Source organism: Pelobates fuscus, chromosome 2 (genome assembly GCF_036172605.1).
Source record: "Pelobates fuscus isolate aPelFus1 chromosome 2, aPelFus1.pri, whole genome shotgun sequence".
Taxonomy (NCBI): Eukaryota; Metazoa; Chordata; class Amphibia; order Anura; family Pelobatidae; genus Pelobates; species Pelobates fuscus.
The window spans coordinates 400,840,836-400,985,014 of record NC_086318.1 but is presented as its reverse complement, the minus strand read 5'-3'; the positions used below and the strand labels follow the sequence as shown (position 1 = coordinate 400,985,014).

The window sequence follows — 144,179 nt, the reverse complement described above, 5'->3', positions numbered from 1 at the left end:
GGCAGACCTCTTGTCTTAAATGCAATGTGAAATGGAGAAGAGGGGCAGTCTATTAATTTGAGGGAGGGGGCACTTTATTAATTTGAGGGAGGGAGAGGTACCGTATTAATCTGGGGGAGGGAGGGGCACTGTATTAATTTGGGGCAAGAACGGGGCCAGTGCATTAATTTAAGGGAGGGCTAAGGGATAAATCAAATAGAATATAAAATAGATGTGGATCTATATAGACTAATTTGGGAAGTTAAAAATAATCGATTATGTGCTCTAAATTATCTGCTCTAAAATTTGGTGATGGTTTTTTGTTTTTTATTTTCGTTATTTATGCCGGTTCCTATGGGATCATTGTGACAATATCTTTCTGTACAATGTCAAATAATGTGTAATAATTTATTCTAATATATATTTATTTGTTTGTAACACTGTACATGAATCGATTCTCTTAGGCCCAACATAATTGTCTCTTACTGTGAAAAAGGAAAATATTTCAATAAAAACTTATTTAAAAAAAAAAAAAATTTAAGGGAGGGCAGTGTATTAATTTGAAGAAGGGGGCACTGTATTAATTTGAGGGTGGGAGGAGGCACTATTAATTTGGGGGAGGGAGGGGGCCAGTGCATTAATTTGAGGGAGGGCAGTGTATTAATTTGAAGAAGAAGGCACTGCATTAATTTGATGGTGGGAGGAGGCACTATTAATTTGGGGGTTGGAGGGGGCCAGTGTATTAATTTGAGGGAGGGGGGCAGTGTGTTAAATTGGGGGGGAGGGCAGTGCAAAGTGGTGGTGGTGGGTGGGGGGGCAATGTATTAATTTAAGAGAGGGAAGGGGCAGTCATAGGCGTGCGCACGGGGTGTGCCGGGTGTGCCTGGGCACACCCTAATCCCCGCGGCACGCCTATGGATTGAGTCCTGCAGGAACGGAGTTCCTGCACTTTTTTGTGCAGGAACGCCGTTCCTGCAGGCACTCAGCGCCTCCCATGCCCCCCCTGTCATGGATGGGCAAGAGGCCCCCCACCCCCGGTCGGCTCTCTCAATAGTAAACTAAAAGAGTCTCACACTAGGATCTGTGACACAGCCTGTCACTCTCACACAGCCTATCTGTCTTCCTGAAGGTGTCAACAACCCTACCTGAAAGTGACATATTTTTACAACTACTTTTTTTCCCTCTATTGGTGTCCCATAACTATCACCTTTTTTTCACAGATCTGTATTGGGCAGAAAATACAGCCCACGTCTTTGGGCAGAACTATTGTCCATCATTTAAAACCTAGCTGCTTATTTACCCTCCCCCCAAAAACAATCAGCTTCTTCTGCATTCCGTCCCTCTTTTTTTGTCGCCACAGATGGACTCTGAATCACAAAACAAGCTCATAACTCCCTCGCCGCGCGCTGCTTGCTGATGCTGGGAGCCGGAATATGACGTCATATTCCGGCTCCCAGCTACAGCAGACAGCCCGCGCGGCGAGAGGGAGCAGAAAGCTCACAGCTCCCTCGCCGCGGCTGATATTGAGAGAGCCGACCGACCCACTGGACCCCAGGGACAAGTCCACGCCAGCACTCCAGGTAGGGAGGCTGGGTGGACATTTTTTTTATTAAAAAAATAATAATTTGTGTGTGTGTGAATGTGTGTGTGTGTGTGTCTGTGACTGTGTTTGTGTGTGTGTGTGTCTGTGTGTGTGTGTGTCTGTTTGTGTGTGTGTCTGTTTGTGTGTGTGTGTGTCTTTGACTGTGTGTGTGTGTGTCTGTGTGTGTGTGTGTCTGTGTGTGTGTGTGTGAATGTGTGTGTCTGTGTGTGTCTGTGTGTGTCTGTGAATGTGTGTGTGTGTGTGTGAATGTGTGTGTGTGTGTGTGAATGTGTGTGTGTGTGTGTATGTGAATATGTGTGTGTCTGTGAATGTGTGTGTGCGTGTCTGTGAATGTGTGTGTGTGTGTCTGTGAATGTGTGTGTGTGTGTGTGTGTCTGTGAATGTGTGTGTGAATGTGTGTGTGTATGTGTGTGTGAATGTGTGTGTGTATGTGTATCTGTGAATGTGTGTCTGTGTATGTGTGTGTGTCTGTGAATGTGTGTGTGTGTGTGTCTGTGAATGTGTGTGTGTACGTGTATCTGTGAATGTGTGTCTGTGAATGTGTATGTGTGTGAATGTGTGTGTCTATGAATGTATGAGTGTGTGTGTGTCTGTGAGTGTATGTGTGTGTGTTTGAGTATGCGTGTCAGTGTGTGTGTGTGTATATATATATATATATATATATATATATATATATATACACACACACACACACATATACATACACACACTGGAGTGTATATTATTTTTTTGGGGGGGGTGGGAATCTTGGTTCCCACACTTTATTCCCCAGGACTTTATTCTCCCCTGTCAGCTCACGCAGAACCGGCGCTGAGTGTCGGCTCTGCTCTAAGCCTCCATGGGCTGGCGGGGAGATCAAAGATCCACCTCACCGGCCCACAGCAGCATGAAGGGAGGCAGGAGAGGACCCGGGGAGCTCTAGACAGCAGCTCCGCCAGGTTCCTCTGGCGAGATCTGAGCGTTGCAGCGGCAACGCTCAGATCTCACGAGAGTTAACTCTAGCCCCGCAGGCTAGAGTTCACTCTTCACTGGACCACTCTTCACTCTCCACTCTCTAGGGATGGCACATGGCAGCAAGGATCCCCCCTCCCTACATACGGTAAGAAGGGAGGGGGGATATTTACTAATCTGCCCCCACCTCCACAATCTGTCCAAACATACAGCACACACACATACAGCACCCACACACAAAAAGCACCTACAGACATACAGCACTCTCACACAAACAGCACACACACAGCACCCTCACACACACAGCACCCAAACAGCATCCACACACATACAGTACACATACAGCACCCTCACACACACAGTACACTAACCGCACCCTCACAAACACACACAGCACTTTTACAAACACACAACACCCTCACACACAGCACACTAACAACACCCTCGCAAACACACACACACAAACAGCACCCTCAGAAATACATGACACCCACACACATCACACAAACAGCACCCTCACACACACAGCACCATCACACACACAGCACCATCACACACACATCACACAAACAGCACCCTCACACACACAGCACCCTCACACAGCACACTAACAGGACCCTAACACACACACACAAACACCCTCACACACAAACAGCACACACACACACAAACACCCTCACCCACATAGCACACTACCAGCACCCTCACACATACACACACACAGCAGCACCCTTACACACACCACCCTCACACAGCACACTAACAGCACACACACACACACACACACACACAGCAGTGTATGTATATATGTGTGTGTGTATATATATATATATATATATATATATATATATATATATACATATACATGCGGCGTGTGTTTGTGCTTTAGGGTGCACACCCTAATGCAATAGGCTGCGCACGCCTATGGGGGCAGTATATTAACTTGGGGGAGGGGGCCAGTGTATTAAATTGGGGAGTGTTAGCAATGTATTAATGGGAGGGAGGGTGCAGTGTATTAATGTGGAGAAGTCAGGGGGCCATTGTATTAAATTGGGGAAGGGGGGGCAGTGTATTTATTTGAGGGAGGGAGGGGGCCAGTGTATTAGAGTGGTGGGGGGCAGTGTGTTAAATTGGGGGGAGGGCCGTGTATTAAAGTAGAGTGGAGGGAGGAGGGGCAGTGTATTAGATTAAGGGGCAATGTATTAGATTGTGTGAAGGGGGCAGTGCATGGTGGAGTGGATGAGTGGAGGGAGGAGGGTCAGTGTGTTTGATTGGGGGTCAATGTATTAGAGTGGGAGGAGGGGCAGTGTGTTAGATTGGGTCTGCATGGAGGAGCTGATTGTTCCCTATGGAGATGCAGTTTGGCCGCACAGCTTTTTGCCACACATGCACAATGGCCTCCCAATGATTTCCTATGGGAAAGTATTGGATTGGCTGAGATCATCAAGTTTGATGATCTCAGCCAAAGTGAAGAACACACTCATAGAGCTTCAAAATAAACAACATAACGTATTTTTTTTTTACGCTGTGCAACAGCATATATTCACCATTTCAGTCCCATTACCAAACTGTTCTCAATATGTCAAGGTAGTTGGACTAAAACATTGGTTATATGCAAATGCATTTCTTAAAATAAATCCGCTCTTTTGTTTATTTTGAAGCCCTACGAGCGCGAGGACGTCCAGTGTCAGCTAGGCAACTTTTTTAATACTGTAATTTTCTAAATAAAGCTACGTTTCTGTGGAAACGGAAGTTGTTGTTTTTTTTGCGGCCCATATAAATGTAAACCTTGTTTATTTGGCCTGTCTTAGCCTTTGAGTTTGACATGCTTGCTTTACACAGTCAATGAATCATAATGGCTCAGTGCTATTTTTTATTTTTTTTTAAAAAGAACATAAATTCACAGTTATTATTCAATCATCCTTTAATAAGGGCATATCGAAAGTTCTACTACCTTATTTACCATCATTTTATTTTTGGAGCAGGGAGGTTCTTTCTACTGTGGGAGAGATATTTAAGATGGCATTCCAATGTTATGCCAAAGCTATAATCTTTATTAAGGTTAATTGTTTTGTACACTACTAAATGCATTTGGAGATGAGATAGCTGAGCAGCATCTGTTGAACTCAAACTAATTGAATAATTTTCACGGTTCACATAACTGCAAGCAGAGCATAGAATCAGTGTATGATAAGAATGAAGAAAAATATAATGCAAGTTTTATCCGAAAGAGTTAAATTAAAAGAAAAATATTAATAAGAATATTTATACATGCATACTGTGAGTTTAGCCAGATTCCAATATAATATATAGAATAGAAAGTCAGCACACAACTAAACAAAAAAATACATTATAAGGAGGTGCTGTTATTATTATTATTATTATTTTATTATTTATATAGCGCCATCAGATTCCGTGGCGCTGTACAATGGCTTATCAATGGATACAATATATATTGTTCTCCATAGCAAGATGTCACTGTGCTCACAAACCCCAATCTTCACATATACCCCAGAAGGAGTGCACTCAGTGAACTTGATAATGTGTATGACATTCTACAGTTTATTATTAACACATAAAATACATGTTTTATGCTTCAGTCCTACTTTGGACTTTCCTCAAAACGTCTGCATGGATGGTCTGTTACAGTTGCAATTCTCTGAAATCTATTTTTGTCCAGGAATTTTGTCCACAGCCCTGTTAACAATTGCAAGTGCAACAGGGTTATATCATTGTTTATTTAATAAAAAACGGAAATCCGTATCTGAAAAACATAGTAAGCAAGAAACTAACATGCACATTTGTTTTTCCAAATCAGCTAATCTGGCCAACATGGCACAAGTTAGTAATCAAAACTGAACAACTCAGTGTTGATTGAAAAAGACGCCAAAGGCAATATTTATTATCAATGCAAACCAAAAACTGGATCAAAACACATGTAGCAGTAAATGTTACCAATGTGTTTCTGAGACTGCTTTAGAAACGTCATTTTTTTTGAAGGGAAACAGAATTAATTTAATCAAACCAAATATAATGAAATGTTGTCAAAATGTATTTTGGAATCATATGATGATATTCATGAATAGTTTGTAAACATTAGACACGAATAAAGAAGTATGGAAGTATGGATCTAAATTAACAGTGAACATAATTACAAAATATTCAAAACTTTATAGTATTATTATTATTATTATTATTATTATTAGTTACATAATTGAAATAACATGAAAGTGGCAAGATGCTTCCATATTGTTTTGTACAGAGATTACCTTAGGGCCAGAAGCTATTTCACCATTTCTCTTTGAAAATCCAGAGGTCCAACTCAATTTACTCCAGTTAGATTATACATAATAGACTTTAACAGCCTCCAAATTTTAATGTGTGTTCTCAGGGCACTGCTTTCTTTGATGCTACCTTTGTACTTTCCAGTCTTCAGTTTTGAGAGTAGTCTTAATGGCCAGAGACAATTTCTATCTCAGAATTACGATGATTTTGTTTCTATAGATGCAACAATCAACCATTATAGAGTACCACTTACCGATGTTTCGTTTTGCAGAAGAACTGAAAACAATACAAATAAATAGGCAATATAATAATAACAAAGTATTTAACCAGGAAAGGTACATTCAGATTACTCTGGTTTCCAAATACGTCCTGGGGATGTTACCTTAGCCCAACATCCAGGGGTTGTTACTATCACCCAATTTAACGGTACTCATTTTATAGACCTCGGAAGGATGAAGGGCTGAGTCAACCCTGCCGGGCTATTTCACCGGCCTTGAGCTATTTCACCGGCCTATAATATAAAATGAATGCTTAATTAGAACATAGTAAAACAATAACTCTTCCAACAAACATCCTTGAAAATGGAAAAGAAAACAGAACAAACACTATATTTGCAGCAACGAAGATTTGTGAAATGTTGAACTTGATCAGTCTTTTTTCAACCTAAATTGCTTATTGATTATATAACTACTTAGCACAAAGGTGTTTGTTTTTTTTTTTTTTTTTTTAGAAAAGGAACATCCTGAATAAATGTGTTGAGGTTTAATTTACATTTTTAATTTGAATAGCAAGGGGCACAGGAAGAAAAATTCTGAGATACAACTTAATTAAATCACATGCAGAGCAAGAGATGCCCCACTTGTAGTTTTCTTATAACTTTTTAGTCATCGCCTTGGTCTTTCTTGTTTTGCTTATTTCCTTTGCGGTCCTTATATCTAATTTTATAGCATCTTTTTATTTTTGGGGGCTACATGTGGAGCAACATGTGTAGTGCAATATATGTTTTAAGTCCATTTTTGTAATTGCTATTTGTTGAATGTGTGTTTTTAAATAGCAATCCCTGAAGAAGCCCTATATGGGGTAAACACATAGGACCATTTGATTGATTGTTTATATTTTGTTCATTTTAATAAATATACTTTTGGCCATACATCACTGGATTCTAAATCCATTACTGGTGAACAAAAATCTGGACAGGAGTTGGACCCTAGTCCCCCAAACTTTAGGGGAGGCACCTTTAATACTCTGTGATCACTTCTTCAGGAAAGTGTATCAATTAAACTAACAGCTTTTCATCCCCGCACCCTGACTCCTCTCCTGCAGCTGACAAAAATAGAAACATAGAATGTGACGGCAGATAAGAACCATTTGGCCCGTCCAGTCTGCCCAAATTTCTAAATACTTTCATTAGTCCCTGGCCTTATCTTATAACTATGATAGCCTTATGCCTATCCCATGCATGCTTAAACTCCCTCACTGTGTTAACCTCTACCAATTCAGCTGGAAGGCTATTCCATGCATCCACTACCCTCTCAGTACAGTAATACTTTCTAAAATTATTATTAAACCTTTGTCCCTCTAATTTAAGACTATGTCCTCTTGTTGTGGTAGTTTTTCTTTTTTTAAATATAGTCTCCTCCATTACTGTGTTTATTCTCTTTATGTATTTAAATGTTTCTATCATATCCCCCCTGTCTCGTCTTTCCTCCAAGCTATACATGTTAAGATTCTTTAACCTTTCCTGGTAAGTTTTATCCTGCAATCCATTAACCAGTTTAGTAGCCTTTCTCTGAACTCTCTCTAAGGTATCAAAATCCTTCTGAAGATACGGTCTCCAGTACTGCGTACAATACTCCAAGTGAGGTCTCACCAGTGTTCTGTACAATGGCATGAGCACTTCCCTCTTTCTACTGCTAATGCCTCTCCCTATACAACCAAGCATTCTGCTAGCATTTCCTGCTGCTCTATTACATTGTCTGCCTATCTTTAAGTCATCAGAAATAATTACCCCTGAATCCCTTTCCTCAGATGTTGAGGTTAGGACTCTATCAAATATTCTGTACTCTACCCTTGGGTTTTTTTTATGTCAAAGATGCATTATCTTGCACTTATCCAGATTAAATGTCAGTTGCCACAACTCTGACCATTTTTCTAGTTTACCTAAATCATTTGCCATTTTGCTTATCCCTCCTGGAACATCAACCCTGTTACATATCTTAAATAACCTACTAATAGTGATGTACCGAACTGTCCACCGGCGAACAGTTCCCGGCGAAATTAGCGTGTTCGCGTTCGCCGCGGCGGGCGGACACATGCGCAGTTCGATCCGCCCCCTATTCGTCATCATTGGGCAAACTTTGACCCTGTGCCTCTCGGTCAGCAGACACATTCCAGCCAATCAGCAGCACTCCCTCCCTTCCACACCCTCCAACCTCCCTCCCAGCATCCATTTTCGATTCATTCGGAAGATGCATGCTTAGTGAGAGGAGGGAAAGTTTAGCTGCTGCTGATTAGATAGGGAAATTGATAGCTAGGCTAGGGTATTCAGTGTCCACTACAATCCTGAAGGACTCATCTGATCTCTGCTGTAAGGACAGCACCCGAAAAACGCCCTTTTTAGGGCTATAACATCAGACTGCTTTTTTTTTTTCCTGTGTAATGTAATTGCAGGTGCCTGCCTGCCAGCTTCTGTGTGAGGTTCACATTGGATACTGTGCCTACTTGCCCAGTGCCACCACTCATATCTGTTTTAACAATTGGTTAAGCTTTACATTTAAAATAAATATTTTTTTTTCACTGTAATAGAAGAGCAGTTGCCTGCCTGCCAGCTTCTGTGTGAGGTTCACATTGGATACTGTGCCCACTTGCCCAGTGCCACCACTCATATCTGTTTTAACAATTCGTTAAGCTTTAGATTTAAAATAAATAATTTGTTTTCACTGTAATAGAAGAGCAGTTGCCTGCCTGCCAGCTTCTGTGTCAGGTTGGATGCCTTGCCCATTTGCACAGTCAGTGCCACCACTCATATCTGTTTTAACAATAGCTTAAGCTTTAGATTTTAAAGAAATCATTTTTTTTCACTGTAATAGAAGATCAGTTAGTTGTCTGCAAGCGTCTGGGTGTCAGGCCTACTTCAGCGTGTGCTCTGCAGACCTGTGCCAGCGTGCTTTGACAGTTGCCAATCATATCTGGTGTCTCTTTAGCGTGCTTTTACAAAGAAAAAAGGTTTCCAGTGTAAGCTAAAAGCAGACAGTCAGTGTCCTTCAAGCGGCTCTGTCAGGCCTTCCTTCAGCGTGTGCCCTGCACAACCCTGCCAGCGTACTTTGACAGTTGCCACTCATATCTGGTGTCTCTATAGCGTGCTTTTACAACCAAAATTTTGTTTCCACTGTAATAGAAGAGCAGTTGCCTGCCTGCCAGCTTCTGTGTGAGGTTCACATTGGATACTGTGCCTACTTGCCCAGTGCCACCACTCATATCTGTTTTAACAATTGGTTAAGCTTTAGATTTAAAATAAATAATTTGTTTTCACTGTAATAGAAGAGCAGTTGCCTGCCTGCCAGCTTCTGTGTCAGGTTGGATGCCTTGCCCATTTGCACAGTCAGTGCCACCACTCATATCTGTTTTAACAATAGCTTAAGCTTTAGATTTTAAAGAAATCATTTTTTTTCACTGTAATAGAAGATCAGTTAGTTGTCTGCAAGCGTCTGGGTGTCAGGCCTACTTCAGCGTGTGCTCTGTAGACCTGTTCCAGCGTGCTTTGACAGTTGCCAATCATATTTGGTGTCTCTATAGCGTGCTTTTAAAACCAAAATTTGTTTTTCACTGTTATAGATTGAATAGCAGTTACTTGTCTTCAAGCGGCTCTGTCAGTCCTTCCTTCAGCGTGTGCTCTGCAGAACTGTTCCAGTGCACATTGCCAATCATATCTGGTGTCTCTATAGCGTGCTTTTAAAACCAAAATTTGTTTTTCACTGTTATAGATTGAATAGCAGTTACTTATCTTCAAGCGGGTGTCTCAGGCCTACAGTGTGTGCTCTGCAGAACTGTTCCAGTGCACATTGCCAATCATATCTGGTGTCTCTATAGCGTGCTTTTAAAACCAAAATTTGTTTTTCACTGTTATAGATTGAATAGCAGTTACTTGTCTTCAAGCGGCTCTGTCAGTCCTTCCTTCAGCGTGTGCTCTGCAGAACTGTTCCAGTGCACATTGCCAATCATATCTGGTGTCTCTATAGCGTGCTTTTGAAACCAAAAATTATTTTTCACTGTTATAGATTGAATAGCAGTTACTTGTCTTCAAGCGGGTGTCTCAGGCCTACAGTGTGTGCTCTGCAGAACTGTTACAGTTAACATTGCCAATCATATCTGGTCTCACAGTAGCTTGCACGCATAGTACCACTAATCCCCCAAAAAATGACAGGCAGAGGCAGGCCACCCCGCAGGGGCCGTCGTGGTCGTGGTGCTGTGATTCCCTTTTGCCCTAGAATAATGCCCAGTTTTCAGAAGCCACGTACCCTGAACTTGAAAAGTTCTGAGGACATAGTTGACTGGCTAACACAGGACACCCAATCTTGTACAGCCTCCGCTCGGAACCTTGACGCACCATCCTCCTCCAGCTTAGCTTCAGGCACCTCTCAAGATAGCACTCACCCGCCTGCCGCCACCACCAAAACTAGCACCACAGCCGCTTTACTTGGTATGTCAGAGGAGTTATTCACACACCCGTTTGAAGAAATGAGTGATGCGCAACCATTATTGCTAGAGGATGTAGATAACAGGGATATGTCTCAGGCAGGCAGCATTAAACACATGGAGGTACGGTGTGATGATGATGATGTTGTACCTGCTGCTGCTTCCTTTTCTGAGTTGTCAGATACAAGCGAAGCGGTTGATGATGACGATGCGTCCATGGATGTCACGTGGGTTCCCGCTCGGCAAGAAGAAGAACAGGGCGAAAGTTCAGATGGGGAGACAGAGAGGAGGAGGAGACGAGTTGGAAGCAGGGGGGGTCGTCGCAAGGAGCTAGTGGCACAGTCAGACAGCATGCATCGGCACCCGGGGTCAGCCCGACAGCACGCCAATCAACGCATGCTGTGTCCACCACCAGAATGCCGTCATTGCAGAGCTCAGCAGTGTGGCATTTTTTTTGTGTGTCTGCCTCTGACAACAGCGATGCCATTTGCAACCTGTGCCAAAGGAAACTGAGTCGTGGGAGGTCCAACACCCACCTAGGTACAACTGCTTTGCGTAGGCACATGATCTCACATCACAAACGCCTATGGGATCAACACATGAGCACAAGCAGCACGCCTACTCTAAGCCGCCATCCTCCTCCTGGTCCAGCATCTTCAGCCACGTCAACCACTGCTGTCCTTCTTGCCCCCTCTCAACCATCCGCCACTCTGTCTTCCGCCTTGAGCAGTTCCCGCTCATCTGCCCACAGTCCTGTGTTTCTGTCAAGGACATGTTTGAGCGTAAGAAGCCAATGTCACCAAGTCACCCCCTTGCCCAGCGTCTGACAGCTGGCTTGTCCGAACTATTAGCCCGCCAGCTTTTACCATACAATCTGGTTGAGTCTGAGGCGTTCAAAAAATTTGTAGCTATTGGGACACCGCAGTGGAAGGTACCCGGCCGGAATTTCTTTTCACAAAAGGCAATCCCCAACTTGTACTCGATTGTGCAAAAGGAAGTCATGGCATGTCTGACACACAGTGTTGGGGCAAGGGTCCATCTGACCACCCCCTCTGTTCCTGTACGTCCAGTTGTCTGGTTACAATTATGTGTCTGTTAGTTCACCCATTGTACAGCACTATGGAATTTGCTGGTGCTATATAAATAATAAAATAATAATAATAATCCACACATATCTTGTGAGTTCTATTTGAAAGCAGAGTCTTATTGAATCTTAGCTATATTACAATATTGTATATATTTCTTTTTTTTTATAGCGGTATCGCTATATCGTTGGCTATACATATTTTTTCTAGTCTGTAGATGTGTGTGATACAGGGTATAGGGGCACTATAGAAAATTAACTTACACTATGTTTTTTTTTTTAAGAAATTCTACCTTATTAAGTGCTATTTGATGAACATTTAATAATCACCGACTTTTCAAGTGTAACCATAGAGCATTCAAGTTTTTATGTCACTTAACTAGTTAATTCATCTTTTTATCACAACAAAAATGTGCTCTGTACTTCAAAGCGACTTTATTAGTTTTTCTTTTATTCAATATTTTGTGAATTCTGTCATTTGTGCCAAGGAGAGTGTTAGTAAACAGAAAGTCTTTATTTTACCAAAGAATATAATAAACATAATAGGCAAGCAGACATGCAATAACAAACAGCCAAAACAAGAACTATTCTCACCGTATGCAACTTGGATGTAATTAATCCTAGAACTATTAAAAAGACTTAGACTAACTTTAGCGATTGTTATGGGAGTCGTTTATGGGGGTGATCATTAGAGGGAATGTCTAAAATATAAAAAGGTATTGAGAAGCATGATTAAAAAATGGCATCATTAATCTCCTGAAGTCTTATTCTCAATCTATAATTGCTTCTTTTATATTATCCTTCTCCTTACCATCGCACAGCCACGTCTTTGCCAATATTCTGATTTAAGTTTTTTCAGTTCTACATAATGTGTGACCAGGCAATAATGTGACATGGTCCTTACATTTTCCAATACAGATTATTATGAAGGCAAAAAGTATATGTTACACTAAAAAAGCAATATATTAATATAGAAAATCTCTGTAAACGCACTGGAGGTGTAGAGCAATAGGTTAACCTGACATTTAAACCGGATGTTATGTTACAATGTAAGTATTAAAGTAATCCCTGCATTGCACATTTCTCATGTGGTTTCATTTCTGGCAATATTTCAACCTTTTTTTGCATGGTGATACCTTAAGCTAGGCTTCCGCAAACTCCAGCCCTCCAGATGTCGCTGAACTACAACTCCCATGATTTTCAGCCTATCTATTTCATTTATAGAATCGTGGGAGTTGTAGTTCAGCAACCAGGGCCGCCATCAGGGGGTGACAACCATGACCACTTTCCCTCTCTGCACACATAGATAGCGAATATCGCTATCTATGTGTGCAGCCGTGGGCCCCCCGGCTTCCCGGTTACCGCAGAGGGGGCCCAGGCAGCACACAGCCTCTTCTCTTCGCTCTCCTCTAATAACTCTTGCGAGACCCGGTTGCCATGGCAACGCTCCGCGGGTCTCGCGAGAGTTATTAGAGGAGAGCGAAGAGAAGAGGCAGTGTGCTGCCTGGGCCCCCTCTGCGGTATCAGGGAACCCGGGGGGCCCCACCATGCCACCGGACCACCAGGGATTGAATCTCCCCCCTCCCTAGACACAGTGTAATTTTTTTTTATTATGTTAAAATGCCCCCCCTCCCCCTCACCCCAGATTGCACATTTACACACATACACTGACACAAAACACACTACATACACTGACACAACACACACACACTACATACACTGACACAACACACACACTGCATACACTGACACAACACACACACACTATATACACTAACACAACACACACACACTATATACACACACACAACACACACACACTCTATATACACTAACACAACACACACACTACATACACTGACACAACACACACACTGCATACACTAACACAACACACACTCTGCATACACCAACACAACACACACACGGCATACACTAACACAACACACACACGGCATACACCAACACAACACACACTGCATACACTAACACCACACACACACTGCATACACTAACACAACACACTCTGCATACACTGACACAACACACACTCTGCATACACTGACACAACACACACACTCTGCATACACTGACACAACACACACACTCTGCATACACTGACACAACACACACTGCATACACTAACACAACACACACTCTGCATACACTGACACAACACACACTGCATACACTGACACAACACACACTCTGCATACACTGACACAACACACACTGCATACACTAATACAACACACACTGCATACACTAACACACACACTGCATACACTAACACAACACACACGCACACACTGCATACACTAATACAACACACACACACTGCATACACTAACACACACAGTGCATACACTAATACAATACACACACTGCATTCACTAATACAACATGCACTCTGCATACACTACACACTAACCCACTCACTGCATCCACTATACTGACACACACTCTGCATTCGCTACATATGCACACTCTGCATTCACTACACTAGCACACACTCTGCATCCGCTACACACTAACACACTCTCTGCATTCACTACACATTAACACTCTGCATTCACTACACTAACACACACTCTGCATCCGCTACACACTAACACACTCTCTGCATTCACTACACATTAACACACTCTCTGCATTCACTACACTAACACACTCTCTGCATTCACTACACTAACACACTTTCTGCATTCACTACACTAACACACTTTCTGCATTCACTACACTAACACACTCTCTGCATTCACTACACATTAACACACTCTCTGCATTCACTACACATTAACACACTCTCTGCATTCACTACAAATTTACACACACACTACATTCATTACATTGACACACTCTGCATTCACTACACCCTAACACACACTCTGCATTTATTACACACTAACACACACTCTGCATTCACTAAACTATGCACACACTCTGCATTCACTATACTAACATACACTCTGCATCAACTGTACACACAGCATCCACTACACAAACATCTTGTATTCACAGTACACACACTACATCCACCACAAATTAAAACACTCTGCATTCACTATACACAGACACTGCGTGTAATACACACACTACATCCACTACAGACACTGCATCCACTAAACACATTTCATCTAGTACATACAAACACTACATCCACTACACAAACACACACTACATCACTGTACACACACTACATCCACTACTCAAACACTCCCTGCATTCACTACACATTAACACTCTGCATTCACTACACTAACACACACTCTGCATTTGCTACACACTAACACACCCTCTGCATTCACTACACATTAACACACTGCATCCGCTACAAACTAACACACACTCTGCATCCGCTACACACTAACACACTCTCTGAATTCACTACACATTAACACACACTCTGCATTCACTACACATTTACACACACTCTGCATTCACTACACATTTACACACACTCTGCATTCACACACACACTACATTCATTACATTGACACACTCTGCATTCATTACACACTAACACACACTCTGGATTCACTATACTGACACACACTCTGCATTAACTGTACACACAGCATCCACTACACAAACATCCTGTATTCACAGTACACACATTACATCCACCACAAATTGAAACACTCTGCATTCACTATACACAGACACTGCGTCTAATACACACACTGCATCCACTAAACACATTTCATCTAGTACATACAAACACTACATCCACTACACAAACACACACTACATCACTGTACACACACTACATGCACTACTCAAACACACTTTGCGTTCACTATACACACTGCATCCGCTACACAAACACACACTCTGCATTCACTGCACAAACAGTATCTAATACACACAAACACTACATCCATTACACACATTCTAATTCACTTCCACTATACACACCACATTCAGTCCGGCATCATTGTCAGCGGACTAGGTAGGGCGTGGGCGGGCCCGGGAGGGAGGGGGCGGGGGGGGGGCAGACCTTGTGCTTTGTCAGGGGCCCCACAATTTCTGATGGCAGCCCTGTCAGCAACATCTGGAGGGCCGGAGTTTGGGGAAGCCTGCCTTAAGCTATGGAATGGCTTGAAATACACATGCTATTTGCTCTTGAGGGGCTATGTAATGACGTTTGTAAATTGTCCCCTGTCCTCTTGGTGAAGAAGTGCTCAGTCTATCTTTATGCATTTTAAATAGAGAATATTATTAAATGTCATCTATCTATCTATCTTTTCAACTTATTACATCTATCTATCTATTCTATCCATCTAATCAATCTATCTATCTAACTATCTATCTATCTATCTATCTTATCTATTTATTTTATCTATCTATCTGTCTATGTTTATATATATATATATATATATATATATAAATAGCGTGTAGAGAAAAGCCAGCACTCAAGGACTTAGAATCAAAAAAGAAAAAAAACGTTATTCCAGTTTTTCTGAGGGTCGACGTTTCAGCCCACCACTGTGGACTTTCATCAGGAAAGTCGTGATGAAAGTCCACAGTGGTGGACTGAAATGTCGACCCTCAGAAAAACTGGAATAAAGGTTTTTTTCTTTTTTGATTCTAAGTCCTTGAGTGCTGGCTTTTCTCTACACGTTATACATTTGTGCAGCCGAGCACCGGGCAGACACCAGACACTTGAGGAAGGCTGGAGTGCAACTCCCATCAATCTGTATATATATATATATATATATATATATATATATATATATATATATATATATATATGTAGGAAATAGCTGCAAGATATATAGCAAGGGAAGAAAATAATTTTCCTTCATTTTTCATTTAATTCTTTTTTTTTTTTAAATGGTATGTAGATATTTTTGGCAGCATTGCTCCTGTAAGCAGTTTATTCCATGTATCTAATGTTCTTACTGTAAAAAACAACCTTTCATCGCTGTCAAAGAAATTTCCTTTCCTCACATATCAATGGATGAACTCATGTCTTTGTGCAATCCTATTAATGAATAGGTCACTACAGATGTGTTTTTATTGGCTCTAGATATGTTTATTATAACTTTAGTGCATATCCACTCTGTTGTTTTATTTGTTTTATTGTGTTTAGTGTAAGTAAAGGGTTTTTTTTTTATTCCATTTATTACTTTTTGTGGCATAACTCTGAGGTTTCTCCAAATCAATTCTGTTCTTTTTGGAGACTGGTGCTGAAAATTGGTCGATATTCAATTTAAAACAAGCATGTCAAACTTGCGGCCTGTCAGTCTTCCTGCTCCTCACTGCTCCCTCACGTGAGTGTGTATGTCTGTCTGTGTCTGTCAGTGAGTGTGTGTGCCTGTCAGTGAATGTGTGTGTCTGTGTGTGTCAGTGAGTGTTTGTGTGTCTGTCAGTGAGTGTGTGTATGTCTGTCAGTGAGTGTGTCTGTGTGACATCGATGTGCTCCACCTTCACAGGGTGTCAAGAAGTAGCGGGAGGATCTGCTTTGGCACAGGGTGCGGACAGAACCATTTGGGGTATACTTTGCCCCCCCCAAAATTCCCATAATTCTCTGTCCATCCAAGGCATTCAAAGAATTCTGGGTGTTGTAGTCCATCAATATATGTGGCTGCTGAAACATTGGTACAAATATGGCACTGTACTGATTGGGTGTCAAGAGACACTGGCACTAGTAGTTCCTCCAGTATGTTCTTTGAAGACTTGCTGAGCATGACGAGAACTGCAAATTTTCTTTTTGCTTTTTTTTGTTTTTGTTTGTGTTTTATTTATTTTTGAGAGCGAGCACAAGGATCAAGTTCTGAAAACACTTTAATGCAAAAAGAAAAACCTATTTTTGCAGTCTTTGTAGCTTTCTAAAGAGAGTTCTGCACAGACCATTTAATTCTGAAAACTGGTACACATGTACTTTAGAAGGAGTCATGAGCTTGAAGGTTATACGTTTGTATTCTAGAATCAGGTGAATCCGCCATTTTAGTTATAGATAGTGATGTCGCGAACATGAAATTTTCCGTTCGCGAACGGCGAATGCGAACTTCCGCAAATGTTCGCGAACGGGCGAACGCGGCAAACCGCCATAGACTTCAATAGGCAGGCGAATTTTAAAACCCACAGGGACTCTTTCTGGCCACAATAGTGATGGAAAAGTTGTTTCAAGTGGACCAACACCTGGACTGTGGCATGCCGGAGGGGGATCCATGGCAAAACTCCCATGGAAAATTACATAGTTGATGCAGAGTCTGGTTTTAATCCATAAAGGGCATAAATCACCTAACATTCCTAAATTGTTTGGAATAACGTGCTTTAATACATCAGGTATGATGTTGTATCGATCAGGTAGTGTAAGGGTTACGCCCGCTTCACAGTGACAGACCAAACTCCCCGTTTAACGCACCGCAAACAACCGCAAACAGTCCATTTGCACAACCGCAAACTCCCCATTTGCACAAGGTTGGATACCAAGCTAGCCATGTACCATTCCTTGTCCTCACTGATGTCATTGAAGGTCTCTTCCTCCACCCAGCCACGTACAACACCAAGGGTCCCCGAAAGGTGACAACAAGCCCCCTGTATTTGTTTTTTAAATGTACACTACTGTTACACCAGATATGAGTTGCACTGGTGTGACACTGTGCCCTGGCAGGCCCTGAAACGCACACGTGTGAAGGAAACTGACTGCTATTATAATACAGTCAAAAAAGTTTTTTTTTGGTTTTTTTTAAATGCAAGCTATTGTGACACCAGATATGAGTGGTGGCACTGGGACCACCTTAAAAATATTGGATATCGCTAAAAATCATGATCACTATATACTTTCTCTACAAACCTCTAAAACGAACCAAACTACTCATCCATCCACTATACCACTTTATCCCACCTAGAACTAGTGCTCAGTTAAAATACTTGACTCTTACTTACCCACACTCAGTCATGCCACACACATTTCACCACTACTCTCACTGAATCCCTCTGACTACGGCTAAATTCATCTTCTACATCAGAACACTGCGCCTAAGATTGGGTTGTATCCATGTCTCGGGTCTTTCATTTAGAATAGGGGCAGCTTCGGTCTCCTTCAACACTGACACTCCAGTGCATATTATTAAAAGATTGGGCAGATGGAAATCCTCAGTCGACAACCGATATATTCCTCATCCCGAGAAAGAAATTAGGAAAGCTTTTAAAAGTTTGGCTTTGTAAATTTGATGCAATAAGTGTGTTTTTCTTTAATACCTTTTCACCCTCATTGCATGAACCCGATTTACATATATTACTAATATGTTTCTGAACATATATATTATATTATTCGCTCACTCACTCACTCACTCACTCACTCACTCACTCTCTGGGCCAACCTAAGACATCATGCTGCCTAGGTCCAATGATAAAGGACTATGGGGGATAATGTATAATAAACACAGGTTACTGGCTATGGGAGGGATAATGTATAATAAACACAGGTCACTGGCTATGGGAGGATAATGTATAATAAACACAGGTTACTGGCTATGGGAGGATAATGTATAATAAATAGTGATGTCCCGAACTGTTCGCAAGGAAACGTTCGCCGGCGAACATAGCTTGTTCGTGGCGAACGCGGCGGGCAAACATATGCGATGGTCGGTCTGCCCCCTATTCGTCTTCATTGAGTAAACTTTGACCCTGTACCTCACAGTCAGCAGACACATTCCAGCCAATCAGCAGTAGACCCTCCCTCCCAGACCCTCACACCTCCATGACGAATAGGGGGCGGACCGACCATCGCATATGTTCACCCGCCGCGTTCGCCACGAACAAACTATGTTTGCCGGCGAACGGTTCCTGGCGAACAGTTCGGGACATCACTAATAATAAACACAGGTTACTGGCTATGGGGGATAATGTATAATAAACACAGGTTACTGGCTATGGGGGGATAATGTATAATAAACACAAGTTACTGGCTATGGAGGGATAATGTATAATAAACACAGGTTACTGGCTATGGGGGGATAATGTATAATAAACACAGGTTACTGGCTATGGAGGGATAATGTATAATAAACACAGGTTACTGGCTATGGGAGGGATAACGTATAATAAACACAGGTTACTGGCTATGGAGGGATAATGTATAATAAGCACAGGTTACTGGCTATGGGAGGATAATGTATAATAAACACAGGTTACTGGCTATGGAGGGATAATGTATACTAAGCACAGGTTACTGTGTATAATGTATAATAAACACAGGTTACTGGCAATGGAGGGATAATGTATAATAAACACAGGTTACTGGCTATGGGTGGATAATGTATAATAAACACAGGTTATTGGCTATGGGGGGATAATGTAAAATAAACACAGGTTACTGGCTATGGGGGATAATGTATAATAAACACAGGTTACTGGTTGTTGGGGGATAATGTATAATACACACAGGTTACTGGTTGTGGGGGATAATGTATAATAAACACAGGTTACTGGCTATGGGGGAGATAATGTATAATAAGCACAGGTTACTGGCTATGGGGGGATAATGTATAATAAACACAGGTTACTGACTATGGGAGGATAATGTATAATAAACACATGTTACTGGCTATAGGGGGATAATGTATAATAAACACAGGTTATTGGCTATGGAGGGATAATGTATAATAAACACAGGTTACTGGCTATGGGAGGATAATGTATAACAAACACAGGTTACTGGCTATCGGGGATAATGTATAATAAACACAGGTTACTGGCTATGGGGGATAATGTATAATAAACACAGGTTACTGGCTATGGGGGATAATGTATAATAAACACACAAAAAAGAAAATAATAAAAAAAAGAATGCAGCTTCAGAATTAATCTAAATTGTATGCTGTCTAGGAGGTGGGAGGGTTTGGGAGGGAGGGTCTGCTGCTGATTGGCTGGAATGTGTCTGCTGACTGTGAGGTACAGGGTCAAAGTTTACTCAATGAAGACGAATAGGGGGCGGACCGAACATGACATATGTTCGCCACGAAAATGCGATGTTCGCCAGGAACTATTCACCAGCGAACCGTTCGGGACATCACTAGTTATAGATAAAAACAATAAAATAATTAATGACTTTTTAAATTAAACAGTGCAGAGATTTAAAAAAAATATGTTTAATGATGAATAAAACTTAAAATTAAAAAAAAAGCAAATGAAAGCAGTCAACCAAACATTTTTTTAAAAACATAATTGGACACACTTGGCAGTGGAATACCCCAGTTACTATATTTTTATACTCCGCAGAGCTTTCGATGCAATGTCCAAGAAAACAAGATGGCTATGTTTACCACTGTGCTTGTCTTACACAGCAACATACAGCTTACTGTAATTTATATTTTAGTCTCAAAGGGAAGAAGACAAATTAACCGAACTGCGGAGGCATAGGAACTGTTTATTTTCCTGTGGGAGTACAAGAGGCTTATCAACAACAACTTGTTTATCTCTTTGGAAATCCCTTTCTCGAATATTAAACACAGAGTATCCTTTCAATGTGAAAGGAATTCCCAGAATCAATTATTGCACTTATTTTTGCTGTGCTTTATTTAGCTTCTTTCATGAAATTCCTTAAGGACATTTCTATTTATTTATTTTTTTGTAACCAGGGATGAAATTGAAAGCATTTGCATTTATGCATGGTAATTTTTAATTTGTAAGACATTAATTATAGTATATTTTTTTCTCTTTTTTTTTTTAAATTCTTTATTTTTGTAGTGCAGGTGGTTACAGAATATAATCTTACGCCACAACAGCGTTTGTCAATACAGAAATGGAAATATATTAAGCAGTGGCTTTGAGTAAATGTGCACATTTTTTAAAGAGTCAGTGTTTTTCACTTTTAAACATTAAACCATATGAACAGTTGTACAGAAGTGAGAGATACGGGGTTAGTTATGATAAAAACAGGGGTAACAATGGTAAGGTACGACCTTGTGTTATCTTTGGATTAATCTGACATTTAGTTTTGTTATTTTGTGTTATACCATCTATAGTAGGCCGGGATTGTTTCGCGGTCGTGTGTCCGACCTCTTAGTACAGGTTGAGTGTCTGTGTATCTGAATGGTGGGTCTCGGTGGAGACGTATGGTTCCCTGCTGGGTAGCGGGCCGTGCAGCCGGTCTTTCTATTGTTGCGCGTTGTGGTATGGCTCATAAGTCAGTGATGTCAGGGGTTCTGATGGTGGTCGTGTATGGGGGATTTCTGGTGTAGGGGTTGCCTTTGTAGTAGTATTTGATGAGTGTGGTTGCGTCGGCAAGGCCTGGCAGTTGGGCATGGTGCAGAGGTCATGGGGTAGTTGGGTAGGTGGTAGTGGTGGGTGCCTGTCGGGTGGGGGGAGTGGAGCTGCCTCCTCGGGACCCAACCAGACCCCCAGTAGGGTGGGAGGGGTGGGGTCTAGATGGTGGTCGCTGCATCAGGGGTGGCGGTTTAGCTGTATGGGATCATGGTATGTTACCATGGAAGAGAGCTGTGTCCTTCCAGCCATGGGTCCCAGACTTTGTGAAATGATTTTGGGGTGTCATGTATTTGTGCTGTGAGCCTATCCATGTCGATGCTGTCAATTATTTTAGTGTGTATTTGGGGATGGGTGGGAATGTGTTGTGTGGACCAGACTTCAGCGATTGCTCTCCGAGTGGCCAAGGCCACTCTTGCGATGAGTTTGTTTTCGTTACGGGTGAAGGTGTCCAAGGGTTTAGAGAGTAGTAGGGCCCATGGGTCTAGGGGTACAGGTTTGGTGAGTATTCTGGATAGGAGTGTCGTGATTGTTGTCCAGAGGGGGGAGAGTTTGGGGCATGTCCACCAGCAGTGGAGGAAGGTGCCGGTGTCGCCACACAGCTTCCAGCAGAGGTTAGTGGGGATTTGTTTCATTGCCTTTAGACGGCAGGGGGTGAGGTACCATCTGAAGAGCATCTTATATGCCTGCTCTTTGTGAGTGACGCAGGTGGAGATGGATTTAATGGATGACCAGATGTCCGTCCAGTCGGTTGTATCTGCTGGGGGTCCCAAGTCGGACTCCCATGCTGTGATGTATGGGAGGGCTACTTGAGTGTGATGTGTGGTTAGTGTCATGTAGAGGGCCGATATTTGGCTTTTCCTGGTCGGTGAGCGGAGGGTGTCTCTTTCGAACCCGGTCAGGGTCGAGGTGGCTGCTATTCGAACTGTGTCTGTTATGGCGAAGCTTCGGAGTTGAAGGTATCTGAAATAATCGAATGTGGTTAGGGTTTCTGGGTCGGGGATTTCTGCGTATTGCAGGAGTTTGCCATTGGGATAAAGGTGGCCTAGTCTAACTATGTCCCTGTCTTCGAAATGGGTGTAGTGTTGTGGTGTGAGACCAGGTGGGAACATTTTGTTGCGAAGTATTGGGGTGAGGGGGGATATGCCTGTGGATAAATCGAATTTGTCGCTAAGCCGGTCCCAGAGGTCCAGGGAGTGGGTGATTGTTGGGGATGTGGGGGGCGGTAGTGGTCTGTGCTGTCTCGGGAGCCACATGTATTGGGAGGGGTGGTCCTTGCCAAATATAGAGTGTTCTAGGTCTACCCACCGTTTGTGTGCGGGGGGGAGATGCCAATGTTGGATTTGCGTCAGGTGGGCTGCATTTAGATAATGTGTGAGGTTGGGAAGGCCCAGGCCTCCGTATGGTGTAGGTACGTATAAGGTGGCTCTTCGGACTCGGGGTTTCTTCCCGTTCCAAATGAATCTGTCTATAGCTGTTTGTAGGAGTTTAAGGTCGTTTTTCCTACAAGGGATGGGTAATGCCTGGAATGCGTAAAGGAACTTTGGTAGGAGGTTCATTTTGATCGAAGCTATTCTCCCGAGCCAGGAGATAGCCATCGGTTTCCAGCGTTCGAGGTCTGAGAATGCTTTTTGGAAAAGGGGGGGGTAATTGGCTGAGTAGAGGGCGGTGGTATCGCTGGTAATTTGGACACCTAGGTATGTGATTTTTGTTGGGCGGATGCGGAAAGGGAATTTTTGTTTCAGAGTGTGGATGGTGGAGTCAGTGAGGTGGAGCGGCATGAGGTCTGATTTTGTGGCGTTTAATTGATATCCTGAGATTGCTGAATAGTCTTGGAGGATGGATAGGAGGGCAGTCAGGGTTGGGATGGGGTTGGTTAGGGTGAGGAGGATGTCGTCAGCGTATGCGGCAACGGTGAATGTTTCGTCTCTGATGTGGAGTCCTGTGATGTGTGGGTTGGTTCGTATGGTCTCTAGGAGGGGTTCGAGGGATAAGGCGAATAGGAGGGGGGAGAGGGGGCAGCCCTGACGGGTGCCGTTCAACATAGGAAAGGAGGGGGGGTAATGTTGGGGATCAGGAGTTGTGCGGCCGGTGTGTGGTACATTGCTTGTAGAAAGTGTGTGAGTTCTTGTGGGAATCCAAACTTGTGAAGCACTGCAAAGAGGTAAGGCCAGAGAAGGCGGTCGAATGCCTTCTCGGCATCTAGGGAGAGTATAGTTGTCGGGAGGTGTTTGTAGTTGGCGTACCAGATTAGGTCTATTGTTCTTCTCGTGTTGTTTTGTGCTTGTCTTTGTGGGATAAAGCCTACTTGGTCCGGTTTAATGAGTTTCGGTAAAAGGGGGTTAAGTCTCATCGTCATAACTTTGGTCAGGAGTTTTAAGTCAATGTTTAGGAGTGAGATGGGGCGGTAGTGGCCAGGTTCGTCATGGGCTTTGCCTGGCTTGGGTAGGAGGGTGATGTTGGCTTGAGTCATGTCTGGGGGTAGTGGGTTGCCTTTGAGCATTGTGTTAAAGACTTTGCAGAGTCTTGGGATGAGTTGAATGATTTGTAGTAGATGGCCGTTAGACCGTCGGGTCCCGGGCTTTTATTGGGTTTTAAGGTTTTGATTGCTGTTGATAGTTCTTCTGGGGAGATGTCTGATGAGATTAGCGATCTGGCTGTGTCCGTGAGGGAGGGGAGGGAAAGCTTCTCGAGGAAGGCGTCAGTTAGGGATCGGGTTATGTCAGTGTCTGGGTTAGGGGTATGGTTGTAGAGGGTTGTGAAGTATTGTTGGAAGATTTTCCCTATCGTGTGTGGGTCATTGCTCATTGTGCCATCCGTATTGCGAATTTGGGAGATTCGTTTAGTTTCGGTTAGGTTTTTGAGGCGTTTTGCTAGCATTGCGTCCGCTTTGTTACCCTTCTCGTAATATTTCTGCTTGGTCCACGTGAGTGCTTTTGTCGTGGCTGAGAGTGATAAGCGTTTGAGTAGGGCTCTAGCTGTTGTAAGCTGTTCGAGGAGAAAGGGGGTTGGATTTAGTTTGTGTTGGGTTTCCAGGCGGCCTATTTCGGCAATGGTGTCTAGCAGCTGTTTGTTGTGTTGTTTTTTGCGGGCAGTTGCTATAGCTATCAGCCTACCCCGTATTACCGGTTTGTGTGCTGCCCAGACGGTGATTGGGGAGGATACGGATGGGTCGTTGAGGGTGAAGTATTCTTTGATGTCGTTGGCGAGGGACATGGTCGTTTGTTTGTCGTGTAGGAGTTGTGAGTTGAGTTTCCATGTCCATGGGCGTGTCATGTTAGGGATTGAGAGGGTTAGGGATATGTCGGCATGGTCTGACCAGGTTATGTGTCCGATGGAGGAGTGTGTGATTCTTGTCGTGATGTTGGGGGAGATGAGGAAGTAGTCGATGCGGGAGTATGTGTTGTGAGGGTGGGAATAGAATGTGTAGTCAAGGGTTGAGGGGTGTTGGGCTCTCCAGATGTCCAGTAGGTTTTGAGTGTTTAAGAATTGGGAGAAAAGGGCATCATTTTGTGACGGTCTTGAGTCCTCCTGAGATTTGGTGGTACGGTCCAGGACTGGGTGGTGAGTGGCATTGCAGTCGCCGCCTATAATGGTGAATGTTGTGTTAAGTGCTGATAAGTGGGTCGAGAATGTTTGCCAGAATAGTGAGTCCGGGGTAGTGGGGGCGTATAATGATGTGATGGAGTAGGTGGTAGGGCCTATTTTGCCCGTGAGTGTTAGAAATCTCCCTTGTTTGTCTGGGAAAGCTTGGATATCTGTCAATGGGCAGGATGATTTGAGTATGATGGCCACCCCTTTGGATTTGGCATCTGGCGAGTGGGCGAAGAAGCTGCGGTTGTATTGTTTGTTCTTGAGTGGGAAGTGTTTGTGATGGGTGAAGTGGGTTTCTTGGATCATAAGGATGTCTGCTTTTAGGCTGTGGGCCCATCGTAGTAGGGAGTGTCGTTTTTTGGGGCTGTTTAGGCCCTTCGCGTTGATGGAAATGCAGTGTAGTTTTAGCGGCATGGCCTGGGAAAGGGTAAACTCTTGCTACAGTGGGGGGTGCGGGGGGGCGTTGGGGGGGGGGGTACCGGGGTCTGGGTGGTACCGAGGAGGCAGCAGAGGAACTTGGTGTTTTGTGTAGGGTGGGTTGGGTTGTTAATGTGCTGGGCTTACTTTTATTGCCAGCGAGGGTAGACTTGGTTGCCGGGGGTCTCTCTGGCCTGAGTGGTCGGAGACCGTCGACACTTATCAAGTCGTGTGTGGGGGGGAAGTGGTCGTCTTTCTGGGAGCGGGCGGCAAACAGTGTGCAGTATCTTGCGGGCAGTTTCAATTTAACATAGAACCTGAGTAAGTGTAAACTTGGGAGGTAACTGTTGTAAGTCAGGGCGTCTCTAGTCTGGTGTCCCTTCGGTGGTGCTTGAGGTCCTGTAAGAGGACTTGGGTATATGCGCTGCCGAAAGGAGAAGGCCAAACCCACGGGTCGTCCTGAAACTATATACATGGGTGTGTGTGATGGTGTTGTGCACGGTGGATGGTTTGTTGGAGTGGATCGCTATGGGGGCCCTCGGTTCGGGAGTCCCAGGTAGTGACATAATTATGTGGGTGCGCTAGTTGCACCGGCGTCGGGACCATCGCGGCCAGCCGCCCCCCCCCCCGTCCCCGGGGGGGGGGGGGGGAGGGCCGCCAGGACCCCGAGTCATTTAACATCTCTCCCCCCTCGGCCCCAGTCAATGGGGGCTGTTGGTGCAGTAAGTTGCTGGTTTGTGGTCGTAGTGGAGCCACATCCCTTTCGATCCCGGGACCATCACGGCCCGCCGCCCCCCCGCCTCCTCAGGAGGGGGGGGGGGAAGGCCGCCAGGGCCCCCGGCATTTAACATCCCCCCCACCCGGCCACACCCAACGGGAGCCGCCAGTGCGGTGGCTGTTTACTTGTGGTCGCTGAGGAGCCACTACCCTCCCGACTCCGAGGCCGTCACGGCCCCCCGCCCCCCCCGCCCCGGCGGAGGGGGGGTGGGGGGAAGGCCGCCAGGGCCCCGGGTCGCCCCCCCCCCCTAACCCCACAGAGTGTCCCCAGTGCATGTGTTAGCAAGCCGTTCATCAGGAGCGATCAAACAGTTCATGAGCAAAATCCAAAATGTAGACTCTCCCCGCTGGGCCCGGTGCCATCGCTGCCCGCCGCCCCCCCGCTCCGCAGAGAGGGGAGGGGGCCGGCCGCCAGGGCCCCGAACTGCAGCCCCCCCAATCTCCCCCCCAGCCCTGTGGTAGGCAGAATGAGTGGCCCCATTGTGTTCTTACGGTTTTCCAGAGTCAATAAAGTTCTTACAGTTCTGTCACCGCCATGCAGGCGGCGGGGCGTCGATCTGTGCATTCATCGGCCATGCGGGGTCTCTGTCATAAGCGGCCATGGGGCGTTGGGCCGCGTGCTTGGGTTTGCCATGTGTCCTTGGTGCGGGGTTCCAGGGGCTCGAGCAGGCGTGGAGAAGTTCGGTTGGGTCCCAAGGCTGTCGAGTATTTCCCCGGAGCCGAGGGCGGGAAAAGTGCTTGAAGTTGCTATTTGTTCGATGCTGTTTAAAGTTTGTGTCCAGGTCCCGTTGTGGTCTTTAAGCTGGGTGCTTCATACGGTGCGACCGCTTGCTAGGGCCTGAGGCTGCGCCGTGGAGCCGGTCTGTTGCTGAGGCTTTGTACATGTCGGGGTGCGGCAGCGGGGCTTGTCGTGTTTAAGCGTGGGCTTGTGACGGGCGTTGTCGCCTGTCTCGATCTCTTTGAGGCTGTGGTTCCCATGTGCGGTGTTGGGTGGAAGGCTGCTGTATAGTTGCAGCTAGTTCTTGGGTGAGGTCTCGGAGGCCTAGTTGTGCGGTGAATTCTCGGGCTTCAGATGGCCTGTGGAGTGTGTACGTGTGGTTGTCGTGTCTCACCACTAGTTTGAAGGGGTGACCCCAGGAGTAGCGTATTCTCCGCGCTTGCAGAGCTTGGGTCAGTGGTCTTAGTTCCCTGCGTTTACGGAGAGTAGTGGGTGCCAGGTCCTGGTACAGTTGTACTGTATGGCCTTCAATTTGTAGTGGGGTCTCCCTTGTTGCGCGCATAATCGCCTCTTTAATGTGGAAGTAGTGGCATCGGATAATGATGTCTCGAGGCTGCGTGGTGTTTGTGGATGGAGGGCGGAGGGCCCTATGTGCTCTGTCGAGGAGGAGGTCTGACGGCGGGGCGTCAGGCAGCAAGCTGCTGAAGGCCTCGTGTAGTATGGCGGTGAGTGCCTCTGGTGCTGAGGATTCTGGCAGACCCCGTATGCGAATGTTATTGCGCCTTGACCTGTTATTCAGATCTTGTGTTTCTTCCAAGTATGTAATTTGTTCTTGTAAGTCTTTGAGGGAGGCCTCGTGAGTGGAGGTGGTGGCGGTAACCTCATCCATTTTGTTTTCAAGCGCATGTGTGCGTTTAGAGAGGTCAGTCAGTCCTTCTTTGAGTGGGGTTAGGTGTTTGGAGAGTTCTTCTGCCACTAAGGACTTCATGTCAGTCAGCAAGTCCTTTAAGTCTTTTTTGGTAAGGGGAGATGATTCCCTTTTGTGGCTAGCTATGCTTGTATCAGAGTCTGAATCTGAGGCCTGCTGGCTGTGAGAGCATGGTGTCTCCTTCTCTGACCTTGTTTTGAATATCGGAGCCACGGCCGTTCCGGTCTTCGATTTTCGTCCTCCGCCCATTGTGCTGTTGTCTGGTGTGGGTCAGTGCTGTGGGAGTCGGTCCAGGGCTAATGTTTCGGTTCTGGTGCCCTTATTATAGGCTGATGTGCCGTTTGCCGCCTCGGAGCTCACTCAGACTGCGGCCATCTTCGTCGGCGGTTAAGCTCCGCCCCCATATTTTTTTCTCTTAAATGTAATATCTAAATTGATTTCTGAGCAAGAGACAGAGCCAAACTTTCCACTTTTGGTGCCCTGGGGAGACAGTTTACTGGTCCTTCCCCTCTTGTGCAAACACAGACATAATTAGCCACACATACATAACTATGCTGAATAAATAACGATTCAGGCACTCGGGGATAACAAAAAATATCAGCTTTATGGGGGCAAAAACAGCAACGTTTTGACACTACCGGGTCTTTATCAAGCTTGGAAGGGAGGCCTGGCCAGCCCTGGCTTCAGAGCACCTGGGTTACTTGGTGAGTGCGGTATCCAGTACGTCCCTACACATACATAACTAGGCACTTACAAACATCTATTGTTTCACATACCCATACAAATTGAACAATTCTGTCTCATAATCAAACATAAAAAGAGAAGCCCTGCGCTCACGCCTATCACCCCGGCAGCAAGGACCACAGTACACATCAGCCCCAATATATAGTAAAAAATACATAGGGATAAAGGAGAGAGCGCAGGTAACTTTTTCTTTTCTTTGGTTTTTATTATATATTGGGGCTGATGTGTACTGTGGTCCTTGCTGCCGGCCCAGTAGTGATGGGAGTGAGCGCAGGACTTCTCTTTTTGTATTTGTATTTACCTTGTATCACACAGCCTGGTTACAATGCTGCCGCCCATCCCATGTGTTCCCTATTAAGGGTTAATAAGTATATAGGGGTGTATATAAAAAATACCCCTCTCTGTCTCATTAGAGATATCTTTGCCAGAAGCTCAAGGAAGCGGGCTGAAGGGTCAGTGTTAGGACCCGCTTAGGGGGGGTCTGCCTTGACGTTGGCAGGCAGGCATTCCCTCCAATGGCTATTGGAGCAACTAAATGACCTCCATTTGTCTAAATATACATAGGGATTAAGGAGAGAGTGCAGGTAACTTTTTCATAATCAAACATGTTAAATTATTTACAGGTACATACCAACACACAGGACTAACCACTTACATGCATACATATCTTGCCAAACATACCAATCTACTTAGCAACACAATCATACACACTAGCATGCTTACAGACACACATTAGCACACACAAAGATGCATAGTATCAGATATCTATAGATATGCATAAGCCAAGACCATGCCTAACACTTATTGGAGCCAGGATCTTGAGCCTCTCAAGTGCATAGGGAACATGCTAAAACATTGCTAATACTACAAAATGTCTCTTTAGTGAGTAAAAGTTAGATTTCCTAAGAATTGGAAAGCCCTTCATGTAGCAATGAAGATTTTAACAGTTTTTACATTTAGTGCACTAGGAAACTGATTTATCTCACCATTTTATTTGTTGCAGTAAACCCACTATGTACACTAGGAGTTATAGTTTCATGTACTACGAATTGTCTGCATAAAGTAACATTGCATAAACAGGCGTATCAGATTCGCTCTTAATATTCTTTTCTAAATTTGAAGGGCAAAAAAGATATTGGGGTACAGATTTTTAAAAGACACTTAACTGCCCAAATACATAATAAATAAAAGCACTGTTTAGTAGGTATACCCTAAATGAAAACTTGCACATATTTAATTTCATCACATGACAGGAGGCTTCATATTTTGCATAAATTTCTTTACTTTATGCCTCCAGCAGCACAAGTCAATCAGAAAACTTTAAACCAATCAGTAACAGGCATCACATCAATATATAACGCCCTGACAGTCACATGATTTCCTCTTTCTTTGCTGCTTACCAGCCAAGGCACAGGTCAGAGTATTTTGCTCCAAACAGTTTTCATTTATATTACATTTATCATTATATTTGAATGTTTATGGTGTGGTATTTGTCCCCTGCTACCCTCTCCCTTCTCTACCCTGATTATCTGCTAAATTGCTTTTACATTTTGGTATTAGACTTGCTTTTCTTCCCTGATAATTTGCTAGTTGCCTTTTCAGTTGGTATTAGCTTTGTCTCTTTAACCCCTTAAGGACCAAACTTCTGGAATAATAGGGAATCATGACATGTCACACATGTCATGTGTCCTTAAGGGGTTAATATGATAATTTGCTAATTCCCTTTTGCTTTGTGGGGATTACATTGGTCCTTCTATCCTGATTTTGTTGCTGTTGATTTTACGTTTTTCTATTGGACTTGTCTCTGCTGGCACTTTGTTGTTTCACTTTCTCTGATTTAATCTCGCGCGGATCGCAGCATTTTACCGTGATCACGTTTTGTTTGCTCTGGTGCCAGGACTTCAGGGCAGGTCACTGGGGGTTGGGGGTACCGGGTGGACTCAGTACTGCACCGGCGGGCCGCGATCGCCAAAGCATTTGCGCGCGAGCGGCGGCCATCTTGAATCTCGCGGCTCTCGCGAGATTCATGTCGGCCATTCGGTTTTAGCCAGTTCGTGATTCCAACGAACTGGCAGTCTGCTCTACATTGTCAAAAATAAAGTTCCTGTGAAATGAAGTTCTCCAAGTCCTTTTCTGGGAGTTTATGTATTAAATGTTCACTGCTAAAATCAATCCTGTTACACAACACTGGCAGGTGGAATAAAGTTGACAGGATTATGCATGGAGTGTCCACTTATGTAGGACTGATCCCTGCTGTGTGCATATACTGGATGCAGTACTCAGGTCTACTGGCAGTTTGCTCTATAATGTTACCTACAAATGTCATGTGGAATAAAAGTTTTCTTGTAAATCTGGAGGATTAAGACTGGACTTTTCCCTGCTGTGGGCACATAGTGGATGCTTTACTCTATCTGCTGGCAGGGAAATTAAATAGAGCTTGTGACGAGAGCAATCTCGCCACATTGCATTGGAGAAGCCTGGCTGCCCGCCTGCTGCCTTTGGACTATGGCCCTGGGAGATTGGGCCCTTTAAAAACAGGATTCGGCCATACCAGAGTGTATGTCACTCATTCTGGTCCTTTAAATACAGTGGGGTCATTTGGTACTTGCCCTGTGTGAGCTGTGGTAACCCAGATAGCTATGCCATGGAGCCTATTCGTGTGATTAAAGAATTTGGCTCCATGGCGATTAAACTGTATTCGGTTGGTCTGAGTGCCATTCACCTAATAATGTGCACTCAGACCTGAGCTATCTGGGGATATGTGAAATGTCTGTGTGTTATGTGTAAAATGTGACTTTATGTATTTTAAAGTGTTTTATGTTGTTTTGCAACCATGTGGTTAATGGAGTCTGCCTCTAGTCCTGGATAATTGAATTACTTCCCCCCATTGTCTCCAGCATAGAGGGCCCTGTAAAACCATGCTTCTAGAAGGTCAAATGCACATTTGTATGATTTTTGAGTATGTTGTTCCCCTGAATGGATTGATTGTGAATATGTATTTTTATGCGAATGTGATGTATATTTTGGGAGTTATGAATGTTGTGTAAAAACTGTATTTTCCCTACCTATGATAATTGTATTTTCCTGTGTGTACAGATAATTAGTTTACAGGTAGAGGGGAGGGCTATGTGTGGGATGTAACTATTGTGTGATTGGTTAATGTACGTTACTGTGTGTGTCCCTCCCCTTCATGGGAGCACCTAATAAAAAGGGCTGCAAGCTAGCAGCCAGAGAGTTCCTGTTTACCCTCAAAGTGATGTGTCGTCTCATTATTGGGGGAAGGATTTATTGCATGCTGTTCCAGTTGACTGCTAGGAGTACAAGCCTATTCGTATGGTTCCTATTCAATGGTCTACAGCAGGGGTAGGCAACCTTTTAGCAGCACTGTGCCGATACAGGATTGTGATGTCCCGTAGCGTGCCGATCCTATTTTTTTTTTTAATCGAGGGGTGTATGCTGCCGTATTCTGCTTGTGTTATTTTTACTGTAATTGCTTTGTATCGTTGTATTTGTGCGTATAAGCAGGGCAGTCTTTAATAGTGACTGGACCCTGGGCAAAGCATTTGCTTGGGGCCCCCTGGACCCTGTCCCCCCTCCTCAGGCATGCAATCACGTCCTCCATCTCAGCACAGTGGCGGACCTAAAGTAGAGAGGTGCAAGAATTTTTGGGGGTCTCCCTGTTGCACGGGTGATTAAAAGGTAGATCCCCATCTGTCGTGCAATTCCAGAAATGCATTGACAGCTGGGGCTCTACCATTTACCCATGTTTGCAAGTCTGTATTTAGCACTAAGCAGTTTTGTGTGTTTGAATGTAAACAGGTTTTTGTATGGAATATGTTTGTATGTGGTGTTGGCGTGATTGCAAGCATGTATTTGTGTAGTGTTGGTTTTTGAATGCAGGGGTATATTTACATATAATTTTGGTGTGTAACACAGACATGTGTTTGTACGTAGTGTTGAAATTTGAATGCAGGGGTGTATTTGTGTGTAGTGTTAGTGTGTGAATGCTGAGATGTATGCACATATACACAGATCTATACACACTGAAATGCGCACACACACACACAGATACACACACAGACATACTGACACACACACACAGACATGCTGACATACAAACATACTGACACACACACAGATATACTGACACACACACAAAGACATACTGACACACAGACATGCTGAGACACACACAGATGTACTGACACACAAAGACATACTGACACACACACAGACATACTAACACACACACACACACACACTGACAGACATACTGACACAGACATACACTTTAAAACCCACCCTCCAGTTTCCTACCTTTCCTGCTGGTGGCTGAAGGTGTTGGGAGTTGGAGTCTAGAGCTCTCGGCCAGCCCCTCCCCAATCAGCCTACTCTTCTTTCCCGCGCGCTCCTCTCTTTGTGGGAGGAAATGATGCGCGGTCGTCACTTCCTCCCAGCCTGCAGCCGAAAAGCAATGGGCCCGCTCGCGCTGTTAAAGCGCCTCAGCGTGCGACGGGGGCCCCTGCTGACAGAAGCCCACCGGGTGGTCCTTTGCGCATGGGCAACACGGTGGGCCTCCTTAGTGTGCGGATTACCGGCCAGAGGGTAAGAAATAGTTGAGGCCAGCAGGGCTCACGGTGCAGCTGGCCAGTTTGCCCCGCGTTAAAGAGGGCCCTGCGTATACAAGCTATTATATTGTATATGTTCATGAGTAGTTTATGGTATTGTGTATGATACATATGAATGTGGGCAGTGTATGGGGGCTGCTTGTGGAATTGTGTATGTGTGTGGATGGATATGTAACAGTGTGTGTTTGGTAGTGTGTGGGGGCTGTTTGGGGTATTGCATGTGGGGTTGTGTGCATGTATATGGATTGTTAGTGGTGTTTCGTTTGTGCGAATTGTGTGCATGTTTGTGTGTAGGGTGTCCGTATTATTTGTATGAGGGGAGGGTTATTCTGCATTTCTGTGTATATCTAGCAGTGTGGGTGGCTTCCAGTGGGGACTAGGCCGGCCACGGGAATGTCAAGGATGGGAGCTGCAACAGCAACTGCAAGCTGCTCTACTACAGTGTGGATTCCTATTCAGAAGTGCTGGGAGGAAGTGATCTGAGATTACTTCCTCTACGTGCTGCAATGCATAAATTGAGGATTGTCCTTCACTACCTTTTCGGATTAGCAGATATCTGAAATTTTACTGGGACTCCTGATAGGTCAGAGCCTGTTTGGCTCTAGCAGCCTTGAGTGCCGTGCAAAGACACCTCGAGTGCCGTGCATGGCACTAGTGCCGTAGGTTGCCTACCCCTGGTCTACAGCATTCATATGCTTGGGAGAATTTAAAGGTTTCTCGGATTCGGTGATTGTGGTGTCTGCCAGAGTGCTTGGAGTCCCCAGGAAGCACTAGGAGCATCCATTAACGGAGGTACTCAGTCGGGGTGCCAGGTGATCCGTTACATTGGTGGCAAGCGGTGGGATGGCGTCCTAGTGCGAGGAGAAGCAGCTCAGAGACACCGGTAACGTGTGGAGTTGTGCAGCGTCCCTATCTTCAGCAACATAACGGAACCAGCAGTGGCTACAGCAAGCATGGCGTATAGCTACTCCGTACTAGAATTTGGCACGATGGTAGGGTTGCACCTGAAGTTTTATGGACCCAATCCAGAGGAGAAATACGTGCGGTTCGTGTGGGACATGGTGACCCGGAACCTACAACACAGGGCGTTGAGGGAAGGCCAGTGGGCACGTTGGGAGAAACTCCAGCCACAGGTAGAGTGGGACGAGGAAGAAACCGAGGTGGCCGGTGGAGATGGGACCGAGGTCTCTCTACCGGCCCTACAGGGATGCTGGGCACCCGGCCCAGATCCCCAGCGGCAGTATGTTTTACAGGGAGGGGAGACAGTCGGTCTCACTCCCCAGCGGCAGAATGTGTTATTGGAGGAAGAGACAACCGGTCTCCCTCCCCAACAGCAACCAGAGGTACCCGAGGTAGAGGACCTCATAGACTGGTCCTGGGAGGACCCCCTGCAGGCAGGTGGAGATGGGACCCAGATCTCTCCACCGGCCCTACAGGGATGCTGGGCACCCGGCCCAGATCCCCAGCGGCAGTATGTTTTACAGGGAGGGGAGACAGTCGGTCTCACTCCCCAGCGGCAGAATGTGTTATTGGAGGAAGAGACAACCGGTCTCCCTCCCCAACAGCAACCAGAGGTACCCGAGGTAGAGGACCTCATAGACTGGTCCTGGGAGGACCCCCTGCAGGCAGGTGGAGATGGGACCCAGATCTCTCCACCGGCCCTACAGGGATGCTGGGCAACCGGCCCAGATCCCCAACTAGAGCTGGAGTTACAGAAAGTGGAGAGCATCAACCTCCCCCCCCCAGCAGCAGGACACTGTATTGGGAGGAGAAACAGTCGGTCTCCCTCCACAAAGGCGGAAAGTATGTATGGGAGAGGAGCTTGCTACCACCTCTACCCAGCAGCGGATCCGTAATGTGCAGGGAATAGAGAGCCCAGTCTCCTTTCCCCAGCGGCAGAGTGTTCTATTGGGAGAGGAGCCTGTTGCCCCCTCTCCCCCGCGGCAGCTTAATGTACCAGGGGGAGACTGTAAGCCCCCCACCGGTGCAGATGGGACCGTGGTCTCTGCACTTACCACACAGGGGGTAGGGATGGTCGGTCCTGCCCCCCCACGACAGGGCTGTTTAGCCAAAGGGGAGACAGTCAGTCTCCAGCAGCAGAGCTGTGTAACTAAAGGGGAGACAGTCGGTCTTCCACATCAGTGCAGCTAAAGGGGAGACAGTCGGTCTCCAGCAACCAGGCTTCAACCAGACTACTCCCGTGGTAGTGCTGGCATCAGGGCAGAGTACCGCTGGTCTCTGCCCACTCAGCAACCCACCAAGGCAGCCTACCAGTCCCACACACAGCCATGGTGAGGCACCTGGACAAATTTCTCCTCTACCCAGGTGTAGTAACCAGTTATTGTGGGTGGGCTGTATTGCTGTTTCTGTTTTGTGGGTGTGCTGCTGGACTAACAAGGGCACTGACCGGCAGGAGGTCAGATACCCTGTTAGTCTGTTTGGAAAAGGGGAGAGATGTGACGAGAGCAATCTCGCCACATTGCATTGGAGAAGCCTGGCTGCCCGCCTGCTGCCTTTGGACTATGGCCCTGGGAGATTGGGCCCTTTAAAAACAGTATTCGGCCATACCAGAGTGTATGTCACTCATTCTGGCCCTTTAAATACAGTGGGGTCATTTGGTACTTGCCCTGTGTGAGCTGTGGTAACCCAGATAGCTATGCCATGGAGCCTATTCGTGTGATTAAAGAATTTGGCTCCATGGCGATTAAACTGTATTCGGTTGGTCTGAGTGCCATTCACCTAATAATGTGCACTCAGACCTGAGCTATCTGGGGATATGTGAAATGTCTGTGTGTTATGTGTAAAATGTGACTTTATGTATTTTAAAGTGTTTTATGTTGTTTTGCAACCATGTGGTTAATGGAGTCTGCCTCTAGTCCTGGATAATTGAATTACTTCCCCCCATTGTCTCCAGCATAGAGGGCCCTGTAAAACCATGCTTCTAGAAGGTCAAATGCACATTTGTATGATTTTTGAGTATGTTGTTCCCCTGAATGGATTGATTGTGAATATGTATTTTTATGCGAATGTGATGTATATTTTGGGAGTTATGAATGTTGTGTAAAAACTGTATTTTCCCTACCTATGATAATTGTATTTTCCTGTGTGTACAGATAATTAGTTTACAGGTAGAGGGGAGGGCTATGTGTGGGATGTAACTATTGTGTGATTGGTTAATGTACGTTACTGTGTGTGTCCCTCCCCTTCATGGGAGCACCTAATAAAAAGGGCTGCAAGCTAGCAGCCAGAGAGTTCCTGTTTACCCTCAAAGTGATGTGTCGTCTCATTATTGGGGGAAGGATTTATTGCATGCTGTTCCAGTTGACTGCTAGGAGTACAAGCCTATTCGTATGGTTCCTATTCAATGGTCTACAGCAGGGGTAGGCAACCTTTTAGCAGCACTGTGCCGATACAGGATTGTGATGTCCCGTAGCGTGCCGATCCTATTTTTTTTTTTAATCGAGGGGTGTATGCTGCCGTATTCTGCTTGTGTTATTTTTACTGTAATTGCTTTGTATCGTTGTATTTGTGCGTATAAGCAGGGCAGTCTTTAATAGTGACTGGACCCTGGGCAAAGCATTTGCTTGGGGCCCCCTGGACCCTGTCCCCCCTCCTCAGGCATGCAATCACGTCCTCCATCTCAGCACAGTGGCGGACCTAAAGTAGAGAGGTGCAAGAATTTTTGGGGGTCTCCCTGTTGCACGGGTGATTAAAAGGTAGATCCCCATCTGTCGTGCAATTCCAGAAATGCATTGACAGCTGGGGCTCTACCATTTACCCATGTTTGCAAGTCTGTATTTAGCACTAAGCAGTTTTGTGTGTTTGAATGTAAACAGGTTTTTGTATGGAATATGTTTGTATGTGGTGTTGGCGTGATTGCAAGCATGTATTTGTGTAGTGTTGGTTTTTGAATGCAGGGGTATATTTACATATAATTTTGGTGTGTAACACAGACATGTGTTTGTACGTAGTGTTGAAATTTGAATGCAGGGGTGTATTTGTGTGTAGTGTTAGTGTGTGAATGCTGAGATGTATGCACATATACACAGATCTATACACACTGAAATGCGCACACACACACACAGATACACACACAGACATACTGACACACACACACAGACATGCTGACATACAAACATACTGACACACACACAGATATACTGACACACACACAAAGACATACTGACACACAGACATGCTGAGACACACACAGATGTACTGACACACAAAGACATACTGACACACACACAGACATACTAACACACACACACACACACACTGACAGACATACTGACACAGACATACACTTTAAAACCCACCCTCCAGTTTCCTACCTTTCCTGCTGGTGGCTGAAGGTGTTGGGAGTTGGAGTCTAGAGCTCTCGGCCAGCCCCTCCCCAATCAGCCTACTCTTCTTTCCCGCGCGCTCCTCTCTTTGTGGGAGGAAATGATGCGCGGTCGTCACTTCCTCCCAGCCTGCAGCCGAAAAGCAATGGGCCCGCTCGCGCTGTTAAAGCGCCTCAGCGTGCGACGGGGGCCCCTGCTGACAGAAGCCCACCGGGTGGTCCTTTGCGCATGGGCAACACGGTGGGCCTCCTTAGTGTGCGGATTACCGGCCAGAGGGTAAGAAATAGTTGAGGCCAGCAGGGCTCACGGTGCAGCTGGCCAGTTTGCCCCGCGTTAAAGAGGGCCCTGCGTATACAAGCTATTATATTGTATATGTTCATGAGTAGTTTATGGTATTGTGTATGATACATATGAATGTGGGCAGTGTATGGGGGCTGCTTGTGGAATTGTGTATGTGTGTGGATGGATATGTAACAGTGTGTGTTTGGTAGTGTGTGGGGGCTGTTTGGGGTATTGCATGTGGGGTTGTGTGCATGTATATGGATTGTTAGTGGTGTTTCGTTTGTGCGAATTGTGTGCATGTTTGTGTGTAGGGTGTCCGTATTATTTGTATGAGGGGAGGGTTATTCTGCATTTCTGTGTATATCTAGCAGTGTGGGTGGCTTCCAGTGGGGACTAGGCCGGCCACGGGAATGTCAAGGATGGGAGCTGCAACAGCAACTGCAAGCTGCTCTACTACAGTGTGGATTCCTATTCAGAAGTGCTGGGAGGAAGTGATCTGAGATTACTTCCTCTACGTGCTGCAATGCATAAATTGAGGATTGTCCTTCACTACCTTTTCGGATTAGCAGATATCTGAAATTTTACTGGGACTCCTGATAGGTCAGAGCCTGTTTGGCTCTAGCAGCCTTGAGTGCCGTGCAAAGACACCTCGAGTGCCGTGCATGGCACTAGTGCCGTAGGTTGCCTACCCCTGGTCTACAGCATTCATATGCTTGGGAGAATTTAAAGGTTTCTCGGATTCGGTGATTGTGGTGTCTGCCAGAGTGCTTGGAGTCCCCAGGAAGCACTAGGAGCATCCATTAACGGAGGTACTCAGTCGGGGTGCCAGGTGATCCGTTACATTGGTGGCAAGCGGTGGGATGGCGTCCTAGTGCGAGGAGAAGCAGCTCAGAGACACCGGTAACGTGTGGAGTTGTGCAGCGTCCCTATCTTCAGCAACATAACGGAACCAGCAGTGGCTACAGCAAGCATGGCGTATAGCTACTCCGTACTAGAATTTGGCACGATGGTAGGGTTGCACCTGAAGTTTTATGGACCCAATCCAGAGGAGAAATACGTGCGGTTCGTGTGGGACATGGTGACCCGGAACCTACAACACAGGGCGTTGAGGGAAGGCCAGTGGGCACGTTGGGAGAAACTCCAGCCACAGGTAGAGTGGGACGAGGAAGAAACCGAGGTGGCCGGTGGAGATGGGACCGAGGTCTCTCTACCGGCCCTACAGGGATGCTGGGCACCCGGCCCAGATCCCCAGCGGCAGTATGTTTTACAGGGAGGGGAGACAGTCGGTCTCACTCCCCAGCGGCAGAATGTGTTATTGGAGGAAGAGACAACCGGTCTCCCTCCCCAACAGCAACCAGAGGTACCCGAGGTAGAGGACCTCATAGACTGGTCCTGGGAGGACCCCCTGCAGGCAGGTGGAGATGGGACCCAGATCTCTCCACCGGCCCTACAGGGATGCTGGGCACCCGGCCCAGATCCCCAGCGGCAGTATGTTTTACAGGGAGGGGAGACAGTCGGTCTCACTCCCCAGCGGCAGAATGTGTTATTGGAGGAAGAGACAACCGGTCTCCCTCCCCAACAGCAACCAGAGGTACCCGAGGTAGAGGACCTCATAGACTGGTCCTGGGAGGACCCCCTGCAGGCAGGTGGAGATGGGACCCAGATCTCTCCACCGGCCCTACAGGGATGCTGGGCAACCGGCCCAGATCCCCAACTAGAGCTGGAGTTACAGAAAGTGGAGAGCATCAACCTCCCCCCCCCAGCAGCAGGACACTGTATTGGGAGGAGAAACAGTCGGTCTCCCTCCACAAAGGCGGAAAGTATGTATGGGAGAGGAGCTTGCTACCACCTCTACCCAGCAGCGGATCCGTAATGTGCAGGGAATAGAGAGCCCAGTCTCCTTTCCCCAGCGGCAGAGTGTTCTATTGGGAGAGGAGCCTGTTGCCCCCTCTCCCCCGCGGCAGCTTAATGTACCAGGGGGAGACTGTAAGCCCCCCACCGGTGCAGATGGGACCGTGGTCTCTGCACTTACCACACAGGGGGTAGGGATGGTCGGTCCTGCCCCCCCACGACAGGGCTGTTTAGCCAAAGGGGAGACAGTCAGTCTCCAGCAGCAGAGCTGTGTAACTAAAGGGGAGACAGTCGGTCTTCCACATCAGTGCAGCTAAAGGGGAGACAGTCGGTCTCCAGCAACCAGGCTTCAACCAGACTACTCCCGTGGTAGTGCTGGCATCAGGGCAGAGTACCGCTGGTCTCTGCCCACTCAGCAACCCACCAAGGCAGCCTACCAGTCCCACACACAGCCATGGTGAGGCACCTGGACAAATTTCTCCTCTACCCAGGTGTAGTAACCAGTTATTGTGGGTGGGCTGTATTGCTGTTTCTGTTTTGTGGGTGTGCTGCTGGACTAACAAGGGCACTGACCGGCAGGAGGTCAGATACCCTGTTAGTCTGTTTGGAAAAGGGGAGAGATGTGACGAGAGCAATCTCGCCACATTGCATTGGAGAAGCCTGGCTGCCCGCCTGCTGCCTTTGGACTATGGCCCTGGGAGATTGGGCCCTTTAAAAACAGTATTCGGCCATACCAGAGTGTATGTCACTCATTCTGGCCCTTTAAATACAGTGGGGTCATTTGGTACTTGCCCTGTGTGAGCTGTGGTAACCCAGATAGCTATGCCATGGAGCCTATTCGTGTGATTAAAGACTTTGGCTCCATGGCGATTAAACTGTATTCGGTTGGTCTGAGTGCCATTCACCTAATAATGTGCACTCAGACCTGAGCTATCTGGGGATATGTGAAATGTCTGTGTGTTATGTGTAAAATGTGACTTTATGTATTTTAAAGTGTTTTATGTTGTTTTGCAACCATGTGGTTAATGGAGTCTGCCTCTAGTCCTGGATAATTGAATTACTTCCCCCCATTGTCTCCAGGATAGAGGGCCCTGTAAAACCATGCTTCCAGAAGGTCAAATGCACATTTGTACTAACTTTTGAACCCCTGGTCCAATTCGTATGATTTTTGAGTATGTTGTTCCCCTGAATGGATTGATTGTGAATATGTATTTTTATGCGAATGTGATGTATATTTTGGGAGTTATGAATGTTGTGTAAAAACTGTATTTTCCCTACCTATGATAATTGTATTTTCCTGTGTGTACAGATAATTAGTTTACAGGTAGAGGGGAGGGCTATGTGTGGGATGTAACTATTGTGTGATTGGTTAATGTACGTTACTGTGTGTGTCCCTCCCCTTCATGGGAGCACCTAATAAAAAGGGCTGCAAGCTAGCAGCCAGAGAGTTCCTGTTTACCCTCAAGGTGATGTGTCGTCTCATTATTGGGGGAAGGATTTATTGCATGCTGTTCCAGTTGACTGCTAGGAGTACAAGCCTATTCGTATGGTTCCTATTCAATGGTCTACAGCATTCATATGCTTGGGAGAATTTAAAGGTTTCTCGGATTCGGTGATTGTGGTGTCTGCCAGAGTGCTTGGAGTCCTCAGGAAGCACTAGGAGCATCCATTAACGGAGGTACTCAGTCGGGGTGCCAGGTGATCCGTTACAGAGCTGATAACTTACTCAGCTCCCTAATCCCACTGGACCTCACAACCACTGGATATACTCCATCCCCACAGGGATACAGGACACAGTAGTGGAGGCACATAACGGAGTGATTAACAGGTGTGACCCCCCTTATGCTGGGTGAACCCCAAGCATGGCAGACACCTCTCCAAAGTGACATTGTGGTTCAGGGGTGACCCCCCTTACACTGGATGAACACCAAGTGAATCTGGTCCCTGTCCTTGTGACATACCTATACTGGGGTAACCCCCCTTACACTGGATGAACCCCAAGCGAATCTGGTCCCTGTCCTAGTGACACACCTATACTGGGGTGAACCCCCTACGCTGGATGACTCCCAAACGAATCTGGTCCCTGTCCTTGTGACCTACCTATACTGGGGTAACCACCCTACACTGGGTGACCCCCAAGCGAATCTGGTTCCTGTCCTACTGACATACATAGACTGGGGTGAACCACCTACGCTGGGCGAATCCCAAGCGAATCCTATTCCAGTACTAGGGACATATATATATATACTGGGGTTTAACCCCCACGCCCTAGGACAGGCTGATAACCACGGAGTACGATCTGCTGCCGTATGCACAGACCTGAACACAATGGATACATGTATGTCGACAGAATCAGGAAGGAGAGCTCATGGTGCTGCCAAATCTCCACAGTACTATATCCAATAAGGGTGACCCCTTGGATAATTTGGAGGCTACCATACCTCCCCATACACGGGCTTACGTCCCGACATTACTGACCGCTCATCCCGGTCTTATTGAGGGTGACTCCCTCCTCAGACCACTCCCAGGAAATCTCTAAGTGGTACTGATTGAAACAATTCTGGGTGACCCCCAGTTGTACGTGGAGGCCCACTAGTGGCAATAAGTGTACTGCCATACTTGACACCTGTTCGGTACCCCACAAACCGAAAGAGTGTCCCAACATGCCATAAGAGACATACATACAGGGGTGACCCCCCTACGCTGGATGACCCCCAGGCTAGTCTTACTACGGTGCTAGTGGCATAGGTACGAAGGGGTGACCCCCCACGCCCTTTTCTAGGGCTTCTACCTTCAGAGTACGCTCTGTCATTGTATGCACAGACCAGGGCACACTAGATGCATGTGTTCCGACACCTCTATGCTTCAACTGGAAGATCCGCACACCCTTCCCTTAACCGAGAAGGAGAACTCACAATACTGCCAAACTCCACAAATCTAGGACATATAAGGGTGAACCCTTGGATTATACATAGGGAGGCTTTCACTTCTCCCATACTCGGGCTACGTCCCGACATCGCAGACCGCTCCTCCCGATCCTACTGAGGGTGTCCTCATTCTCAGACCACTACCCAGATCCTGAGAAAGTGGTACCAATTGATCGCAATTCTGGGTGACCACAGTTGTACACAGAGGCACACTGAGTGGCAATAAGCGTACTGTTGTACGATCCTGGCTCCACAGACTGAAAAGGTGTGAACCAACAGGTCGGACTTCCCTCAATTCCCCTGACCGATTTTCAGGGGAGGATTAAAGCCGCCAGGGCAGCTCCGGAGGAAGAAGTCCTCTCCAAGATACTGACTAACAAGTTGGACACCTTACCACCTAAACACCATTGGAAGGGCCCAACACGGCTTCCCCAAAGGGGAAAGAGAACACCCTGACTTAGCGGAACCGTCCCTCAGAACATCCTGTCCATTAAACATCTCAGGCTCCATCATCAGGGGACGAGGACTTCATCCCTCCCCCTTCTCTGGAGATCATGAGAGAATGGAGAGTCTCCATCGGAAGAGATAAAGTGACAGAATCCGCCTAGCAAGAAAGGTTTTCTTAGGCACACTGGACAATCTGGTTTGACTCACGTACCACCTGATACCCAGGGTCATCCGAGAGGGGTTTACCGGAGCACCGGGCACACTTTGCCAACTTCCGGCTTCGGGGAAAAGAAGTCCGAAACAAGCTCAGGGTGGAATGTCCATACCCTCTATGAATGAACAAGACAGTCCTCACCAGGGAGCTCGGTGTCACTGCGGGGATATCTATGTCCCGATCAGGCCGGGGTCCACGTAAAGGTGTAAGAGAAGGACTCAAAACCAGTTAGGATGAATTACTGGACATGATCAGCCCCGATTAAAAATTCTATACTTTGCGGAACTGACCCCACCCAAGACTCACCTCTAGAAACTCACGATGTGAAGGAATGGCTGCAAAGGGCAATATGTAGGTTGGGGGAACGCAAGGCAGACAGTGGCGCAGAACGGCACAAAACAGCCCAATTAAAGATGGATATTACACCTTTGAAGTTAGGGACAAAAGAACAAGGGCCTCAAGCGGACGGACTATTGTTTTGGTAGTAAGGAAGAAGACAGGAGACTATCGCCCAGTCATCAATCTAGGCCAACCCAATGGTTTTAGGGCGTACCGACAACTCAAGAAGGAAGGTATACATCTATTAGGAGACCTACTCCTCGAAAGGGGTTTGCAAGATTGGATTTGAAGGACACTTACCTACTGGTTCACATGGTGCCTCAAGAAGTTTCGGAAGCTGGTCATGGCGCACTGAAGAGCAAAGGGTATCCGCTGTAGCATACCTAGACAACTTGCTGACCTTTTGCAAGTCCAATTCCTGACTACGTCTACAAACAAGATTTATGTTACTGTTTCAGGAATTGTTGGGATTCATAGTGAACAGAGAGGAGTCGGTTCGATCCCAGTTCCGAGTAACTACGTACCTCTACTTCGGAATAGATTCCACCTTGGGCAGATTACACCTTACCACATCAGCGATAGCGATTTTTCGTAAGGAAATCAGACGGGTACGGCGGAAAGGCTCCATAATCCATTGACTATTTCCCAGGACCACTTCACTACCGGGCCAGACATCGGCTGAAAGCTCACTGCCTGAGATCCGGGCACACCTATGAAATTGGGATCAGAATGGCAAGGACTTCGATAGTACTCATTACCGAGGTAAAGGAGCCAAGCGTGGCACCTAGAATGATTGTTGTTAATTGGGATCATCCTCTGCTTCTTCAGTTTTAACTTGCCTTCGGGCAGATCCAAAAGGAGAACATCATCTATTGATAATGCAGGAGCGGCTAGAGTTGGTGGATTTGTGTCTTCCAAGGGAGACTGGTATGTCAAGGGACTATCGCAACCAACTAGAGACCTATTATGGGACTCATGGACAACAGGTATTCCCCGAAATAACTTATCCGCATGGAACACTTGGAGTTCGCTGGGGTATGGAAAGGGACTGCGATCCTTTTATTACCCCGATCTACCTCGATGTTGAATCTTTATCATAATTTTCACTACAGACCGATTGGAACGATCCGACCGTTCCATTAACGGGATACGTTCCGCTATTTCGACAGCGCATAGTACAATTCACGACACTCCGGTCGATCAAGAGCCTTTGATAGGCCGCTTTCTGCGGGGTAGCAAACGGTCCAGAACCATGAATCAAAGTATCACTGTTGTGGGACTTTGATTGGGGTCTTTTGGAACTAGTCAGATAACACGAACCTATCCCTCCGTCAGCCGTCAGCCATAGTCACGTTACTTTAGATTTTTCGTTGGGTATCAGATATACTGGAGTTCGTCGTAGATGGTCTTTTCGGTATCACCAGAAGGAAGGATCTCTACGGTGTCTTGTAGAACTAAATCCTATTCGCGTCCGTATTTTACCTGGTTCCCGGCGGTTTCCCAGTCTTTGTGCAGTTATAGCGGTGTTTTGTTATATGGAGATCCCGACAACACTTAGACTGTCACATTAAGGACATCTGCTGGGCTTATACCAACCATACAAGCCAGTTACCATGAACACTCCGTCTAGATGGGTTCATTGGTTGTTATCGCTAACGGGGGTGGAGACGTGCTTTGGGTACTCATTCGGTACGAGACGCGGCTGCTTCTCAGGCCATCACGGGGGAGCCTCTATATTTTACAGGTGGCGAATTGGACACAGCGAGACAATTTCCGTATATTTATTTTCGTCAAACCACACACGCATCCTTCTCGCTCATACCACAGCTTTAAAAATGCAAAGTATGAAGCCTCCTGTCATGTGATAAAATTGTAGATTATGCTAACGTAGTGTACCTATAATCTTAATTTTAATAATGACAGGAGGCGAGTATTTTCCCTCCCTGTTTCCCTCCCTATACTCTGGGAAATTCTAATGTTCTGGTTGTCATTTTCACAGTATAATTAAAAGGTTTTGGGTATTTCAGTATATTTATGGGATGCTTATCTGGTTGACAGGTGTTACAGCCGTGGCGATTATTAAGTATACTATGGTTGTTTAATGTTTCAGTATATTAACGTAATATAAATATAGATACATATAGTACTGGATTTAATGTGGACATCAGTTGGGTTCCATCACCTTTCACGTATTTCTGTTCTTTTCAGAGTAACCATCATAAAGATAAAGATCAAGATAAAGCTGGAAGGTTTTAAGTCGTGTTCCAAGTTATGTTCTACACGTTACTCAGGACTGTTATTTGAATTCCCTGACGTTATAATGGACTGTTTTTCGCATCAAAGAAAGAGGAAATCATGTGACTGTCAGGGCTTTATATATGGATGTGATGCCTGTTACTGATTGGTTTAAAGTTTTCTGATTGACTTGTGCTGCTGGAGGCATAAAGTAAAGAAAGTTATGCAAAATACTCGCCTCCTGTCATTATTGAAATTAAGATTATAGGTACACTACGTTAGCATAATCTACAATTATGCATTGTTTCATTGGGGTTTTTTTGTCTTCTGCATTTGCAAGCCCTCCTCTTCTAACCCCGCCCACACTCTACGTGACTGTCCAATCACCAATGCAGCTCAATGAGAAGCCTGTGCAAGGCAGGTGCTCTGGGCAATTGCTGCCTCTTGAGTTTAGCCCCACTGAGCTAACCAAACCAGGAGGTAACAGGACCTGTTGTCTGCTTAAAGGTCAGGGGGTGTAACCAGGTTAATTTATAAGAGTGTCGATTTCTATTGAAACATGAAACAACAAATAGGACATACTTTTCAGCAACCTAAAGTGCTTTAGTGGTCTGGAGTGTCCCTTTAACCCCTTAAGGACACATGACATGTGTGACATGTCATGATTCCCTTTTATTCCAGAAGTTTAGTCCTTAAGGGGTTAAGCCAATTCATTGTCATGCATGCTTTACATTTTTGCTTTAAACACTGCTTAAACTTTTGCCCCTAAAGAAAAATTGTATCAACAAAACCTTAATTGCCCAGTTTGTTTCAGAATTACATTTCTTTCTAATATACTCTATAAAACTGTGGAACAGGTTGTCCTCTAAACACGAATCATGTCATAATAAGCTGCGGAGTGCGGAGAGAATCATGTTCCAAAGATAACATAAAGCCCAATTAATAGTTGTTCCGGATGGGTTTTACGAGGACATCAAGCTGGAATCTGCGAAACAAAAAACGGCTTTTAAACAGGAATAATATGTATTTTTTCCTCTGTTCCTAGAACAAGTAATTGCATTTATGAAAATGTCCAGATTCATGAGGCTACTCGTGCATGGTGAATAAGGCCACGGATATGTGATGAGTAGTGATTGAACTTTAACTGTTCTCTTTTGTTTAAAGCAACAGAATGGGTTTAATTTTATATATTCTACCTATTATCATTATTATTATCATTACTAGTTTTTAAAAAGCACCAACAAATTCCGTGGCACAAATAATAAAAAAGAGATATATATTATATTCTATACTTTATTTACTTTATACTCATCGTCTTCTATTTTTTCTCACATTTAATGCATAGTAATTGTAAATGTAAGCTTCTAATTTATATTTTTACCATACTCACTGTGTACAGTATACTGATTGTAAAACAGCAATTATTATACTAGCATAATCATGGATACATTTGTATTCACAATTGTATTCTGTAATGTAAATTTTCCCTCTAGCTCAGCGGTTCCCAAACCATGTGCCACTCACACACACACATACTGCATCCTTCACACACACACTACATCCTTCACAAAACACAATGCACCCCTGTACACTCACTGCACCCGCACACACACTGCACCCCTCACATGCGCGCACAAACTGCAACCCTCACACACACACATATTGCACCCCCCAGACACACTACTGCCCCTATCTCCTACTACAGCCCCTATCCTGGCAGATCCCAGGTAAGTTGTCAAACGGTTCTTAAACAGTTTGATTACTTACTCTGGGAGGGCACTATGGCACTACTGGCAATATTAAGCAATACAAAGGGCTGTAGTGGTTATTCTGGATCTGCGCTTTAACGGCAAGCATTTCTGCTGAACAGAGGCCCAGTATATGCCGCTGCGCTGTATATATATATATATATATATATGCGCAACCTAGGAAATTATGTTAACTTGGGGTGCCTTGGAAAAATATTGAAATATTAAGGGCACCTTGAACCTAAATAGTTTGGGAACCACTGCTCTAGTTTGTTAGCTCACAGGCCAGGTTCTCTTCTGCTTTCATTTCAATATGTCAGTGATATAAAGGGTGTTTCAAAATGACGGACCTAAATTCAAAGCAGTATATTTCACGATGGCAACATATTCCAATTATACCAAAAGTAACAAATGGTTTAACAACTTGTCAAGTTTTACTATCATTTTATAACTGCTCTATCCACCTGCTATACGAACAACATTGAGATGTTAGTTGAATTAATCGCAAAAACCTATTACAGTGTTTTCTTTCACAGACGTCACCATTGTCGTGATTCTGTTTTTGATGTCATCCAGATTAGACACTAATGGTGACACAAAAACATGTCCTTTGACATATGTTCACAAGAAAAAGTCACAGGGTGTTACGTCAGGAGATCTTGGTGCACTGGGAGACGCATCATGTGAAACTCTATGCCTCAACCTTTCAATTGGTAAGAGTTAAAAAAATAACTGTAAGATTTGAAAATTTTATTTTAGCGAATTGTCAAAGCTGTAGTGTACAGTTGTCTATTGCAGCTGGTGATGTTTACATTTAAGGTCATTCACAGAAGTTATCAAATTAAACTACAGTCATCTCATTTAGAAAAAATACTAAATCTACAGGAAAGACACATGTAACGGCTACCCAGGTAGAGAGAGGGTATCTGCCGTTGAAGACGTCCTTTTTCCCTGCAAGCTGCTGTGGAGAAGTAAACTGATGTAATCCCATCCACGATATCCAGAGCGAGAATCAGGTTCAGCTGTAACAGGAGCAGAATAACATCCCCAAATAATCCCCTTCCAAGAACGAGACGAGGCTACGTTTTGAAGGGTCAAGATGAACTGAGGACTGGAACACCCAGCCTGCTTTTTATTACTCCCCTCAGATAACCACATAACACAATTATAACGTACAATATTTTACCCCAGTTCTGGATGTACCCCAAAAACAGGGGGTACACCTTTAAGTCCAGCACCGCTTGAGAGGTCTTGGTTAGGGGAACAATCTGTCCAAAAATCAGCCCGTTTGGATGAATGGTTCGGGAGATACAGAGTTCCAAAGTTTTGACCGACCGCACAGACCAACTAGCCGAAAATAGTTCCATGAGTTTTGGCCTTGCGGTCGGTCTCTGTTCGCACAGTAAAAAGGTACGAAAATCTTGCCATCCATTCGAATCGCGGGGTTCGCTGAAATCCCCATAGACGATTGAGTATAACTACCGAACGGTGGGTAGTTTCCGTACGAACTTATGGAGGTCTGGAGGACTCAGCGGTGTTCGCCTGTTTGCGTATCCGTTTTTAGTTCGATGCGGTTACAGGCTAACACCGCTGTTCGTGCACAAGATGGCCGCGAACACGTGTAAAGTCCCGAAATGGCGGCCACCTATATTTTACACACGGAATTCGTACGGAATCATACGAACAGAGGAAAATGAAACGAATAGATGATTAAGTTGTAATTCCCTTGCTTGCTTCACAGCCACCAGAGACTTGTAAGGATCTGTTACACTGCTCCCCTTTTGTGGAACACTCCGGCAGACCCGGATTGATCCTTTTCGGGTCAACTTGGGGCTGTCCGGTCCCTTGTTAGGGCAATAGTTCCGTTTGCCTGGACAGACCATCGGCATTCCCATTAAACTTGCCAGGGCGGTATTGAATGGAGAAGTTGTAGGGTTGTAGTGCTAGGCTCCATCTCAATAAACGTCCATTATCTCCAGCTACTCTATTCAGCCATACCAGGGGGTTATGGTCGGTGATTAGTGTAAATTCTTGTCCGTACAAATATGGGGTGAGTTTCTTTAGTGCCCAGACCAGGGCTAAGCATTCCTTTTCCACTGCCGCGTAACTCACTTCTCTAGGTAACAGTTTTCTACTGAGATACGCGACAGGGTGCTCGCCTCCATCTTCTCCGACCTGGCTTAGAACTGCCCCCAGTCCATACATGGATGCATCTGTATGAACGACAAATCTTTTGTTAGGGACGGGGGCAGACAGGACAGGTGCATGAATTAGAGCATTCTTTAGGGCCTGAAAGGCGGTTTCACAGGCGGGAGACCACAGGACTATCCTAGGCAAGTTCTTTTTGGTTAGGTCTGTCAAGGGTTTTGCGATGGTGCTATAGTCAGGGACAAACCTCCTATAATATCCTGCCGTCCCCAAAAATGCTAAGACCTGAGTTTTGGTGTGGGGTGTGGGCCAATTAGCTACAGCTTCAACTTTAGCGGGTTCTGGGCGCTGCTTCCCACATCCCACCCGGTGTCCCAGGTACTGGACTTCGGCCATGCCGAAGTTACACTTTTCTGGTTTCAGAGTCAAGCCTGCGGCCCGAATCTGATCCAGTACGGCCTCTACATGCCTTAAGTGCTCTCCCCAGGTTTCGCTATAAATCGCAATGTCATCCAGGTACGCGCAAGCGAAATCCTGGAAGCCATCAAGGAGGCGGTCCACTAAGCGCTGAAATGTAGCCGGGGCATTTTTCATCCCAAATGGCATGACCTTGAACTGGTACAAGCCAAATGGGGTGACAAAGGCCGACTTAGGGATAGCCTCCTTGGCCAGGGGAATCTGCCAATACCCTTTGCACAAATCGATGGTGGTCAGATAACGTCCCCTGGCAATACGATCTAATAGCTCGTCTACTCGGGGCATGGGATATGCGTCTGTCACGGTTCGGTCATTGAGACGTCGATAATCGACACAGAACCGGGTAGTTCCATCCTTTTTGGGAACTAGGACCACAGGTGAGGCCCACGGACTGTCAGATGGCTCTATCACTCCCAGTCTTAACATCTCTTGGATTTCCTTCCTCATCTCCTCTTTTACTGCCTCAGGGATCCTATAGGGAGTTTGTCGGAGAGGGGTTTGTCCTGGGGTCTCTACATAGTGAGTTGCTAAGGGGGTGTACCCGGGCTCTTGGGAAAACGTCAACCCCTTCTCAGTCAGCAGTTGTCGGATCTGCCCCTTTTCGGCGGGGGTTAACCGCTCCCCTAGTTGTACGGTATTGAGCAGGGTCTTAGGTTCCGAGTTAGCTAATAGGTCGGGTATGGGTAAGCTGTCAGGGTCTTCAGTGGCTGGTATACATATGGCGGCTATATCCTCGGGTCTTTCCTGATATTAAAAGAATAAGTTTACGTGAAAGGACTTCTGGATCCTTTCATCTTTGCTGCTGGCAATTACATAGGTGGTGTCACAGACCTGTGCTACCACTTTGTAAGGGCCCTGCCAGGAGGTCTGGAGCTTATTCCCTTTGACAGGTCTAAGCACCAGCACCTTCTGGCCTACTTGGAACGTTCTCTGGCGGGCGCCCTGATCGTACAAACGTTTCTGACGCCCCTGGGCCGCATGGAGATGGTCCCGTGCCATCCGGGCTAACTGTTTCATACGGTCCCGCATTTCCAGCACATATGGTACGATGGGGACACCCTCATGTTCTGTCTCTCCCTCCCAGTGCTCTCGGATGAGGTCGAGAGGGCCTCTTACTCTCCGGCCATAGAGCAGTTCAAAGGGAGAGAACCCTGTGGATTCCTGCGGCACCTCCCGATAAGCGAACAGGAGGTGCGGCAAGAACCGTTCCCAGTCTCTGTATTCCGCTGTAAAGGTCCGTAGCAATTGCTTTACAGAGACCGTTACAGAGACCGTTAGTCTGAGGGTGGTACGGGGAACTAAGTAGGGGCTTAATACCACAAACCTTCCATAGCTGCTGGGTTAGGTCTGCGGTAAACTGGGTCCCTCTATCGGACAAGATTTCCTGAGGGAATCCCACTCGGCTGAATATCCCGACTAAAGCACTGGCGACAGTGTCAGCCTGGATATTCGTCAGAGCGACGGCTTCCGGGTAGCGAGTAGCATAGTCCACTACGGTAAGGATGTATTTCTTACCAGAGGGACTGGGGTTAGGTAGGGGTCCTACTAGGTCGACTGCCACCCGGCTAAACGGTTCCTCGATCACAGGCATAGGTAACAGTCGAGCTTTAGGGTGATCCCCTCTCTTCCCTACCCGTTGGCATACGTCACAAGTACTGCAGTAACGTCGCACATCCTTTGAGATCTCCGGCCAAAAGAAGGTCTGGGTGATCCTGAAGGTGGTACGGTTACCCCCTAGATGTCCTGCCAACGGAATGTCGTGGCCGATTCGAAGAAGTTCCAACCGGTATTTTCTGGGTACCACTAGTTGGCGCTTCTGCGAAGGGGGACAGCCTCTCTTTCTGCCTTCTGTCAGTCTGTATAACCTGTCCCCATCCCATAGAAAACGTTCCTGTTTGCCCCCCCTACTGTCAGCTAATTCCCGATACTTTTGGAGGGTGGGGTCCTCTCTAGTTTCCCTCCCAAACTCCTCTGGGGTGTCCCAAGCTATGGGCCTGCTTATCATAGTGGGGTTACATGTGGGTGCTTGGCTTACCTGGGTCTCCCGGCCTGTATTAGGATCATCTGCGACACGGGTCTGTGAGCGGGTGGTTACGGGACAAGCGGCAGCAGGTGTGGGCAAATATGCTGAAGTCAAGGGGCCAATGTCATTTCCCAATACGACCTCGGCAGGCAAGTTGTCCATAATGCCAACTGTGGTTTTTCCTGATCCGACTCCCCAGTCTAAGTGTACTCGGGCAGTGGGCAAGCGAAAAACAGCGCCCCCTGCGACCCGAACAGCAACAGTGCGGGTAGACACATTCTCTGGCTTTACTAGGTGTTTTTGGATCAAAGTGATGGTAGCCCCGGTGTCTCTTAAGCCTTGTGCTATTTGTCCATTCACCCGAACCTCCTGTCGATGATGTTGTCGGTTATCTGGAGAAGCAGCTTGTATGGGATCTGCTTCATACAAAATCCCCAGGCATTCCTCAGGGCCCATTTCGGCTTCCAGACAGTGAGCCGCAGCGGGTCGTGATGCAGGGGCCTCTGTGTTGGGAGTTGTGCGTCTCCAGTTGTTATTAGATCTTAGGGGACAATATCGGGCAATATGTCCGAGGTTGCCGCAGTGATGGCACATCACCTTTGACAAATCTCGGGGGTAGTTGGTAGGTCCCTGAGGACGGGGTGGTCCTGGTGGGACTGGAGCTCGAAACTCTGGGCGTGAGACAGCGGCTGGGGTACGTGGCTCTATCTTATGAGCTTGTCATGTAGTACCCTGGCTTACTCTCCTCGTCTCGGCGTATTCATCGGCCAGCCGAGCCGCCTCATTTAAATTAGCGGGGCGCCGGTCTCGTACCCAGTCTTGTATGTCCGCAGCCAAATCTTGGAAGAAATGTTCCATTAAGAACAACTGCAATACCTCCTCTCCGGTGTTGGCCTTACACCCTTGGACCCAATGTGATGCCACTCTTTGTAGTCGGTTGGCCCATTCCATGTGGGAGTCCACAGCTTTCTTTTTGGACTCCCGGAAGCGGCGACGGTATGCTTCTGGGGTTATCGCATACCTGGTGAGCAGTGCCTCTTTTACTTTTTGGTACTGCGTGATCTCCTCCGTAGTGAGTGCTCGAAAAGCCTCATTAGCTTTTCCTGACAGTTTTCCCGCCAGGATAGTGACCCATTGCTCTGGTGGTATTTGATGTAGAGAGCACTGCCTTTCAAAGTCAGCCAAATACCCATCAATTTCCTCTTCATTTTCCACAAAGGTTTTAAATGCAGTGAAGGGAATTTTCTTTACCGTAGTAGTGGGTAGCGGGGTAGGAACTGTCTGTGTAGTGAGCTGTCTTGCTCTTACCAGTTCCATTTCTTGTTCCCTCTTGGTTTGGATCTCTTCCCTTGCTTCCCGGAACAGTTGGGTTATTAGTTCTGTAGACGTGACTGAATACAACGCTAATCTCCGCTGTACAATTGCAGTAATCACATCGTCCTCACTGATGGGTGCCATGGGTTCAGTTACCTCCATGGACCTATCCATCTCGTCCAGCTCCAGCAGGTCAGCTATCAGCTCCCTCCGTGGTCTGTTGCTGGCACTCCTACCACGATTCTCCAATAAATCCTTTAGTGTGGGTCTTTTCAGCTTGGCATACTGTGACTCCATTCAGTGCTTGTTCTTTGGATAAAAGGACCATCCCGCCGCTGCCACCAATGTAACGGCTACCCAGGTAGAGAGAGGGTATCTGCCGTTGAAGACGTCCTTTTTCCCTGCAAGCTGCTGTGGAGAAGTAAGCTGATGTAATCCCATCCACGATATCCAGAGCGAGAATCAGGTTCAGCTGTAACAGGAGCAGAATAACATCCCCAAATAATCCCCTTCCAAGAACGAGACGAGGCTACGTTTTGAAGGGTCAAGATGAACTGAGGACTGGAACACCCAGCCTGCTTTTTATTAGGAAAAGGCACACACAGGACACTCCCAGGGGGAGGATAAAAACAACCAATTATACACAGGGTAACACCCCCACGTCTCCTCCCCTCAGATAACCACATAACACAATTATAACGTACAATATTTTACCCCAGTTCTGGATGTACCCCAAAAACAGGGGGTACACCTTTAAGTCCAGCACCGCTTGAGAGGTCTTGGTTAGGGGAACAATCTGTCCAAAAATCAGCCCGTTTGGATGAATGGTTCGGGAGATACAGAGTTCCAAAGTTTTGACCGACCGCACAGACCAACTAGCCGAAAATAGTTCCATGAGTTTTGGCCTTGCGGTCGGTCTCTGTTCGCACAGTAAAAAGGTACGAAAATCTTGCCATCCATTCGAATCGCGGGGTTCGCTGAAATCCCCATAGACGATTGAGTATAACTACCGAACGGTGGGTAGTTTCCGTACGAACTTATGGAGGTCTGGAGGACTCAGCGGTGTTCGCCTGTTTGCGTATCCGTTTTTAGTTCGATGCGGTTACAGGCTAACACCGCTGTTCGTGCACAAGATGGCCGCGAACACGTGTAAAGTCCCGAAATGGCGGCCACCTATATTTTACACACGGAATTCGTACGGAATCATACGAACAGAGGAAAATGAAATGAATAGATGATTAAGTTGTAATTCCCTTGCTTGCTTCACAGCCACCAGAGACTTGTAAGGATCTGTTACAACACACTTTGTCACTAAGAATACAAACATGTATTCCTAGCAATGTAGGTTGTTGTCATCCTCCCCATGTGTATTAACCCCTTAAGACCGCAGCCAAATGTACAAGTTGTGAACGAAACAAAATGTAAACAAAACCTGGCATTTGCGCTATATGTCTGTCCAACCGTAATTCACCTCTTTCATATTAAATGCACCCCCCCTTATTATATATCATTTTATTCAGGGGAAACAGGGATTTCATTTAATATCAAATATTTAGCTATGAAACATAATTTAATATGGAAAAAATGGGTGAAAATAAGATTTTTTTTATTTTTTTAGTTCTATATGACATTTTAACTGTCAATGTCATAATACGGTTTGCTTTTACTGCAATAAAATACACATATTTGTATTCAGCAAAGTCTCACGTGTAAAACAGTACCCCCTATGTACAGGTTTTATGGTGCTTTGGGAAGTTACAGGGTCAAATATAGCATGTTACATTTGAAATTGAAATTCGCCAGATTGGTTACGTTGCCTTTGAGACTGTATAGTAGCCCAGGAAATAAATTTACACCCATAATGGCATACCATTTGCAATAGTAGACGACCCAAGGTATTGCAAATGGGGTATGTCTAGTCTTTTTTAGTAGCCATTTGGTCACAAACACTGGCCAAAGTTAGCGTTAGTATTTGTTTGTGTGTGAAAAATTCAAAAAAACGCCAATTTTGGACAGTGTTTGTGACTAAGTGGCTACTAATTTTCATTCTTGGGCTACCATAGGGTCATAAAGGCAACGTAAGCAATCTGGCGAATTTTAAAGTGAAAAAAATGAAACACAAGCCTTATATTTGACGCTGTAATTTTTGAAAACACCATAAAACCTGTACATGAGGGGTACTGTTGTACTTGGGAGACTTCGCTGAACACAAATATTTGTGTTTCAAAACAGTAAACAGTATTGCAGCAATAATATCGTCCGTGTAAGTGCTGTTTGTGCGTGAAAAATGCAAAAGATGTCACTTTTACTGGCGATATCATCGTTGTAATACATTTTACTGTTTTGAAACACTAATATTTGTGTTCAGCGAAGTCTCCCGAGTAAAACAGTACCCCCCATGTACAGGTTTTATGGTGTCTTGGAAAGTTATAGAGTTAAATATAGTGCTAGCAAATTAAATTCCCTATACTTTCGGCATGGGTTGTCAGGTAGGTCCCGCTAATTGTAATTAATTAGGATACCTAATTATGTAAAATTATTACATAAATATATGTGTAGAATTAATATATGTATATATATATACATATGTGTATATATACACGTGTATATATATATATATATATATATATATATATATATATATATATATATATATATATATTTTTTTTTTTTTAAATATTTTTATTTATATACATGTGTATATATATATATAGTGATATATACGTATATATTTATGTATATAAACAAAGTCAGGAGGGCTGCACTCGCCTAAACATGCATATATTACAGGGTGCTACTGGGACCAAAATACAAAAAAATATACAAACCAGTGCACTCGCTTATTAACTAAACAGAGATTTCAAATCCTAAATAGTACTATTTAAAAACACCTCACCTAGGTAGAAAATAATGGGGGTTTGGTTACATTATATGATCATACATTGCATAAGCCTGCCAACTGCATCAAAGTACCCCATTCTTGGCAGGTCCTACTCTAGCAGCCTAATGCTTGCTCTTATGAGATTAATCCACTTACTTGGGAAATGCTTCCTTACTGGGACTCTCTGCAAGTCAAGGCTAAATAGGGTCCTGGAATGAGACACCTGTGACAGGGAGGGGTGCAAAACCCAGGGGTTGGCCTAGACCCCCACAATTATAAACAAAGTCAGGAGGGCTGCACTCGCCTAAACATGCATATATTACAGGGTGCTACTGGGACCAAAATACAAAAAAATATACAAACCAGTGCACTCGCTTATTAACTAAACAGAGATTTCAAATCCTAAATAGTACTATTTAAAAACACCTCACCTAGGTAGAAAATAATGGGGGTTTGGTTACATTATATGATCATACATTGCATAAGCCTGCCAACTGCATCAAAGTACCCCATTCTTGGCAGGCCCTACTCTAGCAGCCTAATGCTTACTCTTATGAGATTAATCCACTTACTTGGGAAATGCTTCCTTACTGGGACTCTCTGCAAGTCAAGGCTAAATAGGGTCCTGGAATGAGACACCTGTGACAGGGAGGGGTGCAAAACCCAGGGGTTGGCCTAGACCCCCACAATTATAAACAAAGTCAGGAGGGCTGCACTCGCCTAAACATGCATATATTACAGGGTGCTACTGGGACCAAAATACAAAAAAATATACAAACCAGTGCACTCGCTTATTAACTAAACAGAGATTTCAAATCCTAAATAGTACTATTTAAAAACACCTCACCTAGGTAGAAAATAATGGGGGTTTGGTTACATTATATGATCATACATTGCATAAGCCTGCCAACTGCATCAAAGTACCCCATTCTTGGCAGGTCCTACTCTAGCAGCCTAATGCTTGCTCTTATGAGATTAATCCACTTACTTGGGAAATGCTTCCTTACTGGGACTCTCTGCAAGTCAAGGCTAAATAGGGTCCTGGAATGAGACACCTGTGACAGGGAGGGGTGCAAAACCCAGGGGTTGGCCTAGACCCCCACAATTATAAACAAAGTCAGGAGGGCTGCACTCGCCTAAACATGCATATATTACAGGGTGCTACTGGGACCAAAATACAAAAAAATATACAAACCAGTGCACTCGCTTATTAACTAAACAGAGATTTCAAATCCTAAATAGTACTATTTAAAAACACCTCACCTAGGTAGAAAATAATGGGGGTTTGGTTACATTATATGATCATACATTGCATAAGCCTGCCAACTGCATCAAAGTACCCCATTCTTGGCAGGTCCTACTCTAGCAGCCTAATGCTTGCTCTTATGAGATTAATCCACTTACTTGGGAAATGCTTCCTTACTGGGACTTTTTTGTATTTTGGTCCCAGTAGCACCCTGTAATATATGCATGTTTAGGCGAGTGCAGCCCTCCTGACTTTGTTTATAATTGTGGGGGTCTAGGCCAACCCCTGGGTTTTGCACCCCTCCCTGTCACAGGTGTCTCATTCCAGGACCCTATTTAGCCTTGACTTGCAGAGAGTCCCAGTAAGGAAGCATTTCCCAAGTAAGTGGATTAATCTCATAAGAGCAAGCATTAGACTGCTAGAGTAGGACCTGCCAAGAATGGGGTACTTTGATGCAGTTGGCAGGCTTATGCAATGTATGATCATATAATGTAACCAAACCCCCATTATTTTCTACCTAGGTGAGGTGTTTTTAAATAGTACTATTTAGGATTTGAAATCTCTGTTTAGTTAATAAGCGAGTGCACTGGTTTGTATATTTTTTTGTATTTATGTATATAGATATATATATATTTCATTCTACGTGTATTTTGATATAAATATATATATATTAATATCACAATACAGTTAGAACGAAATAAAACACATCTATATATTTTTTAATATTTTATTTTTAATTATTTTTTTATTTTATTTTTTTACGTATTTACATATTTTTTTTATATTATTTATAAATATATATATATAACAATAATTATATATATATATTTAATCAGTATCAGTCTACGTGTAATTTGATATTAATATATATATATATATATAATTATATTTTATATTAAAATACACCTAGACAGTGTATGTGTGTGTATGTATATGTGTATATCTATACTTAGATCATATATATATATATATATATATGATCTAAGTATATATTTTTTTTTACATTTATTTAACTTATTTTATTTGATTTTCAGCCAGCAGGGGGACTAACTGTCATTACAGTTAGTCCCCCTGCTGGCATTACTGCAGCCAGCTATCCCGGCCATGTGATTGTGAGGTCCTCGCAAGGACCTCACTCTCACATGACCGGAGGAGGAAGATCTGCCGCGGGGGGGCTACCTGGGAGTCCCCCCAACCGCGATCGCCGGCGTGGGATCGCCGGCGTGGGATCGCCGGCGACCGGGTAAGTGAATAAAAACCGGAGGGCGTACATTTACGTCCTGCGGCGTTTAGAGCCACTTTTAAAAGGACGTAAATGTACGCCCTCCGGACTTAACCCCTTAAGGACACATGACATGTGTGACATGTCATGATTCCCTTTTATTCCAGAAGTTTGGTCCTTAAGGGGTTAAAGGGTTAATAAATATATATTTACTTATCTTTCTTCCTCCCATACACTGGCCTCTCTGCAGCTGCCCCACCACTACACTAATCCAATGCCACCCCAAAGAGTCAATGCATTTCTCTGTGAGCGTTCAGCGGCACAGAAATTCTGAACATCAGTTCTAAAATCTTTGCAGCACTGAATCCCAGGAAGTCCCTCTAATGACTGTTTGAGTGACAGTCACTAGAGGTGGAGTTAAGCAGCAGTGTAAACATTGCCTTTCCTTAGAAAAAGTAGCATTTACAATGCTCAGCCTGCATTAAGCTGTAGTTGCTCTGATGTCTATAGAGCACCTCAGGGGAGTATTAGCCGCGAGGCAAACAAGGCATTTGCCTTGGGCGGCATTTTCCAGGGGGTGGCAAAAAAGCCGCCCCCAAATGCCCAAGGCAAATGTCTTGTTAGCCTTGCGGCTAACAGACATGCCGGCGGGCTGCTGGGCGATCGGGCGGCACTGTCTGGCGGGCGGCCGGCCGGCCGGCAAGGGAGCACTTCCCCTGAGCTGTCTGCTCAGCTCCCTCGCCAGCCGCAGAGTGAGGCTGGGAGGCGGAGCCGGAATATGACGTCATATTCCGGCTCCCAGCCTCAATCTGAGGCGCGCGAGGGAGCTGAGCAGACAGCTCAGGGGAAGTGCTCCCTCGCCGTCCGGCCGCCCGCCCGATCGCCCAGCAGCCACTGGACCACCAGGGAGGAAGAGACTCCCCCCTCCCCAGCATTCCCAAAGGTAAGGAGGAGGGGGGGGGGTGTTAAATTAAAAAAAAATGTGTTAAAAATAAATTTTAAAAAAATGTGTTAAAAATAAATTTAAAAAAAAAATAAAATAAAAATGTGTTAAAGATAAATTTTAAAAAAATGTGGGTGGGTGAGTGTGTGTCTGTGTCTGTTAGTGTCTGTGTCTGTTAGTGTCTATGTCTGTTAGTGTCTGTGTCTGTTAGTGTGTGTGTCTGTTAGTGTGTGTGTCTGTTAGTGTGTGTGTCTGTTAGTGTGTGTGTCTGTTAGTGTGTGTGTCTGTTAGTGTTTGTGTCTGTTAGTGTGTGTGTGTGTCTGTTTGTGTGTGTCTGTTAGTGTGTGTGTGTGACTGTGTGTCTCTGTTAGTGTGTGTTTGCCTGTGAGTGTGTGTCTGCTAGTGAGTGTGTGTGTCTCTGCTAGTTTGTGTCTGCTAGTGAGTGTGTGTGTCTCTGCTAGTTTGTGTCTGCTAGTGAGTGTGTGTGTCTCTGCTAGTTTGTGTCTGCTAGTGAGTGTGTGTGTCTCTGCTAGTTTGTGTCTGCTAGTGAGTGTGTGTGTCTCTGCTAGTTTGTGTCTGCTAGTGAGTGTGTGTGTCTCTGCTAGTTTGTGTCTGCTAGTGAGTGTGTGTGTCTCTGCTAGTTTGTGTCTGCTAGTGAGTGTGTGTGTCTCTGCTAGTTTGTGTCTGCTAGTGAGTGTGTGTGTCTCTGCTAGTTTGTGTCTGCTAGTGAGTGAGTGTGTGTCTGTTAGTGAGTGTGTATTTCTGTTAGCGAGTGTGTGTTTCTGTTAGCTAGTGTATGCGTATCTGTCAGTGAATGTGTGTGTATTTAGAATGCGGGGCGGGGGGAAAGGTTGGGTGGGGGTGGCGCGGGGGAGGGGGGGAGGGAGGGGGGCGCCTGAGTTTTGTCCTGCCTAGGGCAGCACAAAACCAGGATAAACCACTGGAGCACCTTTAATACAAGGTAATGGGAGTTTTTTTTTTTTTTTATTTTTTTTTTACCTGTTTAGTGCAGGTATTGCTATGTCAAATTGGCATGCAAAAGTCAATAATGGAGGACTGTAAACTTTACCTGTATAGTCTGTCTTATTTGGAATAAAGAATAATATATTATATATATATATATATATATATATATGTATATATGTATATGTATATATATATATATATATAATAAGATAATAAACCTGTCCTATATTCAGCACTTCTAAAAGTAATGTGCACAAAGCTTGGAGGCAAGATGTTAAGGAATTAAACATGAAACAAAAATAGAAGAAGAAACCTACGTGCATATTTGACATAAAATAGCAGCATTTAAACATCACCTGCGTATATACACAATTGGACATCTGCCAAATGTGTTCTTTTTCTCTGATCACACGACCTTTTAATTCCAAAAATAGAATTATTTCAGAAGTTACTAGTTTTTAATTTCTGCATTGACAATAACATTAGATATCCTAACCTGTTGTGAATGTCAATGTACTGCGGGCTATAAATGAGTTCTCTAAACTATTGAACAAAAAACAAATGTTCCCTCCTGCTGTGATTTTATTCCTGTTTCTGACTAGCCTTTCTTGAAAGGAATTATTCTGTCTTTGCCCATTTTTATGGATTTTCTGAACATGCTTTTTTCTTTTTCTTTTTAGATGAAATGTTCTCCCTCAAGAGAATCATAAGGAGCAGAAGCTTTTGGCACTGTTTATAATTGGGTTAGATGGTGGATGAAACAAAGATACCATCTGAGTATATGATGTGTAAATATAGAATACTAGAGATTTCTCTTTTATAGTCTTATATTTCTCTATCTTAATTTTACTTTGAGATACTAAGTGTTCATAATATTTTATTTTCTTCTTCTTCTATAGTTTAGCTATATCCCATGTATTCTTACTTGCATTTTAAGTAATGTATTGCATTATCAATTTTTTTCTATTTCCCAAGTCTCGAATCACGTTAATTTAGTCACACGGTTATTCCTTGGGGGATTACAGACTCAATTCTTGGCTCATCGGGCGATAAATCTAACGGGCCGCATACTAAGTGTTAATTGAATGGAAAAAAAAAATCTCATAGGTTATAAGTAATTTATATTGCACAGAAACAAATAAATAAACATATTAAAGACATGACTAAGTAGGCTTTTTTTAAATTAATTTAACCCTTAGTTCTACTATCATTTTGCTATATACAGTTATATAACTGTTCACAATTGCACAACATAGTATTCACTCGGTAATGTGTAAGAGACACAGCTTTATTTCTTGTACACTTTACCAAAGATTGTCTCTCAGATGAAAGGAAGCCTCCGGGCAACAGAACAACTACAAAACACTGTAGTCATTATGATACCATGAGTAACCTGGAACCAACCCGCATTATTTAGTCAAACCATTTCAGTACAGTTCGACAACTTACCTGAGAAACTTTGGTGTTTGTTACACATCTGATCTTCCCCTGTTGGAGAAGCTGGATATCTCTAGAAAATGTCTCAGTCAATGAATGTGGTTTTATATGGCATGCTTAGCTCTATGCTCCTGTAAGAGTAGGCTGGATTCAGGGGATGCTCGACCCAGGCAAGTTGTGAAAACATACAAAAATGGTTTGACTACTTTTCATAGAACAGCGCCACTCCTGGCACCATAACCACTACACCACACAACACAAGCTGCTGTGGACATGGTGCTTGGAATGTTACTTTAACATTTATTCAAGCGACTGAAAAATATAGCATCAGGATGGGAGTCTGGATGCCTAAAAGATAAAAGAATACAATTTAATTGGTGAAATATTCAACCACAGGCTGAAGGAGGAGTGGACATCCTTTTGATACTACTGTATTGTTAAGTACCATAGGGAGTGGATATCTCCTTGTATTGAGTGGAGAATATTATTGGGGCAGTGAATTAAGGACCCTTGTCTTTGGTTCAATAGAGGACATTAATTCTGCTTCCAGAAAGAAAATGTAACTAAACCATTTTTCTTAATACTGAGTGGGCCAAAATTCAGAGTAGGTTTTGACAGGTAAATAACTTATTTGTTAGTAGTTATTTTTTTGTTTTTGCAAGTTCATATTATAATTGAGTATTGGGAGATTCATCATGGGTAATTTCACAAAGGAGCAATGAGTAAGCCAGGGAAAACAATGCATTTATTTATCTACTAATCACTTTTGAAGAAGCACATTCTTATTTATATGACTTTGTCAATAAGCAAAACTATTGTTTCTCCAGTACAAAAAAAATCCACGGATAATTCTTCAGAGCCAATTGCATCCTACCAAATGTACCAGCTCACAAAAAGTTATCTGGCAAAAATTTGAGTGCTAGAGCCTCAAACATGAACTGATGTTATGAAAAAATGCAATCAAAACAGACCGATTTTGCGCGGCCGCAAATGGAGCTCAATTAAAAGCTGCCATCTACCGTACCTTGTCAAACAAATCTCCATACGTTAAGCATTCTTTGTATGTAATATCATTAAAATTGGTTCATTAATTAAAAAGTTATTGACTTCTCAAACCCAACTCTAATTTTGATCCACCCTGTATATACACCTGAAATACACATTTACCCATTTTCTTTGGCTGAACGTGGCCAATTTAGCCTTTAGAAGAACATTCTATTTAGATTCATGAGCTTTCTCCTGCTGTTATTATGGATTTGTAAGTATCTGACAGTTCTTTTCTGTTAGGTGGTTGTGTTCTAATTGTATTTTGCCCTCCATTTTAATTTTACTGCTGCCATTAGACGTGTGGCTTAATGAAACATTTATAAATAAACACAAGCAGTTTTAATTTAGTCAGACCTGAGTGCGTTAGAGAGATAATGTTATTCTCTGTCTTCTTACTGACATCAATTGATTCTCTCATGGTGCAATTTTCAATTATCTCCTTATTTTTACACAAGCACCTTTTAATCAGCTTTCTGACTTTACATTATTAGACAGGAAACGCACAGTTAAGTATCATTTCTCAATAGGATGGCAAGTCTGTGGTAAGTTACATTCATTAATAATTCAAAGGAATACATATAGAAAGTAAAAGCAAAAAAAAAAGAAAAGAAAAAAGATACACACCATAATGTAAAAATAATTAAACAAACAAAATAGTATGAAACCCTGACATATACATGTTTTTTATATATGGTGGTGATACCTTTTGATACTTTACCTGCTAAACTCCCATTCATGCAAGTTTTACAAATCCACCATACATTTCATACACACTTTTGTACTACACTAATAAACTGCCACACTGCACAAAATCCCCCCATCACACACTCTGCCATTTGATATATAGGTTTATTCACAATGTGAGAATTCAAGGTGACTGTCAAATTTAACCCCTTAAGAACCAAACTTCTGGAATAAAAGGGAATCATGACATGTCACACATGTCATGTGTCCTTAAGGGGTTAAGGTTATGCTTGCAGTTCCGTTACTGGGGCCTTAAATTTGAAATTCCCTTTGAATTCTAACTTTAGTATATAAACTTGATAGGATGAAAAAAGTGCTTCGAGGTGAGTGGACATTTTGGATCAGATACTTAAAGTTGGCTGCTGTGTGGTATAAATTGCCTGACCCATTTTTAGTCCTAGGTCAGCCCTGTCTTTGACTGTTAACTTTAGGGTTTTCTAACTAAACAATGAATTGAAGTTTAATGTAAACATTGTTTCAAATTTCAGGTTTAAATACATTATTAAAGTTGTTTTCATAGTTGGCTATCCCGGCCTAAATATTGCAATTAGATTTTTAGCTCCCAACCATTTACTGTTTAGGGTATAAACCCATCCATATTCATTAACACATTTAAAGGGAAACTTCAGTGCCAGGAAAACAATCCGTTTTCCTGGCACTGGAGATTCCCCCTCCCTCCCACCCCCCAATCCCCGGTTACTGAAGGGGTGAAAACCCCTTCAGTCACTTACCTGAGGCAGCGACGATGTCCCTCTTCGCTGTCTCCTCCTCCGCACCGCTCCTCCTACTGTCTCCGTCGGCAGGTGGGCGAGACTGATCCCGCCCACCAGCCGAGGAGACCTAATGCGCTCCCGATAGGAAAGCATTGAAAAAGATTGTGCACACAGCGTGAGGACGTCCAGCGACGCTCTAGCAAAGAAAATCTTTGCTATGTGTCAGGAAGTGACCTCTAGTGGCTGTCTAGTATATTTATAAAAACCTGCAATAATTACACTTGCAGGGTTAAGAGTAGTGGGAGTTGGCACCCAGACCACTCCAATGGGCAGAAGTGGTTTGGGTGCCTGGAGTGTCCCTTTAACTGCAGTGAGTTAAGTACAATCCAATGCACCTGTATAAAATGTTTATAGAGTGCTAGTGTTCCTTATACATCGGTTGACCTTACAATAACCAGTAAAAATGCAGAGGTAACCAATACCTTCTTTATTTCTTCAACAATGTTGAGATTTAGAAACCTATCACCTTTCATATAGAGTCCCTGTAATGGTTGAAAGCACACAGGATTATGCATTCATGAATGTGAGCTGGGTATAAATATTTAATGGTTCATAGGGATATAATTGCTCAAGACAATTCCTAATGTCTAGTAATGGAAGCATTGTAAATTGTAAGACATCGTATAGAGTACATTAACATGGTCTTAAGCGACCCCTGTAAATCCATTGTGACTATAATACTTAATGGATAATACAATTAGCACTTATACATGCACTCATAGTGTTTAGGTTACATAATTAGTGGTAATACACATCTGATATCCCAATATTCAAGCAGATGCAATTTGGTTTTGTGAGCCAGTTACATCCAGTCATTGTACATCTGATGGGGGGAGATGGGTCCAGTAATAGTTCCCCTGGGAAACTGATAAAGTCACCCTAAAACAACATATTTTTCAAGAGCAAATTAAAGTCATTTTGCACTAGCATAACTGACCACTTCATTCCTTTTATGGAGAGAGTCGTCATCTTGATAAGAACTAGATAGTAAACAATGTTAACAGCGTAGTAATCCTAACAATTAGTGGTTCGCTGTTAGATAGCTTGCAACATGATGTGATTTATGCAATCAGGAATGTTAGAAACGCAGGCACCAGTGTCTATGTAAGTAATTATCATTATGACTTTATAGTTTAGTACATGGAGAGTGCATGTTCACTCTTTAAGGATAAGTGTGAGAGATTTTGATACATGAATTGGACAATGGACAATGAGTTAAAAGACGCAGCACCCTTTTGTACAATCAATAGGTATCCTTTTACAAAAAGCAAAGTCTGATGTATATAGTTGCAAGAAAATGTTTGTTAATCTTTTGGATTTGCTGGTTTTCTGCATTGATTACTCAGAAAATGTGTCCTAATCTTCATCTAAGTCACAATTATAGACAAACACAATCTGACTAATCTTTATAACACACCAACAGATGATGATAATAGATAATGAGTTGATAATAAAAGTTAATCTCCATGCTTACTATTTTTTACAAAAGCTATGTGTCAGGTGTTTCAATTAAATGGATGTGTGCACATATCACCTGCCTTTTAAATAAAAGTACAGACAATCAGGTTACTGGTGAATATGTTATTCCTTAGAAAGATTGGTTAGTGTAAACCATGTTTTTATCATTTCACAGAACCTTAGAAGAGACATTATAGAAAAGTAAAAAACTGGAAAAGATAAAAAATGCATTGCTTATGACTTGGGTGTTTGTCGATCTATGCTAAAACAAATTGTCTACAAATGGAGACAACACAGGACTGTTGCTACTTTCCCTATGAGTGGACACAATGCAAAGATCACTCTGAGAGCACAAGAGGCAATCATTAAAAGGTGATAAAGAACCCAAGGGTAACAACTAAAGATCGCTAGAAAAACTCTACAAACTGCAAAAGTCTTTGTTCATGTGTCCACATTTAGAAAAATATTGAACAAGTCTCTTTCTCATGAAAGAAAAGCACGAAGGAAACCACTGCTGTCTATAAAAAAGGAATGTGGCACATCTTAGGTTTGCCCAACGCTCCTGGATGTTCCACAGTCTACTGGGAAAATGTGCTGTTGACAGAGCAAATGAAACTGGACCTTTTTGATATAGATACACAGCACTATGTAAGGTGAAAAAAGGACAACACACACTAACACCAAAATCTCATCCTAACTGTGAAGCATGGAGCAGGCATCATCAGGGTTTGAGACTACTTTGCTATCTCAGGCCTGGAAGCCTTGCAATTGTTGAGGAAACAGTGAATTCAGAAGTGTATCAAGACAGTTTATAAAAGAATGTCAGGACAAGAGTCCAGGATCTGAAGCTAAAGATGGCTGATGCAGCAAGACAATTACCCAAAGCACTTTGATCCACAGAATATCCCTTTAATAGGTGATAAAAAGTTATGTGAAGAATCATATTTTCCATGTTTAATTTAACTTTTATATATTGTTTAGTTTGTTTCCATTTTTGGTTTGTAAAGGAATTATTTTCACATAATATAATATACGTGAGTCTAATTAGTCCTGATTAGCCATTTCTAGAGCTAATTAAAATTCATCTTAAATCATTTTAATACACTGCCTATACATATACTACGATGTTTTGCACATTTATCATAGAAAAATAGAGCTGTTTATAGTACATTTTCCGAAATGTTTACAGGCTTGGTCACATGCTTCAGAAATCTTACAAGTCATAAATCATAAATAATAAAACACTTCTAGGTTCTGTGGGTTTTCTTGAACCACGTTGAGTTGTAAATAACAAATCAAAGAATCAATCGCATTACGTTAGCAAGTTCAACTTTTACTGGTAAATTAATTGATAAATAACTTATTTAAGGTTTCATTTCAATTTGCTTCTGTTTATCTGAATACTATGTGGATCTTATTAATTGGCCTCTTTCTCCATTAAGTGAACCTATCGTAGGCAAGACACACAGGTCAGAAGTTAGATACAATTTATTTATAGATATTTATTTAGTGTAAACACTAACAAAATGACACAGTTATTGCTGAAACTTCCTATACCTCCAGGCTTAGCTTAGACAGAGAGTGTCCGGCTCTCCTGTGGCTAAAGGCAGAAAGTGATGCAGTGGATGAAGTGGTTATCATTCTTAAAGTGTTCCTTTAAACATTTTTTCCCCAATTCCAACATTCAAAATAATAATAACATATTGTGGCAAAGATGCCACAAGCTCTTGGAGGCTAGCCTCCTGCCCAAAGACTATAGGCCATGTAAAAGACCTGTTAAAAGACTTTGTTCGTGTGGGTTCCCAGTAAACACATGAACTGCAGACCACCCGCATGCTTGTTAACCCCTATTGACACTTCAATAAAGCTTCACACCTCAGTGTTCTAAGTGGTCGTCTGGTGGCCGTCGTTCGTATGCACGAACACGTGGTGGCGGCCATCTTGTTCACATGAATGCAGGCAGCGGTGTTTGGTCATCGAGTTCATGATACTCAATTCGGACACGTTAACTTGCGAACCCCGTTGAACCTCCATCATCGCCTGCGTTTGTTTCCTTACATCTTAGAAGAGCCCTGTTCAGGGAAATTGTTCGTATGGATTAAGTAAACAATCTCCACATTACAACTATGGACTATGTACAGTAGTTTGTTCATTTTTTACACTCCCAAAATTGACCGACCTCTACCACTTTTCTTATGGAACTATTTTGGACAGAAGTCACGTCTGAGGATATGACTCTTGTGGGATTTCCGGGAATTTTGGGGGTACTTTTGGGGTGTTTGAAAATTGTATGTTTTTCTGTACATGGAGATAATTGAGTTTGTACAGTTCCAGTATCTCTCAGGCACAGAGGAGGAGTGTGTGACATGTATAAATTATGTGACTGTACCTGCATTAAACAGATCACTTCCCAGCATTAAGCCTCGGCTCATATGTGGGGGGGAATGCTATACCTACTCTAAATACTGTAATACTCTCTGGAGAATAGCTCTAACCACTGGGAGCTGGATCCCGGACTCAGATTCAGGATGGGAAGAGGAGGCAAGACCCCAGCCAAGCTGTGGGAGCAAAGAGGCTGAAAGTGCTTATGGTGTCCCGGAGACAACTAGGAAGCCTATTTGGTGGAGGTACCCACTCGGAGGACCAGGCAGTCCATCACATTCAGTGGCAGCAGTAGGATGGCTTCCTAGCGAGTGGAGAAGCATTCAGGGGACACTGGAATATCGCATGGATTACTGACAAGAGGGGTAGCGCTAGCATCCATGCAGCATCCCTGTCTGCAGAGGATCTCAGGAGGATGGAGAGAGCTAGCCCCAGGGCAACATCCCCATATTAAGAGGAGTTCCTCTGGAGACTACAGAGCAACTTGGCCCGAGAGGATGGTCCTGTCTCGGAAGAGGGCATACTGGACTGGAGGGATGCCACTTAGAAGAAGCTGTGGTACGAGGCCCCAGGGAGGATGTGCAGGTTCAGCGGAGAGAGAACCTCTCAAGCAAAGAGTTTCGGTTACAGGTACAAGTGGTTACAGGTTATAGGTACAAGTTTGCTCCTGGGGGAGCAGCACCTGGAGGAGTGGGTGACGGAGCTTGAGAACCTGGTCTGGAAGGAGCTGTGGCTGGACGAGGCTTACTGGGCTCTAGAGTGGTACACAAACTGGCGCTACCAGTGGATGGCTGAAGATAGTGTGCCAGAGGGTGAGGACTATAATGGCCCTGGCCTGTTATGGGAGTCCTTTGAGGAGGACGACAGAGTTTCGACTCTGGGACATCCACAGTACCAGAGAAGCCCTGATGGATCTTCCTAGAGCTGACGACCTGGGGCCCGACTTGATTAATTTGGCCACCATGGAATGAGAGCTGGAGCAGGGTTACCAACGCCTGTTCAGTTCGGTTCTGCAAAAGTGTGTTCTACAGGGAGTAGAGACAACCGGTCTCACTCCCCAGCGACAGTGTATCCTGCAGGGAGTGGAGACAAACAGTCTGTGTCCCCAGTGACAGCCGGAGTTACAGGGAGAGGAGATTATCGGTCCCTTTACCCTACAGCAACAAGCATCATTGGGAGTGGAGACAACTGGTTTCTCTCCCCAGCAGCAGCAGACATCACTGGGAGTGGAGACGACCGGTTGCACTCCCTAGCAACAGCAGGAGTAACAGGGAGTGGAGACAACTGGTCTCACTCCCCAGTGGCAGTGTACCTTGCAGGGAGAGGAGACAACCAGTCCCTCTCCCCACCAGCAGCTAGCATCATTGGAAGTGGAGAAACCCGGTCCCACTTCCCAACATCAGCAGGCATCTCTGGGAGTGGAGACAACCGGTCTAACTCCCCAGTGGCAGTGTATCATGCAGGGAGTGGAGACAACCGGTCCCTCTCCCCAAAAGCAGCTAGCATCACTGGAAGTGGAGACAACCGGTCCCACTTCCCAGCATCAGCAGGTATCACTGGGAGTGGATACAATCGGTGTCACTCCCCAGCGGCAGTGTCCCCTACAGGGAATGGAGACAACTGGTCTCACTCCCCAGTGGCAGTGCTTGGTATATAGAGAAACCAGGGATGATGGACGCTATAACCACAGCAAAGTGGACCTAGCCGGGCAAAGCATGGCACAGGAGGCTACCAGGTCAGCTAGTTGTTGTTGGGTGGGCTTCTTGACTAACTCAGGTATAGAGCGGCAGGAGGTCTGGTACCTGGTTAGTCTTCCCTTGGGGGAAAGATGTGTGATGAAATTGACCTACCGCTACCACTTTTCTTATGGTACTATTTTGGGAAGAAGCCACATGTGTGGTCGGTCAAAAGTTGGCTTCCATGGAAAATCAGAACCACTGAACTGATCTGAGTGATTTTTGGATATGTTGATTGAGGCTATTGAGGATATGACTCTTGTGGGGTTTCCAGGCATTTTGGGGTGTTTAAAAATATTATGTTTTTTTGTACATGGAGATAATTGAGTTTGTACAGTCCCTGACTCAATTATCTGTCAGGCATAGAGGAGAAGTTTGTGACATGTATAAATTCTAGACGTGCACCAGTGAAATTTTCGTGTCGTACAAATGATTTCGTACTGAATAAAAATTGTATTAGTCAATCCCGAATTTCATCTGTAAACGATTCATTTTTTGGACGAAATTCTGTAAAAAATAAATAGTTTTTGTACAATAGGACGAATATAGGACTGCGCATATGCAAAAAAAAAAAGCAAGGAGGCAGCCGGCAGCGCTACCAGCTCCCTTCTTGTAGTAAACACTCTGACCCCCATATTAATAAAAGGGAAGTTAAATCTTGCCCATGCTGTGTAATTTGATTTAAAAAATTCTTATTGGTTGCTTTCAACCAATCAGAGAGTTATGAGTCAAATTACACAGCATGGAAAAATTCCAAAGAACTTTCCCACGCTGTGTAAAATGACTCAGAGCACTCTGATTGGTTGGATTCCAAGCCAACCAATCTGTGAGGAACTGACTCTGCTGGGTTTCGAACATGCTGCTAAACCGCTTCCTTACCAGTACACCAGCCTGCCTTTTGCAAATGTACCTGAGATCTGGTATCCTTGACTCTACAGCATTGGTATCAGTGACAAGTCTCTTCAGCTGTGTCTGGTCATGTGTCTGGTTCTTGTCCTATAAAAGCCACTTCCTGTCTCTGTACCTTTGCCAGATTATTGTGGTTCCTGTACTCTCTAATCAAGCTTGTTCCTGTTTCTCCTACCTGTTGCTGATTTTGGACCGTTTTGACTTTGCTGCTTCTCCTTCCCACTGACCTCGGCTTGCTTCACTACGATTATCATCTCTCTGCTCCAGTCTCCCATCTCTGCTTAAGACCAGAAGGCCACTCAAGGCTCAGGGGCTCAACCACCTGGGTAACGAGTGGCTACCTCTGGCAGAAAACATTGCTGATCTGGCTACTGGACTCCAAAACTTTGTCACATCAATATCATTACACAATCAGAGTGCTGTGACAGGTAAATGTAGAGACTTACCTGTTAGTCTCTTCATTAAGCTGTCAGAGCAGTCTGATTGGTTGGCTTGGAATCAACCAATCAGATTGCTCTAAATCAAATTGCAGGGCTTGGGTAGCCTATATAAGGCTTCCCCCGCTCTGCAAAGTTCATTCTGTGCGAAGCCCTCCGGCATTTTTTTTCCGCTCCAGTTCTTTTTTTTTTTTATTTAACAGTTGTGACGGGACAATTATGGATTTTTATTTGCCCTTTTTTGGGGCTGAGGAAAGAAAAGAAGACATGGCAAATATGAAATGTTATTTTACAGGGTATCAGTTTATTGCCCACCCCTCAATATTATTAGGTTGAGGTGGGTAGGAAGGGTATTTTTATTGGGGGGGAGTGACTAGGGGCTTGGTGACCGGTCATGGGTGGGGACCTAGGGGGGGGGGCATAAGGTCCCCCTTTAATCAATTAGGGTCCTCACCCACCGTTCACGGGTGGCAACCTGGGTGGGGACATTATGTCTCCCCCATTATTTATTTAATTAGGATCCCCACCCGCTGCTCATGGGTGGGGTCCTAGGGGGGACATTAGGTCCTCCCCATTATTTATATATTTAGGGTCCTGACCGGCCACTCATGGGTGGGGACCAGGGGGGACATTAGGTCCCCCTTTAATTAATTAGGGTCCCCACCCCACACCCACCTCTCATGGGTGGCAACCTGGAGGGGGGATGATATATCATATATAAACATATCAAAATATTAAAATATTTTTCAAAATATTAAATAACTTTAAAAGCTTAGTCAAAAATATTAAATTGAGGCCTTAATTTTCTAAAATTTAGCTCTACCTAATAACAATGAAATTTACAAATTTCAAGATACATTGTATAAAGTTTTGTATTTTATCATTACCCAACTCTAAGACATGTAATAAATGGATAATATAAAAAAAATGTAAAGAAACTTTGGATCTTACAATTCTATTATCCGATATTTGACTAGCTCATCAGTGCTTTTTTCTTTCTATGGAAAGGCAGATACGTCAAACCAGCCACTGCCTTGTTTGTTAAACTGGATCTCTTTCACTTAATCCTTTTTTACCTGGAATTGATTATTCAAGTCATAATCCAGAAATATCACTCACCTGTTTTAAACAATTAGCTTTCCATGTACCTTGGCTCATGCAATTGAGAGCCATACTAAACTAAATTGCATGTAAGGAAACCTGATAATCCTGCTTAGGTATGAAACACTCATGTACCTTTTTAAAAAAAAACAGACAATTTAATTTGTTTTAATTTTTGTGTTTTTTTTTTTTTTTTGGCCAGTAATTTATTTAAAATTCACAGAGTGGTTAAATGGTTAAACAAATTGCTGGAAAATAATTAGAATGTCTTACACTTCTAAAACATTAATGTTAACAACAGCTTTCCACTGCCAAATGGAGTACAATTGCTTTTCAGGCAAATGTAAATTAAATCCCCTACAGAGACCAGCTCCGGAATAAAATACAGATGATACATGAGACCTGTTATCCCAAATGCTAGCTTCTGTCTCTGACATTAATCGTGCTCACATTTCACATTCACAAATGTTTTTTTCCTTTTTTTTTTTTTTCATTTTATGGGGAATGACGCGGATCTCCCTGAGGCCATTCAGACTTGTACTGTTTTTCTCAGAAAAAGAAAAGAAAATGCATAATGTAAAATGACACAGCTATAATTGAGCTTTAAAGCGTAACTGCCCCTAAACCCACGCTGACCCTAAACTTACTGGAGGGGTTAAAATGCTTTACTGCACGCCATCACAACACATGGTATAGTACTACGGCTGCTGCTCTAATTGTCACGGCTCCTGGTGATTCTGCCGGTGTGGTTGTACATAAAGTAAGCAACCACGGCGACAGAAACAATTCATACTTACCTTGCTCGCGGCAGACCACTGACCGATCCCCCTCCTGTCCTGTCTCCAGAGGGTGCGACGCTCTTAGGAGCGCCGACAACTGAGGTTTCAGATTTTTTTAGTAAATTTACCTTCGCCCACACCAAAGATGGCGCCAACATGCGTGCGACGTCACGTCATAGACGCGCACACAAACTTTTTGGGGTCAGAGGTCGGAGACAGCCAATTACAGCCAAAGGAGGGGTATTTAAACCCAAATAACATTTCTGTCAGTGCCATGTCGATGGTTATGTTTGATGGTTATCCGAGAGTGTGTTCCTGATCGTGTATATCTGATTTTTTACTTTGGCTTCGTTCTGACTTCCCTGATTTCCAGTACCCTTGACTTTTGGCTTTTCCTTCTCGCTGTTCCTCGATCTGTCCCCCTGACCTCGGCAAGTATTTTGACTATTCTCTGGTAAGTGAAGTCCAGCCATTCTAAGGTCCGGTTAGATGTTATCCTTAGTCCTAGGTGTGATACATTTCTGCAGGCTGGATCAACAGTATTCCTGACACTAATATGGTTTTAAGGAAGATAAAAATTCTGTAGGTTTGTTTTTGTCTAGTAAATAAATCATTATTTTCTCTAAAACACGTTGTGAGAAACAAGGTTACATTAAGGGGCAGATTGTTACTGGCATTTAAAATATAAATTAATATATACTTTAAAAAGAAGATGTCGAGGAGAGCAGAATGGAATTAAACTAATGAAGCTATAATAGAGGCAGTGGCTATTTATTCTTGTTTTCTAGGATATTACAAGTGCACAAGATACAGAATTTATTTGGAAGCTGTCAAGTTAGGCCTAAATTTAATTAGAGCCACTCATGTTTAGCGGGCAGATTATCGGTTCCCGATAAGCCATTTAATGATTTGGATCAATTAAACTTGTTACGTTTGTCATCATTCCTTCAGAATTAGCTTTAGCCATTTTTTGATACATTGTTAGAAATGTTGAAATGTAATTTGTATTCATGTTTATGGTTATATGGAGGTATATTACATTGAACAAGCACATAATGCCTGCTTTAGTGCTGCTTTTTGCTATAATGTGGCATTTTAGCTATATTGACAGATTTCAGAATCATGCAGAACTGATAGGAGACTAGTTGTATTGTTGAACACAGCCATAGTAAGCATTTTCAATGTATGCATGCGTTTCGGGGAGATCTTTCTCCAATTTCCATTCTATTCAGATAAATAGAAAAAAAAACACACACACACACAAAAAAAAAACAACACAAAACAATGCGTAAAAGAGCAATATTTCTGTGTTGTAAATTTAAATTCCCAGAACAGTGAATCAGGTTTAATATATTTGCTGATTCCAAATGAGGAGAAAAATCCCTGCATTACTTGGAAGGAAAAGTGCAACATGAGAGGGTAGGTAGTGCATATATGCTGGAGACGGAAATGGATTATTGTCACTAAGTGCTTGTTAAGCATATGAACGTATATTTTCACAAAATCGGTTCTAGTCAATTAATGTTTTATCCTATGTGGAAATTAAGAGGATATAGCCAGTCCTGGCTCCTTCTGCTACTGTATTTAAAGGGACATTCTAGGCATGATAAGCACTTTGAATTACTGCAAAGAGTGTGGTGCTTAGAGAACTATTTTATTTTATTCTGGGCTGCAGAAGGAGTGACTTGTAAAAATATCTACCACTGTAAGAGGCCCAGCAAGTATGTTAATTAGGCAGCCAGAACATTTAGATTTAAATATCATTTTCTCTGTTGTGTGTACACACACTGCACGCACATTAGGGAAACCTGACTCCCATCCCTGGAGAAAGCCATACGCAATAATCAGCAATGCCAAAAGCAAAACACAGCTCAACTCACTAAACAGTAAACAGGGCTGTGTATCAATTAATAAACTAAATAAAGGGACACTATAGGCACCCATACCATTCCATCTGATTGAAGTGGTCTGGGTGCACTGTCCCTGTCCCATTTACTTTTATTATTGCAGGTTTTTTTTTTAAACTGATAAATACTTTCAGGACTAAGACTTCCTCCAGTGGCCGTCTATCAGACAGCCACTAGAGGCGCTTCCTGGTTGCTAACTGACTTTTGGTTGTCTAAATGACGCTGGGCTTCCTTAAGCTCTGCATGAGGACATCCAGCATCATTGAAAACTCCATACGAAAGCATTCAAGCAATGCTTTCCTATCTGGAGGGCATTATGCTCGCAGTGCATGCACATTGAATCCATCAATGAATGTTTTATATTATCACACCAATAACATACAATATTATATTTATAATATATTATCATACCAATAACATACAATATTATATCTATTCTATAATATATTATCACACCAATAACATACACTATAACATCTATTCTGTAATATATTATCACACCAATAACATACATTATATCTATTCTGTAATATGTTATTATCTCACCAATAACATACAATATTATATATATTCTATAATATATTATCACACCAATAACATACAATATTATATCTATTCTGTAATATGTTATTATCTCACCAATAACATACAATATTATATCTATTCTATAATATATCACACCAATAACATACAATAGTATATCTATTCTATAATATGTTATTATCTCACCAATAACATACAATATAACATCTATTATGTAATATATTATCACACCAATAACATACAATATTATATCTATTCTATAATATATTATCACACCAATAAAATACAATATTATATCTATTCTGTAATATGTTATCACACCAATAACATACAATATTATATTTATAATATATTATAACACCAATAACATACAATATTATATCTATTCTATAATATATTATCACACCAATAACATACACTATTATATCTATTCTATAATATATTATCACACCAATAACATAAAATATTATATCTATTCTATAATATATTATCACACCAATAACATACAATATTATATCTATTCTATAATATATTATCACACCAATAACATACAATATTATATCTATTCTGTAATATGTTATCACACCAATAACATACAATATTATATCTATTCTGTAATATATTATCATACCAATAACATACAATATTATATCTATTCTGTAATATATTATCACACCAATAACATACAATATTATATCTATTCTATAATATATTATCACACCAATAACATACAATATTATATCTATTCTGTAATATATTATCACACCAATAACATACAATATTATCTCTATTCTATAATATATTATCACACCAATAACATACAATATTATATCTATTCTATAATATATTATCACACCAATAACATACAATATTATATTTATAATATATTATCGCACCAATAACATACAATATTATCTCTATTCTATAATATATTATCACACCAATAACATACAATATTATATCTATTCTATAATATATTATCACACCAATAACATACAATATTATATCTATTCTATAATATATTATCACACCAATAACATACAATATTATATTTATAATATATTATCACACCAATAACATACAATATTATATTTATAATATATTATCACACCAATAACATACAATATTATCTCTATTCTATAATATATTATCACACCAATAACATACAATATTATATCTATTCTATAATATATTATCACACCAATAACATACAATATTATATCTATTCTATAATATATTATCACACCAATAACATACAATATTATATCTATTCTGTAATATGTTATTATCTCACCAGTCACATATACAATATCACATCTATGCAGAAACAAATTGGTCCATATTTTTTGTTTGGGACCATTGTGCGAATTTAAGTAACTATACCATTGTGTGTGTTTTTAAGTATTTAATAGTGAACATGCTACACATTTGCTGTTTTCTTTTTGTGTATTTTCTTACATTGAAGTTATGACTGTGGCAGAGCCGTTAATGGCTGTTCTAGATGCTTCCTAATTCTTCCATTTTGTCTAATGCGGAGCGCCACATCAGCACTGTTAGTAACAAGAGCTAGGCATTATGGGAGGATTTGAACAAATATGTAAGAGCATTGGCCCACCCATTAGTATGTCACATCTCAAACCCCAGGACACCAGGGCTGGAATAGAGCATACCGACGGCCCACCTGTGCTGATCATTTAGGATAAGATGGAATCCTCCTCCTGGATAATAAGGACCGGTCCTGCATGTTCTGTTTATCCCCACATAGCAGAGAGTACAGGGTAAAGTAAGAAGCATGACTGTCCCCATGTAATACAAGTTCATTATTTTTAATCCACACCCCATGGTATGTCGGTCATCCTTATATTGCTCTATATGTGAAACTAGCCACCGGTAATGTAAACAGGTTTAAGCTTCCTCTTGGCATATACCATGGGAACCCTTTGTCTCCTCATTTAATGGGAAAAATACTACACATATCTCTACTAGTTAGTGAGGGAGCATCCACACTTTGTATAAACTCACCCCACAGTCCAGAGGATGGAGAATTGAGTGGCAGCTTACATGCAAATGATGGACAATTAATGTAACCCGTACTCATCCACAAAGGAAGTATGCAAGGAATATGGGGACAGCGGTAGTAGTGGTTCTGGAGACTCCTGTTTATTAATATATATAAAACGACTTCTAAATACCTCTCTGTTGAAGAAAACTCCATACCCACTTAAACCAGGAACTGACTGGGATCTCTCAACTAATCTCTTGTCACCAATATAAATTAAAGGAACACACTAGAGCTTAATGCAGTGGTTCGGGTGCAAAAAGACTGTCCTGCAGTCTTAGCAATGTAAAAACTAACTTTTCTGAGAAGGTATAATTTTTACACTTCCTAAGTAGTCTGATGACAGCAACTAGAGGTGTTTCTCATTGTGGTCCTGCAATCTTTGCAGGACAGATATTTGGCGTCGTCATACTCTGCATTTCTCTGCATTATTCCCCAAAATCCATTTCTATGTGGAGCTTTCTCACTGGGAACATAAATCTTAAGAGGGACAGATAGCTAAACAGGAAAACCTCTAACATAAATACATATTTTTTTTGTAACATTAGTGTCCCTTTAATAGCGCACATTATCGGCATGGATATTCTGTAATTCATTATTGAACTTAGTGAAATTCAAGGAGTTACTTTTAACATGAGCTGCATCAAAGGGACACTCCACTGCCCAATTACAAAAGGGAAAAAAAAAATCACTGTTTTTTAGATTTCCCCTCCCAGGCCCTCCAGGTGTCTCTCCCCCCTCACCTTCTGTACTTGTCCATGTGCGTCTCCTCCATCCCCTCCTTTCAGGTGTCTCTCCCACCCTCCCGTCCTGTACCTGCTCACCATGGTACAGTACCTGGTCTGTAGTCCGCTCAGCCACGCTACAACAGCGGCAGGAGGGGAGCAGCTCAGAACAGCACTCCCCTCCTACCTATCACCATCATTGTTATTTACCTTTCTCTTCTCCTGGCCACAAACTCTGCTCCTCGGTCTGCATCTACGGAGCGCCGCCGGCACAAAATGTTGGCAAAATAAAACGGCGGCGGGTCCGTGAAGCGTTCGTAAAGGCAAGAGTACGTAAAGTGGGAGTAGGTAAAGCGGGAAATGCTTGTACTCCCAATGAAAACTTGTCTACATTAACAGTGTTATTCACTAAGTTAAGAATTTAAGGTGAAATCAAAGTGAATTTCAAATTTAAGTTTAAAATAGTCAGCCATGCTTTCTATTTAGCTGCTCTGGCCTTAAATTTTAAATGGGAGGTATGTTTGAAAACAGCTGAGCTAAACAATCAGCATGTTACAGGACTGGTTGTCTGCAGGTCCGGATTCACATCATGAGTGCCTGAATTCTCAAACGCCCTCCATTCACCGCCTCCAAACTAACAAAAAAAAGTACTTGAACTTTTAAATCTGATTCAAAAAATTGTATATATATACTCACATAAAGTGGGAGTGTGTGTATGTATATAGTCTGTGTGCAGGTGCAGCAGTGTGTATAAATGTCTGAGTGCATGTATGTGTGTATGTATTTCTAAGTATGTGTGTCAGATTTTGTTTGTGTAGAGTGTGTTAGTGCAGTGTGTGTAGCAGTATGTGTATGTGGGTGTGTGTTTATTAGTGTGTGGTTAACAGTACTTTCTCCCCAATGCTAGGTAAAACCTAGCATTAAAGGGACACTATAGGCACCAAAAAAAAAAAATTAGCTTAATGTAGGTTTGGTGTACTCATTTAAAATTTGTTTAGATTTTGGCTGACTAGATGCAGTATGTTCAGTTGTGTGTGTGTGGACAGTAGTATGGGTAACAGTGTATGTGGGCAGCTGTGTACTTTGTCAAATTATTCTTCCTACTTTGGACAAGCTTGACAAAAAGGCGGGCCTACCGCTGTCATATTTGTTATGTCCCCCAGCTGTCACCAGTAACATCTGAAGGGAAATAAAGCTCTTTCTATAGAGGATCCCACGGGATCCTCCATAAACCTGAATTCTGTACTCTTGTGCATGCGCAAGAATACAGCGTTGATGTCGGCTCCTGGCAGCTGAAGAGCCAGCCGTTGAAAAAAATTTGTAGAGGATGGCAGTGCCCAAGAGGGACAGGTTCAGGTAAGTAAATCTCATTTTTCCTGACCCCCATGGCCATCGGACCCCCAGTAGCGATGTCACCAATAGAAGTCTTTGCATCATATGCAAAAACCCCAGATGGTGACAGAGCCACTTTAGTTTATAAAAGTTCAAATTTCTGATGAAATTTGCACAATGATATAGATATGTAGAACGGCAGCAAGAAGTAAGGAGAGCTCTGCTGAAAAATATTTACACTTTAGGCTTGAATAAGAAAATCTCCTGTCCAATGTTTCCTAATGTATTGTCTAACACTTCCTGTTGGTGGCAGTATAGTGCATGTTTTTCGTACAAAATCTCTACATATATGCATATGGCCTCTCAATGAAATCTGAATATTTTTTCCAAAGATTTTCAAATACATGCTGCACCTACATACATTGCCCTTTAGATCCCTTTTAACAACATGTTTACTTTGATCTGGGCTTAATATTTATAATTAAGTGAATAACACTGCACCATGAGATAAGATTTTTCAATCTGTAGGGGTGTACTAGGGGGTCGTGAATCCTACCTTAGGACACAGGCTTATTTTGTTTACTCTTACTCTTACAATATAAGAGCTGAAACTGAAAGTGCAATTAGTCAATAATATTAAACATTGGTGTATTTATTCAGCATTGCACGATTTCAGTGTTTGAATAGACACTTTTTTTTCCATTTGGAATATTGTGAAATAGATAGAACATGGTAATGGCAGTTCAGTTTGTACTTAACCCATTAAATACTGTTGCAGTGTGTACTCACATATATATGATGGGCACTTGTGCCAGGTATCCCACCCATGACACGTGTGTCTGTGTGTATGGGTGTATTTGTGTCTGTGTGCTTGTATGTGTGTGTGTGTACCTGTCCCTTGCATGTGCACTTATGGGTATAGAAGTGAGTGAGAGAGAGAGAGAGAGAGAGAGAGAGAGAGAGAGAGAGGGAGGGAGAGAGAGAGAGAGAGAGAGAGAGAGAGAGAGAGAGAGAGAGAGAGAGAGAGTGTGTGTGTGTGTGTGTGTTCTAAAACTGCAAGCTGAAGCAGCCAAACTATACAAAATCCCTAATTAAAACAATTGGCAGATATTTTTAAAAGATTACATCATGTTGGCTGTATTTTGCAAGTCATTTGCCAACTAATTACAACTAACCACTTAGTGAACAGATCTTTGTGTGTAATTGAAGCACATCTTGGGAAATGTTTAAACTTCTAAAACTACAGTGTCCCTCCCCCCTCACACTCCCTCCGATAAAGAAAGGGTTAATATCTATTTTTTCACTTAATTGATTCCGCTACCTCAGTGCTGGGTCGGGCTCTACCTCTGCCGACGTCAGCCGATGGGGGAATCCAATGCGCCTTCCCAATAGGAATGTATTGACAGAATGTTTTCCTATGAGGATTTTACAGATTCTGGATGTCCTCATGCAAAGTGTGAGGACATCCAGCGCAATTTTACAAAGTCAAACATGAAACCGCAAGACGTGTCTCTAGTGGCTGTCTGGTAGAGGCAGTCCTAGCTCTGTAACGTTTTACATTGCAGGACTAAGGGGATTAGGGACACTGCACCCAGACCACTGTAATGAGAAGTGTTTCCTTTAACGCAATCTATTACATTTGAAACATGTCTATTTGATTGTGATGAGCTAAAAGACTGCTGTAAAAAAAGCCAATTGCAATGCAGATCTGTCAATCACCATTCTTCTTTAAAATGAGCTCTACAAGATCTGCAACATCAGTGATATCGGTATGTGAACGGAGTTAAAAAAATACATCAGAAGATACAATTCCTCTAATAAAATGTTGGTAATATTTTTAAAGTATTGCAATATAAAGTAATGTGTTTGTGTTTTTGCGTGTGTGTGTGTGTATGTGTGTGTGAATCTAACAAAAACTAAACACAACAGTTCATTATCATAACAAGCTGGGTGTACTTACCATCACACATCATAAACCTATACAGATGACGTAAACTGAGACTAAACCTTGGTCAGTATTTAGTAAATAAAGCCAAACACAGTTTTTTATTACTGTTTTCTATATATATATATATATATATATATATTAGTTTATCCCAAGTCCATTATATATATTTTGTTAGGTTCTGTGCTAAATATCCTAATATTGAATTAAATTCCAGATACCCTATGTATTGTCACTCAATCAATGAAGGTGTCTCTACAGTTGCCATAGCAAAAGTCTTTGTTTAAATTAAAGTCTAAGGATGATATTACTGTTTGCTAAAAAAAAAAATATTCAAAGGCAATTTCACACAAAGGAGAGCTGTTTCCTCCCCACTCTCTGACTCTTCACAAATGAAAGGAAATGTGCTCCTAATAAATGAAAGAACTTAATGTATAGAGGCAGATCAGCAACAGAGGGTTATAGAAAAAGTACCTCCCAGTTCTGTACAACAGACACTAGCCTTGCTCCCCCTCCCCTCTCCCCTCCTCTCCCCCTCCTCTCTCTCTCTCTCTCTCTCTCTCTCTCTCTCTCCTGACTGACTGTGTCTCGTGTTGTAAAGTTCAGCAGCCACTGGAGAAGGGGCGGTGGATTTGTTCTCTCCAAACACTCTACCTTTCACTTCCTCTGTGGATTTTCTTTTCTTTTGATTAACTGGAAAGCCGGCTTGGACACAGTGAGCTGTGAGATCATATGTTACCAGGCAGGACACCTCAGTGTTCTACAGAGTCCTAAAATGTTACTGTAACAATATGGATAAAGCCTGACCTTACAATACGCAGCACCTTAACTTATAGCCTGAAACAGGACTTTTAACTGAACTTTTATCCATCTGGTGTTTCTGGCCCAAGGGGGTAAAATAAACATGTTCTACATTGAATCCGTCTGCATGGATCCTCCAGGATTAGAAGGGTTACTTGAATTTGGGGATGGAATAAGAGATAAAACTTTAAGGTGAAAACCTGAGGGCTTGTCGTTGGCTTTCTTGGGGGTGGTGCTGAAGGACAGCGGCAGAAGCTCGGACTCAGAGATGAACTTTGAAAGGAATTCCTTTATCCTGAATGTTGGGGGTGCCAGATATTCCTTCTCCGAAGATGTGATCAAGGATTTCCCTCTGCGAAGGGTCAGCAGACTTCACAACTGCTCCTCTGAGAAGGATGTTTTGGAGGTCTGTGATGACTACGACCAGGAGAGCAATGAGTATTTCTTTGATAGGCACTCGGAGGCATTTGGCTTTATCATGATGTACGTGAAGTATGGGAAACTTCGATTTGTGCCCCAGATGTGTGAGCTGTCCTTCTACAATGAGATGATTTACTGGGGCTTGGAGAGTTCCAATTTGGAATACTGCTGTCAGAGAAGGCTTGATGACCGCATGTCTGATACATACACTTACCTGTCTGATGAGAGCAAGCCGGATGAGAGCACCAACAAGGATGAGGTGAAAGAAAGTCCAGAAGACAAAAAGTGGCTTGAACGCATGAGATTGACTTTTGAAGAGCCAACCTCGTCATTAGCAGCTCAGATTCTGGCCGTGGTGTCTATCCTGTTTGTCATTGTGTCCATGGTCGTACTGTGTGCTAGCACCTTGCCTGACTGGAAGACAGCAGAGAACAGGAGCGTGGAGGAGCACAGGTATACAGCCAGTCTGTGGGAACCATCGGGGTACGAACAGCACTTCTCATTACTATAAGTGTCCGTCTGTCTTGGTCACACAATGGTGAGAGGCTGCGATTCCACTGGTGTGGCCAGCATGGTCAGTGATGTCACTGGGTATTATTGACCTTACTAGTACAAATCGGTTAACACAAAGGTACATCTCAAGGGAAATATGTAGACTTCACAGCCAGCTGACACAAGTTGGAAAATCTCAAGGGAGTCAAATGTAGAGTTAAACATTTTAGTTTAGAAAATGAAGTTCTCTGATTCTGGCTTCTCAACCCTGTGCCAAAAATGTCATTCTCTCCAAGCAGAGCTGTGGGATTAGGTGAACATCTAAACACTTGCAAAGTAATCCTGATAGGCCTCATTATTGTATGTCTGCCTCTGTGTGTTTACAAAGAGGTTCTGCATGCACATTAACTGTTTCTATGCCACTAGAGCACTTCTGTGCAATATAGTTAATCATTAGAAGCTTCTGACTCTTAATTACTTTCTGTTTTCTTTAGTAATGTAAGATTGTGTTGAAATTGGATGTAAGATAATGTCCTGATGATTAGGGGGGGATTTACTACAAGGGCTTTCTGTATGGCCATGCACAATTTTTTAACACTCTTTATGCCAGAGGAATGTGCAGAGTATACTGTAGTTAAATGCATTGTCCAGTATTAGTTAATAGATACCCTAATCAGTTATCTAAAATCTACAATCGCCTCGAGACATGCTTATGACAGTCACTGCTTAGTCACCAGTTATCCACAAAAACATATAAAATATGCATGATAGGAAATACTGTAAGTGGAAGATAATGAACAAGATTTTTTTCATGTTAATACGGTCAAAGAAGTGTAAAAAACATTTTATTTTTTTTTTTAAAGAAATATATCTCTCTCCCTGACACACTTCAGCCAGTAATTGCATGCAATGTAAAACTTGGAAATTGTAAAACCCGGGAATTAAAATCTTCTAAAGTGATGTCAGTGGAAAATGCTTAATCACTTTTACTGCCAGTGAGGTGTGCAAAACAGTTAAAACGGATTGTTTATTAAGAAAATGCATTCTTTAAAATGTTGCCTAGGAACAGCAGATGCAAAGTACAAACCTGAAAATTCCATTCTTCATAAAACAGCCTCATTTAACTGTTTCGCTGCTGGACTGAAACCTTTAGTTTTGAGAAACATTTAAAAGTGTTGCTTTGCTCCCCTAACTCAGTACACACTGTCCTTGTATCTTCTCTAGTAATAAAATATCAATACTATCAATACCATGTTAGCTTGCTCAGTTTAAATCTATTGTCCAATACAAACACAGAGTCTATTCACTAAGCTGTGTGTTGTATTGGACTTACTTGCAAAAATGTAGGTTAAAAGAATCAAGCTACAAAAATCCTCTACTCAACAACATTAACCCCTTAAGGACCAAACTTCTGGAATAAAAGGGAATCATGACATTGTCACACATGTCATGTGTCCTTAAGGGGTTAAGGTTTTTTTTAAGCTTTTTTTTTTTTTACTATAGTGTTGCACATATTTTGCAAATCAGCTTCCGACTCATCACAAAGCAATGTTTCATGAAAAGACCTTTATGTAAATGAATGATATCTAGGTAATGACGATGAATTAAAAGTTTCGACACCACATACACACATTGGTGTGTGTGTATGTGTGTATGAGTGTGTTTGTGTGCATGTGTGTGTGTGTGTGTATAATATCAAATACAACTGATAATTTTTAGCTAAATTTGCCAGAATTTAGGGTGATAGGCAGGTTGTTCAAATGTTCTGAAATTTAGACTTCTATCTTTGGCGCGAAAAAAATAGATTATTGATGGGAAAAAGGTGATTGATGGTTAAGGGACAGCCACTAAATGTTGATTTAATTTTCAGATCAAGTGAGAAGTGACCACTGAAGGAAAGAAATGAGGATCTGTAAAAAAAAATCTATATGCATATGTTTATATATACTTTTACTGTTTTCCCTCTTTTCCCTCTATTGGTTCTTTTTTTAACTTGATCTGTGAATCAAATCAGTGAACCGCAATCTATATATATATATTTTTGTATTTTTCAGTATATAGATTGGCCAATATTTGCACCTCTTTGGTTCATCTTAATCATGTAACCAAATATTTTTTCATGGTGATATTCGGATGAGCAGAAAGACCACATGGATGAATATCGACTACCAGAACAAAATGTTTTTTTTTTTTAACTAAGTGATTCCGCTGAACTAAGTTTTACCTCTAAGTACAAGTCTACCATTTACCATCGTACATCAAGTTATTTCACTCACTTTATATTATTAGTGAACGCTGATATTAAATCAAAGTAATTGTATTTTCCATCACATATAATTAATCCCCCTTTAACACCTTTATATTTTAATAAAAATCCTGTTGACTTACCTGATTTACGTCATTCTAATGCTATTGAAAATGAAAATAGATAGGGGGGCGTGACTTAACGCTCGGCGCGAACGGACGCATGTGAGACTAGCTCCGTTCTGTTTTGGCCTATACAGTGATAAATCAAGCGACTGTGACCAGCAATAAACCCTCAACTCACCCTCCAGTATGGCTCAAAGCAAGGGGAAGAGGATCCCCGAAAAAAATGAAAAAAACGCTTTTTTTTCCGTCCGCAATCAGCCGCCCAGGACTCTGAGCACAGGAGAGCAGAATCAAGATGGCGACGACACGCTGCCGCTGCAGGACTCCCCTGGAAGCAGAGACTTGCCAGTCACACAGGATATTCTACAGGCTTGCCTGGGAGAAATGTCTGACAAACTACTGCACAACCTTAACAAGTCAATCTCTGACCTGAGAAGGGATGTGCAGGAGCTGGGTGACAGAATAGCCCGTATGGAAAACCGCATGGGCAAATTCGCAGACGTACACAATGACATGGCTGATCATGTCCACCACCTGGAACAGGCATTGGAGTCTTGTCAAAATAAAGTTATGGACCTGGAAGATAGGTCGAGGAGACAGAACATACGGATCAGGGGGATTCCTGAGACGGTGAAGCAGCCAGAAATAGTGGCATACCTCACGACTTATTTTAAAACGCTAGCCCCAGACCTCCCAGCAGACATCTTGCTCATGGACAGAGCACACAGAGTCGCAAAGCCAAGTTTCCTCCCAGCAGAAGCACCGAGAGATGTATTGACCCACCTCCACTACTACCATGCCAAAGAAGCACTGATGAAGGCATCCAGGCACCGCAGTGACCTTCCAGCCCAATACTCTTCCATCCAGCTCTATACTGACCTCTCTGCCCAAACTTTAAAAAAGGAAGGAATATAAAGAAATAACGGACGCTCTCAGGCACCATGAGGTACCTTACCGCTGGGGTCACCCAGTTTGTCTCTTAAGACACAAGAATGGGGTTATGAATGTCATCACCTCCCTAGCGGATGGACGGAAACTTCTACAGAAGTGGGGCATACAACCCCAAACCCAGCCACGTAGTGGCAACGACCCACAACTGAGCAGGCTTCCCACTGAATGGAAAAGAGCCCGCAACTAACATCGGAGCACTGCGGCCTGGGCGGAGGGGTAATGTACTTTGGGACCTAACAAGCAGCTGAAATGGCGTGAGATGCCATATGATACCCGCAACACCCACCGAACCGGGTGACACGTGAGAATCTAAGAACTGGACCGCTTCAGAGTTGTGAGCACGGCCTACCGGTCTCCAGGAAGGTGAATATGTTACAACAACCCCTTATGCTACCTTCGCAACCCCAGCAGCATTCCATAAACACATAGATCACTGTCACCCACGACTTGCTCACAGCGCCCACATTGGGGACAAGCAAAACACCGAACACGTCAACCACTGGGACAATTTTGCGGTACAAACTAACCTACGGCTACCACTTGAACTCACACCGCACCTTGGCATGGGCAGATGCAATTGCAGTGGGGGCCTGACGGAGGTCAATCAGCCTCATACTATATGGGTGCGCACACTAGGAGACTGCAGAGAACATCCAGGGACAGATGCACTGCCGCCCACGAAGAGCCGCTGCGTCCAGGGAAGTCTGTGGGGAGTTATCACGGGGAAAGTTAATGCAAGTATAATGTACTATAATGTGTTGTTGGGAACTGTAATAATGTATGGGGAATCCTTTCCTAATTCAGCACTTACGTGTATAAGATAGGCCCACTTGCAACAACCCTACCCCTCCTATAAGATCCCCAGGGAGGCATATCAGGATTGGGGTCTGGGACAAGACCAACCAATCATAACTACATAACACAACAATCACAATGCCACCACTTTGGCCCCCCACGCGCCTTAGATAATCGGACCAACGCAACACATCGTGCTTTGTCCACTGCTATGCTCTAACCCATGCCACACAGAGAGACCTCAATAGGGGCTTCCACCCCCAGGGAACTAAACCGCCTCCCAACCTTACGGGACAAGAAATAGTTGGCACACTGCCAGGGTAGAAATGGGGACACCTAAGATTCCTATGTGTCACGCCGAGAAAAGATGGGTGATGGTGAATATATAAGTATAAATATATATAAAAAAAAACAGGGGCAATGTATATAGACATATATTTTCTGTATGCTCTGTAATATTCCTGTCATATCGCTGTTTGTACAGTTTCCCAAGTTGCAGGTTTAGAGCTCCCAATGTTATATTACCACGTTGTAAGTCAGTTGTATCCACAGGGACAGGGCCGCCACCAGAAATTTTGGGGCCCCTAACTGAGCTCAGGGTCTGGGCCCCTGGGGGCCCGCCTCCAAAACCGCCCACAGAGACGGTTTTCATGATGGGTATCATATGGCATCTCACGCCATACATCCAAATCCCGCCCACAGGAATACACACACAGACACAAACACATTCACTGATACAAAAGGACACAGATACACACACACACACACACACACACTGATACATGCTAACAGACACACATACTGATACGCATATTGGCATACATACTGACACACAAATACTGAGACATACACACATATACAGACACACAGGCGTACATAGTGACTGACACATACTAACATACATACAGACACACATGCATAAGGACATACAGACACAGACACATTCATAATGACATACAGACAGACATTCATACTGACATACACACATTCATACTGACATGCAGACATACATACACTGACATTCATACACACATAATGACATGCATACAGATAGACATACATGCATACATACATGCATACAGACATACATGCATACATACATGCATACAGACATACATACAGACATACATTCATACAGACACTGACATCCATACATACACACATTCATAATGACATGCAGACATACATACACTGACATTCATACACGCATAATGACATGCATACAGATAGACATACATGCATACAGACATACATTCATGCAGACAGACAGACATACACACATTCATAATGACATGAAGACATACATACACTGACATTCATACACACATAATGACATGCAGACATACACACAGACAGACACACACACAGACATACATACACACACACACACAGACAGACATACACACATACAGACAGACATACACACACAGACATAAATACACACAGACAGACAGACATACATACACACAGACATAGAGACAGACATAAATACACACAGACAGACAGACATACATACAGACAAACATACCCACACACAGACATACATACATACACAGACAGACATACATACAGACAGACATACATACACAGACAGACATACACACAGACAGACAGACATACATACATACAGACATAGAGACAGACAGACATACACCCAGACAGACAGACATACATACAGACATACAGACAAACATACCCACACACAGACAGACATACATACACAGACAGGCATACATACACAGACAGGCATACATACACAGACATACATACATACAGACAAGCATACACACAGACATACATACACACAGACAGACATACACACAGACAGACATACACACAGACAGACATACACACAGACAGACATACACACAGACAGACATACAGACAGACACACACACAGACAGACATACATACATACATACAGACCGACATACACACAGACAGACATACACACAGACATACAGGGAGTGCAGAATTATTAGGCAAATGAGTATTTTGACCACATCATTTGACCACATCATCCTCTTTATGCATGTTGTCTTACTCCAAGCTGTATAGGCTCGAAAGCCTACTACCAATTAAGCATATTAGGTGATGTGCATCTCTGTAATGAGAAGGGGTGTGGTCTAATGACATCAACACCCTATATCAGGTGTGCATAATTATTAGGCAACTTCCTTTCCTTTGGCAAAATGGGTCAAAAGAAGGACTTGACAGGCTCAGAAAAGTCAAAAATAGTGAGATATCTTGCAGAGGGATGCAGCACTCTTAAAATTGCAAAGCTTCTGAAGCGTGATCATCGAACAATCAAGCGTTTCATTCAAAATAGTCAACAGGGTTGCAAGAAGCGTGTGGAGAAACCAAGGCGCAAAATAACTGCCCATGAACTGAGAAAAGTCAAGCGTGCAGCTGCCAAGATGCCACTTGCCACCAGTTTGGCCATATTTCAGAGCTGCAACATCACTGGAGTGCCCAAAAGCACAAGGTGTGCAATACTCAGAGACATGGCCAAGGTAAGAAAGGCTGAAAGACGACCACCACTGAACAAGACACACAAGCTGAAACGTCAAGACTGGGCCAAGAAATATCTCAAGACTGATTTTTCTAAGGTTTTATGGACTGATGAAATGAGAGTGAGTCTTGATGGGCCAGATGGATGGATTGGTAAAGGGCAGAGAGCTCCAGTCCGACTCAGACGCCAGCAAGGTGGAAGTGGAGTACTGGTTTGGGCTGGTATCATCAAAGATGAGCTTGTGGGGCCTTTTCGGGTTGAGGATGGAGTCAAGCTCAACTCCCAGTCCTACTGCCAGTTTCTGGAAGACACCTTCTTCAAGCAGTGGTACAGGAAGAAGTCTGCATCCTTCAAGAAAACATGATTTTCATGCAGGACAATGCTCCATCACACGCGTCCAAGTACTCCACAGCGTGGCTGACAAGAAAGGGTATAAAAGAAGAAAATCTAATGACATGGCCTCCTTGTTCACCTGATCTGAACCCCATTGAGAACCTGTGGTCCATCATCAAATGTGAGATTTACAAGGAGGGAAAACAGTACACCTCTCTGAACAGTGTCTGGGAGGCTGTGGTTGCTGCTGCACGCAATGTTGATGGTGAACAGATCAAAACACTGACAGAATCCATGGATGGCAGGCTTTTGAGTGTCCTTGCAAAGAACGGTGGCTATATTGGTCACTGATTTGTTTTTGTTATGTTTTTGAATGTCAGAAATTTATATTTGTGAATGTTGAGATGTTATATTGGTTTCACTGGTAAAAATAAATAATTGAAATGGGTATATATTTGTTTTTTGTTAAGTTGCCTAATAATTATGCACAGTAATAGTCACATGCACACACAGATATCCCCCTAAAATAGCTATAACTAAAAACAAACTAAAAACTACTTCCAAAAATATTCAGCTTTGATATTAATTAGTTTTTTGGGTTCATTGAGAACATGGTTGTTGTTCAATAATAAAATTAATCCTCAAAAATACAACTTGCCTAATAATTCTGCACTCCCTGTACATACACACAGACATACAGACAGACATACATACAGACAGACAGACATACATACATACATACACACAGCTCATTTTCCAGCCACCCTCCTGTTTCTTATTGTCTTTGCAGGAGGGTGGCTGGCTGGGGCTGATGGGACTGGCAGTCGGCTGGCTCTCCCTCTTCATGTCGGGCGCGAGCGCTCCTCCCGCGCGGAGTGAGCTGGGAGGAAGTGACCACTTCCTCCCAGCAGCACTTGCGCTGCAGCAGCATTTTTTATTTTTTTTTAAAGGGGCCCGGTCGCGCTATACCACGGCCGCAGCGCTGACCGGGCCCCTGAAGATATGGGGCCCATCGGGTGGCCCTAAGTGCATGGGCCACCCGATGGGCCCCATCAGCGTGCGGGTGCCGGTGCAACTGCACCGGCGGCAGTTCCGCCGCTACACGTGGGGCCCGGGCGGCCGGGCCCCCCCGGGCCGCCGGGCTCGTGACAACCGTTATGGTTGTCACCCCCTGATGGCGGCCCTGCACAGGGACCACGGTAGGCCAGTACAACTGCTACCCACTACCCCACCGCAGGGCCGACAGACGCCGGGTGAAACACTCCAGGACTTCTAATGGTCACAACAAATTGACGATGGCCAATTCCATCACTGTTATTACATTAGAATACCCACGTTCTCAATGGTACCGAGATCCGGAACCAAGGCCCATGAATGGGCTATAGTTTTTCCACTCTTATTGTTCATACGCTCACAGTATGACCTTACCGCAACCCCCTACCACACCCCTCATCCATTGTTCTTTCAAGAGACAGCTCCGCCCAATATATACACCTGAAACACCCACCTGAACACCATACCGACTCCGAGATCCACCAACCGCCAAATGTGGACAGTCCATATTATTGTCAGGATCGGGTCAGGGATCCAACACGCAGAGTACAAAGAGTAGCAGATACGTATACCGGTCCTTAGAATGGCCGGACTTAACGTATAACTACGATAGAATGGTCAGAGACAAGCCGAGGTCGAGGAAACGAGAAGACAGGTAAGCGAGAGACAAGCCGGGTCAAGGATAACAGAAAGACAGGAGAGTAAATACCAAAGCCGGGTCGGAACCAAAAGACAAGAGAATAACAAAGCACTGAGTGACTAGGCGGACTAGAACCACGACAGGGCAATGAGTGAATGAGAGAGCCACTGTTAAGTATCCTGGCTAGGGAGAGAAGACACGCCTCCGGCGAGTCCTGATTCGTCTCCCGAGATTAGAGTGACAGGACGTTCCGGGTTGGCGTCATGACGTCTACCTCCGGTCCTCCTGTTATAAAAGGAAGTGACTCCCTCGCGGCCGGCGTTAGCAAGACGGAGTGAACCGCGAGGGGCCGAGGAGACATGCCGTCCGGATGGATAAACTTCTAAGTCTCTACCTCTCTCAGAGGTAGAGGCCTCAGGTACCCTGACAGTACCCCCCCTCTCAGATACGCCCACCGGGCGGAAGGAGCCGGGGCGAGATGGAAAGCGGGAGTGAAATGCCCTGCGAAGGCGAGGAGCATGAACATCCTCTTGTGGTACCCAACTCCTCTCCTCAGGACCATATCCCTTCCAGTCAACTAAATATTGTACTCTCCCCCGGGAGACACGAGAATCAATAATGGAGTTAACCTCATACTCCTCCTGACCCTCCACCTGAACAGGGCGCGGAGGGGCGATTGTGGAGGAGAATCTGTTGCAGATTAGAGGTTTCAGCAATGACACGTGAAAGGAGTTCGGGACGCGTAAAGTAGCTGGGAGAGCTAGACGATACGCCACTGGGTTAATTCGAGTCAAGATCCTGTAGGGACCAATATAACGAGGAGCGAATTTCATGGAAGGAACTTTAAGACGAATATTCCTAGTACTCAACCAAACTCTATCGCCTGGAACAAAATTCGGAGCCGCCCTTCTACATTTGTCAGCATGTTTCTTAACCAGTACAGAATTGTGTAGAAGAATCTGTCGAGTCTGATCCCACAACTTCCTCAAATTGGCCACATGGACATCAACCGACGGCACTCCTTGGGAAGGAGAAACCGAGGGAAGAATAGCTGGATGAAAGCCATAGTTCATGAAGAAGGGGCTTGAATGCGTAGAGTCACAAACGAGATTGTTGTGCGCAAACTCCGCCCAAGGAATCAAACCGACCCAATCGTCCTGGTGCTCGGAAACAAAACAACGTAAGTATTGCTCAATCTTCTGGTTGGTACGTTCGGCAGCTCCGTTAGACTGAGGATGATAGGCGGACGAAAAATTCAATTTGATGCCTAATTGAGAACAGAACGACCTCCAGAAGCGTGAAACAAATTGGGAGCCTCTATCAGAAGTGATCTCCGAGGGAATCCCATGCAAGCGAAAAATCTCTTTAGCAAAGATTTCCGCCAATTCAGGAGAAGTCGGGAGTTTAGGCAACGGTACGAAATGTGCCATCTTGGTAAACCTATCGACTACGGTGAGGATAACAGTGTGCTTTTTAGAAACAGGCAAATCCACAATAAAGTCCATTGCCACACAGGACCAAGGTTTGCCAGGAATTTCCAGAGGCTGCAGAAGGCCACAAGGAAGCGAATGCGGTAGTTTAGTTTTAGTACAGACCACACAAACTCCGATAAAATCCTTAATATCCTTCCGTAGCGAAGGCCACCAGAAATCCTTGGAGATCAAAGAATACGTCTTGCGAACACCCGGATGACCGGCCACCTTACTCTCGTGAAGACACTGTAAGAGCTCCAATTGGAGTTCAGGAGGAACGAAAAGTCTGGAAGCCGGAGTCAGTCTAGGTGCCAGATGCTGCAAGCTCCTTATCTGATCAAGTAACGGAGAATGGACTTTGAGAGTAGTGTTAGCAATAATGTTACACTTGGGTACTATAGAGGACAAAACCGGCTCAGATACGGCAGCAGGTTCATACTGGCGAGATAAGGCGTCGGCTTTAGAATTCTTAGAACCTGGCCTATATGTGAGTACGTAGTTGAAGTGAGTGAGAAATATGGACCAACGAGCCTGTCTAGATGATAGTCGTTTAGCCTCTCCAATATAGGATAAGTTTTTATGATCTGTCAAAATAGTAACAGGATGCAAAGTACCCTCCAATAAATGTCTCCACTCCTTCAAGGCCATTATAACCGCTAGTAGTTCCCTGTCACCAATGTCATATCTGCTTTCAGTACCTGACAACTTTTTGGAAAAGTATCCACAAGGATGTAATGGTTTATCTACACCCAACCTTTGGGACAGAACAGCACCTATACCTGTCTCAGAAGCGTCAACTTCGAGTAGGAAAGGTAGTGTAGTATCAGGGTGAACTAAAATTGGTGCGGAAGCAAACAGCTCCTTGAGTGTCTTAAAAGCCAGAAGTGCTTCAGTAGACCAATTCTTAGTGTCAGCCCCTTGTTTGGTCATATTGGTGATGGGAGCAATGATAGAGGAGTATCCCTTAATGAAACGTCTGTAGTAATTGGAGAAACCAATAAATCTCTGGATAGCCTTGAGTCCCTTAGGTAAAGGCCAATCTAATATGGATTGGAGCTTCTCCGGGTCCATTTCAAACCCCTCCCCAGAAATCACATAACCAAGAAAGGTAGTTTGGGATTGGTCAAAGCTGCATTTCTCTAGTTTGCAGTATAAGCCATGCTGAAGGAGTTTGTGTAAAACCCTTCTGACTTGTCCGTGGTGAGTCTCAATATCCCTGGAATGTATAAGTATATCATCAAGGTATACAATCACACAGTCATCTTGAAACTCCCTAAGAACCTCATTAATAAGGTCCTGAAATACCGCCGGGGCATTGCAGAGGCCAAAAGGCATTACAGTATACTCATAGTGCCCATATCGAGTATTGAATGCAGTTTTCCACTCGTCACCGTCGTGAATTCTCACCAAATTATAAGCACCTCTAAGGTCTAACTTAGTGAAAATTTTAGAACTTTTTAATCGATCAAAAAGCTCGGTGATCAAGGGAATCGGATATACATTTCTGATGGTTATCTTGTTAAGACCTCGGTAGTCAATGCAGGGTCTTAAAGAACCATCCTTCTTTTTAACAAAAAAAATCCAGCCCCAGCAGGAGAGGAGGATCTTCTAATGAACCCCTTGTCTAGGTTCTCACGAATATACTCCTCTAGAACTAAGTTTTCATTCGTAGACAAAGGGTATACATGACCCCTGGGGGGCATGGTACCAGAAAGTAAATTAATTTTGCAATCAAAAGGCCTATGTGGTGGTAAGGTATCAGCCTTTCCTTTGTCAAATACTGCCTTTAAATCTTGATACAGGAACGGTATCTGTACTTTGGTAGAGTCGGTAGCGTTATTAAGTGAGTTGACACTACAAAGAGGTGACACTTTCTTTAAACAATTCTGTTGACAATCCTGACCCCACGAAACTATTTCCCCTGATCTCCAATCTATAACGGGGTTATGTCTCTTAAGCCAGGAGTATCCCAGGACTATGGGAACAGAAGGAGATGAAATGAGTAGTAGGGATATTTCCTCCTTGTGTAGAATACCAATAGTTAAGTAAAGAGGTATGGTCTCCCGGAAAATCACAGGCTCAACTAAAGGTCTACCATCAATGGCTTCAACAGCCAAGGGTGTCTTCCTTAACTGGGATGGGATAGTGTGTTTGGTGAGAAACTCTTGGTCGATAAAACTCTCAGCAGCGCCGGAGTCTATCAATGCCATAGTCTCTAAAGTTCCCTTCTCCCAAGTTAAAGAGACCGGTAATAGGAGTCTATGTTCTTTGTAGTTATGAGTAGAGGACAAAATCGAAACACCCAAGGTCTGTCCTCTAGAGAAACTTAGGTGCGAGCGTTTCCCGGACGACTGGGACAGCTCAAACGTACATGACCTCTGACCCCACAATACATACACAGTCCCTCCCTTCTCCTGTACTGTCTCTCCTCCTCTGATAGACGAGTAAGGCCTAACTGCATAGGTTCTGAAACCTGTGGATTTTTGGTTTCAGAAATTTGAAATGATGGTGCTAGTGAAAAGGAAGATTTACCGGTTCTATCTCGAGTATTTTGTCTCTCCCTTAGACGTTCGTCAATACGAGAGATAAAGGAAATTAAGTCCTCCAGATTCTCGGGAAGCTCTCTTGTCGCTACCTCATCAAGTATTACATCAGATAATCCATTTAAGAATACGTCTATATAGGCCTGTTCATTCCATTTTACCTCTGCCGCCAAAGACCTGAACTCTAGTGCGTAATCCACAAGTGTTTGGTTGTCTTGTCTAAGGCGCAACAGTAATCTGGCTGCATTGACCCTCCTGCCAGGGGGATCAAAAGTTATTTTAAAAGCAGCTACAAAGGCATTATAGTTATAGACTAATGGATTATCATTCTCCCACAACGGATTAGCCCATCTCAGAGCTTTCGCAATGAGTAAGGTAATAATAAATCCCACTTTTGCCCTATCAGTAGGGTATGAACGAGGCTGTAGTTCGAAATGAATGCTAATCTGGTTCAAAAAGCCACGACACCTTTCAGGAGAACCAGCATAACGTACAGGTGGGGTAACTCGGGAAGAAGCACCTACAGTAACTACTTCTAGCCCTGAACCCACAGAGGAAGCAGACATATTACGCATCTCTTCAGGTGGATTAATAGGACGAGACAGCAGCGCCTGTAGTGCTAGAGCCATCTGATCCATCCTATGATCCATGGCGTCAAACCTAGGATCAGGAGAACCAAGCTGACAATTTGTACCTGCAGGATCCATGGCCCTGTCGTAATGTCAGGATCGGGTCAGGGATCCAACACGCAGAGTACAAAGAGTAGCAGATACGTATACCGGTCCTTAGAATGGCCGGACTTAACGTATAACTACGATAGAATGGTCAGAGACAAGCCGAGGTCGAGGAAACGAGAAGACAGGTAAGCGAGAGACAAGCCGGGTCAAGGATAACAGAAAGACAGGAGAGTAAATACCAAAGCCGGGTCGGAACCAAAAGACAAGAGAATAACAAAGCACTGAGTGACTAGGCGGACTAGAACCACGACAGGGCAATGAGTGAATGAGAGAGCCACTGTTAAGTATCCTGGCTAGGGAGAGAAGACACGCCTCCGGCGAGTCCTGATTCGTCTCCCGAGATTAGAGTGACAGGACGTTCCGGGTTGGCGTCATGACGTCTACCTCCGGTCCTCCTGTTATAAAAGGAAGTGACTCCCTCGCGGCCGGCGTTAGCAAGACCGAGTGAACCGCGAGGGGCCGAGGAGACATGCCGTCCGGATGGATAAACTTCTAAGTCTCTACCTCTCTCAGAGGTAGAGGCCTCAGGTACCCTGACAATTATTACCAAGCGACATGATCTTGCCAAAGATGCTGCCCCGCATTGTGCAGACAGAGTTACCGCAATACCGACTACTAGCCAAACCCACCTCACACAAAGATCACACGAACTGTATCTAGCGACCCAAGACACTGACCCAAAGTATGAAAATACAAAGCTATAATGTACGAGCGTTGAATACCCCATACAAGCGGCATTGCCTTTTTAGGGACCTCAAGAGGGAACAGCCTGACGTCATATGTCTCCAGGAAACACATTTTAAACTACCACCAACTCTAAAACCGTCCTTATTTCCGTACCAATATCACGCCACATCGGGGAAAAAGGCCAAAGGAACGTCAATATTGATTAGTAACACAGTATCATTCCAGCATCACCATTCACAAATAGATAAAGAGGGTAGATACATGATAATAATATGCACAATCAACAACACTAAATACACCCTGGCAAATGTATATGCCCCTAACACAAACCAAAAGGATTTTCTACACAAAATATTATCCATTTTGCGACCAATACAGGAGGGAATATTAGTCCTCTGTGGAGATTTTAACCATATCACAGACCCCACCAGCGACACGATGTCCCAGGCTGTAAGAGCACTTCAGACCCGACAACGCAAAACATGTGCATCATACCTCAAACTATTAGACAACAACAAATTGTATGATGTATGGAGAGTCCTCCATCCTCAATAAAGGACTACACGTACCACTCAACCACACATAATACATACACCAGGATAGATAGATTTCATATGGAAAGCCTACATTTAGACCAGGTTCTGGACTGCTCTATCGGCCAAATCACGTGGTCGGACCATGCCCCGATTACACTAGCCCTCAAAGACACTTATGACTATAAACATAAGAGCCCATGGAGACTCAATGAATCTCTATTGACAGACATGTCCTTCTCCAGCCAAATAGAAGAAGCCATAACAGAATTTTTCACACTCAATGACACAGGAGATACATCCGCTTGCACACTATGGCAAGCACACAAAGCGGTGATTAGAGGTCTCTTACTGAGGCGTGCAACACAATTGAAACAAACTACCCAAGCGAAATGGGTGGAATGGAACAAACAACTAATAGACCTCACAAACAAAAATAAACTGCAACCAACAGAAGCAACACAAAAAATATAGCAGAAGTAGCAGAAAAAATCAGATTACACACATTACAATGCGTAGGTTTTAATTTACGCAAACTCAAAGCCACATACTACGCACAGGGAAACAAAGCAAGCAAATCACTAGCGGCTCGCTTGAAACGAGCTGAAACAAATGCTAAAATATCTCACCTGTATACACATGACAACGTAAAAGTAATTTCCCCCTTAGACATTAGCAACGCTTTTGCAACCTACTATAATAAACTCTACAATCTGGCGCAGTCCGAACAGGCACACAACCCTACTGATCATGATATACAGTCCTTCCTACATGACATCTCCCTACCCACACTCACTCAAGATCAAATTACCTTACTGCAACAACCAGTCGCCCCCGGAGGAGTAGAGGAAGCCATCCAAACTTTACCCAAACACAAGGCACCAGGCCCGGACGGCTTCACAAACTTGTACTATAAGTCATTCGCAACCACTCTAGCACCACACTTGGCCAACCTCTTTAATGTAGCCACCCAAACCAAATCACTACCAGAAGATCTATTGCTAGCCCACATCATAACACTACCAAAACCGGGGAAACCCCCGACCCACTGCCCGAACTTCAGACCAATCTCCCTCCTCAACACCGATGCTAAACTGTACGCTAAAGTTTATGCCCGACGTCTGAGTTCACTACTCCCAACTCTAATTCACGATGACCAAGTGGGATTCGTCGGGGGGAGGCAAGGAACTGACAACACCCGGAAAGTTTTAGATCTAATACACAGCATAAGGAGGAAAGGAATAAGCAGCCTTCTAGTATCCCTAGATGCGGAGAAGGCCTTTGATAGGCTCAATTGGCGCTTCCTAAAATCAGTTTTGGAGAAATTCGTCTTTCCCTACCACTTTACTGATACAGTAGCAGCTCTATACAGCTGCCCCACGGCTAAAGTCCTTAACGCAGGATTCTGCTCTGACAAATTCACCATCCCCAATGGCTGCCGCCAGGTGTGTCCATTATCTCCCCTGCTCTACATTTTAGCACTAGAGCCACTGGCTGCCAAGATTAGGGCGGAATCAGCAATCCATGGGGTAACGTTACATCAGAAAGAATATAAATTAAGTCTTTTTGCACACAACATATTTCTTACTCTCACTCAACCACACATATCTCTGCCCAATCTCATGCGTCACATCACGGAGTATGGATGAGTTTCATATTATAAATTGAATGTCACCAAAACACAGGCACTAAGCATCAACCTTCCCGATTCCCAAAGGACAATCCTTAAAAGCTTGTTTCCTTTAGATTGGAGAGACGATTACCTCACATTCCTGGGAACCAAAATGACAAAAAAAAACATGTCCCTATATAAGATGAACTACCAGCCATTATTAGAAACCTTCAAGACCCTGCTAACCTCCTGGAAGGGGAAATACTTGTCCTGGGTGGGGCGCATAGCAGCCAAAAAAATGTCACTATTACCCAAACTCCAATACCTATACAGAACACTACAGATCCCACTACCGACCGAATACACCAAAACACTCACAAAATTACTAACGAACTTCTCATGGCAGAACAAAAAACCAAGAGTAGCGACAACCCTGCTACAAAGACCAATCACCCAGGGTGGCTTAGGTCTCCCTGACCTAAAGGCATATCACAAGGCGGCAGCACTGATGATGGTGCCTTAATTTTGACACCCCACAGCACCCCAATGGTTGGAAATAGAAAACAGTTGGGCTCACCCACTGACGCTCCACTCTATTTTATGGACCCCTAGATCACATAGGACGGACACCAGCCACCTCCTACCCAAGACCCAACATATCCTACATATCTGGGATTCCGCCAAAGGTCTGATGGTACGATATCTACCAATGCCATTAGCAGCCCCACTGACCACACTAAACCACGTCATACCAACCTTGAACATACAACCATGGCTACAAGAGGGACTCCACGAGATAGGGCAGTTATATAATGACAAAGGCTTAAATCCTTTCCCAGACCTCCAACAAGAATTTAAACTACCACACAGGCTAGTTTTTGCCTACTTGCAAATTAAATCCTATCTAGCCACCCTGGCCAATACAGGCACAGGCACACTGGCCGATACAGGCACACTGGCCGATACAAGCACTGGGTCAATGACCGAATTTGAACTGGTGTGCACCAACAAAAAAACACCGAAAAAATTAATTTCTCTCAGCTACAAAGCACTGACCCAATCACTGGATCAGGGTAATGACACGCACGTTCAAGCTTGGCATAGAGAACTAGGCAAATCCATAACAAAGGAAGACTGGGCCAAAGCATATTCCTCGCACAAAGGGGTCTCGTCATGCACTTCCCACATAGAGATGCAGCGTAAACTGCTATACCGATGGTACCTAGTACCTGCTAGAATACACCAGATGTGGCCACAGTCCTCCGACTTATGTTGGAGATACGGCCAACGTAAGGGCACCATGTTACACTTCTGGTGGACGTGTCCAACTATCACACCCTTCTGGCGGGAGGTACACTCTATCATAACTGATATTATTCAAACACAAATCTAATTAACGCTGGAATTGTGCATACTATTTATACCACCGGAATCACTTACCAAAGACAAGTGGGCAGCAACATACCATGTCCTTGTCTCCACAGCCATGTGCATTGCTCGGAGGTGGAGGCAGACAACAGCTCCACCGCGAGAAGCCCTCTTAAACCAAATTAAACTAAACTGGGCCTATGAAATGGTTTACGCTCGCCAATATGCGATCTACGCAACCAGTCGGGTCTCAAAATAGACCAGCCTAAGTAGCGCAGACTAGTCTCCCTTACCAAGTCCCCCCACCCCCCCACCCTTCCATGTCTAAATCCTTATTCCATACCAACAGTAAAAGGGTACGATGCTTGAAAGCAGAGGCAGCTACATAAACAGCCTCTGGCTACCTAGCGATAGGAAGTAAATGCGGTGTGGTGGTCCGTGATGCGCTCCTGGTTAGTCCGCCTTCTCCCGGACTTCTTGGGGAGGGCGGGAAGACTGGGGACCAGTCTCTGATCCATTGACTGTATGCAATAATATGATATGTAATGCTGAATCATAATGCCAATTGTGAATCACTTCGAACTGTTACTGACAAATATTCAATTCATTGTACGTTACTAAATGACAATGTTTTCATGATACCCTTCCCTACTTCTCTTCTGTACCCCTATTGCTGTTTTACGGAAAATAAAAATTGTCAAATTCAAAAAAGAAAATCAAAATTATTTATATTATATAATCAAAATTATTTATATTATATTTTCTTTCCTTTCGTTTTTAAAAAGGGTGAATGCTTTACAGTTTCCTTCTTAGGAATCTAGAGTCTATCTATTGGTACCTAAAGAGATATTTTTCACAATGACATTTCTCTCTCCAAATACAGACATATCAAACAACTGAATAGAATGCTTATAAAGCTCAAACGGAATCCCTGAAAGCATCTACAGCCATAATAGCTGAAGAATATGAAAAGAGTAATTTGCAGGACTTATATTCTTTCCACATAATAGCCTAGAAACTATACTATATATATTATTTTTAGATCTCCACAGAAGGCTTTACTGTACAAACATGACTAGCTGTATTATTTTTTGCATTTAAATTGAAAACTGGTTTGAAGATAGAGCACATAGAGTGGATATTGAACACTTCTTATATTAAACAACACTGACTAGAGGATACATTGGATACAAAGCACACTGGAAATAGGAAATGTACAGCTGTCTATAACATTAAAAAAATACATGTATTAATTAGTTAGGAAATAGGCTATAGTAGTTGTACTTTTTTGTTAGTGAGGGCATTATAACATAATGCAAAAATATACATGGCCAATATATACAGTTCTCTGGTGATCTATTTATTAACAATAGTGTACAAAAGTTTAATGAAGCTTTATTTAAAATAGATATGATCTACAGCAGTTTAGATGGTTCTTTAGAGATGGAACACTGTAAATACTAAATCCCAAGGAAAGGGCTTTTCACAACAACCTTTACATTCATTAAATGTAATATTTCTATTCAATAGTTGCTTTGAGAAATGAGCTAGGTGTTATATGCAGAATAAACCATGTACACAGATTAGACCAGCATTAAAACCATTGACAGGTGAAGTGAATAACATTGATTATATTGTTACAATGGCACCTGTCAAGGTGTGGGATATACTAAGAAGTAAACTGTCAGTTCTTGAATTTCAGAAAAAATTGCAAGCAAAAAGATCTGAGTGACTTTGACAAGGGCCAAATAATTAGATGACTGGTTCAGAGCATCTCCGAAAAGGCTACTCCTATGGGGTGTTCCTGGTATGCAGTGGTTAGTACCTACCAACAGTAGCAGAAGTGAGTGTTACCGCTGAACTGACATCAGGCTCGTAGACGCCTAAGGCTCATTGATGCACGTGAGGAATGAAGGCTAGTCCGTCTGGTGCGAAAACACAGAAAAACTACTGTAGCTCTAATTGCGCAAAAACGTAATGCTGGCCATGATAGAAAAGGTGTTTGTGGGGCTGTGTAGCTGCAGATTGGTAAGAGTGCCAATGATGTCATGTGCATGTCAGCTTCAGCACTGGACCAAAGAGAAATAAAATAAGGTTGCCTGGTTTGATGAATAACCTAGATCAGGTGGATGGCGTGTGCATTGTTTACCTGGGAAAGAGATGGCAGCAGGATCCCCTATGGGAAGAAGGCAGGCCAGCAGAGGCAGCGTTATTCTCTGGGGAATGTTCAGCTGGGAAAACTTGGGTCCTGGAATTTTTGTGGATGTTACTTTGACATGTACCACCTACCTCAAGATTGTTGCAGACCATGTATAGCCCATTCATGGCAGTGGTGTTCCCTGATGGCAGGGTAAAGAACCCTGCCACACTGCAAAAACTGCTTAGGAATGGTTTGTGGAACATCACAAAGAGATCAATGTGTTGCATTGGCCTCCAAATGCCACAGATTTCAATCCTATTGAGCATCTGTACGATTTGGAGACCAAACCTTGCAACTTGCATGGCTTAAAGGATCTGCTGCATGTCCAGATACCACATTTAGAGGTCTTTGTGGAGTCCATGCCTCAACATCAGAGCTGTTCTGACAGCACAAGGAGATTTTAATGTTGTGGCTTTTCAGTATATACTATTAGTAATAATAATATGACATATTTATCCAGGAAGTCAGATTGCCATATCTCAGTTCAATGTATTTATGTCTGTTTTTGAAGCATTGGAGAGTATATTATTTTATTATAGGCTTGGCTAACAATTAATGTCTCAATCTGCAAATAAATCTCAGCATAAGAAATAATACAGTTTATGCGTGTATTTAATTTAAATATCTGAGAGATCTATTGTCCTAGCCAGCATTATGAACAAGTAGCGTAAATATGCAAATCCAGTTTAAAAGACTGCTCCACAGACATAAAGCACTTCAACTTTCTTAAGAGTGTGTCCTCTTTTTTTCATTTTACAAACAGTGCACAATTCAATACAAATTGGTACCTTTATATATTAACCTTGTTACACCCCTCTGGCTGTCAATCAGACAACCAGTCCTGTTACTTCCTGGTTTGGTTAACTCAGTGGAGCTAAACTCAAAATACAGTCAATGGCCGTGGGCACCTGCCTTGCAAAGATTTCTCAGTAGGCTGCATTGGTCTGTGATTGGACAGCCACATACATTATGGGCGATGTTATAAGGGGAGGGCTTACAAAGGCTTCAGGCAAGAGATCTGCAGCTTTTGCAAGTTTCTAATAGATATTCCCTTAATTATTATTTTTTTTTAATTAAAAGTATGCATGTTTTCATTTGATGTATATCCCACTAAACAGTGATTTTTATTTTATATGTATTGTGGCAGTGGAGTGTTCCTTTAATAAATTGTAAGCCTTCAAAGTAGTGACAATATAGATATACCAGACCGGCCCTATGTTCATCAAAAGGGAAACTGTCAATCTGCATTCACTCCTTTACCAGGAACGAGATTACACATACATTATCTATCAGTCAATGTCAATGCTTAGCAGCAGATAAAAAAAAGTAGCGACAATGTTAGAACCAGTTCTTCTTTTTTAGTAGAAGCTGCTGGTAACTATGTGTAGCTACTTTTGAGATTGGCAGAAATTATATAACCCCCTACATGTCAGTAAAAAGTAGCCAAATGTATAACTATATCCCAGTCTTACACATGCTCTCGGTAGATGTCAAATTGCTGATATAAATGTAACCGTAAATTGCTTAGTCTATCTAATAATTATCCATTTTCATCACTATTTCTATGTTTCTCCTAGGGAGTTTTTCAACTTGCTCTGAGAGTTTTCAATGCCGGCTTATCTGATTAGATACTGTGACTAGTAAATGCCTTTTTTGCTTAACTTTTTCCCAGTGCTAGAAACTTGTGATTAGTTAAAACACGTATACTTGACTCAACAGATCAATGCTAATATCAGTTATAGCAATTGCATTATCAGCGTTTAGGTGTCTAAGAGAAATTAAGGAGACTAGGAAACTCCATATTTTTGTACACAGAAGGCTTTTTACTCTGTAATGAGCTAGTGTGAAAGGTAAAAGAAGATAGAATAATTATCTAGAATAGTCAAATATGAGAGAATGTTCTTCTTTCCATCTTCCACTTATTTCATGATTCATTTTGCTATATTCTTTCATACTTTACGGACATCTTGCTGAAATCACTTTGCAGTTATCACCCAGACGTGTTTAATTTGCAGTGGGGTTGAACATCATTGGATATTGTCTGCAAGTGAGATCTAAAAATTACTTTCAGTACTAGAATATTTAATTGTAGGCTTGTGCATTTGGTTTCAAGCAAATTGCTATTTAAATTCTGTGTCTCCAATTCCATAACTCAGAAGTGTCATATGGACGTGTTACAAAACATACTAATTGGACATTGGCCAAATAAATAGGTTTGTTTAATTTGTGATTTAAAGTTCTGTCCATGGTGCCAAAACAAGAGATGAATGATGGGGAAGGAAGGAAGGACAAAAGGAAGGAAGGAAATCAGCAAGACCCAATGCTTAAAATATGGAACCGCATGCTCATAAGTAGTCAAACATTTAAGAACTTTATTGACTGAATTTGAATGGTATCTTTTAGAATTCAGTCAACTGAATTCCGACCGGAATTAGCCTCATTAAAAGGGTGCAAAAATGAACACCCTTTATTCCATCTTTATTCTAAATATATACCCATATATTTTTTCACAATGCACAAGTCTATTTAATTGTACCTAATTAAGCAGTAAATCATTTATTGGAAGACAAGTTGGCAGAAGAGGCTCGTCCACAGGGGCACTTGGGGCAGCATCCCACCAGTTGTAATGTGGGGGAAAAAATATTTGCATTAGCTAAAAAAGTGCTAAGCCCAAAAATTATAGGAAAATATTAGTGTGTCTTTAATACTATAATATGGTTCAGTTCTCCAGAGCCTCCCCTCCTCCTAATTGATATCTGTTTGGAGAGTTTTATTTCAGAGCATCTAGGTAAAAAAAATGGGGTTGTTTTGAAATCGGCCCTGTTTCAGCAGATTTTGAACATGCCTAGTGTCCTTCTTTAACCCTGTGTACACTGTGCTGAGAGCTAGTAGTGAGTCAGGTGTAGCTGAAATGGTTGGTGTCTATCAGTATCTTGATGTTTTAACCATGTGCACACTGTTTGCTGAGAGCTAATGGAGTAGCTGTCATGTTTCATTACCGCAGCAATATTTGATGAAAAGCTAAAGTTATCATAGCAGGAGCACCACTGAAGGGGAGGTCATGAAAGGGAGAGCTAAGAGAGGGCTAGAGAGATAGAGAGAGAGATTTCTAAGTATTTTACTCAGCTCTTCCTGTTGTATGAGTATCTATGTAGTTTACCCAGCTCTGTGGATCATATAGGTATCTTTGTATTGCGAGATAAATAGAAAAAAGGGTTGCGCCAAATAACAAACTATATAGAAAAAACAGAATTATTTGATAGAGTCTAATATGGTCATACTCAATTTTAGTAGGTTATCCTCCTGGCAAGTTGTGCATTTGGACTAGTATGAATAGCATACAGTGGTACAATCCCCACTTGTAGGATACGTGAAGAGGTGTGAATATCACAGCAGTGTGTAGACCATAACAGGGGTTAAAAGAGACAACAAATAGGGCTCACTGTATAAAAGGATGATAGGAGTATATATATATAGAAATGTTTACTCACATTTAATTAAGCAGGCGGACTGCTCAATGGATCAAGCATGCCTGGTATAATCCCCAGCTTAGACCATATTAGACCATATATTTTAATTCCGATTTTTATAGGACGTATTGCACTATTATCTTCTCTCTGTTTCCACGTACGGATCTCTACAAGTTGTCCTTATCCGGCTCCTTTTCAGAGCATACTTCCACACAGACCGTTGGTTATCCTCCTGGCAAATTGTGCATTTAGACTCTTCTGTTTATTTATTTTTTTCTGCTATTGATTGTGATCTATTACCATTATCATTGTTATTGGACTCTTTCTTATATTTTCAATATTTTATATCATTTTCATATTACTTTCATCTTTGTATAAAGTTTGTTATTTGGCGCAACCCTTTTTTCTATTTATCTTGTCTATTACATTTGTCAGTAGGGCTTAGAGGGAGTCTTACCTCAGGTTTGATGCCCATTATATAACTTTATAGTTTTGGTTTATTTAGCGCTGTTGCCCCTACCCTGCAATCTCTGTGTATTATATCTCTATTTTTCTCAGCTCTGTTTGTGGTATGGTTATCTCTGTATTGTACTCAGTTCTCAGTATGTTATAGTTATTTTTATGTTGTGCTTAGCTTGTTTTATTGTATGAGCATCTCTGTATTATGTTCAGCTCTCTGTATTGTATGGGTATCTTTTTACTGTACAGGGAGGACTTAAATTCTAGGGAAAGAGTCTGATCCCCATTGTCTTAAAACTTCACCAGTGTCCGCTGCAAGTTGGAGCTATGAATTTGAGGACTGCTCTGAAGACATCAAGTAGCTAAGTTTTGACCACAAGTGACATGTTGTTAGTCATAACATGTAGTAATTACAGTGACTGTAAGACCAAATAGCTCTTACCATTAGTAAGATTGTATTTTAGTGATCATACAAAGTGATTACAATTACGGGAATATAAGATCAAATAGCACTGACCACTATTGTCACATGCATTTTTAAAATGTATTTATAAAATATTTTACCAGGAAAGATACATTGAGATTTCTTTTCTTTCCAAGTATGTCCTGGGTCCACAAAATATTACATTGTTACAATGGGATACAATAAAATACAAAACAATATTAATACACAATATATACAAAATTTAACATAGAACAGGTAGGAAATATATGATCAACCATGACACGTGCATTCTGTTTTGAGGTATGCAGAGAGGGATCTCTTAAAGGACTCACAAATGTAGTGCTTACTGACATTTATTGATTATATACATATTATATGTGTTAAAGCTGTTGAGTAACTTTGGCACTAAGGCTAAGCTTCGTATCACCCATAGGTTAATACAGCCAGATTATAAAGAACATCACAAGTAAAAAGGACTAGGTGAATATCCCTGTAAAGACGAAATGCATGTTGTTGCCCAGTTCTAATTAACACCTAGTGGAATATATCAAAAGTACATAAATAATAAAGTGCAATAACTCAAAGTACATAGATATAATTGACAAGCTCAGTATTGCTCATAATTAAATTATGCATCATCAATGAAACAGCTTTGTGTATTATTTATTATGTACAATTTCTCATATACTTTGTTAATTTTGTAATTTAATATAAAGCTTTAGACACATTGTTAACTTCTCCCTTCTTCTACATTTAAATTAGCATGATAGATTGTGCTAACATTCTAAACTTTTTGTCAAGATTAACGTCACTATAAATTCTAACCTACAAGTCCAGCCTGGGTTTTTATGTGAATGGTTTACAATGCTTATTTGCTTTACTCCTGTATTTATAGAATTATGCTCTATATATAATTAAAAAAGGGGGAAGGGGAGGGGGGGGAGATTGGGGTACTGAATAGTGAATTTTGGGCAGCTGACAGCCCATTTACAAAATGGAGGCTAGTTTAGCCATCTTAGATAAATTCTCAAAAACATAGTTTCATTATTTTTAACAATGATATTTTGGAGTGAATTTTGGAAGTCAGATGTTTAAAGGGATACTCCACTGCCAAAATACTAATTTAAATTTAAAAAAAACAAAAAAACACTGTTTTGTAGATGTAACTCAAATGAAAACATGCATTGGGGGTATATCTAAAAACAGCTTGAAAACCTGCAGTTCTCTTGTCTAAAGCCTTTGCAAACCCTCCCCTTCTAATTCTGCCAATACTTGCTGAAGCTGTCCAATCGAAGACTTACCAGTGCAGGTCAATGAGACATTTATGCAAGGCAAATGCTCTGAGAAATTGCTGCCTCTTGATTTTAGCTCCACTGAGCTGAATAAACCAGGAAGTAACAGGACCTGTTGCCTGCTTAAAAGCCAAGGGGGTGTATCCAAGTTAATTCATAAACGTGTAAATTTCTATTGAAATTTGAACTTTTGGCAAAATGAACAAAACATTAGTTCAACAAAGAATCACATGTTTAAAATGGATTGAGGCAAACGTGATTCTTTGTTGAACTCATTTGCATATGCCCACCCAGTATCCTTTGCGGTAGTAACGTCACTGCAAATTTGTGATTTCTGTGTATAAAGCAAATCTTATGGCTTGACTGGTGTGCAGATTTTTGTTTAACATTGTATTAACTATCCACAGACTTTAGGTGGAAGGGGTTTTCAATCACAATTTTTCCCCACCATACCCTTTTTAGTTTTTACTTTGCAAGTACAGCCAGTAACCAATCTCATGCTGATGATTTGCATTAACAATAAAACAGCTGTCGATGAGTGGTTGACTGGTGTGCAGATTTTTGTTTAACATTCTATTTACTATATATATATATATATATATATTTATTTATTATACCATATTATATATATTACATGTATTGATTGTATTTTGTGCATTTAACATAAATTTTATCACCTGGAGAATACCTGTAATTATAGATAGAACAATGATCTCACTATCGTTGGGTGTGATACACAGCACAAAGCAATCTTAGTGACAAGGATTTGCCACAAGAATAATTGAGACTAAAATGGGAATAGGCAGATCAGTTCAACAAGAAGGTTGATCTGAACAGGGAGTTTGCTGAGCTATTTATATTTCTTGCTGTCAGGAAAGAGGGCATTGCGATTGCTGAACACTGATTTCTTCGAGTCTTTAGGGCAAACCCCAAAATGTTCCCGAGAGGTGGAAATTCTCATTAGCATGACATACTAACCTGAGATGTCTGATGCAAATGACGAAAGCAATGGTTCAATGTAACATTTAAAGAGGTACATGGCTAATGACAATGTGGGGGATTCTGCTTCATATGAAGACATACTGTCAGTGACTTTGAGCTGACATTAGCAAACTGTAAGACTAAGATTTCTAAAATTTAGGCTACTTAAAGAAAAACCGTCAGTTATCTTTTATTTTAATTATCCATTCAGCAAATTTTGAAAGGAAATTGAAGATTATGCTAGCTTTAGTGTACTAATAATCTTAATTTTAGTAATGACAGGGGGTGAGTATTTTGCATAATCTCTCTTTACTAGCTCCACACAGCAGCAAAGAAACATATAAAAAGAAAAGAACCAATCCCAAGAGAGTAGGATGTACATGAGGTGTAATGACCTAATCACTTCCTCTTTCATAACGCGACATCAAGCAGAAGCAAACATATAAAAAGCAATAACAATAACTCTTAAATCCAACATTCGACGGAGCAAACTTCCTCGTGAATTCCACACAAACAACCAAAATGTGTTCAGGGACGAATCATACTGAAAAGAGAGTGTGTGACAGGTTTAGACACATAGTCATGACGGTGGAAACCCAAGTAACGTACCATACACATCATTCAATAGTAGTAAATTGTAAATTACAATCGGATAATTGAATAACTATGTAATTCCAATGACAATTCCTTACCAAAGGCAATAAAATCATCGATGTAAACACAAAACATTCAGAGTCCAAGCTACCTTAGACCAGTGACATATATAAAGAAAACAAATATAAGGGTGTGCTAGCGAAGCAAGGAGTGAAAATACTCGCCTCCTGTCATTACTAAAATTAAGATTATTAGTACACTAAAGCTAGCATAATCTTCAATTTTACAACATGACAGGAGACTTCATATTTAGCATTTTTAATGCTGAGAAAAGAATGGAAAACTAAGGAAGAATCTCGGGGCTATGGGAGAAACCTCTCCGCTGAACGCCCGAACATCCGGTACCTGCCGGATAGCCACCAGACCAAGTATAAAAGTCCATCAGCAGATGTCCAGTCCCATAGAGAAATTGGAGAACGACCTCCACATCCCATAAGCCGGAGGTGGATGTCACTAGGTAGTTGGTACACAAGAGGATCCTAGTCCATCGGGAGTCCCCAGACCGGGACACGGGCCGTTGAGCTGTCCAAACCACCACATAATGGATCAAGGTACAGTTCCGAACACCAATCAGACCGGGAACACCCAGATGGAGAGGTAGCAAAGTCACGTCCCTGGGGCGAAGAGACTCCTAAGAGGTCCCCAGCAGCCAGCTATAGTCCGCCGTTCTGCCAAGAACCCCAGAAAGAGTCCAGGTCACCAGGGCAGCCAACCCTCCAGAAATAGAAGATGTGGGTTAGTAGGATATGAATGTAGGAGGAGGAGATTCTCACCAGTCAGTCCTGTAAGGTCTGGGAAACAAGGTCAACTCTGTCACAGTGGGACGGCCAAGGCGGTGTTATTCGCTGAACAACGAGATGATGGAGAATTTTTTCAAATATTGCAAGGAGGGAAAAGCATAAGTCCCCCGGGAGGCCCAGTTGGCCGGAGTGCAATCACCATTGTGCACTGTCGTTCCCTGAATCGACCCGAAGGAGTTTGTTCAGGAAGATAATGCCACGCCTTCCGCACACGTAATTGATCACTGGTTTTGGTAGTTTCACGAAGCCCCCAAGGATCCGAGTTGAGGGGTCAGGTGAAGAGCAGAGGTTGATCATGTCACAGAAAACCTAGATAGCATTGTCAAGAGCGATTGAAAAGGATCACCATAACGTGTCTTCATATCCAGTTTCGCAAGCCAGTCATCTACGTGAAAAGAGTCCTAATTAGGTTTGAATGCCTTACACCTAGATGCGATGGAATCTCCTGTGGGTGTTGTAGAAAGTACACTCAATGGTACCCTAGGGGCGCTCACCTGAGGAAAACAGTACCTCGCGAATCTGCTTTCAGGTAGAAACATAGAAACATAGAATGTGACGGTAGATAAGAACCGTTCGGCCCATCTAGTCTGCCCAATATTTTGAAATACTTTTAATTAGTCCCTGGCCTTATCTTAAGTCTAGGATAGCCTTATGCCTATCCCATGCATGCTGAAACTCCCTCACTGTGTTAACCTCTACCACTTCTGCTGGAAGGCTATTCCATGCATCCACTTCCCTCTCAGTAAAGTAATACTTCCTAATATTATTTTTAAACCTTTTCCCCAGTAATTTAAGACTATGCCCTCTTGTTGTGGTAGATTTTCTTCTTTTAAATGTAGTCTCCTCCTTTACTGTGTTGATTCCCTTTATGTATTTGAATGTTTCTATCATATCCCCCCTATCTCGTCTTTCCTCCAAGCAATACATGTTAAGATCCTTTAATTAAGATTAACTCTCGCTCTATGCAGGTAATAGAGTTAGTGATAGCGGGGTACCAGGTTAGATGTCCCGAAGTGGTTGGCGACAAGCCCCACTGTCGACCGGTCCCAAAGAACACCTCTTACTGAGGTTACAACGTAACACCTTCCTCATGGAGGTTTGGGTCTTAATGAGAGAAGCAGGACCATAAACATGTGTAATAACTTCCCTCAGGAAAATTATGCCCTGTGTCTGGTGTCCAGTGATTTGGCGCCCAGATCAACCAACCATCTGTCAATATGGAGGAGTGCTGCTATGCGCTTCCCATAGGAGAGGTGAACACTGGGTTTTCTGGCAAAACAGAAACATCTCCAAATCCATTCATGAATATCGTGAGCCCATTCCAAGACGGTGTTGGCAGTGTCCGGCATTATACTCATGATAGGGTCAATAGAGTCTAGCAGTTATTCTTGTCTCTGAGACCTCTCCTGACTCCCCTGCGGAGTTGTAGTCACCCAGAAAAATGAAGGGCATCATCCGCTGGTCAAATGCAGTCATCTGTGCCGTTCTGTGTGGGAGGGAAGGGCATGGGTTGTCCGACCGCAAGCGGTTTTGGACATCTTTATCTAGAGGCTTCAAAGCCACAGGTGCATAAAGTAGCCAGGTGGTCGAGAGGGGACCAGTCTCTCGAACGTGGGTGACGGATGTGTAGGTTACACAGCCATTGACCAGTAGGGTCCAGGGTCGTTTCCATGTCTTCTCGGTCAGTAGCGTGCGAGGCACCACCACCTTCAGTTACCTGGGGATGCCCCAGAAAGAAATAGGCAACTAGGTTTATAGTGATATGGGATACCCCTGTAGATGGCATAAACCAGTAGGCAGTCACAGGATGCAGAGCAAACAGATCAGCCTACCACAGTAGTAGGCAGTGCTCACAGAATCCCCTGCAGGGTTGTACTCTGAACAGTGGCCAAATAAAATAGGCGAGAGCTCACCCAGTAAATAGAGGTCACAACAGCATGTCTCCACTCAGCCACACTAAGCACACATATAGTAGGGCCCAGGGCAAGATTAATAGGCCAGTGGGCCTGAAACTGACAATTATCATAGGCCTAATTACAAAATCTTATCAATGAAAAACACTAAAACAATCATACCTCCGAAGCATCATGTATCTGGTGGAGGTGGTTATAGAGGGAACATCATGGGATGCAGCTATGAGAAAACACATTCCCTATGCTAATCTCTCACACTCATCTTTCAAGTAAATCCATACCCCCTAACAGCAGTGTCCAGTGAAGCATGAAGTCTATGGATTGGGTAAAAAGGGTGGACCAATTTTGATGTGAACCAGAACTGCCAAAAGGGGCAAGCATACGCAAAAATGGGGCATGTCTGCCCAAAGAATGCATGTCATGCTGCCTGACAGTCATGCAGGCTTGCCAACTCAGGGCAAACTATGCAGACAGCACCCTGAGCTTGGCATAAATGCGTCTAATGATGCACTTGCTCCACTCTTTCTAAGGACTGTCCCCTAGCAGTCACATTAAAACTTGTCTTCTTACCTTCTTACTAGCAGGCAGAAGCTCCCGGTATATAGTCTGGGACAGAGAATACGTGTATGTAGTGAGTGTAGAAGAAAGGGAGCATGCCACCGTGTTAGAGAGGCCAAAGTCAGCATTACCTTAACTCATTTCATTGTCAGCCAGCCAGCAAGTTTTGTTCCTCTACATCCCTCTTAAGTTTCCATACCTAAGCAAGAGTATGTGAAAATTAGTTAGGGTTGCCACCTTTCTTTGAAAAGAAAAATACCAGCCTTACTAACTTGCATAATACATTTTGTATGAGTGACATCGCATGATGCGAGATAATTTTGTAAAATCACCAAAAACCTTCTTACAGTTTGATTCTACTGTATATATGGATTGCTCCCAGTGTCTCACATGTCTCCAAGTGTCCCCTGGTGTCCCCATGTCTCCCTGTGTCCCCCAGTCTCTCGGTGTCCCCATGTCACCCAGTGTCTCAGTGTCCCCATGTCTCCCAGTGTCTCAGAGTCCCCATGTTGCCCAGAGTCACAGTGTCCCCATGTCTTCCAGTATCCTCTAGTCTCCCAGTCCCCTAATCTCCCAGTGCTTCAGTGTCCCTAGTGTCTGTGTCCACAGGTCTCCAGTGTCCCCTATGTATCACGGTTTCCCCTGTGTATCACAGTGTCTCAGTGCCCCATGTCTCCCAGTGTCCTCTCATGTCTCAAAGTCGCCTAGTGTCCCCATATCTCTCAGTGTCCCCAAGTGTCTCTTTGTCCCCATGTCGCCCAGTGTCCTCTAGTGTCTGTGTCCCCATGTCTCCCAGTGTCCCTTAGTGTTTGTGTGCCTATGTCTCCCAGTGTCCCCATGTCACTAGTACACTGATACATTGGGACACTGCGAGACATGGGGACACTGAGATACCAGGGGACACTGGTAGACCTGGGAAAATGAGACACTTGGGGACACTGGGATACATGGAGACACTGGGGGAGACAGGCATCAATATTTTTCCACTACAGAGCATTATCTCAAATAAGATCGGGAGGCTACAGTGACAAAGGTAATGTTGGAAAAAGGTAAGTAGTACCCTTTTTTCCTTTTTTTATTTGGATGAATTAATCTAAATGGTGAGGAGAACACTATAGCATTAGGAATTGTATTCACTACAGATTTCCTTTAATTCACGTTTTAATAATTCATCAATGTTTACTTTCCAGGGACACCCTACAGAGATCTGGATACTTGACACCCAAAGAGAAATGCAGTCTCTAACAACCTATAAAAAAAACCTCAAGTGTAAATAAAAATGACATTAGCTGGAGCTGTTATGAGAAAGTACATTTCACATACCAAGGTCATGTGCTCAGTAAAGCTACACTCAACACGCGTTACTGCAGGAAAACAAGATACAATAAGTTCAACACTGACCTTTTCATGATCCTCTAAAAATATAGTTTTATGAGTATCAAAATAAAGTGAAACACATAGCAAAGCATTATATAGGTTATTTTGCTGGCAATTAAGAAATATATTTGTGATCTTCAAGTCTTCACATAAAAAGTAACCAATTGCTGTGTGTGTGTGTGTGTGTGTGTGTGTGTGTGTGTGTGTGTGTGTTTCTTTACTACATGCTAAAGTTGTTTCAGTTCCTTTGTTAATTCCCCAATAATTTCAGTTTTATTGAATAAACCTCAATGATTACTACATTACAGGCACACATCCTTCTCTAATGGCAATTCTATGTTTGGCCACTTTTGATGGATTACATCTCACACCGGCACGACATTTAGTAAAGTCTTACCTGAAAACAGGCACAGCATGCAAATTAATTTTTGCATGATGACAAGAGCTGAAAGCTACATGAGAATTGTATGGGGGAAAAAATTAATCAATAGAAATACAACAATATTAAGTTGTCATGGTGATAGAGCAATACCTTGTAAGTGTGTTAATGGTTTAATGGATAGAACGATGTATGTGTCATGCAAGGTTTACAGGTGTTTGACTGCATTCAGCTAATACTCAAATCTAATAAAGAAAAAAAAAGAAAAAAGGGTATAAGTGGAGCTCTACAGTACCTGAATAAAAGATGAATACACTGGTTGTAGTTTTTTACAGAAATATGTGAACAATATATAACATATTCATAGTGCAGATGGTACATACAATAAAAAGTAGGTATAGGTATGACAATTCACAACTCACAAGTAAAGAGCCAACTGGTCACCTGGCTCTAGTGTGTATCCCTTTGGGATCTTTTAGGGGAGATCCACAGCCCTCTCTTCTCTCCTTCTGATCTCCTTCACATCCAAATTTGTTTGCAGGATTGGTCAGTAAGACTCCAATAGTAGAAGTTAAAGGATCACTATAGGGTCAGGAACACAAACATGTATTTCTGACCCTATAGTGTTAACACCACCATCTAGCCCCCCTGGGGCCCTCATGCCTCCATAAATATAGTAACAATCCTACTGTATTCAAGCCAGAAGCTGTAAATCTGCATTCTGTTAGACTCAGAAAATCAAGTAGTCTGCTGACATGTGGTAGCCTGATCCAATCACAATGCTCCCCCATAGGATTGGCTGAGACTGACAAGGAGGCAAATCAGGGGCAGAGTCAGCATGATTCAAACACAGCCCTGGCCAATCAGCAACTCCTCATAGCGATGAATTGAATCAATGAATCTCTGAGGAAAGTTCAGTGTCTGCATGCAGAGGGAGGAGATACTGAATCACAGGATGCTGTGCACAGTGCTACCCTGTGCTCTGCTGACAGCAGATCTGAGAGAATGGGGGCATATTATGCCTCCATCAACTCTATTTTCTCAGAAAATACAGTGTTTACATGAGAAAAGCTGCCTCATTAAGCTGAAGTTGTTCAGGTGACTATAGTGTCCCTTTAACAAATTTATTGTAAAAAACAAATAAAAATCAGTAGATCATTTTAGTTTTATTTGTTTTTTACAATAAATGTGTTAACTTCTACTATTGGAGTCTTCCTGTCCATTCCTGCAAACAAATTTGGATGTGAAGGAGATCAGAAGGAGACAAAAGAGGGCTGTGGATCTGCCCTAAAAGATCCCAAAGGGCTACACACTAGAGCCAGGTGACCAGTTGGGTCTTTACTTGTGAGTTGTGAATTGTCATACCTATACTCACTTTTTCTTGTATGTACCATCTGCACTATGAATGTGTTATATATTGTTCACAGATTTCTGTAAAAAAAACTCCAACCAGTGTATTCATCTTTTAGTTAGGTACTGTAGAGTTCCACTTATACCCTTTTTGTTTTGTTTTATTACATTTGATTGTGAGGGTTAAGGGGATCCTTCACATAAGTGTTGAGCCTCTTCTATTTTCATTGTATATGCGTGCACACTTTGGGAAATACTCAAATATACTTATGTAATATGAAGGGCTACATAGGGGTAGGAGGATGCAGCATATGTTAGTCTGAGGCTCAGTAGTTTGGTCTGAAAAAATTCGGATTTTGTCCATGTGACTTTCCACTTTGGAAAAAACAAAATGGTGCCAAAATTGGCCAATCCGTGAACTGCAAAATATAATTATTATGATTATATTTTGCAGCATACTGATAGGTGCATTTTTGCCAAAAAGAAGTAAGGAGCATAAAAAAAATCTATATTTATTAACCCCTTAAGGACAGGCGACGGATATATTCCGTCATGATTCCCTTTTATTCCAGAAGTTGTGTCACTAAGGGGTTAAATATATAATGTAGAAATATAGATATTGTTTTACTGACCCTTGTGTTTTTCTCTCTATTGGTCAATACTCACTTAGTCTGTGAATGAAATCAATATTTATTGGCTGTCTGATAGCCGTCAATCATCTATTTTTTCATCAATCATCTTTTTTTTATTTGGCACCATGGATCCATAGATGTATCTCCGAATCACAAAACTAACAAAACCGTTGGCCCTTTGTATGTTTCGCTTGTTTAGTGATTTGTCCATATAGTATTTCAGACTAAATGTCAGACAAAATTTGTGCAAATTACAATTTGTTTGAAGCTGTATGCACAAATCTAATCTGCACCAAGCATGTGTTTCCAGCTCCCAATTGGTCCCTGCTATATCATGGTCAGGAAGCTTGGAAAATTAGTAAAGGATCCATGTTTTCCAGAATATAGAGTAGTTCTATATAGTCCTAGTAAGAGACACACTTCCAGTACTGACATTGTTCATCTAATGATTGAGGTCATGAACCTCTTCTTGTTTGGCTTTACCTTTATGTGTCAAAAATAAAGATTAGCTCAGCATAGTCCTAATGGCCAACTAATAGGGACCATATATTCAATTTTACTGAAATAAGTCCTCTACCTCTTCTTTTTTTGGCTTTATCTTGATGAGTGTTGTAATTAGGAATGTGCATCTTCTGTAGGTGATTAAGTCAGTACATGAAGAGTTGTGTTACCTGCAGTGAAGAATTTGATTGTTGCATGATGTTTTCTGGAAATCCTGCAAATGTTGAGTTCACCTTTGTTTAGTTTGAACATCTATACATGAGCAATGATACCTAAATGTGTGCTTAAAGGAACACTATAGGTTCAGGAATACAAACATGTATTCACAAACCCTATAGTGTTAAAACCACCATCTAGCCTCCCCTGGTCCCCTCATGCTTCCCTTAATATAGTAAAATCGTATTTGTATGCAAGTCTGCAACTGCTGCCTCTGCCCCTGATCTGACTGCTTGGCTGGCATCATCTGAAGTGGTGGTCTGAGCGAATCACAATGCTTTCACATAGGATTGGCTAAGATTGTCAAGGAGGCAGATCAGGGGCAGAGCCAGCACAAGTCAAACACAGCCCTGACCAATCAGCATCTCGTCATAGTGATGCATTTAATCAATGCATCTCTATGAGAAACATTCAGGGTCTCAATGCAACAGGTGGAGACACTGAATTGCAATGCGGCACATTGGGAAGCACATCGGCAGCCATCCAAGGAGTGGCAGTGGAGTTATCACTAGGCTGTAATGTAAACACTGCATTTTCTCTGAAAAGACAGTCTTTACTGCAAAAAGCCTGAAGGCAATGATTAAACTCACCAGAACAAATACAATAAGTTGCAGTTGTTCTGGTGACTATAGTGTCCCTTTAATTATGGCTTGTATGGGGGGAGAATAGTTTTCTAGGCATGCCAAGATGCAAGATATGAATTTGGTTCAACCACAAGATAATCAGACATGCAATAATGTTTTTGTTATCTTTTTAACTAATATGCTGTAGTGTGGATCATCCCAGGAGATCAGAGCTAGCCAGTCTGGTTGTGAATACAATGTGAAGTTTAAGTATTTACTTGCTGGCAAACATCATTTCTAAACTTATCCTTCGCTAAATGTTTCATATAGCAGTGCTGCTATCAAACGTTTATGATGTGATTGAAGGAGAATTACTATCATCCATTCTACTGAAGTTCTTAAGTTAGTTTATGATGCTGTCAGTGGCAGCTTTACTACCTGAAAAAAAAAAAACAATTTGTGATGTGGTCAAAAAGGTTCATTTAGGCAGAATCAATTGCTTTGCCTCTTCAAACTCACAAAAGTTTTACTTTGTAAAATAACACAGTTAGTATTTTTCAAATCACATTTTTCTAAAGTTTGTATTATGTTGTATTCATTATTTATTTCATTTATTATATTGACGGAAATGCCAATTATTCTGCACATGTCCTACCCCATAAGTTATACATTAATAAAGAAAAACTTGCCAACTTTCTAGGTCTCTACATTTTGGCTTATGGGGGTAAGATCTTATCAAACGGAACATTAGATCAATGAATTTTGAGTGAACACACACAAGGTCAATCACTAAGCTCCAACCAAATGACTTAAAATATCACCGAGGTGACGCAGTTGTGTATGGAGGACTAATCCAAAAAATCATTAGACTCACTAAGAGACACTGACGAGCAGTTCCATGAGATTCTTACTGATCATTGCACCTCTAAGGGTAAGCACAACTTTAGAGTGCATATAATGATTCACATTTTAAAAATATAATATTAAACCTTAAAGCAATTATTAAGAAATACATGTTGACAATGCACCTTGTTTGTAGATCATCATTACAATACTTTAATTATTGATAGGATTTCGATTAAAAACCTGCTAACATTTAATAGCTGGAAACTGTGATGATTCTAATTGGTTCACATACTTTTTTTGTCACAACAATATTTATTAGTAAAATATATTACAACCTGTATAATTACATATCGTATTTGTAAAACATGAAGAATATCATTGTGTAAGCATTATATGATGTCACTTTAGAAATCCTTATTGTACAATCTCACTGTACACAGTCCTTTATGCACCCTTTAAATGCATGCTTCAAAGCAGACACATTTGTTTTAGTTTAGCTTAAAAAAAATAAGTATGTTATTGAAATTGAAATGTGTTGTCAATATTTCCTATTATGCTGTCATTTTAGGGAATATTCATTCCTAAACATGGAAGCTGATTTCTTAAAGTAAACTGAGGGCATTTGAAAAGTAGTGTTGATTTTGGACATTATAACTGCTGTACATCGTAAAAATCAATCTTTGGTTAGGATTGTAAACTTAGGGATACATCAAATCCACTATCAATCTATATTTCCAATATATTTCCAATATGTTCAATATTTCCTCAACAACTTAAATAAATCTTCATATAAATCTAATTGCATTTAAATGTCTTGACATGCCCGACAATCAATCTGTGCATAAAAATCTTTGTTTTGATATTATGTTATACTCTATGTTTAATAAAAAGTGGTGGGGGGCGGAGCCTGACAGCCAAACGAAGCGGTCGCACAGCAGTGGAGCTCCTGGCTCCAAATCCCGAAAACGACTAAAAACCATTGAAATTACCGGTTTTCCAGCCTCAGCAACGGTGGTAGGCGATGGCGAAACCGTTATATCGCTCCACTGAACAGCGACGGCATCCAGAAAATGGACCCGAGGCCTGCATGCAGCCTATGCGAGCAGCATGGGGAGGCGGCCGATCCCCCAGCCGACTGGTACCCGCTGCGCCGGAGGCTTATTCAATGCACCTTCTCCCCCCCCCCCTTGCCGGTGGGGGTCATCCCGGCAATCGCAACAAGCAGCTTGAAGCAGAGAAACCAGGGCGCAGAAGCCGCCGGGCCATCGACACCCAAAATGGCGGAAGCCACGAGGGCCCTAGCGCCTGAACCCCACCTCTTGCCGTTATCGGAGAGGATAGACCAACTTCTGGCGGACTTCTGGGCCAAATTAGACAGCAGAGGGAGAGCCCAGGAAGGTACCCCATCGACATCTAGTCCAAGGGACCCCACTCTGAAGCCCACAATGCTGACACAGACCCAGAGGGGGACGTGGAAGGCGGGAAGATGGAGGCGGGGAACCCGACACGAGCCCCAGCACTACTACACCCGGTTCCAGGTGAGGCACCCAAAACCTCAACGAGGGCTGGCCCCGGGACTACCCCCGCTCCGTATACCCCCTCGGCACAAGCGGCAACAGGGGACACTGCTGACAGCGGGCACTTACTCACCCCGACTGCCTTTGTGCGCCTCTCAGCAACAGCCTGACACTCCGACGAAGTATAATGATGGCGGACGACGGCAGAGGGCCCTGCACTTGCCTCACCTACCCAAATCGCCTTCCTCCCGAGCGCCAATTGAACCCACTGGGTCAAAAGAACACCACTCACGAGCAGACCCACAGCATAGCTACCAACGACTTCCCCATAGACTGGGCATTGGCTAAATGGGCAGGAATCCCAGGACTGTCTCACGGGACAGGTTTCCCCAGGCGAATCCCCGCTGTGACACTGCTTTCTTATATGCCCCTCACATGCCACCATCTTTGCTCACACCATCTTTGCTCAACCTCTGGGACTCCTGCCTGGACACACTACCTGCCTTACAACCAAAGCAGTCAAATATTTTAACAGGACTCTCTACACGGCAGCTGAGCACGGTCCTTACCTAATACATATGTTATGCATTCCCTGACTTGTGGTTCCCTGATACCCTGTTTAGTCTAATCGCTGACTCACTTCAGCAGTCTTATGTATGCATTGCCTTCTTTTTTTGTGTTTGTTTTGTTTGTGTTTTTTCTCGCAAGGTGATTGCACTTTAATCGAGTTTGCTAGACCCTCTATCTCCATGATAGTTTAGCTTATATATATATATGTCATCTCACTTAGCTACTGCTATACTGCAAACCGTGACTACGCATTATGACAGCAACAGCATAGCAAAATTAAAACTGATAACTAAACGTTAGTTTATATGTTGGATAATCTTACTACGCTAACCTGACTAAGGAGAGAATAGAAGCAAGCTATAATCAACGATATGACTCTAGCCACCTGACTTAGCAGACCCAGCAGTGTTAAGCAATACCTGTACACACATGTTTCATGCACTTACATGTTCACTCTGATGTTTAAGCTCTCATAAATTAGAGATTTAAAGCAAGGTTAGCAGATGTTACTGCCTCTGAGAATAATCAACTTTAAGCATGACAATGTTGGCTATATCAGAACCTCTAGTTAAATCGTATCTTATATTCTGACATAACCTTTTCAGACCTAGCCTGTTACTATTATTTAAAAATGTGCTGTTAATCGCATGCCATGTCTAACCCACTGTTTCTAATCAACTTGCCAATGCTGTTGTGGCATCGCAAGAAAAATGTTATCCGTATTCACATGCACAAGAAAAATAAAGAATTAAAAAAAAAAAAAAAAAAAAAAAGTGGTGCATATTGCTTTCCATGACTTGGCATCGTGAGGGTTAACGTGGCACGGTACATATGCTATGAATTGCTTTGAAGTTAGATTTAAGTGGGGAGAAAGTGGGTGGCATTAGTTTGAGTTCTCCCAGAGCAGACTGGGAATAAGACAGCATGATGTCCGAGGAATTTATTCAATAAACAGTGAGTTGCGCGTTTTCAACCAACGTCAGCTTAAACTTTTTCTTCCAATCAGCTAATCTAACCTAGATTTATGTTTAAGTGTCTGATGAACATACAGGTTTTCAGTGCTAAACTAATATGAAATGTGTCTGAAAATTTTACTTAACAATGATGTATTAATTAAGGGACCACATTCTGCTTAATAACGGATGAATTTGCTTTCAAGTATATTAGAGGTTAAGAATTTAGCTCAAATAAAAAATAAAAAAACTATTTAAGCTCCAAATCTTACCATTACTGCTTGCAAATAATTTCAGGCCGTTCCGCCTCATCAATTCAGTTTAATTGAATTTGACTTCCCCCTTATATAATTCCAAGCAATACAATTCTGCAAAGGAAAATAAAGAAAACAGATATTATCCTTCCGATACAAACCTGTAATGCTTTAGGGTCCCTGTTATTAGGTATATTCAGGCCCCCCAGCCGTTTGGAATAAAATTAAGAACATTTAACTTTTACCTACCTTTTACCAGGAAACCTTTGTGCTGCTTAGCGCTCTACCTCCTGCAATGTCATGGAGGAGAAATGGCCCTATCCAATTCTCCTATTGAGGAGTATTGAGAATGTAATGGGCATGCGCCGTGAATTCCACATGCGCATTCAAGCTTACTATAGGAAATTATTGAACCAGTGTGCTTACCTGTGGGGGCTTCTGCATCACGTGACAAAGTTTTACTCGGTCAGTAATGGGGAAACACCGCTGCTGGCTCTTAGTATGACAGCCGCCAGGGGGGATTTATCCCTGCAATGTAAACATTGCATATTCTAAAAAACTGTAATGTTTTAAATTGCAGGGTTAAAAAGGGACAGGACTACTTCTCCCAGGCCACCTCATTGAGATGAAGTGGCCTGGGTGACTTTAGTGGCCCTTTAATTGTCTACGTTCATCACATATGTAACTTGAATGTTAGTGAGTCATTGTCGTTCATCTTCTTATATTGCTAGAGGGGGTATTGCTAGATGGGGCTGACAGGTTTTAGAGCTTTGAGTGGGATCCTGCAAAGTCTAATTTAGGCACCATATCATTGTTAACCCCAGGTCTCTAAGTAATACTAAAAATAGAAAAATGAATCCAGGCACTCCAAATGAATTCCAAGAAAAAGGCAATTTATTGGAACCAGCAGCTACAAAGCGACGTTTCAACCCCTAAGGTTCTTTATCAAGCTGGATAAAGAACCTTAGGGGTTGAAACGTCGCTTTGTAGCTGCTGGTTCCAATAAATTGCCTTTTTCTTGGAATTCATTTGGAGTGCCTGGATTATTTTTTCTATTTCTACTATTATATTTGGTCCATTTGGGTACTGGGACATATCCAGTTAAGCACCCTGGATTCCTTGGCAAAGGGTTGAGTGCACTTCCATAAATTTTCTACATTTATCTAAGTAATACTTAAATTACTCCTCCAACTATTTTATATTTTCATACCATTTAAATGCACCGTATTTAGAGTATATTATGCGGCACAGTGTCGGGTATCTCTGAAGGTGCAGGATTTTAATACAGTAAGGTGAAGGATTAAAAAGCATGGCATGGGTTTAATACAGCAGGTGTGGTACTTATAAATATTGGTGCATGTAATACTCTGAATTCAATGAAAGATTTGGTATCCACGTGTGATTTATCAAACATATTCATTTATTAAGTTTGGACCCAGCACATGGTATAGGGCTGGATCCAGGAGGGGTTTACGGGTTTACATCAATACATAAGGGAGGGCCATAAAATTTACCCTTGGGCTGAAGCCTCTGGTCATTTTTCAACCTAGCAAAATCCCTGATGGCAGATAAGCAATCGGACCAAAATGTGATGCTAGTGGTGGCTTGGTGTCAACGTTGAGGTGAAGTGAAGAGAGTTAAATGACACTTTTCCTATCCCAATAAACAAATATTTGCTATAGTTGTTATGAATGATACTTCTAAAATAGAAAAAAAATGTTTTTTGTGTCTCTTGTAGGAGATTCGTGGGAGGGGGGGACACCAGACATTTTCCTTTTTTATCTCTTTTATTTAATTTTGCCTTCTTGAATACTGTGCACTTTTAATTGTGAAATATGTGACTATTGACTTTTGTAAAGAAAAAAAACAATTTCCTCCTTTCATTTCAGTCAGAAATATAACAGTAGCCCAACAAAGTCCTGTACATTTTTCTAAAATAAATAGAAAGCATATAGCACAGACGTGGAAAGCTCACAAGGCAGAAATGTCTGGTTTTGCCCATTCTCACCACAAGCTCTTTAAATGAATCATCAAACACAGAATGCCAGGCAGAATCTGGCAAATTCTAAGGTAATGCCTATAGGTTATTGGAGCGGCAATAACTGCATGAGGTATTTGGATTAATAAAATTAAAACTGCTATGTTCTAGTTGAAGTTATCTGAATTCTAAGCTACAGAGATGGAATGCCAAAGCTCTATTAAATGTTGATGTGACAATAAATTATTCAATATGTTTTCTTTCAACAGAATAATTGAAGCGATCTGCATAGGATGGTTCACAGCAGAATGCATCGTGAGATTCATTGTTTCCAAGAATAAATGTGAATTTGTGAAAAGACCATTAAATATCATTGACCTGTTGGCGATCACTCCTTATTACGTGTCTGTTCTCATGACCGTTCTCACTGGAGAGAACCCACAGCTGCAGAGGGCCGGAGTCACGCTTAGGGTTCTGAGGATGATGAGAATATTTTGGGTAATTAAGCTTGCAAGACACTTTATTGGCCTACAGACACTTGGATTAACTCTTAAAAGGTGTTACAGAGAAATGGTCATGTTGCTTGTATTTATTTGTGTGGCCATGGCAATTTTTGGTGCACTCGCTCAGCTCCTTGAACATGGATTGGACCTTGAAACAAAAAACGAGGATTATTCGAGCATCCCAGCAGCTTGCTGGTGGGTGATCATTTCAATGACTACAGTAGGTTACGGCGACATGTATCCAATCTCTGTCCCTGGCCGGATACTCGGAGGACTCTGTGTAGTCAGTGGTATTGTTCTCTTGGCACTTCCTATAACTTTTATTTATCACAGTTTTGTGCAGTGTTATCATGAACTGAAGTTTAAATCGGCCAGGTATGGCAGAACACTGTCAAACGAATACTTAAATTAATGCTTCAGAGATTTGACAGACATTTGTTTTATTTATTTATTTTTTATTTTATTTATTTTTTACTTAAAATCTGCACTACAAAGAACTATACTTAGATGTGAATGCTGTATCACAGTGTCACTGCAGGAAAAAACAAACAAAAAAAACTGAACCCAAAAGCTCTTTACTATTTAAAAAAAAATAAAAAAAAATTACTTAATTTGAGTTGACAACAGACTGAAAAATTTTTAGCAGAAGTAGCAGAATGGCAGAAAAAGATCTATACTTTTTGTATTGTTTAAGTTAGATATTTTAAACTATATTTTGCAATTTAGTGGCAAACTCATCACAACTTACAGTGGTACAGAAATATTTTATAAATCCCTATACTTAGGGGGCAACCTTGTCATGTACCGGTAATTGACTCTAAAATGATAAAGATTAAATGCCGTAATATGATTTATGGCCTGTTATTAATTCTTTGACACAACGACCATTGCCAAAGGGTTCATCCACATTTGGAATGTTAAATGCCCATAGACTTAAATAATTACTTGATAGATTTATTAGATGATGAAGGAGCATTTGTAATACATGCAGCACAATTATTTTTCTGGACATCAGAAAAAGGAAGAAAAGCCGACAACTGATCATTAATATCAGCTCACAAAGTAGTTACTCAAAGTGAATTTCAAATTTAAGGCTAAAATATTTAAATTGGAAAAAATCTCTAAATCTTGCTTTACTTTCGCCTACTTAGGCCTAACATTTTAAATTTACTTTGAATTCACTTTGAATTCTCCCTTTAATAAATAACTCTGCAAATGAAATGGTGAAAGCTAAATAAAATAATATTGCCCTGGATTTTAATGACATACATCCACGTTTTCTGAAAACTAACTGCGCAGGTAAATTTTCTCAGCATTGGGAAGCATTTTTTGTAGTTTAAAAAGTTTGTTTTTAGGAACTTGGGTTATTCACTACAAAGTGAGTTTTGGTGAACTGGCAAACAGTTTGGAAAACTCAAATTAACAACAAACTCTTGAATTGGAAAAAAATTTTTACCGGTTGGTTATTTAGGTTAATTTTGCAACTCTCTACAACTAACTGATCAGTATATAAATCCCTCAAATAAATGTAATTACAACTCTATTCAAGCCATGGTACGTCTAAATACTACATTTGATAATTATTAGTTTTTATAACAATTAATAAATATTTTCTTCAAAGCTCACCATTATGTGGTATGTATTTTTTCTGGGTTAAATAAGTAAATAGGAAATTTATTTTAAAAAAAAAATAAACAAAAAAAATAAAACAACCAAACAAACTGTGATCAAGAGTGCTTCTTTTATACATGCTATAGTAGGTTTGTTAAAATAATTTTTTAGAGAAATTTTATTGTTCTAACGTGGAATGGCTGTATTAAAATAAATTAACCCCTTCAATAATTAAATCTCTTTATTAAACATATAAATAATTTATATATATATATATATATATATATATATATATATATATATATATATATGTGTGTGTGTGTATCTGAATTTGTTTTTGCAGAAATATTGGAGGGAAGTATAATGTGATAATTATTTTATAGTATCCATTTTCTAGCCATGCTTTCTATAAATTCTGGAAAATTAGCATAGAACTGCAATGCTTTGATCATGTTTTGAAAAATTACCATGGGTGCAGAAATAAAAATGTAACAACATACAAAATGTGTGACTCAGATATCTGAATACAATTATTTAAAATTCTCACTTTAGTTAATATCCCTGTAAGTGTGTAGATTATTTAGAGCATACGTAACTGCATCAATCACTAAGTGAAGAGTGCATCAGAACACCTACAAATTGACAATAAATAGCCTTCCCACAAAAAGTAGTACTTAAACAAGGGGACTTGAGAAAGAAATCGCAGATGTGTCTGATTTTTGAGAGTTAAAAATCACTAGCTCAAAGTAGAGTAACCAAGGAACTGAGGAAAAGTAACCAAATTCCTGCACAAACGGTGAGTGGTGTCCAGCAGACACCCGGTAAGAAGTCAAATAGGTCAAAAAATTTTTGATGGTGGAGGGAGCACCAGAGCACTACAGTTGTAGTTATGGTGCTTGTGCTTATAGTTTCCTTTAAAATGTAATCTAACTTAATATCACACTTTTTTTTTTTTTCTTCATCTGGCAGTAAAAATTAATTTCGATGCCAAGGCTTCATTCATTCCTTCTATATCAGTCCACCTCTTTGCTAACCATACAAGAACCCAAGAGGCTCACACATTAAAGAACTCGATTCTAACAGACAAGCCTCTGTGCACTTCATAGGGCACAGCTGCAGCTTGCAACAACACCCTATAATATCCCATTACTTTAAATACTTGTTTTTAGCAAAATAAATGTATGCACTGTAATGTAGGCTTATGGATACTCAGAGGCAATATGTTCACAAATGCCATTAGGTTTCCTAACCCTAGACAGCAAATTGAACCTTATATGCCAACGGGTTTATAGTATTGAATGATAAAAGATAGAGATATAAGTTCAATCTTTTTATACCCAAATGTTTCTACTAAGGTGAAATTATTAAATAAAAACAAATAGAATTCTGTGACTTAATATAATTTTTTTAATTTTACATAACCCTAAAACGTGAGCTATATGTAATTTCTGTTGTTCCTAAGATTATTGGCTAATGACTTGTCTCCTATTTCGAATAAATGTTCTCTTTTTAACAAAATAACTTCATAATTAGGAGATTTTTTGGTTTTGCTTTTTTAATTGTCATGGTTTATATAATGTCACACAGAATGGACTCTCCATATATCCCATGTATTTGAATAATAACACATTGGTTGAAATAGTAAATAGCCCTTACAGTAATGCAAGTCTAGAAATATTTACTTGTCCAGATATCTTCGCCTACTTGGATTGGTAGGACTCACACTCCGAAGTATCAGCCTCTATTTGCAACTGCCCGCATTCATTCAGTCCATCTTCCCTCATTGACACAGGTATTAACTAAAGTGAGATTATTTGTGAATTCAAAAGAAATTCAAATTTAAGGCCAAAACAATAGAACTGAAAACATATCTGACTTGGAACATTTTTGTATTCATCTCTTCCGGCCTAAATGTTGAAATTCACTTTGAATTCAACACACACACACACACACATACATGTATAATGAGAATCTGTAACCCCTACGATTAGCCTGTCTTGTAAGAGCTTTACTTTTGGACCATTGAGGTCTAGGATATAGGGTCAGTTTCATTCCCCATGCAATTTTGTTCATTGACACGTTGTGACTATAAATTTGATCTGCTTTCCTGAATGTACATTCGTTGTGTCATTAGACACTAAACTACGATAGCCATTACTGATAATTTATGTATTGCCTTTAACAAAAGACTGGATGTTAATGATTTCTAGAAACTATAATAGTTTAATGAACTGACTTATCTCAATTTATGTTTAAAGTGTAATCTATTTACTAAGCTTTATATATCCAGTTTAAAATGTATTTATGTGTATAGACCATTCTTTGTCTTGTTGATTTTTTTTTCAAAGTTTTTAAAATATTACATGCATTTATTGTATTTTATACATTTTACTTTAGTCTGTCATATTGCACCCCAAGAATTGAACAGGAAGGGATGTGTTCTTATAAAAGCTCTATTATAGCTCGGAGTAGCTGTGTTAGTCTGGTTATGCAGATAGAAAATAATTAAATATTGCAGCATCTCAAATACGTTTTTCTTGTACTGCAGTTCTGCAGAATAATGCATCTTTTTCAAAAGATAGTAAAAAAAAATGTTTTTGATCGTATGTGGGGTTGGATTGGCCAAATGATGATTCAGAAACCAAATCCGAAGAACCTACCAAAAACGGCCAATCAGTGTGTGGAAACATATATAACTGATATAAGATTATGTTTGTATTTTTCTGTACAATAATAAGAGTATTTTCCAGCCATTTGGTTCACACATGAATTGAGGAAAAGTAACCAATAGAGTCGAAACAAGAGTAGCAGAAAAAAACTATTTACATATCTCTATATATTATTTTTTTTTTAATGCCCACCCTTGCGTTCCTTCTATTGCTCATTTCTCACTTGATTTGTGAATAAAATCAACATTTTGTAACTATCCCCCAGCTGACAATAATTTTTTTTTACATCAGACATATCTTTTTCTGACCACAGGCAGAATTTAGTATGTTGATACACCCCCTCCCCCCCAAAAAAAAATAAAGAATTATGTTTGGCATTGTGCATTTTGGATAATCCATAATTCTGGTACATTTCAACTCAGAATTCTGTCAAACACCCAGTCAGCCACATTAAGGCTGAATTGCAGTCCAATCAAAAGCAAATCTCAAAATCTATATTTCATAATGACAAGCTTGCCAGGGTTGCTGAATCCCTCATACATCATACTGACGTCCCTCCCATTTAGGAGCGGAGCCTTGTACTGGGTTATTTAGCCCGGTCTTGGCCAGCACCTGGTGAGTTTCTTGAGGTCCATGAGTGTGTGTAGTGTAGATGATGTAAAGTGCAGCAGGATATGACATTATAATCCAGCACTTTGCACACAGTGCTGGTCATAGGACAATACTGACAGATGTCTGTAACAGTTCAATCACCGATCTTGGCTTTTTTTTGTAGTTTTGGATTCATTTCGTAGGAGACCTCTAAAATATTACCCATCTCTAGTGTGGCAGTGACTATACTAATACTATATTAATATGTAATGTGTCTTCTACGACTACTTGTGTTTATAGATTAGTCTTGTTTTTGCCATACAGTGTCATTGGAAGATATAAAGATTTATTTCTGTTAAAAGATTAAGGCTGTTGATGTTTACCAACTTTAATAAATATATTTATATTTAATAAATGTTAATGTCTTTTTCTCATTACAAATTTTTGGATTAAAGTGTTGACCCACTATTCTTTACTTAATTTAGTCTACAGTATTATTGCTATTTAGAAAGGTTCATAAAACAGTAGCAATATCTTTTACTGGGGTGAAATATCTAGACATCAATTAGAAGCATTGGAATTGTGTTTGCCATTCTCAAAATGCAAACAGCACAGACATCTAAAACAAACAATGAAAGTACAAACATATTGTACTTAATAGCTCAGCATCGCTGGGTAAATGTGGATATGTTGTTTGTATAAGGTAAGCTGTTTTTTAAGTAGTAGTACCAGTTGTGACAGGACCACTCTGGGATGGTATTGGGGCTGTTACCACCAAGTCGTAAGAGTGGCTTCAGCAGATTCCAGGTGGGATATCTGAGATCTCTGTCTGGAAGAGTGCAGTTCCAGGAACAAACTCCCAGGCTTCTGGTAGAGGACCCGAGAATGAGGAATACACCAACAATATTACATTTTTATATAAAGTTAACATACTGCATATATATTTGCATTTGTGGGGGCCTAAAATACAGCCGCTTGCAGTCTTCCTACCTTGCTCATTCTCTCATCAGATGGCACTCACATCCTTTATTTACCTTTTTTTATAATCTTAATCATTTTTCGAGGTGGGTGATGTTTTTCAGGTACACCTGCATGTATGGTTCAGGCACACCACTGCCAACCTATGCCTACCCATTACTTCACTGCAAATAAATATGTATGTATTCATACCTTCATTCATTCTTCATACCATTATGTTTTGTTTTTTTCATGTTATTTTTTTTTCTTTTATTACATTTTTGTATAATTTTGTTCCAGAATGCCAGAGAAGGCAATATATGGATAGAAACACACACACACAGATGGATGCAAACACATACATTCATTTATACACACAGTCACGTATTCACATACAAAGGTATATACATGCACACATAAACATAATTACTCATAATTATAGTTTTCTCCTTTATTGTGATTAATGGACCGTACGAGAAGTTTTATCTTCACATGAAACACAATAAGTTACCTTTGTCTAATTACATTGTATCTCAAACATTATTTGACAAAATCAGCTCCCTTTACGTAGTCATATTTGATTAAAATAAGAGATACTCAGTTCTACCAATGGAAAGCGATTGTTGGAAATACTGTTAATCTCCAGATGGTGTTTATATGTTACAAGGTCATCTCATACCCTTCTTCTGATTTTTCTTACTGCAACCTCTGTGATATTTAGTTACACACATGGTTGTATAGCCTCCCGATTCACTCCATCTGGAATGATAATTGACATCTACCATGCAGAGCTTTGAGAAAGACAAACTAATCCAGAAGTGTCAATCTTAAACAAAATATGCAAAATCATTTCATTTCACCCTATAATAATAGATTAAAAAAAAAAATTGCCACTGCATATAATCTAGAAATTATCATGTTTTTCTCTTAATTTTTCCCATTTTTGTCCTGTTTTTTTTTTTATATGCAGTATTCCTGCCCGTATTTGTCACCTTTTTTTTTATACATGTCATATTGGCCTCAATTTAATAATTGAGGCCAACAAGTTTTGTATAAACTTTTAAAAATGATTTAAATTTTTTTGATAAGCTATATAATATTGTGTTTATATTTTACTATCAAAATACAATATTTTGAAAAGTTTATCTAAACATATGCAATCTTTAGAAAACCTTATCCAAAAATATAAAATTAAGGCCATTCTTCAAAATGTTTTCTCGTCACCTATCTTTTCCATGATTTTTGTCATAACCTGTACATTTCTCTTTTATTGAAACAATCAAATATTGATACAAAAAAAATATATATTTATTTAGTGGTCCTTTTTAGGTTCACCTACCTACCACCAATTAGGAAACCAACTGTATTCCCTACCTAACCCAAAAGGTACATGAAATTTATGAGGAGTTTTGGTCCAAGCTGACTTAATAGCATCTCTGTTTAAGGCCACACTTTCATGATGTGAATTTTCGTTCCAAACCATTATCATTATCCTATAGATGATATGGGATTAAAATGTGTAGGGAATATCACTTCTGTCTACCCCTGTCATAAAGGTATACATATGGTCCTTGTTTCAAACACATACAATGTTTTGTCAATTCACAAAATTATTTTTCCTTATTTGATTATTATCATTCTTACTCATGGTCATAAAGTGCCAACATATTCCACAGCAAAGTACAAACTACCACTAAAGGGACATAGGGCACTGGTTATGAGCTGAGACTAAGCATTCAAAATCTCTTTTTTATAAAAAGTATACACCTTCTGGAGATACAGGAATGATGCACAGACCTTTCCTATTTAAACTTCTTTGCCTAGAGGATCAATGACATGTCATGGTTCTTGTATACTCAGGAGGGTGTTCCTGATTGTGTATTGATTCCTTGTTTTTGATTTAGCTTGTTTATCATGTTTTCTGATTTTTGACATCCTTAATTTGGTTAGTTCTCCCAATATCATGCTATTCTGTATCCCTTGACCTCAGTGTGTGTCCTCTAATCTTCAGTCTGTTTCAAGTCCTATATGTTTCACCTTCCTGAAGTCACTTGTGTTAAAATAAATACTTGTAATGGTAAGTAATATTGGGTTATCCCGTGTGTACTCATCCTTCTGCTTGTAAGCAAAGTTAGTGTCCTTAGATGTCCCTTTCGCCATGCTGCTTTCCCTTGGGTGTAAAATGGGACATCATAAATTGTAGGTACCCCAGGCCCCATAATAAACTATGTAGAGCTGCAAACTCCCAGTTCATACTTCACCCCATGATCAGGGGAGACAACTATTCTTCTATTCTTTGGACTATGAGATGGAAAAAAATAGAAATGAGGTAGCAAGAAGTTGACATATCTGTGAATCTCCTTTATCAGGGTGGGGGGTTAATGTATATTGTGGGTGGTCTGGGCAGTTTCATGTTAAAGAAATAGCATAAAATATATTTAGTGGTATGGATCAATGAGGTATGTACTTAATTGCATTTCTGTTAAAACTTAGTAGCTGGGGACTAGGAAACCAGTCCAGTATATAGAGGTCAGAGGATTTCACATGGGGCAGCGAAGCCAGTAGGCCTTTTAAAAATTATGGTTCCTTATACTTTTTGTATACTTTTAAATCAGACCCTAGACCATTGGTCCTGGTATTCTCAAAGATGTGGAAAGGCTTCACTATTTTTTCCCCATTCTAAATTATTTTGTGCTACTTGCATTGGATCGTTAGGTGTCTAATTATATATTATTCAGTGCAATTCCCAAAATTTTACTTTTTTATCTTCGGCCCTTGTGTTAAACATAAGAATTTAAAATACAGACAAAATAAATGCATGGCATGTGATTTTATTTCTGTTAATAAGAATTTTAAAAATGTTGATATGAAATTTTAGGAGATATAACAGCTGCATGTATGCTAGTTTGCTAGAATCAGGAATAAGTGAATAATTTCTCAGTAGACAACACTTGGACCATGCTGAAATAATAAATAAACAGTAATAAATCATTAGTAACACTATCTATGATACTTGTTTCCAAAGATAACAAGATGTTCTGATCTGATGTTCTGATACAAGATGTTTGGGAATATGCACTAACATTGTAAAATGGAACCCTGTAAGATTTGAGATGAAAACAACAATTAGTTTCAAACCTAAAGGGTAAAATCTGAGGCTAAAATGGTTATCAGGGAAATCTAAGAATGTCAGCTAATGTAACTGCTTTTAACTGGCTATTAACAGTTTCACAATGTGATATGGAGTTTTGAGAAATAGAGCAGTAACATGCTTCAAAAGAGATACTGTTATTTTAGTGAAACTCATTACTTCTCATCTCAGATTCCATCACTGTGAATGGTATTAAATAGGACAATAGAGACATAACCTAATTTATATACAATGTGATGAACTATTTGTAGACATCTGAGACTTCCACTAACTCCCTGTGTATCTGCTTCTTTTCCAGCAAGTAGGATAATTGACATTTATGTATTTATAAAGTCTGCCTTTTTTTCCCCATAAGAATTGGAATAAGTCTAAGATGGTTTGTATATTCTCACGGTACCACGATGCTGATCTTATGGCATTGAAATCTGCTCCGGTTGACCTTGTCAGCAAAACAATGGCAGGTTTGATTCTCTGATCTCATTCTTTCCAATGATATTTTTTAAGGTTGTTTATTGAATAGACAAGGTAACTTCCAATATAAGACCATACACAGAAAATATCTCCTTCAAGATATTAGCTCCTTTTCATCTTGGCCCAAGGCAGCAAGCTCTTACCTTTTCAATATAAACCATTGTTAGAACTGTTATTCTCACCTATATGAAAAAAACCCAGTTAAAGTAACAAATGGTGTATGGACTGATTATAAAGGATAAACATATTAATTGTGATTTGTGATACATAATTGCCATGCACCTACAGGTAATAATATAACATAATAATAATCTTCCTTCCACTCAGTGACTCTTCTTCCCATTGCCAATTTTATTACTAGATAATGTTTCACTATTTGCTGACAATATGCTATATGCAAGTAAATATTTCATATCAATGAGCATTCTACAATTGCGAAACTTCATTATTATTCATTGATTTGCCATGCCAATATTTGTTTGTGTGCACATTCTGTAATTAAAATCTGAATCTTTTCTATATTGTATTCTGGTGAACAGATGGGCTTTGGTTGAGGATAATAGACATGGTAAATGATATTGTCTTTGCTCTAATGTAAAAAAACAAAAACAAAAAAACAACTACACAACATAAAAACCAAGGGTAAGTTTGCTATTTTACTGTTTATATCTCCTCCAACAGTACTAAGTTTTGTGTGGCTACTAGTTTGCATGGTTAAAACTAAACTATTCTGAATTGTAATGCAGACAAAATAAATGTATTTTTTTATTTTATTTTATTAATGAATGCTTTACCCTTTTAAGAACGGAAGCAATTGTCCACGTTCTGAACAAAAACAAAACCTATAAGTATATTGTAATTTTGTTTTTAATTTCATCTTTATTGATTTTTCATTTAAGAAGAAAAAATCTAAACGATTTTTATAAGATACAGAAATGACAGAAAAGGGAAATATAAAGAAACATACAAATATAATATCTATACAACCACTGCATAGTAAACATATACAATGTTACTACCATATTATACTAGAATTAACATCTTATTTGCTCATTAAAGATCATTGTATTGAACTTGGCTTATATAAATCTTTTAAAGGCGGTTCCAGTATCGAACCAATCTATCGTTTTGAATATATCAATATTGTTCAAATAGAAAAATAAAAAGAAAGAAGAAAATAAGAAAAAAAAAGAGAAGTATATGTCTGTCCAACCATTCTTTACCTCTATCATATTAAGTGCCCCACACGTATTACATATAATTTAGTTTCATTTAAAAAAAACACAATTTGTATATATCATGAGTGGTTCACTGGCTTTGCTTCTCTTCTTGAGTTGTGCTTCAAAGCTGTTGTATACAGCAGACACATACTCCAAGGAATCCATGTATAAAGTGGAATTATGAGTCAAAAATGTGGTTCTTTGTTGAGCTCAGTTGCATACGTCTACCCAGAATCCCTTGCAGTAGTGAGAGCACTGTTAAAGTGAGATTTCAGTGGGAAAAGCAAGTCTTATGGCTTGACCTGTGTGTGTATTTGTGTTTAGCAATGTATTAACTATATATACATATATAAATATATATGGAAGGCTGGGCCTGAAGTTGTGGGAGGGGCTTGGTTTCCCTTCTTAAGAAGCACCAGCCCTTTCCTCACTACCGTCTCAGGTCTAGCGATTTGCATAACGTGACTTCCGGTCTGTGCAAATCGTTATTTACTTACCTGCATCTTGTGGAATGCTCACCTGGTCCTGCAGTCCCTGGTCTTCCGCCCCGCTGTCTCCTGACTTCCAGAATCCCGACAGGACATCAGCACCACTTTGTCACTTCAAGGACTGTGTCCGGTAAAAACCGTAAGTCAAGCAGCCCGTCACGCCTCGGTTGCAGGTGGTCACTTCATTCTGGGTCGGCACTGACTCTTATTCAGGCATCTCTGTTCATTTTTTATCTGTTCGCGGCCATACAAATGGCCATACGAACGGCCATACGAACGCTTAGGTTTTAGTGCTTGTCTTTCAGCTACTTCTAGCTATTTGTGCTCATTAGGTTTAGCAGGCTTTTTTGGGAGCATGCACACAAACGCACTTGTTCGGCGCACAAACAATTTGTCATCTAGTTCTTAAACTGTTATTTCGTAGGGGTTTCGTTGGTATGGAGCGTTTCGGCTATATACGAAACTTAGCCACCGCATGGGCGTTCGTATATTTATAACCGGACATCCTATCTTAGCTATAGACTTTCACATGCTTATGTTAATATGGTTTTCTCTATGTATTTTTTGGTTTTTCATGGCGGTCTCTGGTGATCAAATTTTATTATTGCAAGTAATCATTTAGATTGTCTGCTAGTTGTATTAAGATAATTTGTTTAGGTAAAACAAGCATTTGCTTATTGGTTGTGCTACGCTTAGTAGTCAATCCTGGAATGACAATTTTCTAGACACCGTTATTTCAGCGTTTGCCAGGTCTCTTGGTTCTTATCCTAGGTATGATGTTTTGACTTAACTAAATGTACATTAAACTATGGTGCGATTATCATTTATGTTCATACACTGTGTATATAGGTTAGTGATTATAGTTATTCTAGCCACATCTGGTCTCATTAGGGTCTGGTCCTTGAGTTTAATTCTTCTATAATACTAGGTACTAGGCCATCCAAGCCTCCTTTCGAGTCATTTAGTGCCAGTCGACTTTCCTCAAGTAATATACCGGTAGGTATCTTTGTAGTATGAGGTGTAAAGGGGTACTTTACGATATGGGTTCTACAATTTACAATATCTCTCATAGGTTATTAGAGAAGGCCATTTCACCTGCTCCTGCTCCTTTTCTATACCTAATCAGGTATGCCAATCTCTTTTCTGTTCATACACACCTACTTCGTTATGGTTCTTAGAATAGGTTCATTTTGGCTTGTAGGATAGGAGTCCTCTAGTGATAATTATTTCCAGGCCTTGTATGCTTTAGCTTAGTGGTCCCATGAGGCCATCACCCATCATCAACTCAGAGGTAAGTTCAGTTAGTCGCCTCCCTTGGTTGCATAGTGAGGGCCTCACTTGTCACTCCCATTTTGTCTCATGCTTGTACATGTCACCGAGAGGCCGTCACCCTGCCACAACATTTTGTGGCCACAAATCCCACTCATAGATAGAGCCTCTCAAGCCGCTTGGCAATTAGCAGGGCGTCACAATTGTAGGTAACTTTTTGCCAATTGTCATTAGCAAACCAACCAGTATATATGGATGTATGTGTAGATGTGCATGTACATATATTCGAGCATTTGGTTGTATTTATATGTTTATTGTTGTATGTACTTGTGTATAGTGTGTATGTACTTGTGAATACTTGTACATATACACTACTTGTGTATATGTATATGTACATGTGTGTGAGTGTGAGTATGTGCATGTGTCTGTGTATGCTGGACATAGGCCTTCATGCATATCCTTTAACTCTTGTATGGGAATTCATGCATTCATGAATTCTTTTATTTTTTCACTCCCCCTTTTAGCATCATCTTCTGCACTGTTTGCTTGGTTAGTTTTTTTTATCTCTCTCTCCCCCCTCACTCTGTGATCCTTACACAAGATCTTTATGACCCTCTGCAAGAATGGTATCTATTTTCTTATCTGCACTCATCTTTTACCTCTGTATCACAAGTCATCTTTGAATTCTATGTGTCGAGAAACGGGGGTTCTTACGAAAGCTTGTCATTAAAAAATTCTGTTATTCCGTTAAAATAGGTATTACAAGATATTAATTTGATCTCTTTTTTACACACACACACACACATATATATATATATATATATATATATATATATATATATATATATATATATATATATATATATATATAAGAAAACGATGAAGTGAGCACTCCAGAGGACTTATTAAGAAAATGTATTCAGTGTAGAAAAAAATCGACGTTTCGACCCGCAGGTCTTTATCAAGATACAATGCAGTGTAAAACAGTGACATTTATAGCATACATAATTAAGGGGTAATCACTTATCCTAGAATAGCTGTGCAACCCCAAAGCCATGTGTAAACGCTGACCAGTGATTAGAATGTGCCGTGCAGGTTCCGTGAGTAGGTGATGACGTCAAAAAAAGTGCGACCGGAACAGGTCGTGAACAAGCGTCTTGTTACCAAGGGAACCTGAAGTGAATGATCATACGTGATGTGTGTAGAATAGCACAAGTCAGAAGAGTATATAGACTAGATGAGAATGGTGATAGAAATATGTACTAATATAAGCATGTAATGCTACATGAATCGATAGTCCAAAACGCAGAGAAATAAGATATCCAAAGGGTGAAATGTATATTGAGTGATCAAAATACATAGATCTGAGATAGAAGAAAATATGAAAAAATATATAAAAATATGAAAATGTGAAAATGTAAAAAATAATAAAACAAAAATATATATATATGTAAAAAAATAAAATAAAATAAAATAAAAAATAAAGAAGGTGAAAAAAGAACAAAAACAGAAAAAAGAAAAAAAAAGAAAAATAAAGAAACAAAAGAGAAGGAGAAAAGAAGAAAGAGAAGGGAAAGTGGAGGGGGGGGGAAGGAAAGAGGGAAGAAACCATGGTGAATGAAAAAAACATAATGCAAAAAACGAAATACAGCAAAGTGCAGAACCCACTTGAGAAAGGAAAGGACATGAGAGAAGGGGCAGAGTGAAAACTTATGGACTATAGATAACTAAATATATACAACTCAGTGCAAAAAGTATATATATATATATATATATATATATATATATATATATATATATATATACAGTATTATATCAATCGATGGTGTACATATTAGAAACACCAACAAAATATTGATAAAAAATAACAACTATGTAGAACCCAAACAAATATATGGCAGGATTAACATAGTAGACCAAGGGCAAAGTGGTGGAAGACAGAGACAAGAGATAGACCTAGGCTCTAAAAGTACTCTAAAGATGCAATTAGCGAGTATCCAAAAACGCATGGAGAGAGACGTATTCGTTGAGGCCCCTTGGATGTAAAGTGTCCAATGTATTGATCCAATATGCTTCACGCTGAAGTAGGATCTTGGATCGGTCACCCCCTTTAGAAAGCAGAGGGATGTGGTCGATGGCTATAAATTTGAGAGTAGGAAGCCGGTGGTTCATCTCTAGGAAATGTTTGGCCACTGGTTTGTCAGTCTTGCCATCCCTGAAGGCAGTCATAATCCCTGACCGATGACCTCGCATTCTATCCCGTAGTGTGAGGTCAGTTTTCCCCACGTAATGTAGTCCACATGGGCAAGATATTAAATAAACCACATGGTTGGTAAGACAAGTGATGTGATGTTTAATGAGGTAGCGTTTCCCTGAGTGTGGATGATCAAACGAGGGGCCTGTAAGCATATGGCCACAAGTGACACAATTGGTACATTTAAAGCAACCTAGTTTGGTATGAGCTTTTTGCATCTCGTATTGGTCAGGGCAGTCATTTTTGACTAAAATGTCCCTAAGATTCCGGTTACGTCTAAAGGCAATGCGAGGAGGATGCGAAAAGGCAGAGTGCAGTGTAGGATCGGAAGCCAAATGGTCCCATCTTTTGCGAATGGCCTTAGCAATTTGATCACTTGCTGTGTGGTATAAAAGGGGTAACATGATGATTCTTGGTTTATTCAAAGAAATAGTTGTTTGAATGCAAGGCTTATTATGGATCTCCCAAGCTCTATCTAGCGAACGTTCAAGTGTCTGGTTCGAATATCTTCTTTTCAAAAAGGCAAGTTGCATCGAAGAGATCTGTGTCTTAGTATTATCCAGATCTGAGTTGTTCCTCAGTACTCTGAGGAACTGTGAAATTGGAAGTGATCTCTTAAGGGCGCCAGGGTGAAAACTAGTAGCATGGAGTACAGTGTTATGGTCCGAGCTTTTCCTATATAAGGTGTAACCAATTGAATTGTGAGACCGGTATATCTGTACATCAAGAAATTGGATCTTGTTGGTGTCGCAGCAATGACTCAGACGTACCGAAGAGTTAATCTTGTTTAGATCTTGAATCATGATCTCAAAAGATGAGGGAGGGCCAGACCACAGTATGAAGATGTCGTCCACATATCTAAGATATAGTATAAGATTGGACTGATATTTTGATAGAATATGCTTTTGTTCATAAGAATACATGTAACTGTTAGCATAGTTAGGGGCTATGGCCGATCCCATCGCCGTCCCGGTCTGTTGGACATAAAAGAACTTCTCAAAATGGAAGTAATTGTTGCTCAAAGTAAATTCAAGACATTCAAGGAGATACTCAAGGGGTGGTCCCATATATTGATCCGAATGGATGAGAACCTGTCTCATAGCATCTATCCCATCTGTATGCGGTATAATTGTATATAGATTCTTTACGTCTACAGTTGCTAAGGTAATAGGACCATCCGAAAGGGATACTTGTCTGAGATGAGTAAGGAGATCCTGTGTATCTTTAAGGCATGTTGGTATCAGTAAAGTAGGTGTTTTACAGTGGTAATCAACAAATTTAGCCAAAGGTTCCAATATTCCTCGTTTGGCGGAGGCGATGGGTCGACCAGGGGGATTGAGAGGGTCTTTGTCTAAGGTGTACAACAGAGGGATTTTAGGATGTAAATCGATCAGATATTTGGCGGTTTGATCATCCAGCCAGCCAGCCATAACACCTCTGTTGACTAGTGATTGTAGTTTCTCTATGATGATGTTTGTAGGGTCAAAAGCAATTTTTTTATATATGTAGTAGTGTCAGACAGTTGTCTGAGGATCTATGTGCGATAAGATTCATAATGCTGTAGAACAATAGCTCCACCTTTATCGGCTGGTCTGATGGTGATGTTTTTATCACCAGCGAGATCTTCAAGCGCCTTGTGTTCCCTAGATGTTAAATTTTGTGGGATAGACTTCGGGTCCAAAAAAATTTGACGTACATCATTTCTAACCAGACTGGAAAAGGACTTAATAGATGAATGCAGGGTTTTCGGTTCCCATGTACTTTTCAAACAAAGCTGATGTTTAGACTGCTGGTGTAAATCTTGTTTGAATGTTTGTAGGTTCAGAGTTCTTTCCATTTTATATAGATCAATATCAGTTTTAAACACATCAGGTTTAGGAGTGGGGACAAATGTGAGTCCTTTAGAAAGGACTTTGATATGGTCAGAGTTGAGAATCTTAGAAGATAAATTAAAAATAGGAATCAGATCTTCCTGTTCGGTGGCTTTGGACGAGTACCTGTATATCTTGCCCCTCTGTCCTCGTCTGATGATTTTGGGTCTCTTAAGTCTTTTCTTCTCCTTGTGTTGAATCCAGGTGGATCGTTGGTGTGTTGGTCCTGTGGAAAAAGGCGGTCGTGTAGATTGCCCTGGTGGCACCCCTGGTGCATCGTGGGATGCTCCCGCTCCTTCAGTTTCAGATGTAGAGTCAGCGGAACTAGTATCTATTGATAAGAATTGGGGTTTCCGAACCTTCTGTTCAGGGCCGGACTGGGAACAGAAAGCAGCCTTGGAAAAAAAATATTTCAGCCCTCTAATTCATTGTGTCATATAGTATGCTTGTATTGTTTATATGTATGCACTTTGAGGAAGACTTTTGTCTTACCTGCAGCCCATCGCTCTAGATGACCCATGGGTGTTACAGTGCTATAACCACCACCCTCCAGGATGCTCCCTGTCCGTTGTGACTGCCTCTGCTTGAGGACAATTCTTTAAGCAGGGAAACACTCCATGCCAATATCAGCATATCGGCATCAGTGTGTCAATTGTGTAATTTCAGAAAATATATATATTAAAACAATGTCCCACATTAATAAATCACACTAGTTCAATGGCGCACACACACACACACACACACACTGACTACAGAAAAGCTCACTGACACAAAAGAGCTCACTACAGACAAGCTCACGATAAACACAAAAGCTCTCTGACACATGCACAAGCTCACTACAGACAAGCTTACTGCCGTACACAAATTCACTGACATTCACTCAAGCACACTAGAGACAAACTCAATGACAAACACAACCTAACTACAGACGAGCTCACCACACACACAACCTCTCTGACCAACACAAGCTTGATAATGACAAACACAGAAGTGCTCTGACCCACACAAGCTTACTGACACACAGAAGCTCTCTGATACACACACAAGCACACTACAAGCTCACTGATACACAAGCACACTACAAGCTCACTGACAAACACACAAGCACATCACAAGCTCACTGATGCACACTACAAGCTCACTGATATACACAAGCACACTACAAGCTCACTGATACACACATGCACACCACAAGCTCACTAATGCACACTACAAGCTCACTGATACACACACAAGCACACTACAAGCTCACAGATATACACACAAGCTCACTGATACACACACAAGCACACTACAAGCTCACTGATACACAAGCACACTACAAGCTCACTGACAAACACACAAGCACACCAC

The 144,179-nt window shown here is 41.9% G+C and overlaps 1 protein-coding gene across 2 annotated transcripts; it reads left to right on the top strand.

Annotated features, from left to right (window-relative positions):
• Positions 1-83,156: 83,156 nt before the first annotated feature.
• KCNG3 (potassium voltage-gated channel modifier subfamily G member 3) lies at positions 83,157-127,861 on the top strand. Of its 2 annotated transcripts, none has more exons than XM_063441458.1 (2): positions 83,157-84,218; positions 126,041-127,861. In XM_063441458.1, the coding sequence occupies exons 1-2, from the start codon at positions 83,614-83,616 to the stop codon at positions 126,684-126,686; spliced, it is 1,251 nt and encodes a 416-aa protein (XP_063297528.1). In that variant the 5' UTR covers positions 83,157-83,613; the 3' UTR covers positions 126,687-127,861. The 2 variants fall into 2 exon arrangements, with proteins under 2 accessions (XP_063297528.1, XP_063297527.1); XM_063441457.1 differs by having other exon boundaries at positions 83,157-84,248.
• Positions 127,862-144,179: the final 16,318 nt, after the last annotated feature.

What these genes read in the sequence shown, in the direction of transcription:
- KCNG3 (XM_063441457.1), top strand. Translation starts at nt 83,614, where the DNA reads ATGAACTTTGAAAGGAATTCCTTTATCCTGAATGTTGGGGGTGCCAGA. An exon ending in AGTCTGTGGGAACCATCGGG is followed by an intron (nt 84,249 to 126,040) that starts GTACGAACAGCA and finishes TTCTTTCAACAG; the next exon opens with AATAATTGAAGCGATCTGCA.